Raw genomic sequence first — 126,201 nt, 5'->3', positions numbered from 1 at the left:
TGTTAATACTAAAAAGACGGGTAAAGTATCGTTAGTGGTAAAATTAACGCGGTGAATATTAGGATTTAAAAAAATAAACCTAATATTAAATAAAAGGTGAACGAATGCTTTTGAGAAAATAAAGTTTATAAGAGGCCTGAGTTAACGGGACTTAAATTAGAACGGGTTATAACATCCCCGAACCCACTAAGTTAACTAGGAATGTTTAACCTAGTTAACAAGAGAAAATATTGTTGGAAAATAAGTAGGTTGTAGTCTAATTAATAACTAACAAAACTTGAGGGGCCAAAAAAGGATAATTTGAAAGTTGATTTCAAAAACCGAAAACAAAACAAAACACACACACAGTGTGTGTTCATCAAACAGAAGAAGCTCCTAGGAGCTTAAAACCTAATTCTATGACAACTCGAGTTTCCGACTTTCACTTTCGTATTTATTGCACGTTGACTGTTTAGTAGTTGTCTTGTTTGATTTGTAACCATACGTGTCATGTTTTAATAAACGTGTTATGGTTGTGCATATATGTGATTTATTGTCGTGGTAAAACATAACATGGATATTTATGAAACACTTAGACTGATTCACCATCAAACCATCTCGACGAATCAGAGTTATGATTCGCCAAGGACCACTCAACGAAACAAGCCTGTTTCGCCAATTCAATCTCGGCGAAACTCAAGTGATTCGCCGGCCCAGATTCGTTGAGGCCCAGTTACGGCCCGAAACATTAAAACGCGTATAAGTTGCACAGAATGAGTTACTTCGTTACACTTTCTGCAAACACGAAACCCTAGAAATCCCTTGTGCACTGGTGGCCACGTATTGTCCCGACTCTCTTCGGATCCTTGCTAATTCACCCCGTAATCGGTTAGCATTTAACTTTTGCATGATTATTAGATTATTGTCCTTGCTAGCTGTTTATTAAAAACCTGATTCACTGATGATGTATGATGCTTGATCTTATGTGCAAATCTCCGTTGTTGTTAATATGAGTTGTGGTGAACGGTAAAGAAACCGGTAAACACGGTTCGGTTAGTTTGTGCACAAAGATCTAAACTAGTTGCCATATAGGGTTTCTGGTAATTTGTTCGGAGTACTATCTAACGTTAAAGCTTGATTAATAGAGCGGAACCGTGCTCGAGTGATACTCGTGATATAAACTGTTAAGATTGATGATTGATTCTGTGTGATTGATTGAATACCCATGATCTAATGATAGTGATTAGATGATGATTTTATGGTTGCTGCATGATTGTTGTTTGATCGATAATGCTGTTGACGGCTGTTAGCATGATTAGGGTTTCTGAAATTGCAACTGTTGTTGACGTAACCGATGCCTTGACGAAATAGGAAACTTGACGAAATAGGCAACTTGACGGAATAGAATTCTTGACGAATCAGGTAGAGTGTTTAGCCAAGGGTGTTGACGAAATAGAGGTGGGTGTTTCGCCAAGGGTGGTTGGCGAAACAGAACGTGTCTCGTCAATAAAGTGTTTCGTCAAACAAGTGTTTCGCCAACCTGTGTTTCGCCGACTTGGGTAATTTGCACAGTAACCTGATTTAACTCTGTTAAATGTTAACTGGATTGATGAACTGTTGTTAAGTGATGTGCTTGACTTGTTTGATATTGAATACATGTTTAGTACTTATGTGATTATACTTATACGTGAACAACTTCGTGAATATGAACTGATTATACCTACGTGCGTACTTTAGGACGTGATTGATAAACTGTGAGCACATACTTAGCATACCGAGCAAACCAAGGTGAGTTCACACAGCCAAGGCATGGGGTTCCCAGGGTGGGAATGGGTTTTGGATTATTTATTCGTACTTACTCAGATGATAGAATTTAATGATATGGTCCTCAGGGTAAGGAAGGGTATCGATGAGATACGACCTAGACTGGTATACTAATTGAACTGATCTTCGCACACACGCCAGGGGTTGGCCGCGATATTATGACTATCATTCGCACACATGCCTTGGAAAGGCCGCGAACTATATACTAAAACTTCGCACACATGCCAGGGTGGCCGCGATACAAATATACATAGTCTAGAATACTTGAGAACTTTCCCTAATCTTCGCATACATGCCTTGAGGGCTGCGATACGAACTAATACGATACATGACTTAATGAACGAATGCAATGCTTACTATACCACTACTATTACAGAACTATTAACTATGAACTCGCTCAACTAGTTGTTGACTCTCTGCTGCATGCCTTGCAGGACCTTAGGTACATATGGAGCTTGCACAAGGAGGAGCAGGTCGTTGTGGAGCATGGATCGTGGATGCCATGTTAAAACGTTTAAACATTTGAACTATGATATATTTTGGGTTTTCATACTTATGCTTCCGCTACACTTGATACTATAATTATGTTTTGAACACCTATCGTATTGAATGATTGGTTTGCATTTATTTTACTTGACATTAATTACATGTTCAATATGATTGGTGGCTTGATCCTGGTCATGTCACGCCTCCAAGCGGTGGTACTCCGCGTGTGGATTTTGGGGGTGTGACAGATTGGTATCAAAGCTATTGGTTATAGAGAACTTGGTTTTAATATGGGAAAAACATTTTTATTAAAACTAGACTATAACCAGAACAGTGCTCTCAACGATCCACAACGACGCTTCGCTCCACGTGCAAGACTCAACATCCTAGGTAATAAGGTTTATGTTTATTACCTGCTTGCTAGAACTATATAGAACTTTGCTCGTAGTATGCTTAGATTACATTGCCTATTATACGTCATTACATGAGAATACCTATGTGCTTACACTCTTCTGTCAACGCACTACTCGCGAACCTTTCTCACTTACTCTACTTTTACTATGAAGATCATGTCTGGACGAGTGAACATGACTCAAGCCCAGTTGACGGCACTTATCAATGAACGAGTAGCTGCGGCACTTGCAGCTGCACCAGCAGGTAGTATACCCTGCGGATGGGATACACACTAGGATCTTTGAATCCTACATTCCTAAATCAATCTTTGTATTTAATATTGTCCTATTCTATGCACAATAGGTCAAAACGCTCCACAACCTGTCTGCACATTCAAGAACTTCATGGACTGTCGTCCAAGCACATTCAGTGGCACGGAAGGAGCAGTGGGACTACTCCATTGGTTTGAGAAGCTCGAGTCGGTATTCGAGATGTGTGAATGCCCTGAGGCTCGCAGGGTCAAGTACGCCACTGGTACTTTGGAAGGAATCGCGTTAACTTGGTGGAACGCGCAAGTACAGATCCTAGGGTTGGCAGCTGCTAACGCCACCCCTTGGAATGATTTCAAGGAACTGATTAAACGTGAATACTGCACACGGGAAGACATCCACAAGTTGGAAGATGAGTTTTACCATTTGAAAATGACTGGGTCAGAAATCGAAGCTTATACCAAAAGGTCAAACGAGCTGGCCGTGCTGTGTCCAACGATGGTGGACCCTCCAATCAAGCGCATTGAGTTGTATCTCAAGGGGTTAGCGCCAGAAATCCAGAGCCATGTGACATCGGCTAATCTTGACAACATTCAAGCGATTCAGCGCGTTGCTCATCGTATTACGGATCAGGCAGTAGAGCAGAACAAGCTGCCAAAACGCACCAGTGCTACCTCTACTGCTGTTACTACTTCTGCTACTCCCAGTGACAACAAAAGAAAATGGGATGGGGATTCCAGCAAGGGATCAGCTTCAGTTCAGTCACAGGTTCAGCAGTGAAAGACTGACAGTTATCAGAGTCCCAGTCAGCACTCTTCAGGCAATCAGGGGCAGGGTGGATATCGGGGAATTCACCCACTATGTAATAAGTGCAACAGACACCATAGTGGACGGTGTCGCAAGGAACGTTGTCAGAGATGCCTCAAGTTAGGGCACGAAGCTAAAGACTGCAGGAGTGCGCGACCTGCGAATCCGAACCAGCAACTACAACTACCAGCTCCACATAACCAACAGTAGCAGCCACAGCGTGGGAACCGGGGGTGTTTCCAGTGTGGGGCAGAAGGTCATTTCAAACGTGATTGCCCTCAATTGAACCAGAACCAAAATCGCAACAACAACAATAACCAGGGCAACGGGAACAACAACAACGGGGGAAACAACAACAACAATGGCAACGAAGCTCGGGGTCGTGCTTTTGTGCTGGGTCGGGGTGACGCAATGAATGATCCCAATGTGGTTATGGGTAAGTTTCTTCTCGACGATATTTATGTTACTGTCTTAATTGATTCGGGTGCCGATAGAAGTTATATATCGTTAAAAATGAGTAAATTGTTAAAACGTACACCAACACCCCTAAACACCAAACATGTCGTAGAACTAGCAAATGGTAAGAGTGTAGAAGCCGCACATGTAGTCAAGGGTTGTAGCATCGTTTTAGCAGGTCAGACCTTCCCGATTGATCTTATACCCATAGTTTTGGGTAGTTTCGACGTCGTCATCGGTATGGATTGGTTATCCCAACATCACGCAGAGATTTTATGCAAGGAAAAGATAGTTCGCATTCCCCGTTCTGGAAAGGAACCTCTCGAAGTTCAAGGCGACAAGAGTGGTGTTGTGGTTGGCATCATCTCTTTCTTAAAGGCTCAGAAATGTTTACGAAAGGGGCACACTGCCATCTTGGCACTTATTACTAATGCATCAGCGAAGGAAAAGAAGTTGGAGGATATTCCAGTAGTACGCGACTTTCCTCAGGTGTTTCCTGAAGATTTACCTGGGTTACCACCTCATCGCCACGTCGAATTCCAGATTGAGTTAGCTCCTGGAGCAGCACCAATAGCCCGCGCACCGTATCGTTTGGCTCCAACTGAACTGGAAGAATTGTCAAAGCAACTACAAGAGCTCTTGGAAAGGGGCTTCATTCGTCCAAGCTCTTCGCCTTGGGGAGCTCCAGTGTTATTCGTGAAAAAGAAGGACGGTACCTTCAGGATGTGCATTGATTACCGGGAACTCAACAAGGTGACGGTGAAGAACCGTTATCCTCTTCCACGTATAGACGATTTGTTCGACCAGTTGCAAGGGTCGAGTTACTACTCCAAGATAGACTTGAGGTCAGGGTATCATCAGCTGAGAGTCCGGGATGAGGACGTCTCCAAAACCGCATTCAGAACTCGCTACGGTCACTACGAGTTTCTGGTCATGCCATTTGGGTTAACGAACGCGCCTGCCGTATTTATGGATCTGACGAATAGGGTGTGCAAGCCGTACTTAGACAAGTTTGTGATTGTCTTCATCGACGACATTCTGATTTACTCCAAGAGTTAGGAGGAGCACGAGCAGCACTTACGATTGATCTTGGAACTTCTTAGAAAGGAACAACTGTATGCCAAGTTTTCAAAATGCGACTTCTGGCTTCGTGAAGTCCACTTTCTAGGCCATGTGGTGAACAAGGATGGGATTCATGTTGATCCATCCAAGGTAGATTCGATCAGGAACTGGCCTGCACCGCGTACACCAACGGAAATACGCCAATTCTTGGGTTTGGCGGGTTATTACAGACGATTCATCAAAGACTTCTCGAAGATCGCACAGCCACTTACACTATTGACACAGAAGGGTGTCACCTACCGTTGGGGAGATTCCCAGGAAACCGCTTTCCAGTACTTAAAGGATAGGCTTTGCAGCGCACCTATTCTCTCTTTGCCAGAGGGCGCGGATGATTTTGTGGTTTATTGTGACGCGTCAATACAGGGTCTTGGGTGTGTATTGATGCAACGGGATAAAGTTATTGCCTACGCTTCTCGTCAACTCAAGATTCACGAACGAAATTACACGACGCACGATTTAGAGCTGGGAGCTGTTGTTTTCGCACTTAAGATATGGCGACACTACCTGTACGGTACCAAGTGCACAATTTACACCGATCACAGGAGTCTCGAGCATATACTTAAGCAAAAGGATTTGAACATGCGTCAACGAAGATGGGTCGAACTTCTGAACGATTACGAATGCGCCATCAAGTACCATCCAGGCAAGGCCAATGTTGTGGCTGATGCCCTCAGTCGGAAAGATACTACACCTAGGCGTGTACGAGCTTTGCAACTCACTACTCAGTCCAGTCTTCCTGCACAGATACGAACTGCTCAGATAGAAGCATTAAAACCCGAAAACGTCAAGGCTGAAACCTTACGCGACTCAAGGCAACGAATGGAACAAAAGGAAGACGGCGCCTACTATGTAACAGGGCGTATTTGGGTTCCACTATATGGCGGATTATGGGAACTTGTGATGGATGAAGCACACAAGTCTCGCTACTCGGTACATCCAAGGTCGGATAAAATGTACCGCGATCTCAAAACAACATACTGGTGGCCTAGCATGAAAGCCCACATCGCTACTTACGTCGGCAAGTGTTTGACATGTGCAAAGGTCAAGGTGGAGTATCAGAAACCAGCGGGCCTACTTCAGCAACCCAAGATACCGCAATGGAAATGGGAAGAAATTTCCATGGATTTTGTTACAGGCTTACCCAGATCCCAGCGTGGGAATGACACTATATGGGTGATCGTGGATCGACTAAACAAGTCTGCACACTTCCTGGCTATTAAGGAAACGGATAAGTTCTCCACTCTCGCAGACGTTTATCTTAAAGAAGTTGTTTCGAGGCACGGGGTGCCCACCTCTATCATTTCGGATCGGGATGCACGCTTCACGTCAGAACTATGGCAAGCGATGCACAAATCTTTTGGCTCACGATTAGACATGAGCACAGCATATCATCCTCAGACGGATGGGCAGTCTGAGCGCACGATCCAGACTCTCGAAGACATGCTTCGGGCATGCGTTATCGACTTCGGCAACAGCTGGGAAAAGCATCTCCCTTTGGTGGAGTTCTCATACAATAACAGTTATCACACCAGCATACAAGCCGCTCCATTCGAGGCATTGTACGGGCATAAATGCCGGTCACCTCTCTGTTGGGCAGAGGTGGGGGATAGTCAGATCACGGGTCCAGAGATTGTAGTGGACGCCACGGAAAAGATTGCGCAGATACGGCAACGCATGGCGGCAGCACGCGACCGTCAGAAAAGCTACGCGGATAAGCGTAGGAAACCGTTGGAATTTCAGGTCGGGGACCGGGTTTTACTTAAAGTTTCACCCTGGAAGGGTGTGGTTCGCTTTGGCAAGCGAGGCAAACTAAATCCGCGGTACGTCGGACCGTTTGAGATCATTGAGAAGATTGGCAAAGTGGCATACAAGCTAAACTTACCAGCTGAACTCGGTGCAGTTCACAATGTCTTTCACGTGTCGAATCTGAAGAAGTGCCTGTCATATGAGACCCTCATAGTTCCCTTGAAGGAGCTCACTATCGATGAGCGGTTGCAGTTCGTCGAGGAACCTGTTGAAATCACGGACCAGGATGTTAAGGTCCTCAAGAACACGAGAATCCCTCTTGTTCGCGTTCGTTGGAACTCCCGTCGCGGCCCAGAGTTCACCTGGGAGCGTGAAGATCAAATGAAACTCAAGTATCCCTAGTTATTCGGAACCAATGCAACCACTACTGAGGCTGAAGCTACTACAGCAGAATTTCGGGACGAAATTCCAAATCAACGGGGGGATGATGTGACACCCCAGGAAAACCAGTAAACGATACAACTTACCTAGCTTCCTCAGTAACCGCATGCTAAATTTCGGGACGAAATTTCTTTCAAGTTGGGGATAATGTGACAACTCGAGTTTCCGACTTTCACTTTCGTATTTATTGCACGTTGACTTTGACTGTTTAGTAGTTGTCTTGTTTGATTTGTAACCATACGTGTCATGTTTTAATGAAACGCGTTATGGTTGTGCATATATGTGATTTATTGTCGTGGTAAAACATAACATGGATATTTATGAAACACTTAGACTGATTCACCATCAAACCATCTCGACGAATCAGAGTTGTGATTCGCCAAGGACCACTCAACGAAACAAGCCTGTTTCGCCAATTCAATCTCGGCGAAACTCAAGTGATTCGCCGGCCCAGATTCGTTGAGGCCCAGTTACGGCCCGAAACATTAAAACGCGTATAAGTTGCACGGAATGAGTTACTTCGTTACACTTTCTGCAAACACGAAACCCTAGAAATCCCTTGTGCACTGGTGGCCACGTATTGTCCCGACTCTCTTCGGATCCTTGCTAATTCACCCCGTAATCGGTTAGCATTTAACTTTTGCATGATTATCAGATTATTGTCCTTGCTAGCTGTTTATTAAAAACCTGATTCACTGATGATGTATGATGCTTGATCTTATGTGCAAATCTCTGTTGTTGTTAATATGAGTTGTGGTGAACGGTAAAGAAACCGGTAAACACGGTTCGGTTAGTTTGTGCACAAAGATCTAAATTAGTTGCCATATAGGGTTACTGGTAATTTGTTCGGAGTACTATCTAACGTTAAAGCTTGATTAATAGAGCGGAACCGTGCTCGAGTGATACTCGTGATATAAACTGTTAAGATTGATGATTGATTCTGTGTGATTGATTGAATACCCATGATCTAATGATAGTGATTAGATGATGATTTTATGGTTGCTGCATGATTGTTGTTTGATCGATAATGCTGTTGACGGCTGTTAGCATGATTAGGGTTTCTGAAATTGCAACTGTTGTTGACGTAACCGATGCCTTGACGAAATAGGAAACTTGACGAAATAGGCAACTTGACGGAATAGAATTCTTGATGAATCAGGTAGAGTGTTTAGCCAAGGGTGTTGACGAAATAGAGGGGGGTGTTTCGCCAAGGGTGGTTGGCGAAACAGAACGTGTCTCGTCAATAAAGTGTTTCGTCAAACAAGTGTTTCGCCAACCTGTGTTTCGCCGACTTGGGTAATTTGCACAGTAACCTGATTTAACTCTGTTAAATGTTAACTGGATTGATGAACTGTTGTTAAGTGATGTGCTTGACTTGTTTGATATTGAATACATGTTTAGTACTTCTGTGATTATACTTATACGTGAACAACTTCGTGAATATGAACTGATTATACCTACGTGCGTACTTTAGGACGTGATTGATAAACTGTGAGCACATACTTAGCATACCGAGCAAACCAAGGTGAGTTCACATAGCCAAGGCATGGGGTTCCCAGGGTGGGAATGGGTTTTGGATTATTTATTCGTACTTACTCAGATGATAGAATTTAATGATATGGTCCTCAGGGTGAGGAAGGGTAACGATGAGATACGACCTAGACTAGTATACTAATTGAACTGATCTTCGCACACACGCCAGGGGTTGGCCGCGATATTATGACTATCATTCGCACACATGCCAGGGTGGCCGCGATACAAATATACATAGTCTAGAATACTTGAGAACTTTCCTTAATCTTCGCATACATGCCTTGAGGGCTGCGATACGAACTAATACGATACATGACTTAATGAACGAACGCAATGCTTACTATACCACTACTATTACAGAACTATTAACTGTGAACTCGCTCAACTAGTTGTTGACTCTCTGCTGCATGCCTTGCAGGACCTTAGGTACATATGGAGCTTGCACAAGGAGGAGCAGGTCGTTGTGGAGCATGGATCGTGGATGCCATGTTAAAACGTTTAAACATTTGAACTATGATATATTTTGGGTTTTCATACTTATGCTTCCGCTACACTTGATACTATAATTATGTTTTGAACACCTATCGTATTGAATGATTGGTTTGCATTTATTTTACTTGACATTAATTACATGTTCAATATGATTGGTTGTTTGATCCTGGTCATGTCACGCCTCCAAGCGGTGGTACTCCGCGTGTGGATTTTGGGGGTGTGACAACCAAATCATCAAATTGAAGGGCTAATTGGAGCTCAAATTCATGATTGAACATGAATTAACGATCACCCAAGCTAGGGGATGATGAGGTATGTAGAATTTTGTTGATTTTTGAAGTTGTGAAATTTAATGAACATCACAAATATCGAATTATGTATGAATCATAGAAGTTATGGCTGAATTGTGATGTATACTTGCTTAGGACAAAACCCTAAGTGAAAATTATACATATATTGCCCTGATTTGAATGTTTAGATGAATTACCACACAAGGATAAGTGGGTTTTAATAATATGATGAAGAGGATGATATATGTGTTTAGAATCATCATACATGATAGTAATAAGAAGATACTTGAACAAATTATGTGTTTGAGTACATGATCATACTTGCCATGAAATGGGTTTTTGTGTGATATGATGAAAATAATGATATACTCATGTTAAATGATGTTTGAAATCATCATATGTTTATGAGTGTATAAAGTATTGGGCTAAATTTGATGATTTGATAAATTCCACAAATATAATGCAATGGATTGTTTAACAGTGATAAAACAATCCCGAATCCTTGTATGATATTGATATTTTAGCATACAATGATTGATGTTGTGTTAATTCAATGATTTATGGTTATGTGAACTTGATTGAATAAGTAGTTAAAATGGCGGCATAAGAATAATGCCTACCGGATATTTGACAAAGTGCTCAAATGAATTTTTGAGCTTCATAGTGTAATTACTTACGCTAAAAGGCAATTGACTTTTAAAAAGTCAAACTGACCAAAAAGAGAACAAATGGTAATTTTGATATAAAGTCCGTAAGATGAGATAGTCTTAATAATGGTGACTAATCTAACCATCTTACGAATGATAAAAAAGGTAGTTTGACGCTTAACAAGCTAGGTGGAAGCTTGGGAAGGAAGCGGGTCAAATGAATCAAGTATGAAGGAAAAACATAATTTGGATGCAAGGTAAGTAAAGCTTACACTCCTTTTAATTTGTACAATATTCCCTTATCGTACTGATTACGAATAAGATAAATAAGTATTTGAAATATGATGTTCCAATGTGTGGTCGTACGGAACAAAATAAGTGAAAATGATAAGAAACCATGTTGATGGTTAAAAAAAAGTAAATTGGTAATTCGGTCATACAATGACGAATAAATAACGAGTTTGATTTAAGTTACTTTATGGTGTAATCCATAATTAGTAACAAGAATTAAGAGATAAATTCTAAGTAATATGATCGTACGGTTTAAATCGGAACGAGTTATATGGATGAGATGGTAAATAAATATCATCTCGCAAAGATAAAAGGTCACTTAGACCAAACGGGTCAAAAGGTGAAGATATCACGATTTGGCAATATCGACTAATGATTATTTGTCGAGTCATATGCTTACAGGAGTAAAAAGCGAATGGATATTTGTGTCGCTATTAATTAGCAGTTATTAAAGCAAGGTATTAAAACGGGTCTATACTTTAACCCGAGCCAGGTATGTGTAAGTAAGATTATAGCGAAGATGTGCAAATTTGGTCAAATATGTGTTGAAAGTTCTTCGTCATAAAAGAAGGGCTAAAATTGACCAAAACGCTCTTGATCGATAAACCGGGCAAACGACCCTTAAGGGTTGTTTAGAAATAAGCATTTTGATCAAGTAAGTATTTGGTAAGTGTAAAAAGTTATAGGTATAAGCTTTTTCGGGTCAAACGTCTCAAAATGGGTCTTTGCCATAAATTGACTATCTGAATGGTAGAATTCGGAATAAGTATGCTATATTATTAAATCCACCACAATTATAGTTGTGGAGGAAGATATGTAGATATCTTAGTATGGAAACGAGATGTATAAAAAGGGAAGAGCGAGAATTAAGCTTAAATGCTTAAATTCTCCAAACGGGTCAAAATGAATTATGCACATAATTTGGGTAATGGTTGCGTAATTCATAAAAGTATTGGACCCGAGTTAAAGATTTTAAGTTAAATACGTTGGTATATACTTTATGACCTTTTAGAAACAAGATTCTTTGATAAATCACGAATGGGTCAAAAGTTTAATAATTAAATATAAAGTCGAGGACTTAAAATCAAGAATTTTATTAATCCAGATGTCAGATTTTAACTCCATATGATGGAGAATCAAATTACGATCACATAGGAAGAAACGGATCGTAAAACGAATAAAAATTGAGTGAGTTATGAACGTTTCCGGGAAAATTGGTCAAGCTGGAAATGTGCAGTTCCCAGCTCGAAACTTTCTGGAAATTTTAGGGTGTCGCGCCCCGCGACGGGGGACACCTATTCTTGTCGCGGCCCGCCACGGCCTTCGCGGCACGCGACGGATAGACCAAACACCCGTCGCGGCACGCGACGGGTTAAAAATCTGGAAAATGTCGGTTATTTATTCTTTTTGACTTATGGACTGGTTTAAACACTTATAAATGTCGTATAACTAAAAAATTTCATGTTTTTTTATAAAATGTAGGTATAATGTAAAGTACCGGAGGATGATTAAGCTTAACGAAGAACCAAACACGATCAAGATACAAGCTTCCGCATTACGTTTCGTCGTCACGTTATGAAGATCGTATAAATCAAGTGAGGGTCTTACAGCAGAAGAGGTCAGATATTCTTCCACGACGCAAGGGAGAATCCAGTTTTGGGTATATAAAGGCCAGTCTGGGAGATGTTCAGATGCACCAGTTCGACATAATTTTGACGAATACACTCCCTCGTTCTCCGTTTTCTTTGCAGTATACCACTAAATCTGCGATACTCTGCCCCGTTGTAAGTGTTTTAACCCTGATCACTGATTCGATACCCTGCCCGATCAATCTAAAACCCAGCAACGGATGCCAAAGTGATGCCTGAATAAGGCTATACTTTGTTAACTACGTTGGGGTTTTGATCTCGTGATGTATCGTTAAAGTATGATTTAGGTTGATGCACTGATACATGTTGCATTTTGTTTTTATTAGGAACCCAAGATTAATACCAGGAGGCTATAATAATCAAAACCCTAAATCTACAAAGTGAGTCATTATTTCTTTTTATCAAATGCTTTCAAAACCCTAAATGTTTCCCAATTGTTACTTACATTACAATGATCAAGTATTTGTATTCTTACTGGGAAACTACTATCAGTATGTGGGGTTTTGTATACATTACTTGATAATCTTCACTATTGGACAATGAGTTAGCCAATGGGTGATATGACCACAGTTACAGGAACTGCCACCGAGTGACAATTACTATTTAAAATAGTTTCTTTATTATTGGACAATGAGTTAGCCAACAGTAGTTTGGTAAGATAAACAAATGTAAAAACTATGTTGTAATTATAAGAATGTGTTTTATACCAATGAATGAACTCACAAGTATTTCCTGCTGATCAAATGTTTTTAAACGCGTTTCAGGTAACTTACTGTGGAAATAAAGGAACATGTTATGAAGCACCGAAGGCTTAAATAAAGTGGCTTTGTCACTAAATTAAAGGAAGAAAATTATGTTTTGTCAAAATAGGGTTTATCCCTATAAAAACCTTTGTTTGTAATATGGGCTTTATTCCGGCTATTTAACATTAAAAATGTGATGTTTTCCAAACTCTGAAATTTCCTAACTATGGTCCTGATGAAAATTTTTCCGCTGCAAATTTAATAAATACCAGTACCACCTGACTGTTCACGGCTCCCGCCCAGGGTGGGGTCGGGGGTTGTGACACAAATAAAAACTCAAATAAACAAGAAACAAATAAAAAGGTCATAAACGTACTAAGTTATCAAACAAGAAAAACTTTACTAGATAAATGCATCCTTGAGTCCTTAATTACCTAAACCTATCATACATCTCAGCAAACTCAACCGTATATTAGGAGAACAACTAAATAATGATCTCTCTTTAGCTTGATTCTCCACAAATAACTAAAAGTCTGTGGTATTTCTTGAGGTTCCAAACCCATCGGTTCCAATTCTTTAATAATTTCATCACATGTGTACTCGCGATGATGAACTCTTTCAAGTATTTTATTGCTTTCCTGAATAATTTTATTACCTTCAGCAATAGCATTAGCTATGCTGCCAACACCATTCATAATCATTGAGGTTAAACCATCATCTTCTTGTTTGAATTTTCTTTTTCTACTCTTATATTTCTTTGTCCTAGAAGACTGCTCGGGTAGAGAAGACGTAAGATCAACCACATGAACATCATCATCAAGATTGTATTAGCTCTCTAGAGTTACATCATTGGTAACTAAGAATTCATCCAGTTCTGGAGGTGTTTCTGTGTTAATGCCATCATCCTTCTACAATCGTGCATTTCTTTCTTTAGCAGTTTCATCTTGTGCACCTGATGCCCTATCATTTGCAAATAATTCTAGCATTTCATGATAGTTTGTGATTTTCTTCGTCTTCAACGCTGTAGCTGTTGGCTTTGACTATTTAACAAAATCTAAATAATTAGTATTACAGATGATAATCTGAATATTCTAGTAAATAATTAAAGCACTTACGTCTATTAATTGTTGCCAGACTTCATCCTCCACTTCAATTAGTTGAGTTTCAGGATTCCATGAGAACCCACTTAATGACTTTCCCTGAAACATATCATACCGGGCAGAAAAACAAAAACGGTGTTTCAACGTCTTTAAACGATTCTTCAAATGAGCTTTGGTAAAATTCATTTGAAGATTTGTGCTAAGCTCCGCAACTATATTTTTGTATGCTTGTGGAGTAAAATTTCCACCAATCCTATAACCATTGATCTCTTGCGTTATCATGGATTGTATGAATGCATTATCCATAGTTTACGTCCACATCATGTTTTCTTTTTCACTGGTATTTTCACTGACGTCATGTTTGCTCATGATGAATTGCGATCGGCAAATGTAATAATAGTTAATAATACAATTTCAACAAGAATACATCGTTAGAACAATTAAAAACTTGAAATTGATAAATGTAATAATATTTAATAATACAAAAACCAAATAACATAAATAATTTCAAACACCAATCATCAATACAATGTGAAAACGAACTACTATAATGTACTATTCTAAAACTAATTTGACATATCTATTTCATCTTCTGGTAGCATCAAATAGTTAGTCCACATTTGATTTGCAATTGAGTTCCTTAATTGGTCTGCTTCAGTACTACCCTCACGCATGCCTCTTGTACTTTGACGTTCTTTCTCTACTAGTTCATTTAGCACCTCATGTAAGACTTCATCTTCAAGATATTTGTCACGGTCCTCCTCTAGTAAAAAGTTGTGTAAAATACAACATGCCAAAAAGATGTCTGACTGTGTCTCTCTCCTTCTTATGTGTTCTTACCAGGTGGGTAATCACAAATTATAATCTTTCAATTGGGTGTTTTTGTTTTCTCATTTAAATTTCAATCCTTTAATTTGTATGTATTAAAGTTACAATATTTATGTCTTTTTTGGGGTTTCTAGATGATCAGTGTAGATCTTTGGTTTTAATGAAGTGGAATTGTTGATCAGATGGATCTTTATTTAGATTTTGTTTTTGGGTAAATATTTTGAAATTGGGTTTAGCTAAGAGAATCAAGATTCAAGAAAATGTTTTGATTGACATTTGCAATTACCCATTTGGGTGGATTATAAAAATTGTTTCTTTTAAATTTTTTTATGGATTACCAATTACTAATTTTTCATGGAAACTATTGTATTCATATAAGTTCTACAGTTCATGTTTTAGTGTGGGATGATAGTACCTTAACAGTGGTTCTACGAGGGAGATCCGGTGCCGGTGGCGAGTGGTGGTTGGAGTTTGGGTGGTGGTGTCAAAAGTCAGAGAGTGAGACTTGGGCGAAGAGAAATGGGAATGAAAAAGTTGCACCAAAATTTATCTGTAAAATAACTTAAGGTGAGATTTATTAGATATGAGGGTAGTTTAGTAATTGATAAAATTTTCTCTCCTAATCTGTCGAATTTGGGAGGATCAATCTAGGTACGAATTTTCTTCCTTTTTCCCTTCTTTCCCCCACCCTTCTATCCTTAAAAAATCTCGGGAACATGGTTTTTTCATATTTTCATCTCTTTACTTTCCCCCCTGTTAAATGAGACTCGGGAACCGAGTGTTATGGTTTCAGAAGTGAAGGATTGTTGTAGAGCTTAATTCATATTTACCAATTTTTATTAACTAGTGGGATACCCCGTGCTACGCAGCGGAATTTGGTCGGTATTAAATCGGTTCAGTTCGTTATGATACTCACACTCACACTCACTATAACAACTAAAAGTGTAAACAAAAAAATTGGGATATATCTAAAAGGATATGAAGTAAAAAAAAATAAAGTGTGTTTATTGGTATAAAAAAAATTGTATCAAAATATTAAGCATATCAGAGGGACAACCGAAGTATTCATGTTAATAATAATAATAATAATAATAATAATAATAATAATAATAATAATAATAATAATAATAATAACAACAACAACAAAAACCAACCAACCAACCTTTATGTTATACCCAAACTGTCACACCCCCAAAATCCACCTGCGGAGTATCACCGCTTGGGAGCGTGACTGACCAGGATCAAGCCACCAATCATATCGAACATGTAGGTAATATCAAATATAATAATGTAAACCAATCATTCAATATGATGGGTGTTCAAAACATAATCATAGTTTATAAGTATAGCGGAAGCATAAGTACGAAAGCCCAAATGTGTAACATAAGTTCAATAAGTTAAAAACATAATCCATGCTCCACAACGACCTGCTCCTCCCTGTGCAAGCTCCATAAATATCTAACGACCTGCAAGGCATGTAACAGAGGATCAACAAACTAGTTGAGCGAGTTCACAGTTAACAGTTCAGTAATAGTACGGTGTGAGTAGTAGTATGTTCGTTCGTTATGTCGTGTATCGTATTGGTTTCCATCGCGGCCTCCCAGGCAGGTATGCGAAGATATTAGGGGATGTTCATCCCGAGTATTCTAGACTAGGTTTATCCGTATCGCGGCCTACCAGGCAGGTATGCGAAGATTAGTAAATTTCAGTTCGCGGCCTTCCAAAGGCAGGTGTGCGAAGTCAGTCATAATATCGCGGCCAACCCTTGGCAGGTGTGCGAAGATCAGTTCAATAAGTGTTACTAGTCTAGTAGTAGTTCAACAGTGGAGTATGTACCATAGTTCATCAAATCACATCACTACGTTCCATTATTGACAAGTACCAGTAAATAATCAAATCTCATTCCCACCCTGGGAACCCCATGCCTTGGCTGTGTGAACTCACCTTGGTTTGCTCGGTATGTTATTGCCTCTAGAGTTAGTTAAATGTATAGGTCCGCTACACACGACCTAGGATGCATTGCACGTGATTCAATGTAAGTGTTACATTCAAGTAGGGTTTACATGTTACTTATGTCTAAACGGTTGTGATCTGTGTGAGGGTTGTGTACAGGATGAGATGATAAGAATTGTTTGCACATATAAGATCATGTAGTACCATTCAATAGCATATAGTCACATATTGTACATGCAGTAAGCTTTAACTGTTTGTTCTAAACTCAGGTTACACGTCACTTATAAAGTTCAGACAACATTATTCTAATCGTGTGTTCATCATCATCAAATTTGTTATTGATTATTAGCAGTTTATTACAATCGTTTATTGCATGCATATCATGAAATCGTATATCTATATATATATATATCATTCAGTATTCGATCATCGGAACAATCACACAACATCAGACAATTACACATCAGACAAGTGTGGGGGGGGGGGGGGTTTCCCCGGTTTGAAACTCGGATAACACATGACATAGCATACAACCTCGGGCATATAATTAACATACAAATTCGGACATGGATGATCATGTTTTAAACTCGGTCCACTAAATAGTCATTTAAACTCGGTCCAAACACCATTAAATAAACTCGGTCCAAGCTATATTCATTAAGCTCGGACAACTATATTCATTAAACTCGGGCAACCTATAGTCATTAAACTCGGGCCCAAAGACAATCCCTTAAACTCGGTCCAATTGTCATTTCATTAAACTCGGACCAAAGTGAGCTTAATAAACTCGGTCCAATCAACTTCCCTAAACTCGGACCAAAGTGAAGACATTATACTCGGGCCATATGGAAACACATTAAACTCGGACAGGGTGTTTCCCCACCCCAAACTCGGACCATGTAATAAAGAAGCTCGGGCCATGTATGGTTAAATAAACTCGGCCCATCATCCTCATTAAACTCGGACATGTTTACTTGCTTAAACTCGGACATGATTTAAGGATTAAAGTCGGACTATGTGAGCTTCTCATACTCGGACTTGCATTCAATACAAACTCGGTCCACAATCAAGTATAAACTCAGGCAACATTCAAGCATTAACTCGGGTAACATTCAAGTAATAAACTCAGACTCTTATACACATAAAGGTTACAAACTCAGACATTAACAATACGTTTCACAGGATCAAGAATATCAAATCAGTTACGTTCTATGTTATCAAAACCATAATTCATACACTTCGCAGAACGGCAATTTATCATCAGGCAATCATTCTAACATTCCTTGAATCTTAACATCATGTAAATGATCATTCACTAATCAACATCATCATCACAATATTCAATATCAATTTAAGACGCAGAACCTTCATATGATAATCTAGGGTTTTTCAAGAATTACAAGAATCATGAATTTGTATCAATCAAACAATCAATTACTAACAACCAACAATGATTAAGCAATTACCTTGATGGATTCTAGAGAAAGAGGAATCAAGTGTGATGATTATCTTGTGCCAATGATGATGGTGGTGATGCTTACTAGAGGATTAGGGAGTTACAAGTACGTGCTTTGATTTTGAGAGAATGATTAGGGAGGAGGGGATTAGGGTTAAGTATAATTAAGTTTTCACTAATAACTCTTCACACCCTCAATTATTCTATTTTACAAAGGTACACCATCTCAATCAATTGCACAGTTTCACCACCAAGTTCACATATTTGACAAGTCTATCCCAATTAACAAACAACCATGCAAAGTCACACAACACACTTCATTGTATCAAAACATATACAATTTCATAACAACTAACTGTGAGATCAGTCAACTAAATAATACATGAACGTGCAATAAATGCGAAATAGAATCTTGGAAGTTCGAGTTGTCACATTATCCCCAACTTAAAAGAAATTTCGTCCCGAAATTTGGTACGCACTCACTGAGGAAGCTAGGTAAGTTATATCGTTCACTGGTTTTCCTGGGGTGTCACATCATCCCCCCGTTGATTTGGAATTTCGTCCCGAAATTCTGTAGTAGTAGCTTCAGCCTCAGTAGTGGTTGCACGGTTTTAGAATAACTGGGGATACTTTTCTGTCATCTGGTCTTCGCGTTCCCAGGTGTACTCTGGGCCACGTTTGGAGTTCCAACGAACTCGGACAAGAGGGATTCTCTTGTGTTTGAGGACCTTAACATCCCGGTCCGTGATTTCTACAGGTTCCTCGACGAACTGCAACCGCTCGTCGATAGTGAGTTCCTTGAAAGGAACTATGAGGGTCTCATCTGATAGACATTTCTTCAGATTCGACACGTGAAATACATTGTGAACTGCACCGAGTTCAGCTGGTAGGTTCAGTCTGTAGGCTACTGGGCCTATTATTTCCGTGATTTCGAACGGTCCAACATACCGTGGATTGCGTTTGCCTCGATTACCAAATCGAACCACACCCTTCCAGGGTGAGACTTTTAGTAACACCCGGTCCCCGACCTGAAATTCCAAAGGCTTGCTACGCTTGACCGCGTAGCTTTTCTGACGGTCGCGAGCTGCCGCCTTGCGTTGTCGTATCTGTGCAATCTTTTCCGCGGCGTCCACTACAATCTCTGGACCCGTAATCTGACAATCCCCCACCTCTGCCCAACAGAGAGGTGACCGGCATTTACGTCCGTACAATGCCTCGAATGGAGCGGCTTGAATGCTGATGTGGTAACTGTTATTGTATGAAAACTCCACTAAAGGAAGGTGCTTTTCCCAGCCGTTGCCGAGTTCGATAACACATGCTCGAAGCATGTCTTCAAGAGTCTAGATCGTTCGCTCAGACTGCCCATCCGTCTGAGGATGATATGCTGTGCTCATGTCTAATCGTGAGCCGAAATATTTGTACTTCGCTTGCCATAGCTCTGACGTGAATCGTGCATCCCGATCCGAAATGATAGAGGTTGGCACTCCGTGCCTCGAAACAACGTCTTTCAAGTAGATGTCTGCTAAGATAGAAAACTTATCCGTTTCTTTGATTGCCAAGAAGTGAGCAGACTTTGTGAGTCGATCAACGATCACCCAGATAGTGTCATTCCCGCGCTGGGATCTAGGAAGGCCAGTAACAAAATCCATGGAAATTTGCTCCCATTTCCATTGTGGTATTTCCGGTTGCTGAAGCAGGCCTGATGGTTTCTGATACTCGATTTTAACCCTAGCACAAGTTAAACACTTGCCGACGTAAGTTGCGATAAGAGCTTTCATGTTTGGCCACCAATAAGTTGTTCTGATATCGTGGTACATCTTATCCGACCCTGGATGTACCGAGTAGCGAGACTTGTGCGCTTCGTCCATCACAAGTTCTCGTAAACCGCCATAAAGTGGGACCCAAATACGCCCCGTTACATAGTAGGCGCCGTCTTCCTTTTGTTCCATTTGTTGCCTTGAACCGCGTAAGGCTTCAGCTGTGACGTTTTCGGGTTTCAGAGCTTCCATCTGAGCAGCTCGTATCTGAGAAGAAAGACTAGACTGAATAGTAAGCTGTAGCGCTCGCACACGCTTAGGTAGGGTGTCTTTTCGACTGAGGGCGTCGGCCACAACATTGGCCTTGCCTGGATGATACTTGATGGCGCATTTGTAATCGTTAAGCAGTTCGATCCATCGTCGTTGACGCATGTTCAACTCCTTCTGCTTGAAGATATGCTCGAGACTCCTGTGATCGGTGTAAATTGCGCACTTGGTACCGTACAGGTAGCGTCGCCATATCTTAAGCGCGAAAACAACCGCTCCCAGCTCTATATCGTGCGTCGTGTAGTTCCGTTCATGAATCTTGAGTTGTCGCGAGCGTAAGCAATGACCTTATCCCGTTGTATCAATACACAACCGAGACCCTGTATCGATGTATCACCGTAAACCACAAAGTCATCTGTGCCCTCCGGCAATGAGAGAATAGTTGCGCTGCAGAGCCTGTCCTTCAGGTACTGAAAAGCGGTCTCTTGGGAATCTCCCCAACGGTGGGTGACACCTTCCTGTGTCAGCATAGTAAGCAGTTGCGCGATCTTCGATAAGTCTTTAATGAATCGTCTGCAATACCCCGCCAAACCCAAGAATTGGCGTATTTCCGTCGGTGTACGCGGTGCAGGCCAGTTTCTGATCGAATCAACTTTGGATGGATCAACATGAATCCCATCCCAGTTCACCACATGGCCTAAGGAGTGGACTTCACGAAGCCAGATGTCGCATTTAGAAAACTTTGCGTACAGTTGCTCCTTTCGAAGAAGTTCCAAGATAAGACGTAAGCGCTGCTCGTGCTCCTCCTGACTCCTGGAGTAGATCAGAATGTCGTCGATGAAGACAATGACGAACTTGTCAAAATAGGGTTTGCACACCCTGTTCATAAGGTCCATAAATACGGCAGGTGCGCTCAATAATATCAAACCATCCATCATACCAAACATAAAATATAATAGGTAAAATAATTCATAAAACCCAACACGATTAATGTTCAAACCAAACTTTGTTTGAGTAGCGAAAACATAACAACGAAAACCCAAAATAAGTTATAAGTTCAAATATCATTCATTGCATCTCCTCGTCCTAACACGAAAACTCGACCTCTTGCCTCGTTGCCATTGTTGTTGTTGTTTCCCCCGTTGTTGTTGTTCCCGTTGCCCTGGTTATTGTTGTGGTTCTGATTCTGGTTCAACTGGGGACAATCGCGTTTGTAATGACCTTCTGCCCCACACTGGAAACATCCCCGGTTTCCACGCTGTGGTTGCTGCTGCTGCGGGTTTTGAGGAACTGGTGGCGGAAGTTGCTGGTTCTGATTTGCTGGCCGAGAGCTTCTACAATCCTTAGCCTCATGACCCATCTTGAGGCATCTTTGACATTGTTCCCTGCGACATCTTCCGCTGTGGTGTCGGTTGCACTTATTACACAATGGGTGAATTCCCCGATATCCACCCTGCCCCTGACTGCCAGATGATTGCTGAGTCGAATTCTGGTAGTCATTTGTCTTGCGCTGCTGAGACTGAACAGTAACCGATCCCTTGCTGGAATCCCCCTCCCATTTCCTCTTGTTGTCACTGGGAGTAGCAGAAGTGGTGACAGCAGTAGCAGTAGCCTTGACACGCTTTGGCAGTCTGTTCTGATCCACTGCCTGATCTGTAATACGGTGAGCGAGGCGCTGAATAGCCTGAATGTTGTCAAGATTGGCCGATGTCACATGGCTCTGGATCTCTGGCGCCAATCCCTTGAGATACATCTCAATGCGTTTGTACGGAGGGTCTACCATAGTTGGACACAACACGGCCAGCTCGTTTGACCGTTTAGTATACGCTTCGATCTCAGATCCAACCATTTTCAAATTGTACAGCTCGTCTTCCAACTTGTGAATATCTTCACGTGTGCAATACTCTCTCTTGATAAGTTCCTTAAAGTCGTTCCAGGGTGTGGCGTTAGCAACTGCCAACCCCAGAATTTGCACCTGCGCGTTCCACCAGGTTAGCGCGATTCCTTCCAAGGTGCCAGTTGCATACTTGACCTTGCGAGCCTCAGGGCACTCGCACATTTCGAATACTGACTCTAGCTTTTCAAACCAATGGAGGAGTCCCACTGCCCCCTCGGTGCCACTGAAGGAATTTGGACGACAGTCCATGAAGTTCTTGAATGTGCAGACAGGCTGCTGCGCGTGTTGACCTGCTTGAGCTGCTGCAACTGCCGCAGCAACTTGAGCTTGAACGAAAGCCTCTAGCTGGGCTTGTGTCATGCTAATTCTTCCAGACATGATCTTCATAGTAAAAGTAATGTAGGTGAGAGTGGTTCGCGAGTAGAGCGATGATAGAAAAGTGTAAGCACGTAGATGTTCTCAAGCAATAACAAGTAGTGAGCAAAGTAATGTAAGCATACTACGAGCAAAGTTCTATGCAGTTCTAGCAAGCAGGTAATAAACATAAACCTTATTACCTAGGATGTCGAGTCTTGCACGTGGAGCGAAGCGTCGTTGTGGATCGTTGAGAGCACTGTTCTGGTTATAGTCTGGTTTTAATAAAAACGTTTTCCCATATTAAAACCAAGTTCTCTATAACCAATGGCTCTGATACCAATCTGTCACACCCCCAAAATCCACCTGCGGAGTATCACCGCTTGGGAGCGTGACTGACCAGGATCAAGCCACCAATCATATCGAACATGTAGGTAATATCAAATATAATAATGTAAACCAATCATTCAATATGATGGGTGTTCAAAACATAATCATAGTTTATAAGTATAGCGGAAGCATAAGTACGAAAGCCCAAATGTGTAACATAAGTTCAATAAGTTCAAAACATAATCCATGCTCCACAACGACCTGCTCCTCCCTGTGCAAGCTCCATAAATATCTAACGACCTGCAAGGCATGTAACAGAGGATCAACAAACTAGTTGAGCGAGTTCACAGTTAACAGTTCAGTAATAGTACGGTGTGAGTAGTAGTATGTTCGTTCGTTATGTCGTGTATCGTATTGGTTTCCATCGCGGCCTCCCAGGCAGGTATGCGAAGATATTAGGGGATGTTCATCCCGAGTATTCTAGACTAGGTTTATCCGTATCGCGGCCTACCAGGCAGGTATGCGAAGATTAGTAAATTTCAGTTCGCGGCCTTCCAAAGGCAGGTGTGCGAAGTCAGTCATAATATCGCGGCCAACCCTTGGCAGGTGTGCGAAGATCAGTTCAATAAGTGTTACTAGTCTAGTAGTAGTTCAACAGTGGAGTATGTACCATAGTTCATCAAATCACATCACTACGTTCCATTATTGACAAGTACCAGTAAATAATCAAATCCCATTCCCACCCTGGGAACCCCATGCCTTGGCTGTGTGAACTCACCTTGGTTTGCTCGGTATGTTATTGCCTCTAGAGTTAGTTAAATGTATAGGTCCGCTACACACGACCTAGGATGCATTGCACGTGATTCAATGTAAGTGTTACATTCAAGTAGGGTTTACATGTTACTTATGTCTAAACGGTTGTGATCTGTGTGAGGGTTGTGTACAGGATGAGATGATAAGAATTGTTTGCACATATAAGATCATGTAGTACCATTCAATAGCATATAGTCACATATTGTACATGCAGTAAGCTTTAACTGTTTGTTCTAAACTCAGGTTACACGTCACTTATAAAGTTCAGACAACATTATTCTAATCGTGTGTTCATCATCATCAAATTCGTTATTGATTATTAGCAGTTTATTACAATCGTTTATTGCATGCATATCATGAAATCGTATATCTATATATATATATATATATATATATATATATATATATATATCATTCAGTATTCGATCATCGGAACAATCACACAACATCAGACAATTACACATCAGACAAGTGTGGGGGGGGGGGTTTCCCCCTGTTTGAAACTCGGATAACACATGACATAGCATACAACCTCGGGCATATAATTAACATACAAATTCGGACATGGATGATCATGTTTTAAACTCGGTCCAGTAAATAGTCATTTAAACTCGGTCCAAACACCATTAAATAAACTCAGTCCAAGCTATATTCATTAAGCTCGGACAACTATATTCATTAAACTCGGGCAACCTATAGTCATTAAACTCGGGCCCAAAGACAATCCCTTAAACTCGGTCCAATTGTCATTTCATTAAACTCGGACCAAAGTGAGCTTAATAAACTCGGTCCAATCAACTTCCCTAAACTCGGACCAAAGTGAAGACATTATACTCGGGCCATATGGAAACACATTAAACTCGGACAGGGTGTTTCCCCACCCCAAACTCGGACCATGTAATAAAGAAGCTCGGGCCATGTATGGTTAAATAAACTCGGCCCATCATCCTCATTAAACTCGGACATGTTTACTTGCTTAAACTCGGACATGATTTAAGGATTAAAGTCGGACTATGTGAGCTTCTCATACTCGGACTTGCATTCAATACAAACTCGGTCCACAATCAAGTATAAACTCAGGCAACATTCAAGCATTAACTCGGGTAACATTCAAGTAATAAACTCAGACTCTTATACACATAAAGGTTACAAACTCAGACATTAACAATACGTTTCACAGGATCAAGAATATCAAATCAGTTACGTTCTATGTTATCAAAACCCTAATTCATACACTTCGCAGAACGGCAATTTATCATCAGGCAATCATTCTAACATTCCTTGAATCTTAACATCATGTAAATGATCATTCACTAATCAACATCATCATCACAATATTCAATATCAATTTAAAACGCAGAACCTTCATATGATAATCTAGGGTTTTTCAAGAATTACAAGAATCATGAATTTGTATCAATCAAACAATCAATTACTAACAACCAACAATGATTAAGCAATTACCTTGATGGATTCTAGAGAAAGAGGAATCAAGTGTGATGATTATCTTGTGCCAATGATGATGGTGGTGATGCTTACTAGAGGATTAGGGAGTTACAAGTACGTGCTTTGATTTTGAGAGAATGATTAGGGAGGAGGGGATTAGGGTTAAGTATAATTAAGTTTTCACTAATAACTCTTCACACCCTCAATTATTCTATTTTACAAAGGTACACCATCTCAATCAATTGCACAGTTTCACCACCAAGTTCACATATTTGACAAGTCTATCCCAATTAACAAACAACCATGCAAAGTCACACAACACACTTCATTGTATCAAAACATATACAATTTCATAACAACTAACTGTGAGATCAGTCAACTAAATAATACATGAACGTGCAATAAATGCGAAATAGAATCTTGGAAGTTCGAGTTGTCACACAAACTGCACTTCGTACCTTTCAATATGAAATCTGCAAAAACCAACCTTTACGTTCATGTTTTGTGACACCTTATAATCTTTACACCTAACCACGTCAAAAAAGCCAGTTAAATGGCCTCACATGCGATGCATGTGAGGGCATTTTAGTCATTTCCCCTTCTACTTTTAATATTCATTTAAATTAATGAAACCCTAACTGCATAAATGTTCATCTTCTTCCCAGATCATCAACTTGTTCACCACCACTGTCACCCATCCCCACCCCTCTCTGAAACACAACCACAACCGTTCACCACCACTGCAACCCATTTCCACCCCTATCTGAAACACAACCACCACACCACTACCACCACTATTTGCCACCAATGCCACCCATCCCCGCCCCTCCCTGAAATACAACCACCACACTGCTACCACCACTGTTCACCACCAATGCCACCCATCTCAGCCCCACTTTGAAATACAAACCACCACACTGCTGCCATCACCGTTCACCACCACAACCACCATCTCCACCCCCTGAAATACAACCACCACACTGCTACCACACTGTTCACCACCAATGCCACCTTACCCGCCCCTCTGTGATATTTTTTCAGATTTCTAGGACATTAATTCGGAGATTCAAAGATATCACTAAAACAATACGTTTCCTCCATAAGAACTTTAATTGGGATAAAAAAAATGTTCATTGATGTAGTGAAAATTGAAAAAGGTAAGCAAGATTTAACAAGGAATGCAATAGAACCCACAAAACAAAACTAATAAATACACATTCTCCCTGAAATCCCAATTGGAAAAGCATGTTATGCACTCACGTCAACCGAAATTGTTGAATTTCTTACCCGTACGGTAGGTGGGGCACTGGGTGGTGGTTGGGAATGGTGCGGTGGTGGTTGCTAGCGGCGGTAAAGGGGTGGTGGTCGAGTGGTTAAAGTGGTGCAGTGGTGGTGGAGTGGTATTTAAGTTATTTACAGAGTTAGTCCTTTAAAAAAGAAATGACAACATTATCCTCATGTGCCTTACACATGATTAGATTTAACACAAAATTTTAACTGAATTAGGGCTAAAGGACATAACGTGTAACATTTAGAAACATTAAGTACAAAAGTTATCAATTTTAAAGACAAAATATAGCGCTTGAAATTGGGTATAAAGATAAAGGACAAAATTTGCAATTCATTATGGATTTAATTATGTAGTAATAACTTTGGATTTTCATGATCTTATGTGTTTGCATGCTTAGACTTGTTCATTGATTGTTAATTACTCCACATGATCCTTGTTGAATGTCTTTCATAGAATAGGTTCATGTTAGATCAACTAATGTGTGTTTTTATTAGTTTGTGGTTAATTGTGCACAATTACCATAGGAGTGATTATCAGGATTTGTTTAGGTTTAAGTGTTCTACCATTTTTCAATATCCGTGAGGTGAGAGGTTGTCGATTAATTCCGAGTAATTAGGTCCCATAGTGTTGTATTATGGCTTATGTTTGATTGCATGTGATCTTTCTGATTAATATGAATTCGGTACAAATGATAAAATGTTTAATAGTAGACAAGGGTTTGTTTTTTTCTATGCCAGTAGATTCAGAATACTATTTATTAGGTGCAGGTTATTAAGCCTTTCTTTTAACAAGTCTAGCCAGATTCAGAATACTCTTAGGAGTAGGAAACTTGATATCCTAGATCTAAAAACTAGAAAAAATTAAGGTAAAACATTGAACAGACCCGGAACCCGAACCGTTCAACCGACCTAGAAATTTTATATCTTGCTTTATTTATGAATGTGGAGAATCTAAAAACAATGAATCAACTAGAATAAATTACTTCGCTACTTGTCTTTAATTTTAAGTAAAACCAAATCATAATAACCACTTAAAAAGTAAAAACTAACTTATGTTTTAACTTTGTTTATGAAAGTAGTATAGTCCACTTGTACCACATGTTGGTGTCTTTAAAAGTTGTATGCCTTTCATTATTGAGTGCAACTCCAATATGTTTACAATTTCTGGAAGCAAAAGAAACACACAAAAGAAGCAAACACCGAACGATTAGCCTGTGTTTGTCGGACGAACTTTCTTTAGAACTTCGTTCGCTATTCGCAAAATTTCTTCTTGATTTGTGCCATCCTCAAATGTCACAATAGCACTTTTACAACAGAAAATTAATGTTACCAAGTAGGCAAGAAAAAACTATAAATAAAAAAATTAATATTAATATTCAAACTGTTTTCGTCATGATGAAGAATATGAATTCTGCGGTAGTTAACACGATGAAATGCGTCTTCCAACATCTTGTAAGCCTATGTAACCAACATTCGTTATGATAATTTGAAAGAATACATATAAAGGTTTAAACAACGCAATTTGGCTTTTTACAAACTTACTAACTTTGCTTTCGTATCATTACTCTTTCTATGTCCTTAGGCGAAGAGATCCAGTTTGAATAATCCGACAATACCCACATCAAATTCTATTTTGACAAAGTAATCTTTGTGCTTGTGTAATCTGTTGAAAACGTAACTATCAATGTAAATTTGTTTCAATAAAATAATAATTGTTGATATCATTACAATTTATAATATTAGCTTACCCACGGTAAGTTTTCATCCGAATTTGATTTTCCATCCAAAACTAGTGGTTGAGTAGTTTTTTTAAGCTAAAGGAATTATAAATAGTTTCCACATTACATGACTTAAGCCAATAAGATAATTCAAAAAAGAAGCAAACCTTTTTGACGTCCTTTCTCGATTCGAATTGAACATTAGCTGACCTGGTATAAAAGCTTTATTGATACACACAAATGATGGTTTTTATACCAGGTCAGCCAAGGTTCAATTCGAATCGAGAACGAAGTTCAAAGAGGTTTGCTTCCCTTTTTGAATTATCTTATTGGCTTAAGTTGCGTAGTATCTAATGTGGAACAATTTATAATTCACTTAGCTTAAAAAGGCTACACAACCACTAGTTTTGGATGGAAAACAAATTCGAGTGAAAACCTACCATGGGTAAGATATGTATTAAATTGTAATTATATCCATAATTATTTTTTTATCGAAACAAATTTACATTGATAGCTACGTTTTCAACAGGAAAATAGTGCGTCGAAAACTTACACGTCATCAATTGTTTGAAAAAGAGAAGATTCTCCACTATAACGCAATGCTTCCACTGTTGTTGCAGGCATAGCTTGAAAAACTTAAACCATAAAGCCACAATACTTGTTTTCTTTTTTTCCTTTCTTGTGAACGTGACATAATTTGTAGATTTTGAAATTTGCTTTTACTGTGGTGTTGCTGCACATAGAGAAATAAGGTTGATGTTGGTATTGTTCATTGTTGTAAAGCTGTGGTTATTTTTTGATACGAACAACATCAAACTATTTTATTTCTTGGTACCTAAGATTGCCCATAGAGTTGATGTTGGTATTGTTCATTGTTGTAAAAATAAAAGTTACACACATACCGGTGATTATTTTCTTATACAAATAACATCAAACTATTTTATTTCATGGTAAAGGATGTTTGGTAAGATATAAGTGCGATTAGGAAGGGAAAGATAGCCGGTCCCAGACCCGTGTATTTGTAAACAAGCACCATTACCAACTAAAAGTTTACTACGTACAGTTAATGAGTCGGGTTTGTGAATCATACCTTGGTCATCAGTGGCATGTGTGGTGAAGCTGCATGGAAGACATTGCTACATTGAGATCTGAAGGGTTAAAGAATCGTATGTGGGTTGGTTATTGATAGGTGTTTGGGCCATGGTTTGATTTTAAGTGGGTTGGTAAGGGGCGGATGGGTAGTGATGTTGGGGTGGAGTGTAACTCGGCTTTGTGGGCTAGGGTAGGCTGGATAGGGCGAGCCGACAAGTGGGCTGCTTGGTATGGGCCGTTAGGCGGAGAAAAAAGGGGTAGTGGGCCGATAATTACTTTGGGTTGGGAAAGGGCATGGTGGAGTGTTCCACCAGGCCCATTGTGGGTAGTTCTGATTTTGCATGGCCCAGTTCGAGTTGTAGTATTGCTAGTTCGAGTTGTAGTATTGTTGGCCACGCCCACTGCCGCATCCTTGTCCGTCCCTGGAATTACGGCTTCGACCTCTACCGTGATTTTTCTTATAATATTGAGATTGATTAGAGTTAGATGGGGGAGCCTGTTGGTTATACTGAGGTTGTTGTTGGGTCGAATTAGATGAAATAGACTCAGCAACCAAGACTGATTGTGACGATTTTATTACGAACTTCAAGACGAATAAGTTCATCTTGAAGCATGCTTCTTGCAAGGTCCCAGTCCGCATGGTTTTGATTAATAAGGGACGCGGTTGTGTCGTATTCAGCAGGTAGCCCTTGAACTAGTTGAAGAACCAGCCGAGATTCGGTAACAGGGTGGTCAACGTCCTCAAGTTGAGTGGAGAGATCCTTGAGACGCTGACAATAATCGTCCAAATATGAACACGCAGCAAGGGTTAGGTTACAGAAACGTGTTTCCAGTGCAGCAGCCCACACATTCTTATTACTTAAAAATATTTTTTTGAGTTTGACCCATGCATCACGCGCTTTAGAGTCCGTTTCTAATACACGAACGAGCAAGTCATCAGATATAGTGTTGTAGATCCACTGTAGCACCAAATCATCGAGTTCTTTCCAGGTTGCAAATTCAACGGTTGTTTCAGCAGGAGCAACAATACCATCAATATGGTTGAGAACCTGGTAGGCAGTGGCATGAAGCTTAAATAATTTAACCCAGGAAGAGTACATAACCTTCGTTCCGGCTAAGGCTTGTATCTTTGTTTGAACATTAGTAACCGAATAAGCAAGATGTAGGCTGCTGGATTTATTCGATGATTCTAGAGGATCGTCTACAGAAAGATTAGAGAGTCAGAACCAAAGCTCTGATAGCATAAAAAGTATTATTCTTATGGTATATAATTTCTGAATGAATTACAATACAATCAGGAACCCTTTATATAAGGATACAATCATAACAACCCTAGCACTATTTTAGGAAAAGACAACTATACTAATATACAAAATAAATCTATCACCTAAACTAGATAACTATATCCAAAATATATATGTGCTAATATCTAAGATTGCTAATATCCAAATGATAGTTTATTCATTGTTTATATCTATTTTTGATACTGAATAGAAGTGAAGGGGAGAGAAGGGCATCTGTAAGACTTTTGCTGCAACATCAGATACTACATTGCTTATATCCATCCAAAACAAGTGGTCGTGTAGCTTTTATAAGGTAAGTGAATTATAAATAGTTTCACATTAGATACTACACGACTTAAGCTAATAAAATCACTCAAAAAGGGAAGCAAACCTCTTTGAGCTCCGTTCTCGATTTGAAACGAACCCTGGCTCACCCGGTATAAAAGCCACCATCTATGTGTATGTGCATTACCGATAAAGCTTTGACACCACGAATCTTGAGATGGTTTCTTCTGTAAGATTCAAAGACTTGCTCATAAGGTAATATTTTCACTACAACAAAATGGAAGATTCTCCAGTAAAATGGGAATGGTGCTTCGAAAACTTACATGTCATAAATGGTTTCAAAAAATGGAAGATATTACAAACATACAGAGCCGGCTTTGGGCCTGTGCGGAAGGTGCCACCGCACAGGGCCCATTAGCCCGGAGGCCTAGAAGAAATTTTTTAATATATACTATACAAATAAAGGTTAGCACATAATGACTATATGATTTAGTGAAAAACGCAGTTGTAAACGGAAGCATTGATTAATAGTTCGATCCTTGCCGAATCGTTCATTTATTTTCTTCAGACTTATTTTTTTAACTGGGCTTTGTACACCCATCATATCCAAGCTGACTTATTTCCTAGCTCACCTTTTGTTTTGTTTTGCTTTGCTCCATGTTTCTATTAGGCTTTAAACATTTTTCATTAAAAATATAACCTTTGGTTCATTGAATTGTAATATATTCTATAATATGATTTGAAAGTTTTTTTTTTTTTTTTTTTTTTTTTTTTTTTTTTAATATGATGTTTTAAATGTTTAAAGAACATATGTATAAGCCATTAAAATTGCGTCAGGGATTTAATTTAATGAAAAAAAAATACTAAAACGATAACCTATTTAGTTTTGGCTCATTTATCATTTTATAACTGGTGTGTGTGTGTAGAGAGAGAGCGCGTCTTAGGGGGCATTTTTTTAAACTCGCACAGGGCCTTGAGAACTCCTAAACTTCTCGGAGACGGCCTTGCAAACATATTAACAAATATATAACTAAAAAAGTAACAAAAATATAAAGCTGGTGTAAATGTGTAATCTCTAATTTTACAAACATATTAACAAATATATAACTAAAAAAGTAACAAAAATATAAAGCTGGTGTAATCAACTACTTATAGAAGTATATGGGTGCAGATAAACAATTAAACGGCTAGTGACCTTGTATGGCTGTAATTGGAAAAAAAACAAGATTGTAAGTTTGTAACAAACTAACAACGTAACAAATCGTTTAAAGAAAACTAGGAACGGATCGTCTTCTAACATGTAAAGTGAAGATGTAAAGCAACTTTAATACAAAAATCCGACATCCAATAGTCTTCAAGCAAATCTTTATAACTAGATTCTATGGACCATATCGTGTTTTAACACCTCTAGATTCGGATTCAGAATATATAACTGTAAACAAGAGTAAAAAGGGCAGCCGTCATGCCTGATTCTATGGACCAAAATTCTCCAACTTTACGATTGAAGACTAGATCGATGAACTCTTTGTGTCTTGGAACTAGATCGATAAGATTTGGACGAGTGAATTGAAGATTCAAAGGGTGTTTGGGATTTCTTATTATAAGTCTTGTTTGACTTCTCTAAAAAATTAATAAGTCAAAAATTGTGACTTATTAACTTCTTCCCTCACAACACAAGCAATCCTAAACATATTATAAGTATTTTTTAACTTTTCAAAAAGTTAATAAGTTATAAGCTGATGAAAATAAGGAATCCCAAACACCCTCTCAGATTTTTGAAGTTGGAGAAGAGGAGGTGGCGTCCGTGTGAGGAATGAGATCTAGGGTTTACAAGGGAGGAAACATGGGTATTTATATTTTAAATATAAAATAGCTAAAACAAACATTGTTTAGTATCCAAAAATTTTCAAAATCGGTATCTGGACCCGAATTTTCGGATATACGAAATTTCGGATAATTTGGATTCGGATCTTTTTGAACACCCATATTTTAGGGTTATGGCAGATTGTACAAATGAATAGGGGTGTAAATGAGCATAGCTCGGCTTGAGCTCGGCTCGTCGTATTTTATGAAGCTCGAGCTTAGCTCGGCTCGGTTTGAGCCTATTGTTTACGCTCAAGCTCGGCTCGCAAATAAAACTTAAAGCTCGGGCTCGACTCAACTCGAGCTATTTTGAAAACAACCTCAAACAAGCTAAAAGTTCGGCTTTAGTACGCTTCAATCGCTTAAACGAGCCAAAGCTTGGCTCGAGATCGGCTTACCAATGTTATTATCATTATTATTATTATATTATATTGTATACAAAAACTAAAATTTTGTTTGGGCTCGTTTAGGCTCGCGGGCCTAAACGAGCTTTGTATTTTAGGCTCGAGCTCGGGCTCGCTAACTAAACGAGCTCTATTTCAGGCTCCACTTGTTCGAAGTTTTAACCGAAGCCAATCAGAAGTAGTTTTCGAACATCTGGGCTTGTTTACACCCTAATTGAGCATGGTTACTAATTATGAGGGTTTAAAAGGAAGAAACCGAATTGAATAATATAAAATTATTTGATGATTATATTTTTTTTCAACATACAAATTTTAAAGAACATACTAAATTTAAACAATAGGCAAAATAACTTTTTGGATTTCTAAAGATATGTTATATTCAGATTGTCTCTATAGTTTACCTAAATATGTATACGGTTACAGGCCCGTTATAACGTATGAATACTCAATACTAGTTAAAGTAATTGGGTTGGGCTATTTCATTATTCAAGCAACCTTGACACAACCAAACATTTGTTTTTGACTTATCGGGGCTCCATTATCCAAACGCAAAATCAAAATTGTACCACAAAACAAAACGATACTAGAATCAAGAAAACGTAAAGAAAACCAAATTTACATGCTCTATAAATTAGCAACATTTCTATGCATGATATGATACCTTATGTTTTGGGGTTTCTCAAAAAAGTTTTGGTTACTTTTTAACCTAAAGCTTTTCAATATTTTTAATTTTACTTTACAACTGTTTCAGTTTCAACTTGAATTGGCCCCATGTTTTGCTATAATTTTTGCTAGTTAACACGACGCAATATGCGTGTGTAGTTCAACGTGTGTACATTTCACTTTACGTTTTCGTTATTTTTTTGCGAGTAAACACAGCGCAACGTGCATGTGTGGTTCAATGTTTTTATGTCTATTTTTCCCCATTTGACAAGTTCATCATAACGCACGGGTCCTACAACGACTTAGTTATTATTTTCTATATTTTGCGCTTCGGTCTAATTTTTTCGTATTAACACGCCACAACTTTAGTGTTGGTGGCCGCTAGCGGTGGTGTGACATTGGTGCTATTTGTCATGGTTCTGCGTCCCCGTCGCAACGCGGGGAAGCTTAATTCTAGTCATTGTTGTAAAAGTCGGATTCCAAGGCCGAGTACTCGGCTTCTACTCGGTACTCGGAACCTTACCTTGGAGAGTTACTACAAGTTTACCTTTATAAGTCAGAGACGGTCAAACTCGGCCTACTCGAAATACTCGGCCAACTACTCGGAATACTCGGTCAAATACTTGGGGGAACCTTGGAATACTCAACGACTACTCGGATTACTCGGTTGACTACTCGGCCTACTCGGCGACTACTTGGGATTATGCTAATTTTGACATGAGTTATCCTAATTTTGACATGAATAATGATAGTTTTGACATGATTTACGCTTATTTTGACAAATATAAAATATCTAATAATTTTTTAATATATATTTAACATGTCTGAGTACTCCCCAAGTACTCTCAACTCCTCACTCGACCGACTAGAGAGCGCCTAGCGACTTCTGCAACAATGATTCTAGTTTATTAAAATTAACAACCTAAAATTTATATTTGGTTAATTTTGTACAATCAAACCAAATAGTTATAAAAAACATCAAACCAAATAGTTATAACATAATAGAAATATGAATAAGAAAAAAAAGGAGGATTAATCCATTTTTAAGGTTATAGCAATAGAACTTGATGGTTAAATAATTCGTTGTATAACATGATCCATCTTTTTTATCATGGTCAAAATTGATGTTGATGCTAAATTGAATTTACTGATGTATACTCACATCCATTTTAAGCATACTTCTTTGGTTATGATTATAAGTTATAAACCGTGAAACCAAACCGGAATTATTAGGTTAGTAATTGTTTGTTTGGTTGAGTTTTAAAGTTGAGAGCAGTTCGGTTTCGGTTTTCTATGATAAACAACCGTTGATAGCAGTTTGGCAGAAATCGGGCCTAGCCCGACAGCACAATGTAAAAAAAACAGTAAGAAATGATCGGCCACTTGTGAATTTTCGACAAAATCTAATTAAATCATCTAAGCCATTTCATGTGCAATGGGTCTGTCAGTTATAAAAACTTAAATCTGCATGCATATGCAATAAATAAGTTGATGGGTTTGGTTTTAGTTACCTCATCTGTAGGAGATGGTTCTGGTGGTTGGAAGAAAGGTTGAACGTGGTGGTGTTGTTTTTGCTTTTAGTGTAAGAAAACGGGAAAAACATATAGCGAATGAGAGTTTTAGGTTGGATTGATGTGGGAAGTTGGGAATGAAATGAAGTGTTATAAATAGCAGAAAAATCTGGGATATCCATGGATTGTCACTATCGTTCTAGCATGTATCAGTATCAGGGCTGAAGAAGACAGAGATAACGGGTAAACTAAGGTGTACTTGGTCAATGAAGAAAGATTGGTAAAAGCTAAAACTCGACCAACCAATCAGAAATCATTTCTTTTTGTTTTCTTTTCTCTTTTTTCATTTATTTATTCTTTTATTTCTTTCCTTATTTTGATTATTATTATATCACAATTACATTAGATTAGAATTAGAATTAGAATATATACATTTATGAAGTTTGTGAAGAGTAGGCAATCAAATTAAATTTTAGTAGGCTTTTTTTTCAAGTGAACCTTCTAAGGAAATAGTATTGTAGCATGTTTTTCGATGTCGTAGAATGGTGCTGATGAAAATGTATTTGTTACATGATATATCATGATCATGCAGACTTTAATTTAAACTACGGTAAAAAAAATAATCAATACGTTTAAGTAAACATGTATAAAATTAAAAGGTAGCTTTAACTATAATAAGGTAAGTTAAAAAATAATTAAAATTGTTAGCTAGTATATGAAGGGTTAAGATAGACCATGTAGGTTTTAATCTAAAGGACGGTAACAATTATCAAGAACACAATTAAGTAAATATGTCTAGAATAAAAAAGTTAACTTTAATTAAATTAAGTAAAATAAATAATAATTAAAATAAAAAATAATATTTGTTAGAAAAAAGAGAAAAATTAACTTCCGTATGTTTGGGAGTCGAAACGTAAAGCGCTTATAGGAAAAAAGAGTTTATTATTAAACCTTGGTATACAAATCCATTAAAGTTAAGGGATATAAACATAAATCTTTTATAAAAACATTATTAGTGTTTAGGGGTCGTAAAATAACTAGGTTAGAAACGAAAAATTAACTAAAAAACAATAATACTTTAAGGGCTATTTACCAAAATAGCCAAGAATAACTTTGACTTACCAAAATGGCCACTTTATGAGTCGGTGGAGCAGGGCATCACGGATTCAAACGTGTGGGATGCCTCTTTCAAGACCCCTCATGCATCTTTAAATATGGAAGTGACACGTGTCTCAATGATTAGGTAGACTCCTCCAATGCCCCTCACCAGACTCATCCAATGCCTCAGCAGACTCTTCCAATGCCCCTCAGCAGACTCTTCCAATGCCCCTCAGCAGACTCATCCAATGCCTCAGCAGACTCTTCCATTTAAAAATATTTTTTTAAATTAAAAAAAGTCTGGGAAGTGCCGGGATGCGTCTGGAAGTGTCGGGATGCGTCTGGGAGGTGCCGGGATGCGTCTGGAAGTGCACGGGATGCGTCTGAAAGTTGCAGTCATCTCCGGCGAGTTGCAGACGCCTCTGGCTCCGTCTCCGGCATGTTGCAGACGCCTCCGGCTTCGTCTCCGGCGAGTTGCAGACGCCTCCAGCTTCGTCTCCGACACCTGCAACTAGGGGGCTCGATTTCAGATCGTTTTTCCGGCAACCATGGCGGCGGTTGGGATTTTGGGGTGGAGATCCGTCGTGCCACCGTCGTAGTCGGTCGACCGGCCACCCTCCATCTCCGCCTTATTATTTTCAGCCATTTTTATAATAACTTGCAACAAACTGGATATTTAACCAGTTGCAGGTGTCAGAGACGAAGCTGGAGGCGTATGCAACTCGCCGGAGACGGAGCCGGAGGCGTCTGCAACACGCCGGAAACGAAGCCGGAGGCGTCTGCAACTCGCTGGAGATGACTGCAACTTTCAGACGCATCCCGTGCACTTCCAGACGCATCCCGGCACTTCCTAGACGCATCCCGACACTTCCAGACGCATCCCGACACTTCCCAGACGCATCCCGCACTTTCAGACGCATCCCGGCACTTCCCAGACTTTTTTAAATTTAAAAAAAAAATATTTTTAAATGGAAGCGTCTGCTGAGGCATTGGATGGGTCTGCTGAGGGGCATTGGAAGAGTCTGCTGAGGCATTGGATGAGTCTGGTGAGGGGCATTGAAGGAGTCTACCTAATCATTGAAACACGTGTCACTTCCATATTTAAAGATGCATGAGGGGTCTTGAAAGAGGTATCCCACACATTTGAATCCGTGATGCCCTGCTCCACCGACTCATGAAGTGGCCATTTTGGTAAGTCAAAATTATTCTTGGCTATTTTGGTAATTTTCCCATACTTTAACCCTATAAGTCAAAGTTTGGGGGTGTTTAGAAATGCTTATGAAAAAAGTCCTTATTTCATTTTCCTACTCTTTATCTCCTTTTTTAAAAAGTCACTTCCTCCTGACTTTTTCATTTCTCATTTTCAAAACCTTAAAAATTTCTTTTCATCCTATTACCAAACATAATTTTCTAAAAAAACTCTTTTTCCAAAAAATTATAAATCAATAAATTGCTTTATAAGCAATCCCAAACACTCCCAAGTGATCAATTAACAACATTTCTTTATTTCAAAAATAAGCTTTTGATTAATTAACTTTTGTGATCCAAATTTTATTAGTATTTTATTTTTCAAACGTAACTTTCAAGTAATTGATAGTTTTTTGAGTAAACTTCCAATTTGGTTCTTATGATTTGGTCGTTTTTGCAATTTAGTCTAAAACTCAAACTTTTTGCATCTGGGTCCTTGTGGTTTCAGTTTTATTGTTATTTTGGTCCAAAAGTGAAATCAGGTCATATTTGTCTTATAAAATCCTGCTATTTTGTCATTTTCCGCAGATGCAAAATGATCATTTCTTTTTTATAAATAAATACCATATTTTATAAGACAAATATGACCTGATTTGCCCCTGAGTAAAATGACAAAATTGCAAGAATTTATAAGACAAATATGACCTGGTTTCATTTTTGGACCAAAATGGCAATAAAACTAAAACCACATGGACCCAGATGCAAAAAGTTTGAGTTTTGGACTAAAGTGGCAAAAGTGACCAAACCACAGGGACCAAAATGGCAGTTTACTCTAGTTTTTTTCCGCAATAACTTCTTTTAGATACGATGTTATATAAAACTTTGAGTATATCGTTGCGACGTGTGTATTTCTATCTACATCTTGATATAACCTTTTTTTAACTTATAAATTTTAAGATACGATTTTACGTAAAATATAAAGTATGTCATTGGGACATGCGCATTTTAGTCAGCGACTACATATAATTTCTTTATAATCAATATTATTTGCACATATAATGACTTTATTTATGGGGTTTTACCTTTTGGTTAATATAACGACTGATAATACTATACAGTTATAATGAGTGTCGCTATTGTACCAATACCATATTAATTTGAATCAATAATAATTGTATACCCGTCACAATGTGCGGGAAAATTTCACTAGTCTCTTTCACAAATTTATGAGCAATTTAAATAGGGTGGTATTATTGAGGCACCATCCCCTTATTTTGTCCCTTTAATACGACTCGTATAGAGCTATACAAGTCGTTTAACTTTTTCAGTTTCCAATAAAAACTGATTTGTATCAGATCTTGTCTAGTGGGTTGGATCTATACGCCTCGTATAGGTCTATATTCTTCGTCTAGGTCCCCTTCATATAAGCCTCGTATGTGCCTTTATACTGCTCGTAGAGGCCTATACTAGCGTACTAGTCGTATTGTAGACGTTTTTTTTTTACATTTTGTTATACAATAATCTATAGTTTTAACAAAGTTTTATAAAAAGAAAATATTTGGTTTTTAGACTGAAAACATTCTTAAAAGTTTATGGTGTAGTATAGGTCCCATATACGCCTCTTAAATATCTATAAGTGTAGTATAGGATGAGTTTGCTAAAATCAAAATCGAATAATGTACCATATATGTTCACTTGATACCAACATGGTACTCTAGCAGTAAAAGTCATGAATGAGTACCGTACCTCATGGTGTTGGTATCAAAACTGAATATCATACCGTATATGTTTAGTTGGTATCAAAGTGATACGATACTAGTATCGGTACGGTACTAGTATTCCGTATAAATTTCTCATCCCTACTAAACCAACCCTTTTTAGGTACCATCAGGCTAAGTGCAATGACATGTACCTTTTAAAAATACTTTTAGAAATTAATTCAGTACCAATGTACCATATAACTTTCATTTTAACAAGCTAGTGAATTTATATAAAAATTGATAAATATTTAAAGAATTACAAACTAATAACAGGTAGACGAGCAATAAGGTGGTAAGCAGTAACACTGTGCATGTTAAGAGGCAGAATTTTGTGTTTAGCAGGATAAGATTAACTCTCATTGTCTTTGAAACAATGGATGTCTACATGGTTATTCATTGATTCACGTTAATTTCAATCATTTTATTAAACCCATTCTATACTTGCTTTTTAGACCTTTGTATATTATCAGCTTACATATAGCGTATCAAACCAATTTTGATGGCAAATCAGCGTTTTCAAGACCGGAATGGAGAGCGAACCGGACGACTCAAAGGTCAACTAACCAGTCTGACTAGATTTAAGAGCCATATGACTTAATAAATAATATAAATACTAAAAGAAATATATTCAAACATAAATTTACTTCTAACAAATTATTATCTATATATTAATTAATTATTATTATTATTATTATTATTATTATTATTATTATTATTATTATTATTATTTACCTATATTTCAAAACAAAAGTGAATGAATAGTAACAAAAATATAAATGAATGAATAGTATCGGGTATCGGTACCGGTATCAAATTTACTAAACTGAGTGTATTTTTGGTATCCGTTCGGCACCAGTATTCATCAGGTTTTACCCTCAAATACCGGTGTCGTACCAGTACCGACCGTATCAAGCCGTACCGTACCAGGTATATTCGGTACCAGTACCCACTTTTGGGGATTTCGATAACGGTATTTTCGGTACCGGTTGGTACCGAGCTCATCAAATCCTGTAGCAACGTAGCAATGCAAGTAATTGCACAGTTTAGATTACTTTTCATACACACAGTAAGTAAACTGTATTTCGTTTGAATGAGGTTTTATATACACAACAAATTATTTTGCTTTATTTTTTTGTCTTTTTACGTAATTAATGAATTGTAGCATGTAAAATTAACTTGGATATTTAGACTATTGATGAGCAAATCGTATCAAATCCTGTAATCAAACCGGTATCGTAGCGGTACCAAATTTACTATACCAAATCATTTTCGGTACCAATTTGGTACCCACCTTTTGGCGTTTTCAGAATCGTTACTTTCGGTTCGACACCGGTCTAGCACCATACCTATATTTATTGATTTTTACCTTCAAATACCATACCGTATTGTACTGAGCATTTTCGGTGCCGGTACCTAATTTCGATGATTTTCTGGATCGGTATTTTCGGTGCCGTTACCGGTACCGAACTCATCCATATCTTAACGTGTTAGCACCGTAATAACTGAACTGAAAACAACTGAATTTCAACGTGTAGGACGTGCGGGTCCTATTATTATATATTAGGTTATTTAAAATCGCTTTTTTTAGAACGGATTGACTATCCTTTTCATGACATTTTTATTTATGTTTTGATATTCGGTATCTGCTTGCCGTTACCGACACGCGTTTTGCAGTTATTGAGTCTCCGCCGCAACGCACGGACAGAAATTTAACTAGTAATTCTCCTATATATTAAAAAAGCTATGGTTTAAACAGTAGCAAAATAGAAAAGAATATTATAATAATAAATATAGAGTAGCAAAATAGAAATGGTTATAATAATAAATATAGTATTTTTAATTATTTTTATTATCTTCTTTACTTTAAGTTAACCGGTACTCGTATCGAAAATACCAGTACGGTTATCGGTACATGAAGGTAAAAAAGCGACACCAGTCTGGTATAGAAAACACCAAAAGTCGGTATCGAATTGATTTTGAAAATCTTTTAGTTCGGGAAATTCGGTACTGCTACCCGGTACCATTTGCTCATCCCTGATCACGGGTGTCGTACGAACAACAATGGTATCGTGCAACTTTTTTTGTTGATTTTCTTCAACTTTTAATAATTTCTTTTTTTAGTTTCAGGGGTAGGGATGAGCTCGGTGCCAACTAATACTGAATCGGTACTGGTACCAAAAATACCAGTTACGGTACCGGTATATGAAGGTAAAAAACGGTAGCGAACCGGTACCAGGAACTGCAAAAGTCGTACCAAATTGGTACTTAAGATCTTTCGGTTCAGGAAATTCGGTACCGGTACCAAGTATCATTTGCTCATCTCTGACCACAGATTTCATACGAACAACATTATTACCATACAACTTCTTTTGTTGATTTTCTTTTGGTTATCTTTTAGTGTTTTTTCCTATATTTTTTTTATTCTTGTCAACGGTTTCCGTGCGTAACGCGCTCGTAGTGATTTCAAAACATATGTAAACACAGACTAAACAACAAAAAACGTTTGCCGCAACGCGGCAATAGGGATTAGTAAATAATATCGGTTATCGGTACTGGTATCAAATTTACCAAACCAAGTAAAAAATTGAAATGAATGAACAGTAACACCATTGAGGGATGGGTAAATAATATCGGGTATCGGTACTGGTATCAAATTTACCAAACTGGGTGTATTTTCGGTACCGGTTTGGCATCGGTATTCATCGGTTTTTACCATCAAATACCAGTGTCGTACCTGTATCGACTGGTACCGAACCGTACCGTAACGTACCAGGTATATTCGGTACCGGTACTCACTTTTGGGGATTTCGGTAACGGTTTTTTCGGTACCGATTGGTACCGAGCTCATCAAATCATGTAGGAACGTAGCAATACAAGTAATTGCACCGTTTAGATTACTTTTCATACGCAGAGTAAGAAAACTGTATTTCGTTTAAATGAGGTGTTATATACACAACAACTTATTTTGTCTTTTTTTTTTGGTCTTTTTCTGTAATGAATGAATTGTAGCATGTAAAATAAGATTGGATATCTAGATTATTGACGATCAAATCGTATCAAATCCTGTAAACAAACCAGTATCGTATCAGTACCAAATTTACTCTACCAAATCATTTTCGGTACCAATTTGGTACCCAGCTTTTGGCGTTTTCAGAAGTTACTTGCGGTTCGACACCAGTCTAGCACCAAACCTGTATTTTTTTATTTTTACCTTCAAATACCATACCGTATTGCAACAAGCATTTTCGGTGCCGGTACCTAATTTCGATGATTTTTCGGATCGGTACTTTCGGTGTCGTTACCAGTACCGAGCTCATTCATATTTTAACGTGATAGCACCTTAATAACTGAACTGAAAACAACCGAATTTCCAATGTGTAGGACGTGTGAGTCCTGTTATTATATATTAGGTTATTTAAAATCGTTTTTTTAGAACGGAGTGACTATCCGTACCACGTCATTTTTATTTATGTTTTGATATTCGGTATCTGCTTGTCGTTGCTGACACGCGTTTTGTAGTCATTGGGTCCCCGCCGCAACGCGCGGACGGAAAATCAACTAGTTAACTTAAGTTTTAAACTCATGACATGTGACAACTCGAGTTTCCGAGATTCCACTTTCGCATTTATTGCACGTTCACTGTTTGTTTAGTGCTTACTTACACAATTTGTTGCTTTGTAACTGTAAACGTTGTGATTTGATAATGTGTATTGTGATTGTTGCATGATTATGTGTTATGTTACGAATGATTTGACAAATACATGAACTTGGTGATGAAACTGTAAATTATATGTGGTGTGTGTGTTTTGGGTAAAGGATGATACTTAGGGGGTGTTTAGTGATAGTAATGAAAATAAAACAAAACCCCTTAACCCTAATCATTCTCACTAATTTTCATCATACGGCACTTCAAATCATTCTCTCTACAATCATCTTCTTCATCATTCTTGGTGGCACAAGCTCTTCATCACTTTTGATCTCTCTTCATCTAGAATCAATCTAAGGTAAACGTTTAATGATTAATTGTTGTTAATCCTTGATTATGTGATTCATGCAAAACCCTAGTTCTACATATAATGGCTTTGTGTTTATTGATCTTCCTGATTATTGTGAAATGGTTTGTGAATAGTTGCTTAATCAAATGCTTGACAATGAGATGCATGATATGGTAGAATTGTTTGATTGTTGAATTGATTTCAACATTGGCAATGTTCTGGGATTAGGGTTTTGATCGTAGTCTGCAAACGTAACTGTTCCATTGATAAACTGTGATTTGGTTTTGAATACTGCATGATTTCTAGTCCGAAGAATTGTGTCAGGGTTTTGTGAAGTCACAAAGTCCGAGTTCTGATTGAGTGCTTGATCTGAGTTTTGTGAATGAATCATGGTCTGAGTTTTATTTACAATGCATAAGGTCCGAGTTCTTTTGTAAAGGGGTTGCATAGTTCGAATTTTTGTAAGGCTTGTAAAGGTCCGAATTTTGTAAAGCACACAAACACAAGGTCCGAGTTTTGATGATTTCTCATGAGGTCCGACTTTTGATTCTTACATGGTCCGAATTTTGCTAAGTATGGGGGGGTCCGAACTTTTATAAGGGATGCTTGGTTGGTCCGAATTTTAGGGAGAATGTTTGGTCCGAGCTTTATGCCTTAGAGGTGGTCCGAGTTTTATGCCATAATGGTTGGTCCGAATTTGTTAATGTTGATATGGTCCGAGTTTGGTATGATGTATGGTCCGAATTCTTGTTATGTGTGTGTAGTCCGAATTTCATATAAATACAAGTGCCTGAGTTTACTGTAAACACAAGTATTAGAGATTGATGTTAACACTAAGGATCCGAGTTTATTTATAATACTAAGTTCAAAACCCTGTATGAGGAACAACATGCTACTGTATGCTACTGTATATGACTGTATGATACTGTATGTTACTGGATGATACTGTATGTATGAACAATCTATGTCATGTCATTCTGTACACGATTATCACACGGAACACAGTTGTTTGGACATCAAGGAATTGTAAACCCTAATTGAACGTAAACACTTACATCGAGTTTATGTGCAATGTACCCTAGGTCGTGTGTAACGGACCTAACCCTTAATTAACATTAGAAGCAATCACAAACCGAGCAAACCAAGGTGAGTTCACACTCTTACCAAGGCATGGGATTCCCGGGGTTTGGGAATGGGATTGAAGGAATGAGATTGAATAGATACTTGTACTTACACTGTTACTAGACTATCTACCATCATCCTCGGATGCGAAGGATACATACGTAAAACCTACGTATACTTGTACTCATCACTGTCCTCAGGTTGCGAAGGACACTTACGTAAAACCTACGTAAACTTATACTCACTACTACCTCGGATTGTGACAGGCACTTACGTAAAACCTACGTAAACCCCCGCGTACCACTGTCCTCGGTTTGTGAAGGACACTTACGTAAAACCTACGTAAACCTTGTACGTACTACTGTTCTCGGGTTAAGAAGAACACTTGTGGTTACAAATACTCTAGTATATATGCAACTATGGGAAGCCCCCACTAATAGAACATACTATCGGCCTAGTAGAGCCACACGTTACGAAACAAACTTACTATTACGAACTTACTTACTGTGAACTCGCTCAACTAGTTGTTGACTTTCTGTTACATGCCTTGCAGGTCGTTAGGTATACATGGAGCTTGCACTGGGAGGCGCGGTCGTTGTGGACAAGGATCGTGAATGCTTTGATTAAACATTATGACATTACATACTTTATTTATGTTGGGCTTTTACTCATATGCTTCCGCTAAACGTCGAATTTATACTCATGTTTTGAACACCTTTCATATGGATTGGTTTGGTTAAATTACATTTACTTTTACTATTTACATTGTTCTATATGATTGGTGGCTTGATCCTGGTCAGTCACGCCGGTAATACTCTGCGGGTGGATTTTGGGGGTGTGACATGACATGTAAGACCATGCGTAGTGAGCAATATTCACCCTTGGGCGTTTTGCGTCATGTGACAGCCCAGTCAGCAATGGGGCATTATGTTTGTAATAAAATAAAATAAAAAAAACATTTAAAAAATCTTATTGGCCAAATAATGGAAGCTCAAATGTGATTGGAGAAGATTTCCCCCCACCCGGCGTGATTTATAAAACGCCCAAACAAAAAAAATGCCAAACACACCCATGAGTAGTGGGGATGTGGGCGATATGGGTGTGATTGAGCCCCAAAAACGCCCAAAAGAGCAACCACTACGGGTGGTCTAAAATAAGAGGCAACAGAATAACTACTCGCGCTACCCTAGAAGATTAAATTGACAACAAGTAGTGGTTTGTTAATATCTATCCTAAAGTATCGATTTTTTTTTTAACGGCGGACTATTTATAAAAATAGAAGCGGGCCAGCAAGCAGCTGTAAAACCCAAGGCAAAAGAAATAATTACAAAATTACATCTCTAACGTTAAAATCACACCACCTATCCCAAAGGACTCAAACTATATTGCTCAAACTCGATCTAGTTGTTAACCATAGATACGAGTTCATCTTTATTTCTTCCACCGTTCTACTAGTTAGTATAAATTTATTGTTGAAAGTCTTCTCATTCCGTGCCTTCCAAATGTGCCAAAACATAGTCAGAATTATTGCAACTTCAACATATAACTATTACTTCTGTATTAGCTAAGTTTCAAGCAAAACAAAGGTAAAATGGAAATACTATGACTCGTTTTTAATGAGATAAATTAAAATGAGTAATAGTGATATTTTAATATTAGAAGTTGAAGTTTTGTTGAATTTATATAAATATAATCGTATAAGAAGTAGTTAAACACTTTCAATAGGTAAATTTTCAAATTGACCAATCAAAGAGTGTCATGTCACTTTACCTATTATGTTTACCTATTGTTAAAAAATGTTGACGGTGGTTAGACACTTTGGAATAGGTAAACTATTTTTTTATTTTTTATTTTTAAACTAGTATATTTAATATTTAAACATGTATTTTAACATAATAAATGTAGAATAAATTAAGAATAACATTACATCAAATTAAAAACATTAAACAACGGGTGGAAAAAACAATGGGAGTTCATCCGCCATTTTGTTTTGGCATGATTGGGTAAATGTTTGGTATTTTTTGGTTTGGTTGTGGTATAAATTTGAATGTATTTGGGTATGAATTATGTTGGGTATTTATAGTTTAATTTTAAAAAGAAAATATTTTTTTATTTAAACGGCTATATAGCCGTTGGTCATCACCCCCAACGGTCAAATTTGGCCCTTTGTCGATCGGTATGAAGTCACCGATGAAGAAACCTCACCGCGCGACAAAGGGGGTTGGCGGCGGTGTTTCTGAGCGGCAAACTCAGTTTACCGCACCCTTTTGCCGCCCACACCGTATACCCTAAGAAGACTTATACGGGAATATATGAAATTCATCATATCAAAAGCCGAGCAATCTACATTTCCACGTAAAATTTATTTAAAAGAAAATTAGATCAAATATGATATACATTAACCTTTTTTAAATCTGCTTTTTACATTTCAATATTCTAAACAAGGGAGACACAACTTCTTACGGTTTTCTTTACATAGCTAACCGTCACAACGTTCGGCGGCGTACACGTGTTATGTGTATTTTAGGCCATCCGTAGTCATAAAGCCCTTTGTGGGGCGTTATGCGACACGTGTCGTGTCACGTCACACGGGGGCTTTATGGGGCGTTATATCACTAGAGCCCGTAGTCATAAAGCCCATACCCATCATTACCTAATTATTAATTTTTAATTTTATTAATTAATTAAAAAAACCTTGCTTGTTTGTGATTGGTCCATTTTTCAAAATCCTTCACCATCACGCCGCTAAAAATCTCACGCCACTCCCCCATTTCTCCTTGATAGCGCCCCACGTTTTCGTGTTGCCGGCGTTTTGGCGGCGCGATGAATGGGGAAAGCGCCCCACTACGGAAGCACTTAGAATGTGGATATGATGCGGGTAGTAACCTTATTGATGAATAAATAAACCATCTATTTTTTTAATCATACATTTATGGTGAAATACAAACAAAGGAACAAGACAAAAGACAAAAAAACAAAGTACTCAACAAATTTTGTGTATTAATGTGTATATAGGGATAATATAGTCATTTTGTAGGACTGTTGTAAAGAAGGAGCCAGTTTTGTCTTCATATACACAATATTGTATATATAACTACCAAGTATCCCTCACATTCAGTGTCGTTCTCCTACGTTTGCTAGCGGTCAATTTCTCTCTCTATCTCTCTCTTTCATTTTCTCATCACGTTTTCAAGGCAGGATTTCCTCATTTTTACTTAGGGAATTGGTTGAGACTACTAACATTGTTGTCCTCCATAACAACTTCTAAGCGGGCATCCATTGATCTTTGGTCTGAAATACCGTCGATATGAGCCATAACTTTGTATCCTCGCGCATGAAGTATGAACAAGTTGACCCACGAAGAATAAGTGACCTTCGTACAGTCTAGAACTCAAACCTTGCGTGGTGTAAACGGGATGAAGGCCTTTTGGGAGGGTCTTGTTGTTCTTGTCACCCATCATAACAGGAGGCGAGTAGTAGAGGTTGGAAAATTGAAAAAAAATATATGAAGGCTCGATTGAGTGGGAGCGGCTGGTTAGGGATGAAAGCTTGATACCATGAAAGAGTTTATGGTTCTACGATGATTTTGGTATTCACCAAACAAAGGAATATATACAACTGTGGGTCCAACTAGCACTCCTACAAATTAGTGACCAAATCAATTACAACAAATACTATAAATGTTATCTAAATATAGCCTAACAAACTATAGTCAACATGATGCATTGTTCCTTCATAAACCCAGGTGACATTCTATGTATTCTTTTTAAATATTAGAGTAGATTTAACGAGATGACCAAGTTACTAGAAGGTTTAAAGTAGTTACCCTACATAAAACTACGATCCTCTCTGCGACTGGATTTCTATTTTTGTTGGATTTCTATTTTACGCTTTGTTATAATGGGAATTTGTAATCAAAATTCACTAGAATCATCTTAGTGTTACGCTGATGTAGACCGCTACAAGGCTTTTCAGAATTAACCTCATGAATCACTCTGAAGAATAAGAGATGGATGATTCAGGATACAAGTTCAACTCCGAGTATATCCTTTCAAGATGAAGATGATGAAACTCCGTATGAGAATCTACTAGCCGATCAGGATAATACCCCGAATAAGAGTTGGATGATGAAGACCAGCACTTTCTTTCAGAGTAATGAAACTACATCATATAGTTGCCTGAAAAAACGGTTAAGACAAATTTTATAAGAATAAACAATGCCTAAAACATAATTACAGAAGCAGTAATAAGATCTAATCACGTGGACGAGTCAATTAAAAACCTTTCGAGACTCCACATTATCTTCAAGAATATTAAAGCTCCTTTCTGCAAGTATTACCATCAGCTTAGCTTCCAACTCCTCCAAAGATTTAGATGACTGTTGCTCCTTTTCACACCGACAGTTGAAGTTAAAACACATTGTTTTTTTTGTTACTCGCTCATTAGAACTATCATCGGAAGCTTTCTTCCTAGTTTTATCCGTTCGGCCTAAAAAGTGTGATCAAAATTGTATGTCTTTCAATTTTTATATGAAAAATCAATGAGTTAATAACGCTTACAGAAGTAACACCATTGCAATAATAGTCTATTAAGTAAATGAGTCATTTAAAATGTTTTATTGACAAAAAATGCAATACCTTTGTTGCTTAATTATCGTAGGGGACGGCTGCCCCAGGTCAAAGTCGATTGCCCATACTTCCTTGGGCAAAAATTAATTCCAAGTTTGTTATTTTATCAGAATACACTATTTTTAGATGTATATTTTATCATCATATTAATTCCAAATTTTCTATATACGATACACATCAGTTAAGAATTTTTTTTTGCTTTAATGCATGGCATAATCTCAAATGAGGTTAAATTAGTTTTTTATAATTTTACTTTAATCCCTTAATTTTAGTTACACTTTAATTCCGTCATTTTTAACAAAATTATAATTGTTGTGTAACAACTAGCCTATTAACATTATAGAGATAGGAAAGAAAGATTGGGGAAAATGGATATCTTGTTGATGTCTAAAATGGATTACATATGCCTCTATTTATAGGCTTACAAGATGGGAGTTAAGTATATGGAGAGTCATAACACAAGTGGATAATCACACAATAAATATATAATAATTCATAACACTCCCCCTTGACTATCCACGTGACAAAATAATATATTATACTTATAATACGCTTGGTGATGCTGCCTCGTTAAAAACCTCGCTAGGAAAACCCAGTGGGATAAAACCATAGCTAAGGAAAAAAGAGTGCAGCGCGTATTTTCTCCCCCTGATACTTTTGGATCAGGTGTGTTGCCTCATTAAAAACCTTACTAAGAAAACCCAATGGGACAAAACTTAGTCAAGGGAAAAAGAGTGCAACTTGAATAAGTCTCCCCCTCATTTTAACATGTATCCTTTAAGTGACGTGTATCTATCTTCCTTGAAAGTCGAATAAAGCTTTTGTAGCGAATGATTTGTCGCTTGATCCCTTAATGTGCAATCCTGTATGTTGAGCAATATTGTAGAATCTTCTAACGAGACTTTAGGTGCCTCCTTCCAAAAATTATCATATGTCCGCGACTATGTTTCGTTACATTCCTGCATCTACAAGACTAACCAAACTTGTTTTGATGGGTTAGTAAAATATAATCAAATATTGTTTATACCTGAAATATTTCTTTGAACTCATTCCAATGTCTCTTCGCTTGACAAAGATTATATCATGACAATAAGCTCAAGTGAAAGATATTATAAACATATATAGCTAGAAAAACATATTAATGCACTTATGCATTTACCGATGGTACTTCTAAAATGAGAATCTCTACTTTGATAGGAGATAATAATAGGCATTTCTTATAAAAAAATGATTTAACAACCTTTAACATACATTAAGGTTCAAATATGCCCATACTAAAATATCCAAACATCATATTCTAGATGTACTTCAGAGATTAGTAAAATATAATTACATATATACTCGAACTGCAGTTCGAGTAATAATTAGACCGTGCCAAGGTCATTCAAAAATTCTCCCTCTAAAAGCTCGACAATTTCTCTCAATGATGCCTAGACATCATTACTGTAAATTGCGATTATAGTGAACTTTTATAAGTAGAATGTTCATAGAACATGGCTAATTTAATCAAACTTATATACCTCTTTATGCGAATATCTCGAGTTGTACAACACTCGACCCAACTATTTAGCCCATGCGTATTTTGTCAACTTCATATAGTACGTTCTTGAGGTTTTTATATCAACGTTTCTGGCATTATCAATCCATGAGCGAATTCTGCCCATCTTATCCAAATATACATGTGCATTCACTCTTCATGAGTTTTGCTACATAAACTTACCCATATAACACATAGATATCTATATCATATACAAAATGTCATAAAAACTTGCTTTTATCTTCAAAATCCATATTGTACCATGTGTGTACACTATTTATTGAGATATAACAATCACTAGGTACAAGTTTCTATGTATGTTTATTGGTGCACAAGAATTACATCATTAAGATGTTTTGATTTACCTTTAGGGAACTCAATTTCTTTAGAAAACTCATCAGGAGTTCAATCGTAAACAAAACGAATCTATATACAATGATCATATTGTTCTCGAGAACTTAACTTACATGATTTTGATCATTCAAATCCTTTAGGCACCTTCATGTACATTTTTAGTATCAAGTGATACATAACATTTATAGACGCACATCAATTCTCTCTCTATATTATCAGACTAATAAAATATTGAAAAGTCAATGCATCCACCACTAGAGAATACGTTTCCTCATAATCAATCATAGGTCTTTATGAAAATTCTTGTGCCACCAATTTTGACTTATATCACTTAACTAGGTTATAACCCGTGGTACCCACGGGTCGCTCTATTTTTAAGGATATTAATATTTTATTAATTTTATTACAATGGTCCGTTTTATAAAATTTGTGGGGATATATATAATATGATTCAATGTTAATCGTATATAATAATATATGCAAACAATGTGATTTATCAATGGTAACAACTATCATATAATTTTCAACATATAACCAGATAATGTTCTACGTATGTAGAATGATTCAGACCAAGATGAAAGGATGATAGCCCGTCTCGCCATCTTAGGTTATCACCCGGGTAGGAAAATTTAAATTACGTAATCATAAGTGTATCAATAAAAGTAATACAAATCAAGTGACATGACATAAATTAGTCACAAAGTGGATTGCATCATTAGGTATTAGGTATGAAGTTTTCTTTATAAACCGTGTACAAAATATCAAGAAAAAGACAAATAATGTTACATTTATAATTTACTATAATTAACATGAGCTCAGTCCGACTGGTGTAGCACGCCTTGCCACATCCAATGTTATAGATGCAAGGCAAACACCTAAAATTTGATATCCTTCACTTCATAAATCATAAACAAAGTGACATCCATATATCATTGAGGGTGGGGCAACATGAAAAAGCCATTATGAGCTCAATTTCATCCTTCAACATTTCTTCTAACTCCATACTCTCCCTTTGCGGCCAACCCATAGAGAGTTGGTCTGCCAATCTACAATGGCATATGATATCATGAGTAGGATAATTATAAGAGATAGCAAGAGATGATCACACTAATAAGTAGTTCCTAAGGAACACAAATGACTCCCAATCACTAATCTTTGTCATGTTGTAAGTAGATGCCTTCGCGTTTAACTTGTAAATACCCATGTTGCCCTTGACACGTATGAGAATAAAATAACATTAACGTCTCCATAGACCGACAAAAACTGGAAAAAAATGAGTCATGTTGGGTTATCTATTAAAATCGAATGATGTTTTGGTTTTATATCAAACATATCAAAGTGGTCAAAAAAAAAAAAAACTGCTAAAGGATGTACAGGTCAATCAGGTTGAAAAGCCCATAATCAGCTTCGAAACTTTTTTACCACTCTTTGCTCAAAGATATAGATAATTAATGTCATAATACTTTTGTAATTGTTGTTAACCCACTAAATATAGATTTAAAATATGCCACAGAATAGTAACAAAGTTTCAAAAGTGTTCTAATTAGGTCACTCGTATCGTTTTTGTCCCAATTAGATAACTTAACATTCAAATCGAGTCATGTCTTTTTTTCTATGTGTCAAGAAAAAAATGAAGAATAAGATGTTGCGGTCGGATTATTTTAATATTTGAAATTATATTTATTAAAAATAAAAACACTTTAATTACATTAAAAATTAAAAAAAACAAGTTACAATTTACGTCATCACTCAAAGTTAGCATCAAATAAAAGGGAAAAAAGAAACAAAAATCCACATCACCATGGTTACTTATGAAATAGATGAAAAAACCCTTAATTTTAATGAAAAATGAATGTTGAGTGACCTGATTGGAACACTTTTGAAACTTGAGTGACCTAATTGAAACACTTTTAGAACTTGGTTACTATTCTACAAAGTTACCCCAATATATATTAAAAAACGTATGAAAAGGATTAGTGGGTCAACGTATCCCTCCCATGTTTTGACCCAATCACTTCCATAAATAAAACCAATCAAACTCTAATTAAAAACAATGTCATCAAATCCAAGTCGAGTACAATCTTTGACTTCCAAAATAGACTCCAATAAAAATTTCAGTTTCAAATTTCAAATTCTAAGTACTCCGCTAATTTCTCCACAGTAATTGCAAAGAAATTATGATTAAACAATTTTTTGATGGCCTTATCAATCGACTAAATTAGTAATCTCTCTTTTCAACCCGAACGAATCGTTCTAGTTGACCATTACCATTTTCCATAGTTTTAAAAACAGCCAATATATTAAATAGAATTCCTATTAGTTAATAAAATCGTTTTTCTTTAAATTAAATACATAAACAAATATTTGTATATAAAAATAGTTTTAGTGGAAACGGGTCAGATGTGGGTCAAAAGTTATCCAAAGTAGTATTTTGATAAAAAAAAAAATTGGATTGTTACCGAATATCAAAAAGTTCTAACTCAAATTTTCAAGTAAATATTTATTCATAAAAATTATTAACTTCGGACAAAAACATTTACATGTCAACCCGACATGTACCAACCATACGCATTTGACACGTTACCCAACCGATTTCATTTACACACATATTTATAGCCAACACACACTTAAAACGGGTCAAAGACGTGAATGCATATTAAGAACATGAGAATTCTAACATAACTCAATACGGGTAATAAGATGGAGAAACATACCTTTGTAGAATGAGGAACCTACTTGTTAACATTCAACTATAACACTTATATCGAAACCAACCGTCCTCTCAGTTAGAAGATGACATTTAAATAGTGTATTCCCTTACAAACTTGTCAAGAACCATGTTTCAGATTATCTTGTAAAAGCAACCATGTCGAATTTTATTATGCACCTAAATTTATATCCCATCTTCGAAATACAAACAAATCCTCCTTAGTTGATCTCACAAGGATTTCATTAAGTCACCCATTAGTACGCTACTTACTATAACTTAAAATCATTCGCTGACTTATAAACCTTTATGTTTCAGATAGCACAAATTCTTACTGCATCACTAAAATAATAATCACTTCATTTCTTAACCAACACTAAGCCAAAATAATAACCAGTTAAGCAGCTCATAAAGATTCCAGTTAATATTAGTTATTTGTAGTTGCTCCAAATTGGGTACAACTTCTTAATTCTAGTGTAGGAGGGAACCGTCCCCTTCTTTTTCGCTAGCTGATATATTAAATGGAACCAATGACTTCTTCCCTTATACAGTTAAAAAGGTATGAAGCTCCTGTCACTAAAGATAACAACATCAGTCCTTGGTTTTAAAAAGGGTGATGCGCTTTGATGCGTTTTGATCCCAAACTCTGAAGCATGATTTGTGCAAATCACGTATCTGAGGCGTTTGTTATTAAAAGAAACTTTTAGCACACTTTATGCTTGTGAAAAGACCAATTCATGTTTTGAAGTCACTCGTTTACCAATCAAAAACAATAAAAAACAATTGTAGCATATAAATAATTAAAATAAAAAGTAGTATAGATAAACTTACTTTTGTTTGTCCAAGATTCTACTTGATTCCTTCAAACTTTGATCTCTTTATTCCCTTAACAATTAAACAAAGATATTTCAATAGCAATTTCGTATTCCAAATCAAATACCAAAACAACTCATTCTTTTGTTACAAAGTCAGAAACATAGTACTTGAGTTATCCCCAAACCAAACAAATATAGTCTTCTATTTAGGTTCGTTCTCTTGTGAGATGTTAATGCTTTGAATAAGGTTGACCACAGGTCAACGCTTGCAACTTCAGACAGTTTACATGAAAATAAATATTGAATTTGGGTTATGTTTTATCTCTAACGAATTCAAAAACTTATAATATCGTTATAACTTTTTAAACAATATAGTAATTATTTATATAATGTGTTCTAAAACTTTTGACAATAGTAAGTGTTTTGGGTCAATCCAACCTATACCAAAGCACATGGTTTTGACATGAAATCCAACCCGCTCACAAGGGAGTAACCTTTCGATTAAAATCAAATTATTTTCACTACAAGTTTTATACAAAATATATAAAAATCACACCCAAAAAGCTTTTCCTACCAGCATTTTTGGAGATGAATAAAGTGCTATTTGTTTAAACTGTAGTCTGCAAACCGGCCAAAATTCAAAAGCATGTTTACCTTAATAATGTTAATTTGGCTTTGCATAGATTCTTGGTACTCAGTTTCTCCCGATTTGTCGGACATTACGCCCGGACCTCCTCTTCCAGTGACTCATTAGGCATGTCCCTTAGTTTCGGCTGCAACAACCAAATCATGTTATTTCAACAAAATATAACCTGAATCGACCCGTTAACCCATACACGGGTCGAAATAACTAATGCTTACCGAGCTTTCAGGTGAGCTTCTCGTTCCTATAGATTTGCAAGTTATGACCGAATTGATTATACTTCCATAGCATAGAACGCAACCTATGCAACACCATAACGTTAGTTTTAGAAGAAAAAAAAAGTAAATGAATAGTAAAATTTTGGTGGAAAATTATTTTATTATGTTTTGACCTCTTATTTCCCATTTTTGTTTACTTCTACTGTTCCACGCAAGTTTTTAAATGTGATAAAGTTAGCAATCACTAATCAATAATGTTTGTATATTATACATCAATGCATTTTCCAATAATATAATAGAGGATACAAGATGCGTACTAAGTACTAACCATTTAATACTCTTTAGAGTCAACCTCTACATGTGTCAATTCACAAGAAAGTCTTTCTTAACATGAAAACAATGGGTCTTCCTGTTGAAATGAAAGATAACAACCTAAACTGAATTAGCTTACATGTGAAAATAAGAAATAAAAACTTTCTAGAAACAATTAAAAGAAAGGAACTGGGCATTTTTATATGTTACATTCTTAGTAATTGATCGAGTTTTCACATGATATTATAGAAACATATAGGACAAGCATTACCGGCGCTGCAACATTGTCCTCGAGCAGCTTTGTCGCAACCTCAATATACAACAGCCAACTTCATTACTTGCGCCCCAACATTGTCCTCGAGCAGCTTTGTCGCAACTTCAATATACAACAGCCAACTTATCTTGCCATTCTATATTCTTCTTAGTACCAAGACTATGGGAACTCTGATCAACAAATATGTGGTGTGCATTATTTAAAACCAAAAAAACACAAACAAAATCACAACTTTCCACCATTTAATCAAACAAAATTTACCTAAAAAACTTCTAAATAATGGACTCTCTAAGTGGCTTGTGTTTATCACCATGCCAAGTTTTTTTCACACATTCAAACAGTCTTGGTCCAGCCCTTGGCATCTTCAACGACGAAAGACAAAAAAAATATGGGAAAATTGAAACTTTACAATGGAAAATTAACAAAATCTCTACATGAATATCGAAAATTCAAGCCGGTTCACAAAAGAGACAAAAAAAACCAGGAAAATTGTAACTTTATGAGTAATTGAAAGTAGGAAACTTGCAAGATGTTAATCCGTTAGACAACTTCTTACATGGATCGGATGATCGAACCTCCTCATCAAACCTCCTGTTCTTTGTTCTTACGACTCACATCCACCAGATTCCTTCACCACTGCCATTTCGGTGGAAGACGAAGACGCCGCCTCAGCCTGCCTGAACCAATTGATCACCAAATTTCAAACATCAACACGGATTAAGAAATACTGATAGAACATTAAATACCTGCAGTTTGTAAATTCTCTATTCCCTTATTTTGATGTCTCTGAAAGCTTCTTCACAACAATTTTCCTATCATCCTGCACATCCATAAGCCAATTCATATATTAATAACAATAATCAACAATTCATCATCTAATTAGAAAACCTCAATGAGTTTAAGATGTGATGATCACTTATTAGTTCCATTATGAAAGTAATGCATAGAGAAACCGATTGGCATGTACATAGATGTTGTTAAGTCCAAGAATGCAACCAGTTCATGAATTCATTGGTTGACACGCATAGCACTAAAAAGCGTCACCATATCGACTACCCTGTCAACATACAGAATACCTCATCTTCAAACAAAGAGGACAAATCCGCCATGGCTGCATACTTAATGACTCAGATGTAAATGGAAAGTCAAATAACATGCTAAGGGTATACGGGGCGTAAATCGGGGAGTGCCGCGGGGAGTGATTTTGCCGATAGGCAATGTGCCGCCGTTCAATCGGTGAGTGAGAGAGGGGGATGAAACCGGTGGCGGCTCACCGAGAGAGAGGGAGGAGAGAGAAGGCGCAGGTCCAATCACATCTTTTCTTTTTTTTTTTTTTTTTTTTTAAAAAAAAAACCAATTAACCTAAGAGGGGAGTGGCGCCATCAAATTGGGGTGTTAGGGGAGTTTAAGAGGGGAGTTGACGTGGCACACGGGGATTGGTTTGGCGTAAGAGAGGGGACTCACCTATTAGGTGAGCACCCCCTTCACCCTAATACTCAACAATATACAAAAAAAACAATTGATCATCATAGTCCCCTAAAGGAATGTCAATCCCATCATGATTAAATTACATGTCCACTAAAATCCCGAAAAGGAATGCAAGAATAAGTTGTACAACATGCTTTAATAATTATAATATTAGTCACAGTAATGTGAAACCTAATCAACGACTTCACAAACAACAGTGACAACCAAAACGACTAAAATTATGTAAGTAATGGACTATTAGAACACACAAAACGGTAAAAACTATCAATTTTCACAAGTCAATGGGTAAAAACCATTATTAAGCAAGCATCCCTGAAGACATGCAAGTTTTTTTCTTGTTTCCCAAGATAGACATGCTAATATTAAAAATTAATAAAATACATGTCTAATCTAACAATACTGCCAAACACATAACACCCAAAGAACTTATATACATATTCAAAGAACATCAGCAACATGTTAAAAATAGAATAGTAGAAACAAAATGTCAAATGAAGCAAAATTAAGAGCACAAGATTCAAGCATCACCACTTCAGTTTTAGACTCATGTAGTTTTTGTTGTAAAAAACATATACATGCCTCCTAATGCTTTTATTAGCAATATTCTTGCTTTAAAGATGCTTGTTGTTTAGTGCCTTCAAATCAGTTCTTATTTCCTCTACATACTACTTCTATATGTACACATGCGAATATATCGTTCAATTTTTTGTTACCCAACATTTTGAATCTTTTGGCATTCTAATCAGTTATTTTGCTCCCACATTCTTACTGTTTGCTACTGAAATTGAGGAATCATATTATCCCTTAATTCACTACCATATTCTTCACTTAAGCTTCATTCCTAAGAGAAAATCATTACTGAATAACATGAAGGCATGAGAACAAAACCTAAAAGTTCACATTTTCAGATATGAAGGTTTGATGTCCTGTAAGGCCGTGATGGATTTGATTTTAAATTAAAAAATACTAACCCAACCACATAATTACTTTTAAAATGAACAAATGATAACTCTATTGGTGAACTAAATTCAATATTAAACTGATACAAATGAAAGAGCACTTGACCCCTTGTTTTTAAGTAGGGGAATTAGATTAATTTACTATTAAACTGATACAAAATGCATTATAATTTGACCTTTATTCTTAAACATGGAAATAACTTTTTTAAGTAAAGTACATCGATGGGCCCTGTGGTTTACCAAAATTTTGAATCTGGTCCCTAGCTTTCCAAAAGTACATGGATGGTCCTTATGGTTTGCACTTTGGAAAAAGTTAGGGGCGATAGTTTGCACTTTGTAACATATTTAGTCCCTAACTTTTTCCAAAGGTACATGGACCATCCATGTACTTTTGGAAAGCCAGGGACCGAATCCAAAATTTTGGTAAACCACAGGGACCATCAGTGTGCTTTACTCTTAACTTTTTACATACAAAAACCACTTGAAATAGGTCAAAAGACCCGAATACAATTTAAATTGTTCCTTATGACCAAACACATTTTCAAAGGGTCAAATAAGCTAAAGATGCTTTGTTCTTTATGACCAAAATATATTTCAAACAGGTCATACTCGCAAATGCATATTAAGAGAATGAGAATTCCAACATAAGTCGCCACAGATAACATGATGAAGAAACATACCTTTGGCGAATGCAGAACCAACTTGTTGTGCGTAACCAACTAATTCTAATAACAAAACGGATTAAAATATAGACAAATTATCAAAATCAATGGCACATATATGTATATGCATATACATATTAAACTAAACTGGCACATATTTCAATTAAAATGAGTTTGTGGCTTTTGTTACGATGTTAAACTAAAGGCAACTTTCTTAGAATCCATCAAGAGAGAGACAAATAAAATTTGTATCTGAAGAGTTAATTTGCCTTTAAAAGTGTCATTTTGTTTTTAATACCCATTCTCACAGCTTAATACATGTGAAGTAACATTTTATAATCACAAAAATCACACCTTGTTGTAACAACTTTAATAGGCAAATTACTTTTTCCCTACAAAACCACTTCAAATGGGCGAGAAGACCTGTACACCATCTAAATTGGTCATTATGACTTTATAACTAAACTACACTTCAAACGAATAACTCAATTTGGGTAAAGGGTAATTGTGAAGGAAATACATACTTTTGGCAAATGACTTTCTTGAATAGAAATGATACTCATTTAACCCACTAAAAGTAACTAAAAAATCCAAAGTCACCCCATATAAGAGTAAATGGATAACGTCTAACCTTTCGACCAATTACACCAATCTGGCAAACCCCGCACTGTAATGTGAGATTGGCGGTATCCATGTTGCTCCTTTATCTAAAAATATTTCAAAAATTAACTTATATCTTCTTCACATAGTATTAATAACTAAATACATTGACCTTTTATTATGAACTGCATATTTTTTGTACCTTTGCTGATCATTTACACAGGATGTAGAGCAAGTGGTCCATAAATTTGATCAAATTCTTCAGGAGCGCCCAGCAGTGAATATCTATGATAACATATGCATCATATGAAACATAATTACACATAAACTGACCCAAAATTAATAAAAGATATAACTGGAATTTAAAAAAAGGGTACCTAAAGAACCATTAAGATCATGTCTTCTGTCTTCTTAAGCTTATGAATATGAGCTAGCTTATTATTATTGTATGAATAATCCCAATTCCATAACCCTAATCAAAACCAACATCAAAAGGTTAATTAAAGCATTCGAAACAAACATCAAATAGAAAATAATAAACCAAAAAAGCGAAGTAAAAAAGCCAAAAAAAAAACTACAAAATTTCAATTATTAGCCCTAATTTAACAGCTACCAGTTCCTGAAACAGTGGATTTGAATGGAAAGGGTTTAGATGAAACCTGGTGAGAAAGACATTACAAGTGACGATTTCTTATGTATAAAGACGATGGAAGACTATAAGAGAATCCCTAATAATAAAGAAAAATAATCGAATGTTTAAGATGAAATCGAACAAAAATGAAGAAAATAATTATAACATAAACTCACCTTGCAGAGGAGGAACTGTAACCCTAAGGATGAAACGAAGATGGATCACCTGAGCCAGAAGAGGATGGTGCAACAGTGAAGATAAAATCAATCGAAAACAGAATGATTGATCGATGAGCAGAAGTTAGTTTGCATTTAGGGTTGTGATGGGATTCTTAGGAATCGAAAAGGAAAGGATTAACAATAAAAATCATAGGTGAAGATCAGAAAACCTACCATCTGAATTGCTTGATTGATGGAAGAACGGCGATTGAGGATGGAAGATTAGGGTTTCTGAATGTTTGAAACGTATGGTGTACTCATTTGTTAATCGGGTGAATGGATATCCATTGGGTCGGATTCATGAACAAAAAGGATCCGCGAGCTTTTTCCAAGATCCGTCCATTTTCCCGCCAAAATGCACAATTTAGAGGCCTCCTAGCTTGACACATCAGCAAAATTTAACACATTTATTATATATAATAGATTTGATTTTCACATGATTTGCATAAAAGACACATTTGTATCCAACATATTTTACAACTTCAGTTGTATGGACTGTTGGTCCTGAAACTTTCCATTTCATTAGAGAACTAAACTCTGCCTTATTTGCATCTTTCTATTTTGGCCAATCATTTCTTAATATTTAAATCTTGATCCTCATCATTTAATTATTTTAAGCGCTACATTATATACAAAAGTATAACGACGTCGATTTTTATTTCGATTCCATACATATCTTAGACATGATACAACTTATCGAGATCTCTTTATTAGGTACCTGAGGTTCTTCTTGAACCATCATGTCTATTGTCTCTTCAGGATATCTTATTACTTTAACCTCGACTTGACCATCTTAATTACTTGCTCCAATTTTCGAGGAATTTTATTATTGGAATCAACTAGTCTACCACGCTTTAGGCGTGCAATAAACTCATTACAAAAATATGTGGCTGTCCTCTTGGGACACAAATATAACTGGAGCATAAGTAGTTGATTATGTGACTTACTTAGTCACTCTATTTAGGTCAGTGAACTTGTCTGGTAATTTGATCTTTAATATTGGTAAATGAATTAAGCTTTAAACTTCTAGTTCATAGTTTATAGTCTGAGGATCAAGATGACATGATAATTCATTTCACTTTTCACTTTTCAACTGCTTGTTATCTCCCCCTAATGTTGGGAACATTCATTCATTAAAGTGAAAACCAATGAGCCATACACGAATTTCTCACTAATGGCTTTAAATATTTAATCATAGACGATTATTTATACCCAACATATTCTCAAGCTTTGTAGAAGTCTCATCTTTGTGCGGTGTGGTGGATGAGTTTCAATATTTGTCGCACAACCAAAATGTTTGATGAGACATCTTTGATTCTTGACCAAACACCAACTATATGGGGAGAACTATAACTTATTGGCTTGATGTGAATTGATGGTACTATACATAAAATTACATGTACCTAAATGAACTTTTGCTCATCTTACTAGCTTTGTAACCAACAGTAGATGTTTAGTGATCACAATAACACTTATTCCAATGATAGTTAATAACTTGGGAATCAAATTCACGATTATCAAATAAATATACTAATCTGGATTAATATGCTTGCTATCACATTAGCTAAGCCACAATCACGCAAGCTTTAGGTTGTGGATTTGATAACCATTTAGACGATGCATCGATTTAAAAAACTAAATGGTATCATGTTGGGATATGCATATCCTTTAATCGCTTCTAGAATATTTAGGTATACACACCCTCTTTTGTTTTGCGAATATATAATTTCCCTTGAGAGCAAACATTTCATGCTAATTATTATCTTGAAGAATCTTCTAGTTCTTCATTATGTTTCACATCATCATTGACTCGGTGTGGTCTAACCGGTCATGCCAACTAATTAAATAATTATGATCCATAAACTTCTGGTTTATGATCGTATGTGTATTACTTGCTCGTATGTAATACAAAATGTAACATTCCTATTTTTATCATATAAGAATTATAGGTTTAACCACTAGTAACTAGTAACTAGTTTATTTTTAATATAAATATTCAACCCAAATAGTTTTAAACACTATTTTACATATATAGTTGGTTGAAATATTATTCTAATTAATTGACCTATATATATGGGTGACCTTTCTAATAAAATAAAAGTCTATAAAAACTTATATTATTAGACAGGTAGATTACGGGTCAGTTGACTACTAGAAATATGAAGTACCTAGAGGGACCCAGGAACTGTTTAATAAGTTAAACTAAAAAAAAATACATTATATTTGAACCTACTCTGTTTTTCATAAAACTTGGTTCAAAATGTAGATAAAATTATTCTCGTTCTAAAGACATTTATTATTTTCTAGAACGTTATATTTTAGAAGTTATACACGCCAAAAAGAACAAAATAGTTAAATTAATAATAAACCAAACATATGAAATTGAAGGAACAATTTCGTGTCCCATTTCTAAGTTCTATGTCCCATTTTCTTAAATATAATAATAATAATTTTCATTTGGGGGCTGTTTGGCTAAGCTTTTCAAAATGACTTATTTGCTTATTTGCTTTTCTGAAAAGCAAATAAGTCAATAAGCTGTTTTGAAAAGCTTTAAAATGGAGCTTTTCAAAATGACTTATTTGCTTATTTGCTTTTCAGAAGGCAAATAAGCAAATAAGTCATTTTGAAAAGCTTAGCCAAACAGCCCCTTGAACAACAAAATGTTAAGTGTACAGCACCAACTTACGTGTCCAATTCTAAATAAAATAATAATGATAATAACTAAAGGATAAACATATGAATATAAGATATATATATTAATAAAATAAATCAATTCAAAACTGACATATGTCAGTTATGTAAAGTAAGATGGATGACAAGACAATAGAAAAATGCATAGTCTTTACGCCATTTCTAACTATAAATAGAAGACAGTATTCAGATTTTCTATCCCATCTTTCTTTCCTTTATCTCTCTTTAGATATCGCCTACTCTCTCTCTCTATATTTAATTTATTTTCTTATTTCCACTAATAATAATAATAAGGCTCTACCCCGTTTTAAGTATTGTAACTCTCGATCACCGCTACCCTTTCCGATTGATCTGGAACCCATAACTCATGTCAGGGCTCTGCCCGACTAAGTTCGTTGGGATTCTGTCTCGGGACATCGGGACAAGGTTGAATTAGGGGTACTATACTTACCACGAGTGCATTATATATTTTAATAGCTCAGAAGTTATACCCAAGATTATACTAGGAGATTTTGTAGTTAAACCCTAAAGTTACAAATGGGTCCATTCTCTTTTCTCACCATTTTATCTCTTTTTGTGATTCACCCAAAACTATTATTTATTATTTTATTTTATAAACCCTATTTGAGACCCCAAGTAATCCTGCATAAACCCTAAAATTTTCAGAACATTCAGAATCAGAATCAGGGCCCCTAAAACTCAAGGGGGTAAACCCTAATTGACGATTATCTTCAAAACTCGTTGTCAAAATTTAAATTTCGTTCGACGTCGACTCAGCAGGGCTACCCAGGTGACAAGCCTACTCTAGGCTAGGGGGACTTGACCCGCGACACGCGGCAAGGGCCGCGAATTCTTCCGCGACTCGCGCGAGGCTCCAAAAGTGGGTATAAATAGGGGGGCCTGGGACTTGAAATCTGGTGCTAGTTCGACGTAAAATTTCGAAATATACGTTGAGTTATACTTTTATTACTACAAACACACACTAGCTCGAATTCTGCTACGATACAGGGTATTAACTTAATCGCCGCTATGATTCAATATCCGATCGACTGAAACTATCCGACAGGATGTTTAAGTGCTATCCTTTGTCATTAGTCGTGATTCCGACAGGATGTTTGAGTACCGCCCAAACTCGGGGTAGACTCTGTCATTCGTTGTGAATCCGATGGATGTTTAAGTGATTACACTTTGTCATTCGTCGTGAGGGTTTTAATCTCGTGAGTTTATCGTAAATGCTGTATTAGTTATTTACCTAGTTTCGGGTGCATTATCGCTTAAATTAGGTTATCAGGCTTGTCCGTAGGTTAAACTCTACCCCATACACTTACAATCAAAGTAGATGCTAATTCTTAGAAGAATCTGAAACATGAAGCCTGTTAATTCAATACTGCATGCTTATAATGTGAGTCATTCTCTTTTTATCAACTGTTTTACAATACTCCAAATTATTTTCCAAAGTTATAATTACAGGGATTAAGTCTTTGTAATCACCAAATTACAGTCGGTATGTGGGGTATTGTGCACATTACTACTGTTTTTATCATTTTAGGTGAGCGTGCCTGTAACGACTCTCACTAAAATCAATACTTAAGGTGTTAATTATCTATTAAGGAAACCCTAATTAAGATCCCCAGGTGATTCTGCACAAACCCTGAAAGTTTCAGAACAATCGGAATCAGGATCAGGGCCCCTAAAACTCAGGGGGGGTATTTCCTACTTGACGATTATCCTCATATTTCGTTGTAAGAATTGAATTTAACGAATTGTCGACTCAGCTAGGCTATGTTGGACACGAACCTACCTTACCCTAAAAAGTAACCCGTCACGCCACGCGACAGATACCATGTTTCCCTGTCGCGACACGCGAGAGAGACAAATTTTCAGTATAAATAGGTGGGGTTGGCACTTGAAGTTTTTTGTTACTTCGACGTCCAAATTCCCATCATACGCTGAGTTATAGTCAAAATACTACAATTAACACACACTATCACTAAGTGCTGCTACGATTCAGGGTATTAATTCGATCGTTATTACGATACAACGTCCGATCGATTGAAACTATCCAACGATTGTTTAAGTGCTGCTCAAATTGAGTTTATACTTTGTTATTCGTCGTGATTTCGACTTGAATATTTGAGTATTATCCAATTTCGGACTATGCTCTGTTATTCGTTGTGAATCCGCTGAATTGTTAAGTATTGCACTTTGTTAATCGTTGTGAGGGTTTAATCTCGTGAATTTTCGTAACTGCTGTATTAGTTACTAACCCAGTTCGTGTGCATCATTGTTTAAATTAGGTTATTAGGCTTATCAGTAGGCTAAACTCTACCCTTACAATCAAAGAAGATAAGCAAACCGAGCAAAGCAAAAGCAAAGGTGAGTTCACGAACTTTCTATAAGGCACGGCCATCCTCCAGAGGTAGGATGCCACTCCACTGATCTTCGCACACATGCCTGTAGGGCCGCGACACGATGCGATACGATACGATACGACGCGATACGGATACTAACCTTCGCACACATGTCTGGGAGACCGCGATACGGGCTAGTGAGCTAGTGAACCAACCGTGAATTCACTCAACTTTGTTGTTGACTCGTTGTTACATGCCTTGCAGGTCGTTAGGTCCCTAGCTTAAGGAGCTTGCACTGGGAGGCGTGGTCGTTGTGGGGAAAACTTATATTAAACTTATGTTTTGCTTCCGCTGTAAACTCAAACTATGTTTTGACACCAATTGTATTGTGGTTGGTTTTATTTACTTAAATACGTTGTTCAATATGATTGGTGGCTATGATCCTGGGCATGTCACGCCTCCAAGGCGGGGTGGGGTTTTGGAGGGGTGTGACAGTGCCTAAATCATGATATACACTATTAGGTAGTCGGACCTAAATAGTGATATACGTCACTTTTGGGTGAACGGACCCAACAGTGATATGACCACAGTCACAGATCCGGTCGAGTGACAAATACTGTGGGTAGTTGGTTGATATCAGGAAACTTGTAATCGTTCTTAATACTGTAAATTATAACAAATCTGTTTTTGTATAAAACCTGAATGAACTCACTCAGTATTTCCCGCTGACAAAACCTTTTTAAAACGCGTTTCAGGTGATTACAGTAGATTGGAGTAAGAGTTGGATACGGCACCAACAAGACTTACAGAAATGGCTCATTTTTATCACTTAAATTAAATTAAGAAAAATTGTTTTATGTAATTTGGTTTATCCCTTATTAAAAGCCACCATTGTAAAACATAGGTTTTTATCCCATCAATTTAATAAATAAAATCCGGTGTTTCTAAACTCTGATATTTTTCCAAACTCACGGTCCTGATGAAATTTCCGCTGCAATGTTTTTCAAAAATAACCACCGGTACCACTTGGCTGCTCGCGGCTCCCGATTCCATCCAGGTGGGGTCGGGGGACGTGACAGAAGGTGGTATCAGAGCCACTGATTTAAGCCTATAAGTATTGTGATAATAATACCTAAGCTTATATAAAAGAGTTAGGAGATTGCTATTAACTGGTAGCACATCTGATAACATTTAGACTTGAACATAAGAAAAGATGCCTTAATATAAGTTAAGCCACTTGTTTAAACAATTAGGTGTTGTAATAATACCTAAGTTTAAACGGAGAATTAGGAACTTAATATTATCTAGTAACACTCAGGATGATATTTAGACTTGAACTTAAGAAATTTTGCCTTAATATAAGTTTCAAGATAAATTACTTATATAAGTATAATGTATTGAATATTGATATACCATAAGAATGGTAATTAGAATATTGCAAGATATGATAAATAAGCAATAACACTTAATTACTATTAATTCTTGTTTATTGATATTACTTGGTCTAGAATAAAGATATGTTATGAAAATACAAATTTCCTTGATTCTAGATAAAAACCCTAATAAAAGAGGCACTTTTAAAATCTTGAAAAGATACTATTTATAGGAAATAGAAAATTTTCTCCGGCAAAACTGGATATAGAGTAGCAGACTCTCCAGCTTGTCTGGATATACTGAAGTTACCTCTCCGGCGCGAACCGGATAAGACGGGGTAAATAATATGTCAAATCAGTGACAAGATTTCCCTAAATAATATCATGACCAGATATCTGACTTGTTTTTGGAAATATGAATCTCCTAAATACATTGACCTTATAGAGGGTATGTATATTACAACATGTGAAATATATGATTATATAGATATGTATATCTATAAGGAATTCCAAAAGCCAAATAGGAATAAAGCACAAGCATATGTGTCTAGATTTCTTTATAAGGAATCTCTTACATATATCTTTAATTCCGATATCAAACATTATTTCGTTTGATCATCTACCTCGTAACTCGTGCAACAAAATAATACTGGAAACCCATTAAGTTGGGACACCATCAAAAACTATTATACGTCCACAGACGTTAAAGTATGTCACACACGACTTTCAAGACAAGACCTCTGGAAAATATAATTGGGCATGACGACTCCAATACGAATCCTGTCAGTGGAAGAACTACTAATCAAAAAGCAGCACTTGGCCATATGATCCTACAAATGACATGAATCTTGCTGAGGTACGTTCGAACAAGATTTCACAACCATCGGTGCACAGTCTAATTAGAGTCACAATTCTTGACACTGCAAAAGAAGTCACATATCGGTACAATTCCCCTATTTCATTGACAACAAAATATGCAATATTCGACATTTCATGATAACGTCACTTAACAACGATTTTTGCACGAAATTCCAGATAAGAAGTTCTTATATTTCTTTTGTTGAAATTCTGACTTCTGCATATAATGAGTTGATTTTCGCGTTTCTACTTCCCCTAATGGTCATCATACCATGAGGATTTCTTTCATAAGTAGCAAATATTGATCTATTTCATTTCTTGGTAAATCCACACGTTACACATGTACTGTTTGTGGTGCATGTGGTTCATTTGAGTTATGAAGACCGCTGGAGGGCTTCATTCCAATTTGTTGTTTTATCAAAAGTTCAAATCTCCTTTTGCTATACTTGATCTTTGCATTGTAAAACCGCATTTTTGCAAAACAATAATTCTTTGATATTAAATCGATGAATTTTCTGAAAAAAAAAACTCGATTTTCTTTTGAAAGGTATACATGGTTTCTGCTGTGACCATGTCCGAACTTCCTTATTAAAACTCGTTTTATTCAAACCAAGTTAACTTGCTCGCAATACGTATTCAATTCAAAGTCCCATCTGATATTTTTAGGCCATCATATTCAAGTTCAAAATAATCCCAACAAGCACTTCGATTCTCTTGAACTATAACATGCTTTCTTGGCCTTCGACTTCACTAAATTATTTCTTTGATCACGATCACCTTGTGGTGACGTTTTCACAAATTTGAAGATTGCGCTAATCCCGGATTTAATTATTTATTTTTTTATATCTGAATCCGCTTTGTTGATTTATTCTATACAAAGCAATCTTAACACAATCGTGTGCTAAGATAATAATACACAATTTCATGTCCTATTTCCGTGTATCTCTTAATAGTTCTTACAGCATCAATCGAGCCTTTCGTGATATTTATTGCTTTATCATCATTGATCGAAAAACATTATATAAATTTAAAATATAAATTTTATTGATTATATATGGAAACTTACATAAGTAATTACCTTATCTACAATATAGTATTCCTATATTTAAAAATTCTTGTTAAACCATTAAGGTAAAGAATTTATGTTTGAGGAATACTCTCGTCTAAGTTATGACTAGTTATTATTATTTTTGGTAGTTAATATTAGTAATAATATATTCATAATAGTAGTGTTAATATTATTTTTAGGTATTAGGGTTATTATCAGGGACACGTATTGGATAGTCTAGCCTTAGTTAGGCATGGACTGATCACCCATGCTTAAACAAGGCAGCACTAACCAATATCCAACCATGATAATGACTAGTTAATGTATATACTTTGTACTGAAAGGAGAAGACATATTTTCATAAAACAATACAAGAATTAGAGGAACGAATAAAATTAATTATTCATCTTGATTAATATTCCACAACTATTAAATACTTATAAATATTATTTTATATATATTTTAATATATTAAAGTATCAAATGTTATTTACTCAAGCCAATATTTAAATATGTTTGATATTAAAATAAATTACTTTACTTTTATGATTTAAAATATCTTTATTGTAAAATCTTATAGTTAAACATACTCGATTTTAAAAATAATAATCGTGAGTTCTAGGATATTTTGATAAACATATTAATAAAACATATATCATTATTTTGTCAAAATTACCACGGGTTTTGATATTTTAAAACTATCTATATTAATTTATTATTTTACTTTATGATAACATAAAAGGAAAAGGTATTTAATAAGTTAAAATATCACCTATCTTTGATCGAACATTTTGATTAAAATCGTCTTAATGCAATTATGTATTAATACAATAATACACTAACTCTATTATCTTTTCATGTATCCTTGCAATTCATTCATATCAGCACATTGATTTTCTCATATCATAATTCAATATTTGACAAATCATTTTCATGCTTTTATTTTATTTTGAACCTGTCGATTCTAAACCTTCCTCAGTTGCCAATCAAAGTAAGCTTTCTTTTGACAAAGAATTTTATTTACTCTAAAAGTCCTTCACATTCATTTTAAAATATCTTTTGATCATATATCCTCTGGCTTGAACCTAGTCACTTTGGAAATTATATCATTTCATCTCATTTGTTTGTCATCGATTTCTTAAACTAATTCAGTTGAACCATTGAATCCTACTTATTCTACAACTTGTATTCACAAAATTTGATATTTTGATTCTATGTCATCTACATTAATATTATTTTTGACTAAAATTTGACATAAGTCTAAAAGAAATATCGTAACCCAAATCTCGAGGACGAGATTTAAAACAAGGTGGGGAGGATGTAACATTCCTATTTTTATCATAGGATAAATTACAATTTTCGTCCTTTATATTTGTATCATATTGCAACAGATAGCCTTTAAGTTTGATAATTACAGTCACAATCCTTTATTCGGAAAACTCATTACATCTTTCGTCCTTTAACACTAACCAAGTTAAAATTTTAAGTTAAATCTAATCAATTAAGGGTAGTTTTGTAATTTTACCATGTTTCTTCCTCCCTTCCTCATTAGTGTTCTTCTTTAACCCCTACACACACGCACAGGAACATCAAGAACAAGATCTGTAACTCATTTGTACTCCTTAAAAATCCAACACACGCATGAAGAACAAGCACAAAATAAAAAAAAATCACTTCCTCTTGTTCTCCATAACAACCAGACCCTACCACCACAACTTGTGACCGCTACTGGCCACTAAACCCAATCATCACAACCGTTAGAAGATGATCGCCCCTCCTCCCTCTTCACATTCGTGTAGTGTTCTAACAAAAATGTTATCAATGTCACCAACAACAATATCCATTGAGGGTTTCTAGGGTGCAACCATGATGTAACAGGCCTACCAATGTCAGAAACACATGTTCTAATCCTATGAAGGTATTTAACATCACAGGTACAATCTGATGTCTCAAATATTTTCCCCCAATTTTAAAATCAAACCATAATTCACAAAATTTGTTGATTCTACAAAATTAAATGAAAATTCATGAGTATCTTGAACAACTGACCGTAATCAAAGTGAAATCAACCTCAAAGAATGACGAAAAGTGCGAAATTGGGGAAGAACAAACCCTAATTGCAACTGGAAATTCAAAATTGTGTTAAAGGGTGTGAAAGAATTGATTGATTGCATCGAAAGATGGGTCCTTTAAAAATTGAATTGATAACAAAGGTATGAGATGTGAAAGTAGATTACAAGTCAAGTTGATAAAATGATCAAGATAACATCAACATGTATCTTCATTTCTGGAAGATGAGGATGATGTCTTGAAATGGTGATGGTTTTCAGGTGCGTTTTCAGCGGGGTTATGGGTTTAGGTGTGTTCAGGTGGCCGGAAATGATGGCCGGTAGTTATGGAGAAGTGAAAGAGAGAGTCATGGAGAAAAGGAGGTGGTGGCTGGTTGTTATGGAGATCAGGAGGAAGTGATTTTTTTTATTTTGTGCTTGTTCTTCATGTGTGTGTTGGATTTTTAAGGAGTGCAAATGAGTTACAGATCTTGTTCTTGATGTTCCTGTGTGTGTAGGGGTTAAAGAAGAACACTGATGAGGAAGGGAGGAAGAAACATGGTAAAATTACAAAACTACCCTTAATTGATTAGATTTAACTTAAAATTTTAACTTGGTTAGTGTTAAAGGACGAAAGATGTAATAAGTTTTCTGAATAAAGGATTGTGACTGTAATTATCGAACTTAAAGGTTATCCGTTGCAATATGATACAAACATAAAGAACGAAAATTGTAATTTACCCTTTATCATATAAGAATTATAGGTTTAACCACTAGTAACTAGTAACTAGTTTATTTTTAATATAAATATTCAACCCAAATAGTTTTAAACACTATTTTACATATATAGTTGGTTGAAATATTATTCTAATTAATTGACCTATATATATGGGTGACCTTTCTAATAAAATAAAAGTCTATAAAAACTTATATTATTAGACAGGTAGATTGCGGGTAAGTTGACTACTAGAAATATGAAGTACCTAGAGGGACCCATGAACTGTTTAATAAATTAAACTAAAAAAATACATTATATTTGAACCTACTCTGTTTTTCATAAAACTTAGTTCAAAATGTAGATAAAATTATTCTCGTTCTAAAGACATATTTATTATTTTCTAGAACGTTATATTTTAGAAGTTATACACGTCAAAAAGAATAAAATAGTTAAATTAATAATAAACCAAACATATGAAATTGAAGGAACAATTTCGTGTCCCATTTCTAAGTTCTATGTCCCATTTTCTTAAATATAATAATAATAATTTTCATTTGAACAACAAAATGTTAAGTGTACAGCACCAACTTACGTGTCCAATTCTAAATAAAATAATAATGATAATAACTAAAGGATAAACATATGAATATAAGATATATATATATTAATAAAATAAATCAATTCAAAACTTACATATGTGAGTTATGTAAAGTAAGATGGATGACAAGACAATAGAAAAATGCATAATCTTTACGCCATTTCTAACTATAAATAGAAGACAGTATTCAGATTTTCTATCCCATCTTTCTTTCCTTTATCTCTCTTTAGATATCGCCTACTCTCTCTCTCTCAATATTTAATTTATTTTCTTATTTCCACTAATAATAATAATAAGGCTCTACCTCGTTTTAAGTATTGTAACTCTCGATCACCGCTACCCTTTCCGATTGATCTGGAACCCATAACTCATGTCAGGGCTCTGCCCGACTAAGTTCGTTGGGATTCTGTCTCGGGACATCGGGACAAGGTTGAATTAGGGGTACTATACTTACCACGAGTGCATTATATATTTTAATAGCTCAGAAGTTATACCCAAGATTATACTAGGAGATTTTGTAGTTAAACCCTAAAGTTACAAATGGGTCCATTCTCTTTTCTCACCATTTTATTCTCTTTTTGTGATTCACCCAAAACTATTATTTATTATTTTATTTTATAAACCCTATTTGAGACCCCAAGTAATCCTGCATAAACCCTAAAATTTTCAAAACATTCAGAATCAGAATCAGGGCCCCTAAAACTCAAGGGGGTAAAATTTCGAAATATACGTTGAGTTATACTTTTATTACTACAAACACACACTAGCTCGAATTCTGCTACGATACAGGGTATTAACTCAATCGCCGCTACGATTCAATATCCGATCGACTGAAACTATCCGACAGGATGTTTAAGTGCTATCCTTTGTCATTAGTCGTGATTCCGACAGGATGTTTGAGTACCGCCCAAACTCGGGGTAGACTCTGTCATTCGTTGTGAATCCGATGGATAAGTGATTACACTTTGTCATTCGTCGTGAGGGTTTTAATCTCGTGAGTTTATCGTAAATGCTGTATTAGTTATTTACCTAGTTTCGGGTGCATTATCGCTTAAATTAGGTTATCAGGCTTGTCCGTAGGTTAAACTCTACCCCATACACTTACAATCAAAGTAGATGCTAATTCTTAGAAGAATCTGAAACATGAAGCCTGTTAATTCAATACTGCATGCTTATAATGTGAGTCATTCTCTTTTTATCAACTGTTTTACAATACTCCAAATTATTTTCCAAAGTTATAATTACAGGGATTAAGTCTTTGTAATCACCAAATTACAGTCGGTATGTGGGGTATTGTGCACATTACTACTGTTTTTATCATTTTAGGTGAGCGTGCCTAAATCATGATATACACTATTAGGTAGTCGGACCTAAATAGTGATATACGTCACTTTTGGGTGAACGGACCCAACAGTGATATGACCACAGTCACAGATCCGGTAGAGTGACAAATACTGTGGGTAGTTGGTTGATATCAGGAAACTTGTAATCGTTCTTAATACTGTAAATTATAACAAATCTATTTTTGTATAAAACCTGAATGAACTCACTCAGTATTTCCCGCTGACAAAACCTTTTTAAAACGCGTTTCAGGTGATTACAGTAGATTGGAGTAAGAGTTGGATACGGCACCAACAAGACTTACAGAAGTGGCTCATTTTTATCAATTAAATTAAATTAAGAAAAATTGTTTTATGTAATTTGGTTTATCCCTTATTAAAAGCCACCATTGTAAAACATGGGTTTTTATCCCATCTATTTAATAAATAAAATCCGGTGTTTCTAAACTCTGATATTTTTCCTAACTCACGGTCCTGATGAAATTTCCGCTGCAATGTTTTTCAAAAATAACCACCGGTACCACTTGGCTGCTCGCGGCTCCCGATTCCATCCAGGTGGGGTCGGGGGATGTGACACCAAACGTATGATACAAGAGAATATATTATAACTTCAATGTTAAAACCATCACGTTATGCAATCACTCCTTAGTTTGCCACTTTTGGTGGTCTATCTCATTATTAAAATGGTCATTATTACAATTCTTATAGTCAATCTCATCATTATAAGTGTCTCAATTAGGTCCATCATTACATTTACAATGATTAATATATAATCACATTCACTTTTGGGAATGGAGTCGAACCAAAACAAGCTTCATAGCTTTTCATTATTTACTCGGTCACATGAGTATAAATTCATTTCATTTTTTCATAACTCTTATATCGATATTGCTACTTTAGGAGCATATGTCTCAAGTGTGACAAACGAAAGAATTTAACCGATTTTTCATTGTAAATAATGTTCTATTTGCTTACCAACAATTGAGAAGTAGTTGAGTCGTATAAGATTTATCGATCTTATATCTTACGACCTTTATAACGATCATTGTATAATAATCTCATTATTAACATGGTTGATCTCATTACATGAGCATCATAACAATTTTCTCAATTACCATGATTACGAACTTTACACCAATTATTATATCATCACATTTAGTTCAAGGAATGGATTATAACCAAACAACTATCATGGTGACATCATTACAATTTTCTTAGTTATTATATACATGATCAAGACCTTTACATTGGTCATTATATCATCACATTCACTTCATGAATGGATTAGAATCACAGAACTTTCATGGTAGTCGTTTCAAACCTTACATATTTTTTAACAATCTTGTTTCTTCAAGAGCATATTTGAGGTTTGACAATGGAACTTGTTTTGTTCAATGGATTATGATATATATTTTTCTCATCACATGATATAAATAGAGATGTAGTTATATAACCGAGACATTCATACTTATCGGTTTAAAATCTTACAAGCTTCAATAAACCCATAATAAGCTTTGAGAAGTTAGATACTCCATGTGTCTTTTTATATAAACCATGACCACAATTCAATCGTTTTTATAGCTTGTGATCATATACCACAACCCTGGTCACTTTGATGTCCCCTTCCAAATTTATAACATATGGAACATAATATATACATTAGATTATACAATGTATGACTATATAACATGTCACCAAATAAATAGGTTATGATACAACCTTATGAAATAAGATTTTTTCATCACTTAGCAAGAAAATGTATGTAAGTTATCCATAAATGTAACATGATATAGCCAATCACAAGTATATCATATATACACATATTTGTCACTATAGTTTAAAATATAAACAAATGTCACTATCAACTTTCTCGATCATATAATAACATATGAATCTTTATTACTTGTAAATGAGCTTTCTGATACTAATAAATTTTGTTGCTCAAGGAAATATAACAGGCATCTTGAGAATTTTAGTGTCATGTTAATTTGCAAATAATATATTTTACCACACAAATATTTCATAGAATCAAATTACATATTTAAATATCAAATAGCAACTAAAAGGCTTATACAATTGCAATAACAATGGTATACAACAAAGTTAACTAAGTAGTTGTCATATTATAACATATTATAATATAAACATATGCATTATTGTAAATTCATTAACAGAATTGCACTAATGATTATATTCAAATAGAACTATTAGACATCACCTTTTAATACAAATTGTATTTTGGTAGTCATCATAAATTGTATAAATGCTATAAATAAAAACTAATTAATGGACCAATCAAAAGTCATAACCATAATAATAAAAACACATAATGATATCAAAACTCATAACCATAATAATAAAAGCACATAATGATTTAGAATTTGTAATGTCTCTTTGAAACCCCAACAACGTAATTCGTTGTATCAAATTTAGAACAACAATAAAAGACTATTTAATTACTAACTATAAAATATAATAAAAACAATTTATCCCACAAGTAATAAGTCGATTACAATTCAAAAACCAAAACTGATATACACCTTAATTTATTAGCTTTTACAAAGATGTATAACATGGATGATCGTTATAAAATCACATTTATGTAAGTGTCGCTTTATGTTCAAGTAGCATGCATGAATAATAATACCTCAACACTTCATATAGTTCACTTACATCATGCAAATTACATAAATTTACACTAAATAATACAACATATCAACATAACTACAATTAACAATATGAATAACACAGTGGGCGTAAATATAACACAAACAATATCATCTCTATCACTTTGTGAAGATTTTTAGATGCATTATATTAAAAGACTTTCTAGCTTTCTACAATATGATCAACGCAAACATTATGATCCTGGTTAAATAAGGATGATGTCAATATTGATCATGATGATTTTAATCTTAAATCATAACTGATAAAAAATTATCAAGAAAAGCGTAAGTTAATTTTCAAGTTTTATCATATCAACAATCAACAATCGATGAGAAAAGAGAAAATAAAATTAAAACAATTAAGGGTTTTCATACCAGATCAACAATTTTGTCTTTTATCTCTTTCGCCAACGTTGATACGATATGGGTCTTGTGTTGATACAATCCAACTTCAAAAGCAATTCGTGTTGATAACGTGTTGTGTAACAACTAGCATATTAACATTATAGAGATAAGAAAGAAACATTGGGGAAAATGGATATCTTATTGATGTCTAAAATGGATTACATATGCCTCTATTTATAGGCTTACAAGATGGGAGTTAAGTATATGGAGAGATATGAGTTAAGTATATGAAGAGTCATAACACAAGTGAATAGTCACACAATAAATATATAATAATTCATAACAATAATTAATTAGTTAATAATTACACTTTAAGCCCTTAACTTTAATTACACTTTAGTTATGTCATCTTTAGCAAAATTCTAATTAATTAGTTAATAGTTACATTTTATCCTCTTATAAAAAAATAATACCTCCACAATTTTTAAATGTTCATATATTAGTTTTATGTTACTATTTGAAAAAAACAATTACACCATAAAAACGAGTATTTATTCTTTTTCATTTGAGTATAGGATTACTATAGTTTTTTTTATTAAAAAAGTTGTTATGTTACGTGATTAAGAATATCTGAGAGTGAGCTATTGTGACAACCCGTGCTACGAGGTTCGTTTCCATGTTTATAAACGATATCATACGTATCTTACTTATGCAATCGAATAAAATTATGTGATGAGTTATATATACTTATCTAATTTATATTACAAACGAACGAGTTTACATCGACATATATTATTGCAAGATATTAATTCAAAAAAAAAAAAAAATTAACTAACCCGAATCCGCTCCCCATTGCAGCCCAACCTGAAGCCATGTAGCTCTCTACCTCTTACGGCCCAAAACCCCAAGCCCATTGTGTTATTACAACTTGCGGCACTAGTAGACCCGGCCCACTTTCCCTCTCTATTACTCGCGAACAAAACATAAGCACAATCACCACCACTTAACACCCCTAAGCTTGCGGCCCACATTTCCTTATCGGCCCAAACCCACCTAAAACCCTAAACTGCCCCCAACTCAAAAAACGTAAGTCTTTTGTTCCAAAGGATTAGTATCCTTTCTGTCTCTTTTGTTTGTGTGTGAAAAAGAATGTTGCAGTATATGAATAAAAATCCTTTAAATATATATAATGTAAAAAAACATGGAAAACACGTTGTGAAGATTATGATGACGTGTACCCGGATGTATGAGCCGAAGATGTTTGGAATCACAAAACAGAAACAGAGTCCGATGAATATGTGTTGTGGTAGCGGCTTGAAACAACTGCAAGATACTTTCCGGTGGAAGGGCGATACCTGCCTGATAATGTGTTAAGAACAAGTGATTTTGGAAGCTATCAATCTACTATCATTAATCATACACGTACAATAGAATACAACTAAAACTCTTACATATCAGGAGTAATAATCTGGATTTATAACAAATTCATCTTTTGAAGTTCAAGATTACATTTTAAGGGTAAAGTTCTTGTACAAATAATCTTAACATACTAAACATACAAATTGAAGGAAAACTCAAAAAGACAAGGTGACATTTTTGAGTTTTCCTTCAATTTGTACAAATAATCTTAACATATTAGGTATAGTAACTTTGATAGTTGGGGGTAATTACAAAAATGCTACCTTGTCTTTTTGAGTTTTCCTTCAATTTGTATGTTTAGTATGTTAAGATTATTTGTATTTGATCTTTTGCCTATCCACATGATACGTGCAGCAACTTGAACCCATATGGCACATTTTCAAAATCAAACTCCAAGTTTAGAAATTCACAATATTATACCTTATTATATTTTATATCTGGATAACAAAAAAGTTATAATTTTTTTTTTTAGAATTAAACTCGTCTTACATACAAGTGTTAATTTCAGTTACACAAAACGTTCCTTTATATATAATAACAATAATGCAACTAGTTCTATACCCGTCCGGTGGACGGGAGTTTAATTTCATAATGACATACCTACTTTTTTATACATTTTAAACAAAAATAATATATGTTAAAAAAAAATGGCAATGTGTGGAATGGTGCATCAAAAGGGTTCATATGTTAACAACAAAAAAAAAAAAAAAACCGTATATCTAGCAACAATTAAAAAGGGTGTATTTCAAGATGTTTATTCTTGTGACAATGCCCTCCACCTTCCATGGCCCAGATTCACAGTTAGTCATAGGAACCTTTGTTACGTCCACCAAATCAATTTTGACCCTTATACAACTGCCAACAAAAACTTTCGTGTTACATATACCTAATATTGCCACACAGTAGGCCTCCAAGAACAGGCCCATAACATTGACTCGGTCAACCCTAATCGGCGCCTTACAGATGGTCGGAGACCAGACCTGGAATAAGGGTACCATGTGCAATAGCATGTATATATTTGTAAGAATGTGATAAAATTGATTTAACATTGATTCGGTGCGCTTATGTGTATAAGGGTTCCAAGAATTAGAATTTTTTTTTTATTTTTTAGAATTTTTTATGATTTTTAGCTTTTTTTATGATTTTTTTTTATTTTTTAGAATTTTTTTGATTTTTTAGATTTTTTTGGATTTTTTAGAATTGGATTAAAATGGCAATTGAAAAGATTTAAAATGAAAATCCCCCTGGTTAAAAATGAGGTTTTTGGATGGAGTTAGGGTCTTTGATCAAAATGGCAACAAAAGGGAAAAGTCAGGACCCAGAGGCGAAAAAAAAACTATTTGGACTAAAATGGCAAATTTGGACAAACCTCATGGACTAAAATGGCAATTTACTCTAATTACAAATATCAATCATTTAACAAATAAAATTGGGTGGAAAAGGAGACGGACAAGAGATGTATTAGAGAAGGAATCCAGCTCGAGTCACGTTATCCGCGTTCTACCCTTACAGTTTTAAGGTTTTCAAGATGACAACCCAACATTCAAACTCGATTGTTATTGCCATTATTTTGTTGTTACTTGTTAATATTGTTATTATTAACTAATACGATTTAAAAATCTAAAATTAATTGTCAATGAGATTCTAATTCTAGTTTCGGATATGGCTCAAGAGAACACTTAGGTGACCTCTGTCTTAGCGGATTAGTCAGGTTGATTCGAATTGCCAACACTTGCACATAATCAAGTATAACTACACAGCTGTCATAACCCCAAATAATTTAGAAAAGGTGCATTTAGCTCAAAATTGGAAACGAACAACTTGAAATTTGCAATGAAGCTTCCAAAACTAAAGGTGAACAAAGGACACAATAAGATACTTTATCTGTGTGCACGTACGTACCTTCATGGATGATTCGAATGGAGTCGTGTAGTTTGAGTTTAGTCAAAGAGATGAACGGTTCCACGCGATCAAAGAAATTGCAAATTACATCTCACTTGAATATTTAGAATCAAATAAATTGCAAATCATGGTCACGTACCTTCACGGAGTGATTTAAATGGAGTCGTATAGTTTCAGTTCAGCTGAAGAGAGGAACAATTCTATGTGATCAAAGAAATTGCAAATCAAATCTCACTTGATATTTAGAATAAAAGAAATTGCAAATAATGGTCATTTACATAAAACACTACAATCTAAACATCATATCATCCTCCCCAGTTATCAATTAAAAAACAATGAAAACACATCAAAAATACAAAACCGTCTCTGCCCAGTGGTGGTATTACCTACAAATTATATTATCTGTCTACCTAAGAATTTATAACCATACCATAGTTGAATTTTTACTAATACGTGCAACGATAGGGCTGGATGCGAGTGTATCTAATATGCCATACATCTCAATGTTCCCTCCAAATTTGTGTAACATACACCTCTTTTAAATACAATCGCAAAATAGGATGTAATTATATAAACAATCGACAAATATGTTAATAGTAATTGATACTTGAATAATGATGTTACCACACATAAGGGGTGCCATAGAATTGAGATGATATGATGATTCCCATACAGGTATTACAACAGCAAATAGATCAAGTGCTTTCATTTTCTCAAATGGGACAGAATGCAAGAGAGCCTGAAGATTAGAAAAATGAATTTGGCAAATCATCAATCAAGATTTAATATTTTATTCCAACAAAAAAATCAATAAAAATTTGAAAAACATACTTTCATTTGTGGCGGTGTCCAGAATGATGAGTCTGAATAGAACAGTCAGCCCTGCACAAAATATATAACATTTTACAAGGGCAAAAGGCCCCCCAATAAAATAAAGTAAAAGCCTTCATAAGCTATACTGCATCCTTACTTGGTTTGGACATTGCTTTATAACAGCGGACCAAGAGTTAAAAAATCTATTATATATAATAAATGTGAAAAATTCTGCTGAGGTGTCAAGCTATGAGCCCCTCTAGGTTGAGCATTTTGGCGGGATAACTTCCGGGTATTTTTATTCACTATATGGGTGCACACGGGATCCACATTATGACCCGCTATTTAAATGTCTGAAACCCTAATTCTCTATCTCTTCCACCGCTCCGCATCTTTTTGACCTAAACCTTAAGCCGCTTTCATTCTTCTCCTTCACGATTTCTCTTCTCTCCAAACCTTAAACGATCCTTTCCTTCATCCAGTTCTTCGTTCATCGATGCATCAATATCGCTTAATCGCCGTTACCACCAGAAACTTGGATTATATTCTTATTTTTGGTTGTGGAGACAACCGACATAAACCCTAAGTTAAGGGTTCTGATGATTGGAACAAAATGTTAAGAGCTTTGTTTGAAAGGTATGTTATTTGATTAGATTTGCATTTTCGTTACATAATTAGGTTAAATTTATTCGTTAACATGTTGATTTTGATTCTGATTGAATCTCATCTGTTTTTAGGGTTTTTTTTTATTTGAGGGTTGCGATTTTGGTTTTGAGTCTGCTTGGATTTGGTGCATACTCAAAAAAGGTCCGATTTGAATCTGTTTTTTTTTTTTTTTTTTGCATATGATACTTATATATTTTTCATGATGACAGGTATTTAAAGAAATTCGTACACAAACTCCATGACTTTCAATGCCAATGCTGTCACTACCTGCACCCGTGTCTGTTTTAGATGTATTTCTCCTTAATAATCACAAGAAGATGAATGCTTATAAAAGTCCGATGGCACTCATTGCCGTTCTGATGTTCCTTCTATTGCTAATGGATGTTCTGTAAGCATGATATATTCTTTGTTTAATTATACCAATGAATATATAATCACCTTACACTTTTGGTTCTGTAATGTTTAGGTTGTAAGCTCGAGGAGATGGTCATTTTTGTAATGTTTATACTATACAACTAATGCTCGGGTTATATCAATCTGTAACACAATTTTGACAAATTAGGTTAATGGTTTTTGGAAAACTAAAACTCAAAACATGGCCGATTTGTGCAAAGAATTGGGTTGTATTTTACTTGCTACGACTCAAATGGATGATTTAATTTTGTATTATCTTAGGATGAAGCTCACTAAGTAATATTTTACTTTGCACGTTATGTGTTATAATTCAAGCTTGGAGTGTGAAAGGAGTGCCAAATCGATGGCATGAGTGCTGCGGAGGGGGTTGGCCAGGTACAAGATTTTTTTTTTAATTATTAAATGCCTCTTTACTCAATAATGTAAACGCCTTTCTTCACACAATATGTTTTCGAATTTACTACTTCTGTTATAATAAATATTTACGGATTTTAGAACTATTGATTTTATTATTAAACCCGTGTAGCACATGAGTCACTTTGTCATCTACTTTCATATAGGACTTTGTTAATTATGTTGATTCTGATCCCAACAATTATCAATAGTCTGTGCTAAATTATATATCCAGTTAAAATCACATTTATTCTATCCCTAGAAGATTTGGGCAAACATTCACAAATCTACGACTTTATTGATATTTTTACATCATTTTTTATGCAGCATTGTTTTCTATTCTGACCAGGAAACACTCCTGAATCAGGTATCAAGCAAAGAACTTTACTGATTCAGATCATTGGGTGTTTGATTTTTCTATAGTAAATCATCATCTTAACCTAAAATCTCAGTTGAAGTTCTGTGAGGTAAGTGAATTTAACCTACAAATGCTTCTGTTGCTTGGTATCTAAGAAAATTGAGTGCGATGTTGGTGTTGTGTTCATGTTAGTTGAGTTTGGAGGCTGAAATGAAGAACTTTGGGCTCAACAGTAGGAAGTTTTCACCAACACTGGTGTTTCACATCTTCCTTCTTGGTAAGAAGTTATGTCTAAGCTTCATTTTTCACACAACATGCTTTGATTTTTAATAAATAGGCCTTGAAGGTATAGTCTTTGTTTGTTTTTTTTTTCTTCAGCATCATTATCATCACTATTTGTAAGCTACTTTATTCTATTAAAACTAGGGGTTGATTACTTTAAAAGAGCAAGTAAAGTTCATGGTCTTAAAACAGGATATTATTTTCAAAATTTAAGCTATTTAAACTCACAGATTTAGTTGAGAAAGTTTATATGGTCAAATTGTTTAACTTGAAATGGTTTTAAAAGATATGCAGAGCTGAAAAAGGGTGTTTTAAATGTCCTGTTCATCAACCCATACGACCAAATGGGCTGGATATAAATTTAAGATTTATTCATTAGAATTTTTTTTTATTACAACGGATGCTTAACGTGATTAGCATATTTCCAAAAAAAAAAAAATATTTTACATTTGACCCTAGGATTTCGTTTACCTCTGCACGTTACTTTATAACAAGAAGATGGTATTTTTGGCCATGTTTTGCTACTTAGTTGTTGTGTGTGTTTCGTTTTTTTGTTAGCTTTATATTTTTTTCTTGGTAATTTATTTTATTCCTGAAATCCTAAAATATTATATATGATGTCAATTTTGTGAAAGTCGAATGCGACTATCGCATATTGATTTATTGATATCGAATTGGTTTCGTCTAAAAGAAATACATCCACGGAGTGTAAACTAATTATGTTCAGCACAGGTTCACTTTTTCGACTTACTCCAGTCGTGCTTCCTGGTGGTATGACAGCTCGCTAAGTAACTTAAGGTTTATGTATTTTTTTTAATTCTTCAAAAGGTTTTTTTATATATTTAAAAGGGATTATTTGTTAACACATGGTTTCGAACTTTGCATAAATTTTGTCAAAGGTGAATTACAAGAACTATGTAAATCTTATTGGGTAATTTAAAGAACAAAAACCTTTCATTAAAGTTATGGTTTTTGAATATACTCCAAGTGGAACTCTCTTCGAGCACCTACACAGTAAGTTACTTGGGTCAACTTTGACTTTTTCATCACTTTTGTTAGATTAGATAATTAGATTGTATGCATACCTTTTGTTTCAAAATTTTAAACTGATATATGTTTTTTTGCCAGTCTTAAGATCGGTGTTGCAAGTGTTCAACACCGACGACTAACCTATTCGTTAAACATCGCGAAACATAGCATCTGTGAATTGTGATTATAATAGTCATAAACACCATGACAGGCAAGTACTATGTGTAGGAAACAAATCCCCCACTAGGGGTGACAAGAGAAAGAACAAAGAAAATGAGAGGATACTTGGATGTCTTCACGACTTCACTAATGACAACAAAACTACTTATCGTTATGTAAAGAACAAAGTAAGTCTTGCATTTAGTCATTTATAGTAATGATTTTACATCTAAATTATTTGTCATTTATGTTTAACCGGATCGTATTGCTTTATATATAGTTGGTATATACCTATATTTTTTTTATTGTAGGACAACTGATTGTGTGTTCAATGCAGTTGGCCTTTTGGTCTTTTCGCTTATGGCTATCATGCTTGATATTCTTATAACACACAAAATAGGCCATCACCGGGTAACACACTACAAATTGTATGATTCATAGAATGTAGCATCTTATAATAGTTGTTACCGACTTAAAACTGTTGCTAGGATTTTTTTTATCAGTTTGTAGGTCAGATTACATATGGTTGTTTGTAAAATGGGTCAACTTTCCTCACTGCATCGCGTGGGCCAGAGGTGAAATGGATGCAAGCAGGTTAGTAACCAAACTACTCATTTCGGTTGAGGTGCAAAAAATGGCCATTGGGGTTAACGGGTCAGGTTGGGTTTGAAACTGAAGATCCTTAAATATAGGTTTCTTAAAGCATAATCCTTTTAAATACAATTTTCAGTGGCCAATGGGGTTAACGGGTCAGGTTGGGTTTGAAACTGAAGATCCTTAAATATAGGTTTCTTAAAGCATAATCCTTTTAAATTCAATTTCTAAGAGGTGAAATGGTGCAAGTAGGTCAGTAACTTATAACTCAAAAAAGGTCAGTAAGTTATAATCAATAACTCATAACTGATTATTTTACTTGATTTTGGTTGTAGAGATCTTCAACCACATACTATTTGGCATTAAAACCAAAGGTGAAAGAAACTAGAGGTGAGTATTTGGAGGCGGTGTGGTGTAATGTTTAATATTGTGTTTATATTTTGTGTGAATATTGTGAATGAGTATTTGAGTGCTATTTTTGCATGATTTTGATCGAAGTGGATGATGTGGTGTAATATGTTTGCATCCAGTTACATGCAATGATGTATTTGAGCATATATTAAAAATAAAAAGATTTTAAAGTTTAGACTGTATATAATTTGCTGCATACGGTTGTCGCCTATCATGATGCATTTCAGTAAAGTATTAAATATATGCATAGCCAAGACATTTAATATGTTATACGTGAGATTGATTACGTGGTTAGAGAAATTATGGAGGCCTATGAAATTGTTTTCTATAGTTCACTGTGTCTTTTTCCTGAGTGTATAGAGGGGTTTGTGTGATGTGAGGTTTGGGGATGTGGATGGTCAGCTAGCAAAGTTATAAACACAAGTCATAAGTAACGGAACGTTTATTTTATTTCAAGGTTCATGTTTAAACGTATTTTTTTTCAAAAAATAAAAAACATATCATTTCTCAACATACGTATTCATAAAAAGATTTAAGGGTGTGTTAATGACTATTAAACCTGTATATTATTGTTGCTTTTGATTGTAATTTAAATTTTCCAACCCGGGTATCTACCCGGGGAATAACCTAGTGATATATATCTATAAATAAGAAATTGAGGCCAACATATTTCCCCATTGTTGCAAAATTGACCTTTTACGATGTTTTTTCATCCCCACACCTGCTGATCAAATAACGTTAAATGTATTCATGGACTGAAAAAAACGGAACTGATAAGCAAATTAATTTAGGATTTTACGTTGTGTCCAGCTATGGTAGTTCCGGTCTGAGAAAGGGGCGACCACCGGCGTCATTACACCTTCTCCAACAACAATTTTCTATATCTAGCGTCGTGCTACAGATGCACCGTCGTCCATATGAAAGCACACAATTACCACCACTTACATCCATTACCAACTGCAATTTGAAAAACAGAATTAATTAATCGATGGAAAGAGAAACAACAGGCGATATTAGGGGAAAACTGTGTCAGCGCAACTGAACAACCCTTGAGATCCTTCATATGAATCGAAACCATGATCAACGCCTAAATTGGGAAAACATCTAAAAGCCTAAAACATGATATGAAGAATTAGGAAGAATCTCATGTAATAGCATTTACAAAATGATACTACAACAACAACTAAATCGACCTGTGGTGAACCAAAGCAACTCGTTGGAGACCAGAATTTACCAGCCGACGGCTCCCCCGACTTCGAACTCGGCGGTGGTGATGGAGTTGATGACGATGGCGGAAAGTGGATGCCAATTACGAAGAGAGGTAGCGATGGTGGGGAGTTTATAATGGGGCGGTGCAGAGGTTTTTAAGAGAAACTAGTAATAATGCCCGCGCGCGTTGCGGCGCGGGTACATCACAAACATCGAATGGATTAGTCCAAGCATTATGTGTCGCGTTAACCACACGGAAACGCGTGTTTCGACGTATCCGATTGAACTTAATGTAACCTACATAAGCATTGCGATTTGATCCAAGCGTTATGTGTTGTGTTACTAAACGAAATCAAATTTGAAAAATCAGAAATGTTACACTTCTAACCGAAACATTGGGGGAGATGAGCGGGTGCATCTCCCGTCCCTTAAAAGCTAAATCCCACTCTAATGTAATGATGATGGTTTGAATAGGTGACATGTGATTTTGGATGGTGGTGGCTCATAATATTGTTCATGGCAGTGGAGGCGGTTACTTTTAGTGCTTTATGCCATAGGTTAAAAAAGTTTGGGGGTGGTCGGTGGCTTTTGCCACCGACTTTCTCCTTTAATATATAGGATAATAGCTTAATCGAATCATAAAGCCATATTTAAGAAAAAATAGCTTAATCGAATCATAAAGCCATATTTAAGAAAAAATAGCTTAATCGAATCATAAAGCCATAAAATTGGCAATGAGCAATGATTGTGTCAGAAAAAAACAATACTCCATGGGCTTATTTTGATATCTATTTAAGCATTTATTGGGTGGGCTGCTTTGTGATGGGCCATTTAGTTACTTCATCCGAAAAAATATTATAAAATAACAACAGGTGAGGAAAAAGTGCATGTAGTGTGCAAAAGTCGGTGGCATATGCACCGACTTTGTATTTTAAGACTAGAGATAATTAGGGGGAGAGACGTGGGGTGAAAGCAGTTGTCTTCGTCAAACCTGAAACTGATAGTAACTGCTGCTTCTAGAACATTTTTTCTATTTTAAACGGTTGAGATTTTTTTTGAGACTGATCCAACGGTAGAGATTAAAGATAAAACCCTTTGACTTTAAGGGTAACATAAGAATATATAATTAATTAATTAATAACAATATAAATAATAATGATTTGTTATAAATAGATTTTTATAAACAAAATAGCGCACGCACCAACAAATTGCAGCACCTCCGGTCCTCACGTCGTAAAGACGTGCTAGTGCCGGCCAGGCTATAAATAAATTTATTTATAGAAGCCTCGTAATATAATAAGATATCATTTAAGAAAAAATGGAATATTATCGGAATATTATCAAGTTTTAAATACAATCCATTTGAACATGCAATCAACGACATTATATTGAAATGCAGCCAAACTACAATTCTAATTTTCATGAAAATCTACTTTGAAAAGTTAAGTAGTGCCGATGGCCCCAACGTATATATTATAGATTTTGATAAATACTTTTTGTTTATTAAAAATATAGACTAGAAAGTAAACTTTTTTCCGTTGTGTCCGGTTCGTCATGTCTCCCGCCTCAACTTTGAACATCAAAACATAACGACGAAAGGTATGTTGTAATTTAAACAAATTATGATTGTACACCGATATCAGGCGTACGAAAAAATTCACGTCGAAATTCGAATAAAAACAAGCATGTCATTTCATTTCGAAATCTAAAACAAACTAGCAGTAAGACCCGCGCGCGTTGCGGCGCGGGTCCATCGCAAACATCGAATGGATTAGTCCAAACGTTATGTGATGCGTCAACCATATGAAAACGCGTGTTTCGATGTATCTGATTGAAGTCAATGTAACCAGTATAAGCAATGTGACTGGATCAAAACATAAAGTAAATCATAAAGTAAATCGAATTTATATTGTACAATCAAAACATATCATATGTGACCCGACTCATACATAGAAAACGTGATGGGTATAACGGAAATTGGAGCTTTTGAAAAAATGGAAAAAAAAAACATAATTTGACTCCAGTTGATTCGAAACAAAATTTACGAAACATTCATAAAATAAACATGAAAACATATTATATTTGACCTGACTCGTTTCGCAAAAAAGTTTTTGTCGAAACGTACACCAACTCAAATTTATTACGAAATGTACATAAAAATATGTACGTAAAAATGTTTTTTTAAACAAAGACGTATTATATTTGACATGACTCATTTCCTAGTAAAAGATACGTCGAAACGTAGAGCAAATCAGATTCATGCCGACACGTACACACGTACATATAAATATGTACGTAAAATTCATTTTTAAGCAAAGGAGGTACAAGGGTAAACTCAAAACAAATTATTAGTAAAAAACTTAATAGGTTAAAAACGTTCATAAAACAGTGTCATGTAGCACTAACGCCACAACACTGCCAACGACCATCAATATCGTAAAAGCTCGAAAAAATAAAATAAATAAAAAAGGAAAAAATAACACCGAACGGAAGGCAAAGGTAAAATCGTTGAGCCACGCACGCCCGTTGTAGTGCGTTAATGTGAAAAAACTAAACCGAAATGTAAAACATAGAAAATAATAACTAAGTCGATCTAGGACCCGCGCTTTGCGACGAACTGGTTAAATGGAGAAAAATAGACGTGTTTTGACGGACCTGTCAAATGAGAAAAATAAGACGAATAAACGTCGAATCTCACACGCACAGAGGAACCAAAGTTGAAAAAAAAATGTTGTGATTAAATTGTAAAAGTTGAAAAAACTTTGTATTAAAAGTAAAAAAAATCAAAAGACTTAAAATTGAAAAATCAACTTTTTTTTTTTTTTTTTTTTCTGAAACACTTCCTATACATATAGTACAACAACATATATCAACAAAATGTTGCTAATTTATATAGTGGAAATAATAAAACCATATGATATGTGATTGAAAACGAAGGACGGGAAACAAGTATAGAAATAATTCACGAACATGAGATATTGTATTATGAAATTATTTTATCTATGTATTTAACTACTAAAATATAAAAGAAAAAAAATTCTTTTTTTTCTTTGAACGACAAATTTACTGACGGACTACCGGAGTATCACCATGTCACTAGCGGAATCACCCGATCATATCCATCTCCACTAGTCTATAATGCCTATACCAGTGGCGGACTTATAGTGTTAATACCCCTTAATTCTATTTCCATAGTGTAAAAATACACCTCAACTCCGTTTCTGTTATAAAAGAATAACGCTGATCCTAAAAAAAATTAGTATGCCCCTAACTTTTTGGGCTAGTTCCGCCACTGGCCTATACACTAATTCAGGAGGAAACCCAATAAATTTGGGAAAATTTCCTTTTAGTAATCAAACTTAGAATATAATGGTCTTTAAACCTTATCTCATCCCTAAGATGTCACTAAACTATAATAGAACGTTCGTAAAATAAAATAAAGAGTTAATTACACAAATGGGTCCTGTGGTTTATACATAATTTCGCCTTTGAATACTAACTTCTTTTTTTAACAGGTTTAGGTTCTATGGTTTCAATTTTGTAACACCTTTGGGTACTAACACCAAAATTAGTTAATTAATGACTAAAATACCCTTGCATTTTTTTAAGTTTATCAATGTAACACATTTGGGTACTAACACCTAATTTTATTTAAGTTTAAATCAATTTTACAAAATCTATTTATTTTTTAATTTTCATTATTTTATTATATCTCTTAATTAACATAAACTCTATTTATTATTTTTATTTTCATATTTTTATTAAGTTTCTATTTAACATAAAATCTACTTGTTACACCAGTATTTTTTTAAATAGATTTTTTAAATAAAATCTACTACCTATATAGTTTTATGTAAATTAAATTTTCGTTTTCAATTTTGGATTGAAATGATTGATAATAATAAATATCTTTCATGTAAAAAAATTTAAGCCTTTTTTTAACTCGTTTTTTTGTTCATTTACATTTACTATTTTAGAAAGATATTTAATTTACATAAAACTATATAGCTAGGTATTTTAGATAAAACTAAAAAAATTTAAGCCTTTTTTTAACTCGATTTTTTTTTTGTAAAATACATATTTAATTTACATAAAACTATATAGCTAGTAGATTTTACTGGTGCAACTAGTAGATTTTATGTAAATTAAATATCTTTCTAAAATAGTAAAATGTAAATGAACAAAAAAAAGAGTTAAAAATGGCTAAATTTTTTTTACATGAAAGATATTTATTATTATTATTATTACTACTATTATTATTATTATTATTATTATCAATCATATACATCAAAAATTCAAAACGAGTAAGGTTTACATTATTTAAAACTAATAAGAAATTTAATTTACATAAAACTATATAGCTAGTAGATTTTATTTAAAAAATCTATTTAAAAAAAATACTGGTGTAACAAGTAGATTTTATGTTAAATAATAAATTTAATAAAAATATGAAAATAAAAAAAATAAATAGACTTTATGTTAATTAAGAGATATAATAAAAAGATGAAAATAAAAAAAAATAAATAGATTTTGTAAAATTGATTTAAACTTAAATAAAATTAGGTGTTAGTACCCAAATGTGTTACATTGATAAACTTAAAAAAATTCAAGGGTATTTTAGTCATTAATTAACTAATTTTGGTGTTAGTACCCAATGGTGTTACAAAATTGAAACCATAGAACCTAAACCTGTTAAAAAAAGAAGTTAGTACCCAAAAACGAAATTATATATAAACCACATGACCCATTTGTGTAATTAACTCTAAAATAAAATAAAATCTAAACTCAAACATGTATACATAAAGTCGATGAACTAAATATAAAGAAATCTACAAATAAAATAAAAAACTATATATTTAAAGTGAGTTATATTTAATGATGACACATTTATTGTTACGTTGACGGGTCTCTTCTTCCACGCAAGCCAAAGCCGGTGAAAAAAGAAAAACAAAAAGGTGAAGCAATTGAAAACACTACCAAACGGTCCGAACCTATATATACAGAAAGAGGGGGGCACATAGAATCGTTCTAGACGACTTCAAAATCCAAGAGAGAGAAACAAAACACGAAAATGGCGGATTAACAGGTTTATTACATCCACTGATTTCCATTTTCATACGTATCTGGTTTTACAATCTTTCTTTCATTTTCCAACAAAATTTCTTAATCTATCGATGTAATTTTGCGTCTTCCAACAGGAACTTCTCGTTCTTCCGTTCGATTTTATTTCGTCAATGTAAGTTGTTGAAGTTTTTGATGAATTTTATATCCATGTTTAGTTTTAGTTTGATTTTACGATGTGTTGTTGAAATTTTATTTGATCTTGTAACCTAGAATACTCATTATTTAGTAGTTTGAATCCATTTTGTTATGGTAATTAAAAGTTTGTATTAACAGATTTAATAATTGCGTATGTGAATCGACTGATGTTGCTTAATGTTGTTTAACGAGTTAACTCTAACCCGCGCGTTGCGGCGGGTTGTTGATAATGAATGTTTTAGTATCACTATATTAGATGCGAAAATTCATAAGGTTATTTAAGACGTTCTTTTATTTTGTTGCTTTATCACCCCTGATTGGAAACAAATCATGAGACAACTTTGATCACATGCATGTTTGTGTTTCGATCAATTGTACGTTACTATTCGCAACTCTCTTTTAAGTAAATCTATATCAAAACGTATAAAAAATAAGCACAACGCAACAACATACTCAAATTTTTATAAACATCGTATTTTAAAAGTTATAAGAGAAAAACAACCCAAAAAAATTTGTACAGTGATAAAATGATAAAAAATAAAATAAATAAACATATATTTGTTTATCACTCCACGGTTATTAATATATATAGACAATATTAAGTTTAAAATATTTAAATTTACCATTTCTTTGAAATTAAGTGTAACAAATAAAAAAGAAAGTTAAGAACATAAAAAAAGTAACACGAAAACAAATATATTATATATCGTAAGAATATTGTAAGATGCAAAATGGGATTTGAGGATTTCGCTGGAGAAAAATAAAAGCATGAAGCGGTACGATATTACGACTCGCGTGTCGGTTTAGTTGATTTTTTTCCAAACGTTGGGACGGTTACTTTCCGGCCGGAGATAATATAAGTTTTTTTTTATATAACCGTCACATGAATGTTTGCGTTTAAACAATATTTATGTAATCCTCTTTTCATTAAACAATATTTAGATGCAATACTCTTTTTCTTTAACTCATGCATTTCTTGCATTTGATACTTAAGAATTTAACGATTATTGTCTATACATGATCCGTATCTTTAAGATGCTGCGTGTTTTTGTTATCAGTGTGAACCATTCATGACATACCACTTCAGGCGGTTTTACGCATTAGAGTCATGTCTTTTAATAGACCACTTTAATAATAAAAGGAAACAACGCATCCTTTCGGTAAAAAATACATATTTTATTGTTAAAGGGTGTGTCGATTGGTAAATTTTTAAAGGGTGTGTCGATTAGTAAATTTTATATTAAAAGTTGTGATATTTGAAGAGGTGTGATGCATTTAAATGTGGTTTGAGGGGTTGTCTTTTTGAAGAGGTATGATCCAAATTATTGTGTCTTTAATTACTTCTTATATTTTGAAAAGGTATGATCCAAATTATTGTGTCTTAATTACTTCTTATATGTATATAGTTTGAAAGGTTGTGACTTTTTGAAAATGTGTGATCTAAATCATGGTGTCTTAAGTTACCATATATATGGGTTGTGACTTTTTGTAAGGGTATGATACATATAAAAGTAGTTTGAAGGGTTGTGACTTTTTGAAGATGTATGATCCAAACCATCATACCTTAATATGTAGTTTGAAGGGTTGTGACTTTTTGAAAAGGTGTTATCCAAACCATCATACCTTAAGTTACTTTTTGTAGGGTTATATAATATGTGTTTTTGTAATTGTGATTGCAGAAATCTGTTAACCGAATTCGGCTGCGTATTTTTGGGTTTCTAGGGCAGAGATATGATGAATTCTATGGGCTGAGGGAGATTGATGGATTCAGCGCGGAGTTGGCTGCATAAGTTTCAACCAAGAGATCGGTTGAGGTCGAATACTAAAAAGAGGGAGTCAATGGCTGACGGTGAGGTTTCAAATAGCCCGGAGATGGATGAAGAGGTCTCGAATATAACAAAGCAGAAGGTTGCTGCAGCTAAGAAGTATATCGAAAACCATTACAAGGAACAAATGAAGAATTTGCAAGAGAGGAGAGAACGGTAACCTTTGTGCTTAATAATGTTATATGGATTTAGATATCTGCGTTAAGAGGGAGGGATAATCACACGTTCACACGCGCATATTAGTAAACCGCACTAAACAAAGACATTTATTTAAGACACGGTATTTACATGGTTCAACGATTTGTTTGGAACTTTGGATGTATTGTGCTTGCTAATATTTTTATATAATTATGGTTGTTTCATCATCATACTCAGTAAATCCCACCAATAGCAAAGCAAAGGTAGGGTAAGATGTAGACAACCTTACCTCCACCCCGTAGGAATAGAGAGGCTGCTTCCAGTGAGACCCCCGGCTCGATAGTAGTTTTGCATCAAGCTTTGGACATAATGCACATAACACTTAGCAATCGGGACAAAGACCGATTAGTGCATGTACCCTTTTGTCTTTCAGCTATCAACGCCACCACATGATGCATGATTAACCGTCCTCAGCTTTTAACGTTATTTTCACGAAATTAGTAAAATAACGTTAAAATTAGTGCACTTTCACACATATATACATTATATGCGCATACCGCAAGCGGTGCGTAATAATTATGGTTGTTTATTAACATAAAAACATCTGGTTCGTAATATTACATGAATACGAATTGAAAAAAGCTAACATGAAAATTAGTCTTTCTAATCATTAAAGGTAACCGCTAATTAGCCCAAGAGAAGCATGTTTTTAGCTAAGAAGTGAATGCAAACAAAGAAAGTTCAGAAAATAAGTTTTGTTCTTTCCTTGAGAAACCTTAAAGTATTATTTAAAATTGTAATTTATGGGATCTTGTAGAAAAATGGTAACATGTGGATTTTTACTAAATAGGCGAATCCTACTTGAAAAGAAATTGGCTGATGGTGACGTTTCAGAGGAAGATCAGAACAACTTGCTTAGATTTCTAGAGAAGAAGGAAACCGAATACATGCGCCTTCAAAGGCACAAAATGGGAGTTGATGATTTTGAGCTACTCACAATGATCGGAAAGGGAGCATTTGGTGAGGTAACGGTTTCTCTTTCGTATCATTCCAGTTGTTAACTTGTTGTCATGTTTTGTTACTCTTTAAGATATTTGTAAATACGAGATCATCATAAATGTCCCCTGTGTATAAATTTGAAACGATTAACGGATGTCATATGTTATAGGTCAGAATTTGCAGGGAGAAGACAACAGGCACTGTATACGCCATGAAAAAGCTTAAGAAATCAGAAATGTTACGTAGAGGTCAAGTACGTGATTTCGTAGCATGAAATGACAATTTGTTTCATTTAGTCTCGATACAAACTTTTGATTTTCTAAATACATTATAGGTTGAGCATGTGAGAGCTGAAAGGAATCTTCTTGCTGAGGTGGACAGCAATTGCATTGTTAAGCTTTACTGCTCATTCCAAGATAACGAATATCTATATCTCATAATGGAATATCTACCTGGTGGAGACATGATGACGTTACTTATGAGGAAAGATACGTTAACTGATGATGAAGCCAGATTTTATGTTGCTGAAACAGTTTTAGCAATTGAATCCATACACAAACATAATTATGTGCATCGGTATGCTATAATTAATATATCTCATTAAGTTTAATCATTCAATGATATATATGACTTAATTTGCTATATTGGATTGCAACAGAGATATCAAGCCTGATAATTTGCTACTGGATAGATATGGGCATTTGAGATTATCAGATTTCGGATTGTGTAAACCGTTGGATTGTAGTACATTAGAAGAAAAAGATTTTACAACGGTGGATAACGGCTCCAATTCAACAGGCGAGGGGAATTCGGCTGCCCCAAAACGCACACAACAAGAACAGTTGCAGCATTGGCAGAAAAATAGGAGGACACTTGTAAGTAACATCTTTTATTATTAATGTTCTTTATGTATCATAATTAGTAGTTAGTTTGTTAATTATTCTTTTTTTGAACTTATAAATTGGGGACATTGTAGGCTTATTCGACAGTTGGTACTCCTGATTATATCGCTCCAGAGGTTCTATTGAAGAAGGGTTATTCACTGGAATGTGACTGGTTAGTAGTTAATAAATGATGATATGTGATTGTTATTATAAATGATGATATGTGATTGTTATGCTTCTTCAGGTGGTCTCTTGGTGCTATCATGTATGAAATGCTTGTTGGATATCCACCTTTCTACTCCGATGACCCGATGTCAACTTGTAGGAAGGTAGTCACTCGTTTTATCTTTGCAGTTAAATAATGTTATCTTATAAACATAACGATAATCTTATGGGTTACGTTTGTAGATAGTACATTGGAAATCACATTTGAAGTTTCCACAAGAAGCACAGCTTTCTCTAGAAGCAAAAGATCTTATCAGCAGACTGCTCTGTAATGTCAACCACAGGCTGGGTTCAAAAGGCGCAGATGAAATAAAGGTGTTGTATGGCCGGTCGTATATTAACTTTATAAAAAATATTAAAGTAAGAAAGGCTTTAAATAGCACGACTGATTTGTATATTATGTTTCAGGCTCATCCCTGGTTTAACGGTATTGATTGGGAAAGAATATATCAAATGGAAGCTGCATTTATTCCAGAAGTTAATGATGAATTGGATACTCAGAATTTTGAAAAATTTGAAGAGGTGTTTTTGTTTTCCTTTTTTTTTCTTTTCCGTCTAATTGATTTGCAGGCATGATATTTAGCTTACTGTATTTTGTTTTTTTGGCCTTCTTTAAATATTTCAGTCAGAACACCAAACCAAGAGTTCATCAAGATCCGGACCATGGAGAAGGGTAAAATTTCTGTTCTATTCATTACAGTTATTATCTCGGCCGTTTTTACATCTAAATTTATGTGGGGGTGTATAGTGAAAACTTTTGCATTAACTGCTTGCAATGTTTTCTTAATGTAACATTGTTAATCCATATAAACTGTGTTATCTAGGCATTTACTTGTGTTTTATAACTTATTGTGTTAAGGGCTGTTTGGCAACTTCTGAATGGTTAAGTGCTGAACGAGTAAGATGTCTGAACCATTAAGTGCTGAACCAGTAAGAGGTCTGAACCATTAAGAACCAGTATAATGCTTAATCGTCCAGAGGCAAATGTCTGACCAATTCAGATTAGATGACTTAACCATTCAGACTTAGTATAATACTTAACCATTCAGAGGCAAATGTCTGAACCATTCAGACATCTGCTCGCGAAACAAATAGTCTGAACTCTGAACCATTAAGTACTGAACCAGTAAGAGGTCTGAACCATTAAGAGCCTCATTAAGAACTAAACAAACAGCCCCTTAGTCGATATGTGTGAGATTTTATGCTTTTTTGATTATCTGGGCCATAATTTAAATTAAAATATAAAAATTTCCCTTCATCTGAATTTTTTTTCCCGTGTTTTCTTTATGCGAATTTCTGGTGTTAATATGCAGATGCTCTCGTCTAAGGATATTAACTTTGTTGGCTACACATACAAGAACTTTGAGATTGTGAATGATTATCAAGTCCCTGGAATGAGTATCCCTCTCTCTCTCTCTCTCTGTTCTCTTTCATGCACACACTTGTATAATCATTATTGGGTAGGTTAAAGTCTAGTTTTTACATGCCATTACTATTATCCAAGTATTTGGGTTTGTTTTATGTATAACTGGTCAAACTGCTAAAAAACCATAGCTTAAAGGGAATGGGTTGAAAGTCGCCCAAAGTTTTTTGATGCATAAAAGTATAAAACCTTCTAAATCATTTTTATTAAAAAGTTAGATTATTATTATTATTATTAGAATAATATGATTTTTGTAATCATATTTACACAAAGTGTTTGTAAAAGAATATAGTTTATTTAGAAAAAAGTAGGCAAACTGAAAATTTTAGCGTGAAGTATTGACAAAAGAGAAATCTAAGATGTTTAAAAAGTAAAATTGTTGAAAATTCCATGAGACAGATGGAAGTGTAAGATAATCATATGCTCTAATATTTTGATATTCAATCATGTTTCTAGGTATGATGTTAATATATATGAGATTATAACCTGATGATCAATAAAACAGTTTCTTTAATAGTTATAGCATATTAGTTAAGTGTCTAAAATACCCTTTAATGACCAATACAAGCAATAATTTTGAAATGATGAAAATGGCACTTAGGTCATTTCAGCTTTGAATTACAACTTACATGGAGTGAATAAAGGATGATACATTTCTAAGTAATATTGCTAATAGATCATCTTCCTAAGTTTGTGGCCAATCCTTTTTTTCACTTGCTTCTTTTCCAAATTAAATCCTGGTGACTAATCCTGTATTTGTTCATGGTTGCAGTTGAACTGAAAAAGAAGAAAACCAAACCAAAGAGACCAACTATCAAGTCACTGTTTGGTAACTTACCATTCTTTTCTTGTTAGGAGTATAATTCCAACCTATGAACCCTAAAAATCATTTCAACTCGTTTAACTTTACAGATCTCGAGCTTAGTCATTTCAAGCTCGAGCTCGGTCGTTTCGAGCTCTATCTCGGCTTGTGAGAAGTTTTCAAGTCTGAGAACGGCTTGGGCATGGCTCGTCTATCATTTATTTAATCTTTATTTTTTTTACTTATGTGTGTGTTATATGATTATTTTTTATAGAGTTAAATGCCATTTTAGTCCTTGTGGTTTGGGTCATTTTGCCAGTTTAGTCCAAAGTTTTCATTTTCGCTTGTGGCTCCAAAAAAGTTTCACCGTTGCCATTTTAGTCCACTGGGTTAACTTCATCCATTTTTTCTGTTAACGAGAAGGGCAATTCGGCCATATATAAAATGGCAATGGTGAAACCTTTTTGGACCCACAAGCGAAAAATTAAACCTTTGGACTAAACTGACAAAATGACCCAAACCACAGGGACTAAAATGGCATTTAACTCTTTTTTATATGTTTACTATTCTAATTTTACATATATATAACTTAATATATACTATTTATTTATATTGATCAACATTATCTATACAATTTTATTTATTATGTAATATATACTTAGAGGATGGTTCAAATGAAAACCACTTTTATTGTGAAAACTCGAAAACTAACTAAAAAAAGCCTAAAAAACACACCAATTTTTTTCCAATTTTTTTTATAAAAATCGCAGGTTTTTTTTATATAAAAAACTTTTTTTCAAAAAAAAATAATAATAATTTTGTAGTACACATGTGTAATAATACACATGTGCGCTACAATTTTTTTTTTTTGAAATTTTTTTTATATATAAAAAATGGCGAAAATTGGTATAAAAAAAAATTGTTATGTTTTTTTGGCTTTTTTAATTAGTTTTCGAGTTTTCACAATAACTAGTGGTTTTCATTTGAACCTTCCCCTATATACTTATTATATAAAATAATAATTATTATAAAATACAACTAATAGGCTTGCGAGCTTAGTCAAGCGCAGGCTCGTTTATTAAACAAGCTTCAATTTAAGCTCGAGCTTGTTCAAGCTTTGCTCGATTTGAGTTTTACGGAGCTGATCTTGGGTACCTTTCGAGCGGCTTGGCTCATTTACGCCCCTACCCAAAACTGGCTGAACCAGATCAGACCGGTCAATGTGGCACAATAAGGTTTGGGCATGACCTGAATAAATGAAGCAGTTTGGTAGCTAAATAGAACTAAAATGGACCATTCTTGTAAAATGAACTATTTGTTTGGTGAAGTCATTATCATTGCTAATACTGTTAGTTATACTTCATTTTACAGAGGAAGAACCGGGCAACGATTCGACATAAGGGCACTTTTGGAAATCCTTCTTGCGCAGTCAAAGCTATTCTCGTTGCTCGATTACATACGAAGGGGCGAAAAATCGTTATGGATACCAAGTTTGGTTAAAAAATTACATATTTGTTGTGAAGTTCATTTTCGTTTTGATTATTAGTTATCAAAATTAAATCTAGAGGCCGTTGACGAGTTATTTGCAAATGTTGGAAGATCGTTTTTCTTGCTCATCTTGAGCCGACAGAAAACTTGTGTACAAAGAGCCAAATATTGTACCTTGATTGACCATAGTTAAATTACTAGTCAGCTGTGCATTTCCGTTGGTTTAAATTGCGCCTCTTATTTTATTCTAAAATAAATGTAAATTTGTAAATATTTTAAATATAGTATTTAATTATTAAATTCAGATCGATGGGTTTATGCACACCATTTGTTTTGTGCTCAATGGGTAGTATCAATGTGTAATGGATAGTTGTCTCTCCCATAAGGTTTGAGAGTCCTAATCAATACTGGAAAAAGTGTGTAGATTTAAGAAAATGTGTTTGTTAAAATACTTGGATCGTTTATAGAGCAGCAAAATCTAACAAGTTGAGTAATTGTGATTTTCAAAGAGTGCACCTAGTTTATATTCTGCATTCTAAAAAAAATATACTAGTGGGAGCATAAATGGTTAAAATAGATGAAGGCGTGTGGTTTCAACTGTCGTACACAGGCCGCGACCCGGCCTCTGTGCGCGCAGGACCATACCCACACTTAACATAAAAACACTTAGCTGGTCACAAGGTTCCAGTGTGGGCAACTTCCGCGGGCGTGGAACTATGGCAGCTTAGAGGAGGCAATTAGCGTCTGCTAGCTACTCAGCTACTGTACCTAAAGATCCCCACGATGTTCAATCGTGCAGGAGACAAATAGTACAAGCGATAGCGACGTGTGGCCAATCAGCGTGCACCATTTCACCTCTACTCAATCTCCACTAACGGTTGATGACAGACGAGACATTACTAGCCTATCCCCTGCGGATTAGACTTGGTGTTTCTTCATTGGCGCATGTGGGAATAAGTTTTCCAACAGAGACCGGGGTTGCATTTATCTACGCAAACAGAGAGTGCCTCATGACTGAAGAGGCACGCCCCACCAAAATACCCAAGACAACTGCCAGGACCGAGCCAGAAAAATGCGTTCTCAACCCCAAATTTCTGGAGCAAACAATCAGGGCCGGCCCTGAGAATTCGTGTACCCTGTTCGAGCTCGAAAAAACGTGCCCTTAGGCCTTAACGAATTTGGGTATTGGGCTCACTAAAGGTCTAAACCTAATGCCAATTAGCTAATAATTAATCTAAACCATAAAAATAGTTTTGTAAGTCGGCCTATGTTGGTGTTTGTACAGCTATACCCTATTAATTTATTTTTTTACATATACATATCGGATTTTTTTTAAATAATGTGCCCTTCGAAATATCGGGCCCTGGCCGGTGGTCCTCCCCGCCCACCCTCAGGGCCGGCCATGCAAACAATCATCCTCAGGCCCGCCATCTTAGAGAACATCCGCTCCCATCTTAAACAACTCCTGTTCCGTGACATAGTAGAACACAAGCTCAACACATTCAACTAAGGGTCCAATCGATTAATAACTCTTAGTACAACTATTGGGCTGGGCAGCCCGAGCGACAATTGAGGCCCAAAAATTTTAGGGGCCCGGTAACAACTTAACAAGCCAAGGCCCAATACTCCAATAGCCCATGTTTATTTTTGATGAGTTGCAACGTTTGGGCCATCCATATGTCATGCTTTGTTTCTATCGTTGGGTTGGGACTGGGAAAACTTATGTGGGGAAAGCTGCATGCACGAAGAAGCTGTCAGAGAAGAATGCTGCCAAGGATGCTTATCATGTTGTTACCAAAGATAAGGAAGTGACGCAGGAGCAAATTCGGGAAAAAGCACCCAGCTAGTTCAGTTCCTTGTTGATTCTGGAGTGGCTGGTGACAAGTCTATAGTTTGCACTTAGCCATGTAAGCTTGCTGCCATATCATTAGCAAACAGAGTTAAGGAAGAAAGTCGTGGGTGTTGTGACGATAATTCTATCATTTGTTCATCAACCCACTCATCACTTGACCGATTGGATTCGAAGGCAATATACTTGATAGATCACTGCCTACTTCAGTACTACATGAATGATAAGAATTTTTCTTGGGCAACTTGCATCATTATTGACGGGGCTCATGAAGGAAGCTTGTCAACTGATCTTTTAGCTTTAATAAAAGATCTACTTTGGGGGCGATCTGATCTACAGTTTATCATAATGTCTGCAACCGCCAATGCAGAACAACTCTCTAAATATATACACATTTAATTGTGATACGCGTCATGTGGTGGGCAGTGTAATCTTGAATAATTCGATGATTATTATTGATAACATAAAGCCCTATATATACAAGTTACAAAAAGGATAAAAACAAGATCTCCTAAACTAATAGAGATATACATAAACAATTACAGAAAATACAATATATATAAAATATATATCCGCTAATAGACCCCCGCAGTCGAAGCAATAGCCGGCCGAATGCAAAGACTGGATTTAAATATATATCCGCTAATAGCTCCGTAGCGGTATTTGCAACACCATGATATCCAGTTTCAGCACTTGATCAAGAAATAGTAGCCTGACGTTTGGATGACCAAGAAACCAATTATCCCCAATAAAAACGCAATACCCCGATGTTGGCCGACGTGAATCTGGACAACCCCCCGGTCAGCATCCGAATAAGCCGTTAGTTTAACTGACTTAGAGGGAGACAAATGTAAACCGTGATCAATCGCGCCCTTTGGGTAGCGTAATATTCTCTTCAAAAAATTGAAATGTGGCTCACGAGGGGCATGCATAAATAGACAAACCTGTTGAACAGATTGAGCATGGCATCGTACCAATGTGGATCAGATTGAGCATCACGATATGACTTGGGTAATAGTGAGTCGGATTGAGTGTGAAGGTTAAATGGAACCTTTGGTTTGGAGGTACCGTCACGGGAACGAGTAACAATAGGGTGCGTAGGTGGGGCCAGCTGCAGCACAGGAGCAGCCGTGTGAACGGTTGATTGGGTTACGGGTGGTGGTTGTTGTCGAGTGCGATGAGAGTAGGTATGAGTGTATGGTGTCGGGGTTTAGCCACTGTGGGCAGCAGATTGCGTAGAGGCAGGAGGGTTGTGAGGAATGTGTTGTGGTTATAAGATGGTGGGCTAGTCGTGTAAGAGGGGGGGCTAGCGGAGTGGCGTGGGCTGGTCGTAGAAGAGGATGGGCCAACGGAGTGGCCGGTCATGGTGGATAGGTTGGTGAAAGATTATAGGGGACGAGTCGGAGTCAAGGAAGGTGTATGAGTCACCCTTGGAGTAAAGGGAAGGCGATCTCATTAAAGGTAACGTGTCGAGACAAAATGACTTTGCCGGTTGACATATCAAGACAACGATACCTGCGGTGATCCGCCAGATATCCGAGGAACACACAAGGAGTGGAGCAGGGTGCAAGTTTATGCTGACGAGTATCGGACTGGTTGGGGTAACAGGCGCACCCAAACACACAAAGGTGTTCATAATCCGGGTTCTTGAGATAAAGAGCGGTGGTGGAGGTTCGAAAATCAATAGTTTTGGACGGTAAAATATTATGAGATAGACAGAAGTGTGTAGAGTCTCAACCCAATATTGTGGTGGTAGAGAGGCATAGGTGAGAAGAGAGAGCATGAGTTCATTAAGGCGACGAATCATGTGTTCCGCCATCCCATTTTGTTGAAAGGTGTGTGGACAAGATAATCTAAATTGAAACCCATGTTTTAAGGCAAAATTCTTGAACTGTGTATTATCAAATTCACCCCTCATGTCACAATGAAAGGTTTTGATTTTACGATGAAACTGAGTGGAGATAAAATTGTGAAAATTGGACAATTTAGTATAGGTTTCAGATTTTAATTTAAGAGGAAACACCCACGTAAAGTGAGTGTAGTCATCAATCACAACCAAATAATATTTATAACCATGATTACTTAGCACTGGTGACGTCCACAAATCGCCATGGATAAAATATCAAATGGACATAAAGTGCAAGAAGTATAGATAAATTAAAAGGTAACCATTTGTGCTTAGCAATTTGGCACGAATTACAAAAAGAAGAACGTCTGAGTTTATGACATGGAATAAACTTATTATTACTTAAAAAATCTAGAACATGTAAGCCTGGATGTCCTAAGCGATTGTGCCAAAAATTAGGATCAGTGGTGGAAACGAAGGCAGAGGCATCAGGTGGTGTCGAAGCAGTGAGCATATATAGGTTTCTTGAGCTATGTGGCGACTCAAAATCATCCCACTCGGAAAGTCCTTCACAAAAAAACTAAACGGGTGGGTCGAGTCACAAACCCGTTAATGTATAACGGGTGGGTCGCCAACCTGGGTCAACTTGCTCCAAAAATCATGCAATCACCCACGATCAGTTTATCATGCAAGCTCCCATGTTCCATTTATTTTATGTATTTTCTTTTTATTTAATTTTAGAATTAAGTGCATGTGCACGTAGTGGGTTGGCAGTTAATTTCTTTAGGTAACCGTATTTTTGTTTTATATTAATTAGGATCAATGAATGCAAGTTAGTGAGTTTATGTTTGAGAAAAGGAGTTTGTTGATTTATCTCTCGAGTGTGAGAGTTAAATTAATTGTCTATGCTAGCTCAATTTTGGCACATTGGGTGGTGTTCTTAGACACGATTTCTGAACCGAAGTGGTGAATCTGTACCTTCGGTTACGACATCGCAGCCCTACCGTTTGTTTGGTGGTGTTTTCTGTATCCAAACGAATCGTAGAACTATCTTTTATTTTACCGTTTGATTTGAACCGGTGATTCGGGGTTTTACTCCTACCAGATAGCATCGATCTCCATCCATTGTTCATACATAGGGTCATCTTTAGGTGGTTTTTCTGTGATGTGATCCAAGGCCTCATACCAATGCGCATGAAGTTGAAAAAGCTTCACCCACGCAGATTACGTGACCTTAGATCCATCAAGGACACGTACCTTCTTTTGGATATCGGTGACGTGTATACAGGGTGAAGAGAGGCAGGTTGCGGCTGCTTGGAGGATGCCTCAGGTTTATCGCCCATGGTGACAGAGTGAACAGGAGAGGATCGAACAAGAGAGTATGGGTCGAAACCCTAAGCTTCGGGTCGAAAGCCGAAAGAAAAAGAAAAGATGGCCAGCGGCTTTAGGGTATAGAGTGGATGCCCTCTGATACCATGTAATCTTGAATAATTCGATGATTATTATTGAAAACATAAAGCCTTATATATACAAGTTACAAAAAGGATAAAAAAAAAGATCTCCTAAACTAATAGAGATATACATAAACAATTACAGAAAATACAAAATATATAAGAAATATGTATCCGCTAATAGGCATGTTGATATTAGATACTAATATCAATGTTCTTGCAGTATGATCATATAATGTCCACCATGACTTTGTGGCCCCTTTTGTTTCTGAAGTGTTGAGGAGGGTGGGTGAGATCCATAGAACGGAGGAGCAAGGGACGATTCTTGCTTTTCTCACTTCTCATATGGAAGTAGAATAGCAGCATGTGATCTGTTTAAAGGGCCATCGATAGTTTCATTACCTTTGCATGGAAAATTATCTCATGAAGAACAATACCGTGTGTATTTGAATTATCCCAACAAGCGAAAAGTCATATTCTCAACTAATCTTGCTGAGACATCATTGACTATTCCAGGAGTCAAATATGTTGTTGACTCTGGCATGGTCAAAGAGAGTCGGTTTGAACCTGGGACTGGGATGAATGTTCTAAAGTTTGCAGTATCAGTCAAAGTTCGGCTAACCAACGTGCGGGTCGTGCTGGGAGAACCGAAACCAGAAAGTGTTATAGGATTTTTGAAGTGAGAATTTTAGTCCATGCCTTGTCATCAAGAACCCGAAATCCATAGAGTTAACCTTGGAATTGCAGTTCTCAGAATTCTAGCTCTTGGGATTCATGAAGTTGAGGAGTTTGATTTTTTCGATGCGCCATGTAATCAAGAATTTGGTCCAATTGGGAGCCATTGTACTTGAACATGGTATCCATAAGTTAGCCAAAGATGGTCGGATGTTGGTGAAATTAGGAATCGAGCCAAGGCTTGGTAAAAAGATTCTGAAGTGCTTTGAAAACCATATGGGCAGGGAAGGACTTGTTCTTGCTGCGGCTATGGCTAATTCTAGCAGCATATTTTGCAGAGTCGGCAAAGATGAAGAAAAACAAAAATCAGATTGTTTAAAAGTACAATTCTGCCATACAGGTAGCGATTTATTTACTTTATTATCTGTTTACAGAAAATGGCAATGTATTCCTCCTGATAAGAGCAATGCCCAATCAGTAATTGGTTTGTGTAACTTCTGTTGACTTCGAATCTTTGCTGACTCTTTCGCCTGCTCCAATTGATATTTTGCAGATTGATCGTCGGAAACTGCAACTAAAGGTGTTAATGGGTTTCGGGATGACATCACTGAAAAGATTTTGTGGGAAGTTAAATTCTAGTCTGAAACATCTTGTTTCAAACATGAAGGATACCATTAATGATGACCGAGTTCGGCTTGAAGTTTCTGTTGACCACAATGAAGTCAACGTATTTGCTACTTCTGAACACATAACACGGACGAGTGAGATTGTAAATTCTGTATTGAAGCATGAAGGAAAGTGGCTGCAGAATGAATGCCTCGAAGTTGTTTATAAATTAGGATCAAGTTTGTTGGATATACTACTGACATAAAATGAAAGTTTAAAAGATAAATGAGACACTTATTTCAAAGTGACCAAAACATATTATATTAGTGGAATCATACACCAACCACTCACTGGAATCATAAACCAACCTATAGCATTTTTCATGTAAATGAACCTAATTACTTGCAAATTTCATATATACATTTGATGCAATTCCATCCATCTTGGCCTTCATCCAATCGTTGATTCTGTCTAATCCAGCTATTTGTTCGGGATTTGAGTTACTCCCAGGCAATTCAAATCGGCTTAGGATCCTCGCCAAGCAATACACAAAGTTTGTACAACTTTTTGTTTGAATTTCAGGAAAGTATTGAGGTCCTAACAACCTTGCATATCGAAACACAGGGTTGGCGTTAGGTCCCCCTAAATCCCAGTTTTGGCTAATGTCATATATGGTCTTCAACTCATAGCGAAACTCCGAACACCATAACTGCCTAACCAGCCACGCGGTCTCCTGACCGGTCTTTTCTTTCACATCACAAAACAGTTTGTATGCATGCATTCCAGTGAAGGATAAAGGCGTAACGAAGAGATATCTGATCAAAGCATATTCTACTGTCCCAACATCAGTATAAACCATTTCCAAATTGTTGACGACTCGCAATGCAGTCTGGTTAGCTCTTTTAACCAAGCAAAACTGATTTTTTAAACAGTCAAGCCAACTAAGCTGCGGTTTGGGCCAATGTTTGGGAGTCTCTCTACTTGAATAAAAGTGTGAATAACTTTCTTTTGCATGACTCCAAGACTGGACAACATTCTGAGATGGTTTCGAAAGAATCTTGAAAAGAAAACCACATATAAACAACCCAAAGGCGCGATCAGTCGCACTTAAAGGTCTATAATAATCAACAACTCTAGATGAGTTTGGGTTCCAGTCGAGAGGTACGGAACCAAAATTGGTTGCATAAATGAGACGATCATCGGGTGATGATCTGCCAGGCTTCCTCAAATAACATGCACCGGCAATTATCATTTCACATTCAGACCAACACTCACTCATATTCCCAGTTGAAATGGAATAATGAAGTTGTGTGAGTAACATATCAAGCTCTTGATTGGACCAGTTAGATGGAATCTGATAACCATCAGCGTCAGTTATTAATCTGTTATCCCATTCCTCTTTATGTGGAAATCTTACAAGCTTACGCATATTTTTAAAATCCTCATGTATTGGCTCAGCTTTTAGTCTGTTCATCTTCTTGATCAAAAGTTCCTACAAAAAATCCAAATGTTAATAAGTGACGAATCAAGAAAATTTTCCATAATTCGGCTCTCAAACGCCCATCGCTAAATCTTAATTTTTTTAGTTCGGTTCGGGTAAGTCCAGGACACAACATCAAACAGTGACGAATTCAGATTAATTTTAACTGCAATTATGGTAGATATTTTTTACATCTGGACCAGAATTCAACTTCTAGTCCAACCCACTCCTCATGATAAAATATATGGCACAATTGTGTATATTAGAAAAAAAAACATAACAAATAAAATAAATAACAAATCCTAAATAAATAAAACGATACAAAAAAATATAACGTAAATAAATAAAACTAATATAAACCTTGAATATTTTTTGATATCTTTAAAACTAAATCAATCAAACAAAGAAAACTCACAATAAGATTGAAAATTAAGACTTGCCAAGTTGTTTAACTAGTAGATTAGAAACCTCCGTCAACAATACAAATCGTTTTAATGTAAACAAGAAAATGTATGGATTGGATTCAAACCCAGGTCTGATTTGCATAAAAAAATAAAAGATTTCCCATTTATCTACAAGTAAAATATAAGTAGTTATGGAGATCGTAATGAACCAAACACTTTGTTGGATGTTAAGTTAGAATTTTATCTACAACAGAAGTTATATGAAAACAAAAATCTTACATTTTCATAAACTCTATTTTATATCCAACACTAATTATGAAAAGATCATCCAAGCATACACATGATCTCCCTCACACGCATACAAACACACACATTCGTACAAGTGGTTATGGAGACTGGAAAGAGAATGACTTACTTGCAGTGTGACGGAGGTTGCAGACAGAAAAGACGATTTGGGTATGTAAACGAAGATTGAAATAAGGAGAGATGATATTGATGCCGATGGAGATGAAAGGTTTGGTGGGGAGGAGTCGAAGAGATAAACTGTGACGGTTTGAATTTTGATCCAAGGGTGTTTGGGTTTTCTTGTTTTAGACTATGGGGGGTATGGGGCTTGAGTTGGGGGAAAACGCCTAAGCCACCATTCTGGGTGAGCTTGGGTTGGGGCGTGGCCTTTGGGGCTTGGTTTTCAAGCCGGGTGTGGGGCGGGGGAAGCAAGCTCACATGACGGGCTGTGAATAACCAATTCAAACTAGCCGTTGGGGCATGTTTAAAAAAAAAAATCTTTTATAAATACCTTACCATATTTAACATTTTTTCCCACACAATATCAAACACATAAAACACAATCTTGCCATGAGTTCTTCAAGTTATAGTGAATCGTTATCATCATCGGACGATGGTGCGGAAATATTTCTACAAACGATCCCGTCGGTGGTGAAAGCTATCGTGGAAGACGAAGACGATGAGGAAGAGACTCAACAACCTAAACGGAGGAGAAGGTACATCGCTCGTGAACGGTACACCGCAAACAATTTGTTGGTAAGCGATTACTTCTCAGTGGAACCTAAGTATGATGAAAACATGTTTAGGCGTCGTTTCCGTATGTGTAGAAACTTATTTTTAAGGATATCTAGAGATCTTGAGGAGAAGTATTTTTATTTCCAACAAAAACCTGATGTAACCGAGCAATTAGGATTTAGTACGTGGTAAAAGGTCACGGCCGCACTTAGGCAGTTAGCGTACGGCAATAGTTCGGACATTATGGATGACTATTTAAAAATGTCTGCACGTGTAGCTAGATAAAGTCTTCACAACTTTTGTTCGTGTATTCTAGAACTTTATAGGAAAAGATATTTGAGAAAGCCCTCCTTCAGTGACATGCAACAAATATTGGAACATCACGCAGATTATCATGGGCTACCCGGGATGCTAGGTAGTTTAGATTGTATGAAATGGGCTTGGGAACTTTGTCCTACCCAATGGCAATGCGCTCACACTAGTGGATTTCACGGGATGCCAGCCATCATGCTTGAAGCGGTTGCGTCCCAAGATCTTTGGATATGGCATGCGTTCTTCGGTATGCCAGGTTCACATAATGATATTATCATCATAAACCACTCGCCCCTTTTCAATGATCAGGTAAATGGTATAGGACCCAAAGGAACTTTCTTTGTAAACGGGGTTGAGTACGTGTATGAGTACTACCTAGTTGATGGGATTTACCCAGAGTGGGGGGTTTTCGTAAAATCGTTCACAAGACAGGGTACTACAGATCCAAAAAGATTAAAGTTTAACAGGGTCCATATGGCTGCACGTAAAGACATCGAGCGAGCATTTAGTGTTTGAAGAAAAGGTGGCGAATATTGGCAATGCCTTGTTGACTATGGGACAAGGATCAGATTGGAAACGTAATGTACGCATGTATCATTCTTCACAACATGATTTTGGAGGATGAAGGTAGAGCGGTCTTTACCTACTATGATGACGATAACCCCCAACCAGGTAACGTAACAGACGAAGATAAAGCGGCAAATGAATTTTTAATAAAGTCAAGGGATATACATCACAACTTTCGATCTGATTTGGTGGATCATGTTTCAACGATTCCTGGGTTCGAAACCGACGAAGACGACGAAGAATGATAGTTTTTATTTTGATAATTATTTTGTATGTTTATTTTAATAATTATTTTGTATGTTTATGTAGTTTTTGGTTATATATATATATATATAGGGGAAGGTTCTATGCAGAACACTAAGAATTGCGAGAACACGCAGAACAAAATAAATTACTCATTTTTTCAATCGTAAAAACCTCAAAAGTAAATGAAAATGTTACAAATGTAAGATTTATTGTTTTCTCACACTAGAATTCAAAACAAAATATGGAAAAATTTCAGTTTTTATATAACCTACACATAGGTAGGTTATGTGTAGGTTAAATTACCTACATGTATGTAGGCTATGTGTAGGTAAAAATATATGGTTTTTTATGTATATGTAATACACATATGAATGTAAGAAACATAAAATTTTAAAAAATATCCACCTTAAATCCCAAAATTTAGTGATTTAGAGTTGTTCTTTTTGTTTTCGCAATATTTAGTGTTCTGTAATGATCCTCATCATATATATATATATATATATATATATATATATATATAGGTAAAGGGTATTGTACAAATTCCCTTATCGTACATTACGTACGCTACAATCTCAGCCGTCAGATCATCTTCCCGCAATTAAAATCGCATGTTGTTTTTTTTTTTTTGTAATAATTCGCATGTGATAAATTTGATGAAATAGCAGGTGTTTTTTTGTAACAATTTCGCATGTGTTAATTCAATTTCGCATGTGATAATTTTGATGAAATAGAAGGTTGTTTTTTCGTAACAATTTCGCATGTGGTAATTCAATTTCGCATGTGATAATTTTGATGAAATAGAATGTTGGTTTTTGTAACAATTTCGCATGTGGTAATTTTGAAGAAATCGCATGTTAAAAAACCAACATGCGAAATTGTTACAAAAAAACAACATGCGATTTTCAATGCGGGAAGATGATCTGACGGCTGAGATTGTAGCGTACGTAATGTACGATAAGCGCATTTGTACGTTAATTAGCCCCTATATATATATATATAGAGTGGGGTTAGGCTAGAAAGTCCAAATTTCCTAAAAAGTGTAAAAAGTCATAAAACACTCTAATTTCAGCCATAAAACACACCTAAAACCCACAAATAACAGAGTGAAAATTACTAAAACACCATATTCAAACCATAATAGTTCATAAAAACTTAAAACACACAATCGTAGAACTATGAATATAAAACACAACATGCTAATCAACATAAAACATAATAATATTTGTTATTCGATAATCAGAGCCTTATCATCCAAAACACAACCCACATATATGATGTTTTATTAATCTTCATTTTGTTATTTGTGGGTTTTTGGTGTGTTTTATGGTTGACAATTTGGTGTTTTATGTCTTTCTACACTTTTTAGGAAATTTGGACTTTCTACCAACTCCTAGCCTATATATATATATATATATATTAGAAAAAAACTGATGTGGCTTGGCCACGCCAGCCAAGCCACGCCCACCATACCCCATCCAAAGTGGGTTTGCGAATTGAGTTTTGAAATTACACGTGTCAACCCATGCCCCAAACCCCCGCCCCACCATACCCCACGGTATTAGCAGCAGCAACAACAACAGGTTAATAATAAAGGGTGCTTTCAATGTGGTGCTGAGGGCCACTTCAAGAGAAACTGCCCACAGTTGAATCAGAACAACAACAACCAGGGAAATGGGGACAACAATGGGGGTAACAACGATGGAAATGGTGCCAGGCGACGTGCTTTCGTGATTGGTCAGGGTGATGCTAGGAACGATCCCAACATTGTGACGGGTAAGTTCCTACTGGATGATTTCTTTGTTTCTGTTTTATTCGATTCGGGTGCCGATACTAGTTATGTGTCCCTAAGAGTTAGTCAGATGCTTAAACGTGCCCCAATTCCCTTAAACACCAAGCATGTTGTAGAACTAGCTAATGGTAAAAGTCTTGAGGTCACTCTTATAGTTAAGGGTTGTAATCTAGTTCTAGCTGGTCAGGCTTTCTCTATCGATCTCATCCCCATCGTTCTTGGTAGTTTCGACATCGTCATTGGGATGGATTGGTTATCTCAACATCGAGCGGAGATTCTTTGCAAGGAGAAAATCGTCCGTATTCCTCGTTCTGGTGAGGAACCTCTCGTTATTCGTGGTGACAAGAGTGGTGTTGTCGTGGGCATCATCTCTTTTCTAAAGGCCCAGAAGTGTTTGTGAAAGGGCCATACTGCTATTCTGGCTCTCATTACTGATACCTCGACGAAGGAAAAGAACATAGAAGACATTCCGATCGTATGCGACTTTCCTGAAGTATTCCCTAAGGAATTACCTGGTCTTCCGCCTCATCGTCAGGTCGAGTTTCAAATCGAGCTAGCTCCTGGAGCAGTGCCTATAGCTCGTGCACCTTATCGTTTAGCCCCATCAGAACTAGAGGAATTGTCCTCTCAACTACAAGAACTCTTGGATAAGGGTTTCCTTCGTCCTAGCTCTTCGCCTTGGGGAGCTCCAGTCTTGTTTGTGAAGAAGAAAGACGGTACCTTCCAAATGTGTATAGACTATCGCGAACTCAACAAGGTGACCGTGAAGAATCGTTATCCTCTTCCGCGTATTGATGACCTGTTCGACCAGTTGCAAGGGTCGAGCTTCAACTCAAAGATTGATCTGAGATCGGGCTATCATCATCTGAGAGTCCGAGATGAAGCCATCTCAAAAACAGCATTCAGGACTCGTTACGGACACTACGAATTTCTGGTTATGCCTTTCGGGCTGACAAACGCACTTGCGATCTTCATGGATCTTATGAACCGAGTGTGCAAACCCTACCTGGATAAGTTTGTTATTGTTTTCATCGACGACATCCTGATCTATTCCAAGAGTCAGGAGGAGCACGAGCAACATCTACGCCTCATTCTGGAACTTCTCCGAGTAGAACAACTTTATGCTAAGTTTTCAAAATGTGACTTCTGGCTTCGTGAAGTCCATTTCCTAGGCCACGTGGTGAATCAGGACGGGATTCACTTTGATCCATCCAAGGTTGACTCAGTCAAGAATTGGCATACACCTCGAACCCCAACTGAAATCCGTCAATTCTTGGGTTTGGCGGGTTACTACAAAAGGTTTATAAAGGATTTATCGAAGATTGCGCAGCCTCTTACTGTTCTTACTCAGAAGGGTATCACCTACCGTTGGGGTGATTCTCAGGAATCCGCATTTCCGCAGCTGAAGTTAAGACTTTGTAGCTTACCTATTCTCTCATTGAATGAAGGCATAGACGATTTTGTGGTTTACTGTGACGCGTTAATCCAAGAACTTGGTTGTGTGTTGATGCAACGAGAGAAAGCCATTGCTTACGCATCACGCCAACTTAAAGTTCACGAAAAGAACTACACTACTCACGACTTGGAGTTGGGAGCAGTGGTGTTTGCCCTTAAGATATGGAGGCATTAATTGTACAGTACCAAGTGCACCATTTACACCGATCACAAGAGCCTCCAGCATATCTTCGATCAGAATGAGTTGAACATGCGACAGCGTCGATGGGTCGAACTCCTTAACGACTATGAATGCGCAATCAAGTATCATCCAGGCAAAGCCAATGTGGTGGCTGACGCCCTCAGTCGTAAGGAAACAAAACCTAAGCGTGTACGTGTCACACCCCGATTTCCACGTGTCACCGGTGGGCCCGGTGTGGGGTACAGTGACGTAGTTGGCATCGTCATAGACAATCGACACAATATAATAATGCACAGCGGAAGCAGAATAGAAACATTTCAACTTTAAATAAAGCGTAATAATAAATATCACAGTAGTTGAAATGGATCCACAGGCGGATAAAGTAAAATAAGATAAAAATAGTTCAACAGATATTTGTCGTCCGAGCTTGCGAGACTATAGTGGACGCTCTTAGGAAACAGCCAGCCTATTTCGTATAGTACCTGCACTTAACCTTTTGGGAAAAATACGTCAGTTTACACTGGTAAATACAAATCGACTGACTCATTTTGAAAATGATTGAAAATTGATTTAAATGCACAAGGCATAAATATTTTTATTAACTTGGGATAATCATATAATATAATCTTGTGAACGAATTACATGCACTTATATCTCTGGTGGCCCGGGATCTACTGTCCGGGCTAGAGATTTAATTGACACACCACATCAAAGAGTTATACACGACGGGTGTACGCCTACACCCCGTGCTCTGGTCGTGGCCATCTCGTAAGATAATGCCAAGGATATCCGGGACATGGTCAATAACCCCCCAAAGCCTTTAAGTAAGACAAGACTGTTTAAACGAAATCACACAAGCTATTCAAGACTGTACACCCATAGGGCGCAGGACTTGTGCGCCCGATCAAGCGGTATTTTAAATACCGTACCCCAAGCCCGTATAGGGAAAATAAGTCAAAATGTATTTACCTGAGCAAGTATAAGTCACAAACGATAAGTGGTGGTAGCTTTTACCGGGCCTCCTAATCTGGAACAAAGGTTTATAATTAACCTATTAGATTCCTGACGGGTCTTTTATTCAAGCCTAAGCTTTGACCGGTTAGTTTTAAGAATGATACGGTTTACGCACGATTAAGCGAAGGACCGGATAGAATGTGATTTAGACCCGACAAGTTTGAATACTTGTATAATATGGGTATACTAAATACATTCTGGATTTTGAAATAAAAATGATATCGTTTGACCCGTTTCGGTCAATTTACGCAAACTAGTTACGTAAACCGAACCGAACGCGAAAAGGGCGATACGGGTAGCCAAAAGATTCAAATGCAAGTTCCCTGAATTAATATGCTTAGAATATGATATCATATCAGTAAGTTATGTTCTATATTGCCCGGAATAGTTTTAAACCCAATTTATGCCTTAGAAGGGCATTTTGGTCATTTAAAAGATGATAAAAGGGTAAAATTAGAAATCTGAGTTTCGGGTCTGGTTCATACAGTAAATATACTTAATATAACATATTACATCAGTAGGTTATGACCCATATATCAAATTTATCATTTAAAACCAAACTATGCACCGTAGGGGCAATTTAGTAATTTCTCAAGGGCTAAAAATGCCAAAACTGGAAACCTGAGTTCAAAATATTATACTTACTGTTTTTATATGAAAATATGCTAAACACATCAGTAGGTATAGGTCTTATATGTTCAAAACAAGTATAACGCTTACTATGCGCTTAAAACGCTAAATATGCGATTTAAGGGCGTTTTCGGGTTTTCAAATTAAATCTGAGATTTTTATATTTCCAGAATACTTAAAATAATTTATTCATCATATAAAATCAGTAGAAAAAGGTTTCGGGTCAAACGGATGTGTAAAACTCATTTTATGGCTAAAACGGTCAAAACCGACATAAGCCGAAATGACTAGGTGATCTAGGATCCGTTCAGCCAAAAATTAATTAAAAATCATCAAAATTCCCAGAATATTATAATATATCAGTTGGTAAAAAGTTTTGTACCAAAACGTGGCCAGAAACGGGTTCTACGCAAAAAGGACCGTTTATGTAAATTTATAATATAGTTTTACGCTAATGGCCATAACTCACAATCTGGACCACCAACTGATCCGAAATTTTCGGTGCAAGTTCATATATTAAAAATAAAGATTTCTATCCTTTCACTTTTCCAAAAATCCCGTTTTAAATCAAAAAGGGCAAAATAGTCAACTTTATGCATAAACCGGAAACATGCATTCGAATAAGCTAAGCATAGACTCAATCAAAGAAAATTCCAGAAAGTTTAACTAAAATAAAAATAGTCAAAAATACTTTCCAATACAGATCTCGAACATGCATGTACGAATCCGAATCGATAGCCTACGAAATAATCGTTTTATGAGACTTTCGGTTCCGATTCGTGGCTATACTATAGATTGTCGAGTTGATGATGATTAAAACACATTCTTATATGTATTACAAGTTATTTTTAATGATCAATCAGGTTGCATGTCATCTATATCATTAATCATGTCATTTTTCACAAGAATCGCTTCTGTTGACTTTTTAGAAATAGGTTTGACTCGACATTAAGCATGCATGTAGTGGAAATCAGATAGTACCCTTTAGAGGGTTTGTTTCCCACATAAATACCAATCTATAACAAGTTTCAATTCGAGAAATGACTGAAAGAAATCCGTTTAATCAGAAAGTCAAAGGTTATGAACACCCAGTTTGACTTTTAGCAATTATCACAACAAGAATGGATTAGAGAACGAATTGAAAGCTTACAAAGGTCCTAAAGATGTTTAGTGGACACTAGAAGTCGGCCTTGTTGATCAGATTTCCTCCAGAAAGCTTGCTTGAAGTTCTTGATAGAGAGAGCACTTGGTTACTATGAAAAATGATCAAGAAATGTGATCAAGACCTGATTTAAAGCCATAATTTCGAGGTTCCTGTAGTAGTAGGCATGCATGGCATGTTATTGGCTCAATTGGAGGCAAGATACAACTGTAATGCACTTGAATTCGGACTCAAAATGACCCAAATACGATTTTCTGTCGCTGGGCAACCCACGCGGCCCGCTTGGGCTTTCCCAGGCGGGTCGCCTGACCCCTGGTTCAGCCAAACAACTTTCAATTGTTGACAGCTTTGACCCCTGAACTTGTACGCGATGTTTCGGCTACTTTTCTCGACCCGTAAACCCCCAAACTTGGTTTTTAAGAACCTTAGGACTTTTACCAACATGGTAATGCCCTCGGATAACTTTGCGCTCAACCGAAAAGCCATGAAATTCGACGTTGACGCTTTTAGTCCCTTAAGTACGGTTTTGGCCATAACTTTCTCATACGTTGACGAAACTTCATGAAATTTTTACCACATATTCTAGTGAGTATATTTTAGCTATACAAAGCTTCGGTTTACATGTTGACACTTTTGGCCCCTATAGTTTACAATACTTCACTTTTGTGCAATTTCCGCGTCGTATGATCCATGAACCATCCGTTTAAGGTTATAAACATTATGTAGGGTTATCATAGAGCCTATTTATCCATTGTTGACACTTTGGACCCTTACGTTCCATAGTTTTCACTGTTTGTCACTTTTAGTCCCTCTAAAGTATGTTTTCACATAACGGAACTTTATGACACGTGTCAAGACATTATTGGACGAAATTTTTTTCGAGGTGTTACATCCTCACCCCCTTAAAAGAAATCTCGACCCCGAGATTTATTCAAACAAATGGGGATATTTTTCTTTCATCGTGGATTCCACTTCCCACGTATATTCGGGACCTCTACGGGCATCCCATTTGACCTTTACAATAGGCACGTGCTTCCTTCGAAGCTTCTTTACCTGTCGATCCTCAATCGACAAAGGTTTTTCAACAAACTTTAGACTTTCGTCTATGTGTATATCTGTATGCGGTATAACCAGTGAATCGTCAGCGAAACACTTCTTCAAATTACAGATATGGAACACGTTATGAATAGCGCTAAGTTCCTCAGGCAAGTTTAACTTGTAAGCGACTGCCCCGACACGTTCGATTATCTCGAAAGGTCCTATATATCTCGGGCTTAGCTTGCCTTTCTTTCCAAATCGCATTACACCTTTCCAAGGTGATACTTTAAGCAACACTTTTTCACCCACTTCGAAGTGAAAATCTTTGCGCTTAGGATCCGCATAACTTTTCTGCCTATCCCTGGCAGCTTTCAAACGATCACGGATCTGAACGATCTTGTCTGTCGTCTCAAAGACGATATCTGGTCCAGACAACTGGACATCTCCAACTTCTGCCCAACAAATGGGCGATCTACACTTTCTACCGTATAGGGCCTCAAAAGGCGCAGCCTTTATGCTGGAATGGTAGCTATTGTTGTAGGAGAATTCAATCAGTGGTAAGTTCTTATCCCAACTACCACCTAAGTCAATCGCACATGCTCGAAGCATGTCTTCCAAAGTTTGAATAGTACGCTCACTCTGACCATCAGTCTGAGGATGGTAAGCCGTACTAAAATTCAAACGAGTGCCCAACGACTGTTGGAAACTCTTCCAAAAATGTGACGTATATCTAGTATCCCTATCAGAGATAATAGATATAGGTATACCATGTAGCGCTACTATCTTATCGACGTATAATTGAGCTAACATATCTGAGCTATACGTCTCTTTGATGGGTAGAAAATGAGCTGACTTAGTTAGTCTGTCTACTATGACCCATATGGTATCATTTCCCTTTTTCGTCTTTGGTAACTTGGTGATGAAATCCATCGTCACCATTTCCCATTTCCATTTGGGAATTTCAGGTTGCTGAAGCAAACCTGACGGCTTCTGATGCTCAGCCTTGACTTGCGCACAAGTCAAACATTTGGCCACATACTCGGCCACGGACTTTTTCAAACCAATCCACCAGTAGTTTGATTTCAAATCCTGGTACATCTTATCAGCTCCAGGATGAACGGAATATTTAGAGCTGTGGGCTTCCTGGAGGATAATATCCCGAAGTCCTCCATATACTGGAACCCATATTCGTCCGTTTAGGCGTAGCATTCCATCTTTGTCGTGGGATAACTGCTCCTCAGTTACTCCCAACTTTTCTGCAGGATAGTTAGATTCCAGCACAGCTTCCTTCTGTGCAGCTAACACCCTTTCATTCAAGTTATTTCTTATTTCAATGCGCTTGGCATTGATTCTGATCGGTTTAACCCTTTCCTTTCTACTTAAGGCGTCGGCAACCACATTTGCCTTGCCTGGATGGTATCGTATCTCACAGTCATAATCATTGAGAGTTTCCATCCATCGCCTTTGACGCATGTTCAATTCCTTCTGATTGAACAGATGCTGAAGACTCTTGTGATCCGAATAAATTATACACTTGGTTCCATACAAGTAGTGTCTCCATAGCTTCAATGCAAATACAACCGCACCCAATTCCAAATCGTGGGTGGTGTAGTTCTTCTCGTGCACTTTGAGCTGTCGAGAAGCGTAGGCAATGACTTTGCCTTTCTGCATGAGTACGCAGCCCATGCCAGTATGTGATGCATCACAATACACCACAAATTCATCTATACCATCGGGCAATGTTAATACTGGCGCATTGCTCAGCTTCTGCTTCAGAATGTCAAAGGATTCCTGCTGCTTAGGGCCCCAATCAAACTTAATCTTCTTACGGGTCAATGAAGTTAGGGGCGCAGCAATCCTTGAGAAGTTCTCGATGAATCTTCTATAATATCCTGCCAATCCGAGGAAACTGCGAATTTCCGTAGGAGTCTTCGGCTCCTGCCAATTCATGACTGCTTCTACTTTAGCGGGATCTACTTGGATACCACGCTCGCTTACTACATGTCCAAGGAACTGGACTTCTCGAAGCCAAAATTCACACTTCGAGAATTTGGCATAAAGCTTCTCTTGATGCAGAAGTTTGAGAATACAACGAAGGTGTTTCTCATGATCAGTTTGGCTCTTCGAATAGATAAGGATGTCGTCAATAAAGACGATAACGAACTTATCTAAATAAGGTTTGCAGACGCGATTCATGAGATCCATGAATGCGGCTGGTGCGTTGGTGAGCCCAAACGGCATCACTAGGAACTCGTAATGTCCATAACGAGTCCTAAACGCGGTCTTGTGTACGTCTTCCTCCTTGACCTTCAACTGATGATAACCTGACCTCAGGTCAATCTTGGAGAAATAACTTGCTCCTTGCAACTGATCGAATAGATCGTCGATCCTGGGTAACGGATACCGATTCTTGATAGTGACCTTATTAAGCTCACGGTAATCGATGCACAGACGCATCGAGCCATCCTTCTTTTTAACGAACAAGATTGGCGCTCCCCAAGGAGATGAGCTAGGTCTAATAAAACCTTTAGCTAATAGATCATCCAACTGCGTCCTCAACTCCTTCATCTCCGTTGGTGCCAATCTGTATGGTGCTCTTGCTACAGGTGCAGTGCCTGGAATGATATCTATCCGAAACTCTACTTGCCTATCCGGTGGCAAACCGGGTAGTTCTTCAGGAAACACTTCAGGATATTCCGAGATAACAGGAATATCTTCAATCTTCGGCTTCGGCTCATCTATGGTAACTTGTGCCATATAAATGACACATCCCTTTTGCATGCATCTGGATGCCTTGAGCATGGACACTTGCTCGGGTAATCCATGCTGGGTATCTCCTTGAATAGTAAGTGACTCACCAGACGGAGTCTTAACTATTACTTGCTTTCTGTTGCATAGAATCTGGGCTTGGTTACTCGACAACCAATCCATGTCTATCACTACGTCGAATCCAGCTAACTTAAAGGGAAGCAAGGATAACGGGAAAGAGTGATTCCTAATGGATATAACACATCCATCTAGAACAGTCGAGGCGGTTTCTATGGTTCCATCGGCTAATTCCACCTCATATTTCACACTTAAGGTTTTAACAGGAAGGTTCAACAATTTACAAAACTTATCATCTACAAACGACTTATCAGCTCCAGAATCAAACAAGACTCTAGCAAAAACATCGTTTACAAGAAACGTACCGGTAATGACGTTATCATCAAGGACTGCTTCCTTTGCGTCCATCATGAAGACTCTCGCATTAGTCTTCTTTCCTTCCTCGGCCTTCTTTGCAAACTTTGGGCAGTTGGGCCGAATGTGCCCTTTCTCGTTGCAACCAAAACACGTTGCATCCTTCATCTTCTTGCAATCCACAGCTTTATGATCTGTGGACTTGCAGATCCCACAACGTTTCTCGAAAGACTGGGATTTCGTTTCCAACCGACACCTCCCAAAGTGGTGCCTCCTGCAGATCTTGCATCTGGGTTTCTCACCCGACTGATGATCATTTTTCCTAGACCCCGACCCTTTCCTACGGTCGTTGTTCCCTCTCTGTCGCTTTTCAGATCTTCGTGAGGTGTCATCCTCACGTTTCCGTTTGTTCTCCTCAGAGCTCTTCATAGCTCTCAATCTAACCACGTCTTGAGTGAGGGAGAGGGATAGATCCGCTACGGATCGAAATGTTGTAGGTCTTGAAGCTTTAACACTCGCCTTTATTTCCGGTGCCAGACCCCCGATAAATCGAGCAATCCTACGCGGCTCCGGGGTCACCAAGTAAGGCACTAAACGGGACAACGTGTTGAACGTAGTAAGATACGCTTGACAATCGAGGTTCTTTATAACTAAGGATACAAAATCCGATTCAATTCGTTCGACCTCGTGCTGCGGACAGAAGTTCTCTTTAATCAGGGCCACAAACTGTTCCCATGACAAACCGTACAGTGTGGCCTTACCGGCAGCTTGTAGGAGTGACTTCCACCATGCTAACGCATCTCCTTTGAATGACTGGGACACGTACTTCACGACGTCCCTATCAGCACACCCGCTGATATCTACCACAGTATCCATCTCGTCAATCCATGTCATACAATCGACGGCCCCCTTTTCCCCAGTGAAATCTCTGGGCTTGCAAGATACGAAGTACTTATACGTACAGGACTTGCTGTGCGTATCACGAATTAGCTTGACTTCTCGCTTGGGAGTACTGCTGTGGTTAGAGGAGTGATTATCCTCATCATTCCTTGGCCCACTCTTTTTAGAAGGCGGCTTACTATGAGCCCCAGAATGAGTCTTAGCCTTGACATGCGTCACTGAGCGGGTTCTACTCTGAGTACCACTAGATTCTTTGAACTGCCTATCCATAGCCTTGGCGACAGCATTATCTATCAGTGCTTGCAATTCTGCACCGGTAACGTGAATCTTTGCATTATCTGAGCGTTCCCCAGAATGACTGTTGGTTTCTTCCGATTTGGCCATCGTAGCTTTAAGCTACAATAAAGGACAAGGTCTTATTTAGAACCTAACAGTATTATCGTTCTAGACGATTTATTAACCATGGTATCAAGAACCTTAGCAGTTAATTTTAATAAATTTCATTCAAGCTCTTATTAGCAATCAAGGAATGAAATTATATATATTGGCACCATAGGCCTAGTCACATGGACAATTACTAAATTACAAATTTAGATTTTTATAGGACTATAAATTGTATAATTAAACAAATAATCCTTTGCTAGACAGAGAGTCATAAACCACAACTGTCATTATATAACATAGTTATAACCCGTAGGTATCAAGCCGTTAATAGACTTGTGTACAGATAAAATATGTAGATAATTTCTTTACTAGGCAGGGAGTCATAGACCACAACTGCCACTATATGACATAGTCATAACCCGTAGGTATCAAGTCATTAATAGACTTGTATACAGATAAAATCTGTAGATAATTTATTAAAAAGGGTGACATGTGTGATTTTACGAATCACGCTTAGTCAAGAATGTTAACATGTTCTCAGATGTTAACAGGGAGTTGAATCTTTTCAACCAGGTTTTACCATCAGGGCCAGGCCTGTTAATAAGGCATTTAGGCTAGGTTATACCTTACTAAGATTCTTATAAAATGGCAAATCAAATAAAAATTGATATTTTCCATTATTTTAATATTATTCATGCATATAAATAAAATGATAAATTCAAATTAACCATTTAAATTTCCAATAAAATACCAGTACATATTTGCCCTAAACGGGACTTTGAAATAACATGGATAACATGAATAACAGGCCCGCGCAGGGGCTAAACAAGTAACAACAATAACAAAACAAAATAAAGCAAACCCACGCAGGGGTCAACAGAATAGCATACCCACGCAGGGGTAGAATAAGATAGATATACCCACGTAGGGGTAGAGTACTGGAATAAATGTCCACGCAGGGACATGAGTACATGAAATGATAATCGAAGGATTCAACGATCCTTCTTGCTCTTACCCTTGAGCAAATCGAATACCTTCTGGAACATGCCACGGTTGTGACGGCGATCATTTTGCATCTCCCGTCGCATGCTATCAATACCATGCAGGATCTCCTGAACCTGCGGCGGCGACATCATAGGCGCCGGTGGTGGTGGCTGGTAGTGCTGCGGCTGCGGCGGCTGGTAAGGCTGCGGCTGCGGTGGCTGCTGGTAACCCGGAGGGTAACCAAAAGTAGACTGCCCAGCAGTCCAAGTGTCTCCCAATGGACCGCTAGGAGGGAGTGAGCTGTAGTTCACAGCTTGCCAATAAGGGTCTCCCGTGTAATCATAACCCTGAGGGAATACATGCTCGAACGGGTTGAACTGAGCGGCACTAGCATAAGCCGGAATCGGCTCTCCAAAATTCTGCGGCGGCAGAGGCGGGATCGGAACAGAAGTAACCTCCGATACGGGATGCTGAGACTCCCCTGTCTCGGACTCCCCGGGTAGAGACGTGTAGCGGCTGCTACTAACACGTGGAGGGGTGCCTATGCGAATCCCTCCGCGCGTAGACATGCGCGCATTCCTCCTCGGCCTCTGAGGTGGAGGAGGTAAAACTGGCGGCGGCGGTGGTGACGGAGTGATCACGTCACGCCACAGGGCCTCAGATAGGTCCTGCGGTAGAGGCTGCTGCTGCTGCTGCGAGTGGTGCTGCGAGTGCACCGGCGAACCATGGAGCGATTGGAGCATCGGAGTACCATGGAGTGATTGAAGCATCGGAGAGTTGTGGCTAGGGGTGAAGTACCAATCATGCTGCTTAAACCTCTCCTGAAAGCTGTCCCCACCATTATAGGGTGATCCCCTAAATGGCAACCCATCCGATATCTCAATCGGATGGTTAGGCGTACCTGATGGAGGTAGCGAGGGGTCCGTATCCTCGTCGACGTCCATCTCGTGACCACCAGAAAAGTGGTCCTCCGGTCCAAGTGGGTTGTGGCCCACTGGCTCGTCCACGAAAGCATCAGGGTTATACAAACCCTGGTAGGCTGGCGCTGGATACTGGTGCGGTGACTGCTGCAATGGTATGTAGGATCCATGCGAACCATGGGGCCCATTCTCTGAGTGGGGCCCAAACGAGTGGGGTAAAGACGGTGAAGTGCTGGCGGACACCGAGTGTCTAGCAGGCTCGGCGAAAGACCTCCAAAGGTCGTTGGCGGCTGTGTTGTGCGTGGCGGATGGTGCTCGCCTATGTGAGGGCCCTGCCTCATGGTCGTGGGTAGTAGCAAATCCTCCTCGACCTCTCATTCTTGGCGGCATAGTGATCCTGTCAAAAATCAAACAAGTTGCACAACAATATATATAAGGCAATGCAATAATAAATAAAATGAAATTAAACGAAATGTTGAACATTTCCTAAGTTCTTTGTCTAGACTCGAAAATCGAGGAATGTGCAATTGTGTAACTGAGATTAAACACATTAGGATAGTGTTTAATTCACTCAGCATTGGCTCTGATACCAACCTGTCACACCCCGATTTCCACGTGTCACCGGTGGGCCCGGTGTGGGGTACAGTGACGTAGTTGGCATCGTCATAGACAATCGACACAATATAATAATGCACAGCGGAAGCAGAATAGAAACATTTCAACTTTAAATAAAGCGTAATAATAAATATCACAGTAGTTGAAATGGATCCACAGGCGGATCAAGTAAAATAAGATAAAAATAGTTCAACAGATATTTGTCGTCCGAGCTTGCGAGACTATAGTGGACGCTCTTAGGAAACAGCCAGCCTATTTCGTATAGTACCTGCACTTAACCTTTTGGGAAAAATACGTCAGTTTACACTGGTAAATACAAATCGACTGACTCATTTTGAAAATGATTGAAAATTGATTTAAATGCACAAGGCATAAATATTTTTATTAACTTGGGATAATCATATAATATAATCTTGTGAACGAATTACATGCACTTATATCTCTGGTGGCCCGGGATCTACTGTCCGGGCTAGAGATTTAATTGACACACCACATCAAAGAGTTATACACGACGGGTGTACGCCTACACCCCGTGCTCTGGTCGTGGCCATCTCGTAAGATAATGCCAAGGATATCCGGGACATGGTCAATAACCCCCCAAAGCCTTTAAGTAAGACAAGACTGTTTAAACGAAATCACACAAGCTATTCAAGACTGTACACCCATAGGGCGCAGGACTTGTGCGCCCGATCAAGCGGTATTTTAAATACCGTACCCCAAGCCCGTATAGGGAAAATAAGTCAAAATGTATTTACCTGAGCAAGTATAAGTCACAAACGATAAGTGGTGGTAGCTTTTACCGGGCCTCCTAATCTGGAACAAAGGTTTATAATTAACCTATTAGATTCCTGACGGGTCTTTTATTCAAGCCTAAGCTTTGACCGGTTAGTTTTAAGAATGATACGGTTTACGCACGATTAAGCGAAGGACCGGATAGAATGTGATTTAGACCCGACAAGTTTGAATACTTGTATAATATGGGTATACTAAATACATTCTGGATTTTGAAATAAAAATGATATCGTTTGACCCGTTTCGGTCAATTTACGCAAACTAGTTACGTAAACCGAACCGAACGCGAAAAGGGCGATACGGGTAGCCAAAAGATTCAAATGCAAGTTCCCTGAATTAATATGCTTAGAATATGATATCATATCAGTAAGTTATGTTCTATATTGCCCGGAATAGTTTTAAACCCAATTTATGCCTTAGAAGGGCATTTTGGTCATTTAAAAGATGATAAAAGGGTAAAATTAGAAATCTGAGTTTCGGGTCTGGTTCATACAGTAAATATACTTAATATAACATATTACATCAGTAGGTTATGACCCATATATCAAATTTATCATTTAAAACCAAACTATGCACCGTAGGGGCAATTTAGTAATTTCTCAAGGGCTAAAAATGCCAAAACTGGAAACCTGAGTTCAAAATATTATACTTACTGTTTTTATATGAAAATATGCTAAACACATCAGTAGGTATAGGTCTTATATGTTCAAAACAAGTATAACGCTTACTATGCGCTTAAAACGCTAAATATGCGATTTAAGGGCGTTTTCGGGTTTTCAAATTAAATCTGAGATTTTTATATTTCCAGAATACTTAAAATAATTTATTCATCATATAAAATCAGTAGAAAAAGGTTTCGGGTCAAACGGATGTGTAAAACTCATTTTATGGCTAAAACGGTCAAAACCGACATAAGCCGAAATGACTAGGTGATCTAGAATCCGTTCAGCCAAAAATTAATTAAAAATCATCAAAATTCCCAGAATATTATAATATATCAGTTGGTAAAAAGTTTTGTACCAAAACGTGGCCAGAAACGGGTTCTACGCAAAAAGGACCGTTTATGTAAATTTATAATATAGTTTTACGCTAATGGCCATAACTCACAATCTGGACCACCAACTGATCCGAAATTTTCGGTGCAAGTTCATATATTAAAAATAAAGATTTCTATCCTTTCACTTTTCCAAAAATCCCGTTTTAAATCAAAAAGGGCAAAATAGTCAACTTTATGCATAAACCGGAAACATGCATTCGAATAAGCTAAGCATAGACTCAATCAAAGA

General features: G+C 36.5%; 4 protein-coding genes and 3 long non-coding RNA genes across 25 annotated transcripts; 2 read left to right on the top strand and 5 right to left on the bottom strand.

Annotated features, from left to right (window-relative positions):
* Positions 1-14,076: 14,076 nt before the first annotated feature.
* On the bottom strand, positions 14,077-14,574 carry LOC110933483. Its single transcript, XM_022176703.1, has 2 exons — positions 14,284-14,574; positions 14,077-14,208 (listed from the first exon to the last, which is right to left on the bottom strand). The coding sequence occupies exons 1-2, from the start codon at positions 14,572-14,574 to the stop codon at positions 14,077-14,079; spliced, it is 423 nt and encodes a 140-aa protein (XP_022032395.1).
* A 14,369-nt stretch (positions 14,575-28,943) lies between these two features.
* Positions 28,944-31,272, bottom strand: LOC110934718. Its single transcript, XM_022177560.1, has 3 exons — positions 31,144-31,272; positions 29,468-30,670; positions 28,944-29,110 (listed from the first exon to the last, which is right to left on the bottom strand). Exon 2 carries the CDS (start codon positions 30,567-30,569, stop codon positions 30,015-30,017), a length of 555 nt encoding a protein of 184 aa, XP_022033252.1. The 5' UTR covers positions 30,570-30,670; positions 31,144-31,272; the 3' UTR covers positions 28,944-29,110; positions 29,468-30,014.
* A 20,610-nt stretch (positions 31,273-51,882) lies between these two features.
* Positions 51,883-61,062, bottom strand: LOC110936580. Of its 16 annotated transcripts, none has more exons than XR_004891861.1 (16): positions 60,862-61,062; positions 60,646-60,694; positions 60,498-60,566; positions 60,216-60,310; positions 60,041-60,123; positions 59,257-59,945; positions 57,046-57,186; positions 56,876-56,949; positions 56,686-56,806; positions 56,391-56,491; positions 56,127-56,299; positions 55,872-55,952; positions 55,544-55,626; positions 55,337-55,455; positions 54,699-54,752; positions 51,883-52,206 (listed from the first exon to the last, which is right to left on the bottom strand). It is a non-coding gene; the product is annotated as an uncharacterized LOC110936580 (long non-coding RNA). The 16 variants fall into 16 exon arrangements; XR_004891864.1 differs by having other exon boundaries at positions 57,097-57,186; XR_004891859.1 differs by having other exon boundaries at positions 56,876-57,186; positions 59,257-59,661; positions 59,870-59,945.
* Positions 61,063-80,559: 19,497 nt separating this feature from the next.
* On the bottom strand, positions 80,560-86,528 carry LOC110936577. Of its 3 annotated transcripts, none has more exons than XR_004891156.1 (5): positions 86,356-86,528; positions 85,962-86,119; positions 85,856-85,886; positions 80,875-80,925; positions 80,560-80,782 (listed from the first exon to the last, which is right to left on the bottom strand). It is a non-coding gene; the product is annotated as an uncharacterized LOC110936577 (long non-coding RNA). The 3 variants fall into 3 exon arrangements; XR_002590130.2 differs by having other exon boundaries at positions 85,856-85,883; XR_004891155.1 differs by having other exon boundaries at positions 85,856-85,883; positions 86,397-86,528.
* On the top strand, positions 83,107-85,248 carry LOC110936578. Of its 2 annotated transcripts, XR_004891158.1 has the most exons (4): positions 83,107-84,345; positions 84,495-84,568; positions 84,661-84,751; positions 85,087-85,248. It is a non-coding gene; the product is annotated as an uncharacterized LOC110936578 (long non-coding RNA). The 2 variants fall into 2 exon arrangements; XR_004891157.1 differs by having other exon boundaries at positions 84,495-84,751.
* Positions 86,529-91,310: 4,782 nt separating the features above from the next.
* Positions 91,311-99,643, top strand: LOC110936576 (serine/threonine-protein kinase tricorner). Its single transcript, XM_022178984.2, has 15 exons — positions 91,311-91,457; positions 91,570-91,607; positions 93,310-93,612; positions 94,445-94,619; positions 94,763-94,846; positions 94,928-95,169; positions 95,252-95,468; positions 95,570-95,649; positions 95,722-95,806; positions 95,886-96,017; positions 96,111-96,224; positions 96,328-96,375; positions 97,016-97,100; positions 97,898-97,954; positions 99,299-99,643. Exons 3-15 carry the CDS (start codon positions 93,392-93,394, stop codon positions 99,325-99,327), a joined length of 1,569 nt encoding a protein of 522 aa, XP_022034676.1. The 5' UTR covers positions 91,311-91,457; positions 91,570-91,607; positions 93,310-93,391; the 3' UTR covers positions 99,328-99,643.
* A 6,472-nt stretch (positions 99,644-106,115) lies between these two features.
* Positions 106,116-108,340, bottom strand: LOC110936575. Its single transcript, XM_022178981.2, has 2 exons — positions 108,142-108,340; positions 106,116-107,334 (listed from the first exon to the last, which is right to left on the bottom strand). The coding sequence occupies exon 2, from the start codon at positions 107,314-107,316 to the stop codon at positions 106,237-106,239; it is 1,080 nt and encodes a 359-aa protein (XP_022034673.1). The 5' UTR covers positions 107,317-107,334; positions 108,142-108,340; the 3' UTR covers positions 106,116-106,236.
* Positions 108,341-126,201: the final 17,861 nt, after the last annotated feature.

The sequence above is a fragment of the Helianthus annuus genome, chromosome 4 (genome assembly GCF_002127325.2).
Source record: "Helianthus annuus cultivar XRQ/B chromosome 4, HanXRQr2.0-SUNRISE, whole genome shotgun sequence".
Taxonomy (NCBI): Eukaryota; Viridiplantae; Streptophyta; class Magnoliopsida; order Asterales; family Asteraceae; genus Helianthus; species Helianthus annuus.
Note: the sequence above shows the minus strand (reverse complement) of the source record. Positions and strands in the feature narration are given on the sequence as shown.

What these genes read in the sequence shown, in the direction of transcription:
- LOC110936575 (XM_022178981.2), bottom strand. Translation starts at nt 107,316, where the DNA reads ATGAACAGACTAAAAGCTGAGCCAATACATGAGGATTTTAAAAATATG.
- LOC110933483 (XM_022176703.1), bottom strand. Translation starts at nt 14,574, where the DNA reads ATGGATAATGCATTCATACAATCCATGATAACGCAAGAGATCAATGGT. An exon ending in TCTGGCAACAATTAATAGAC is followed by an intron (nt 14,209 to 14,283) that starts GTAAGTGCTTTA and finishes TTTGTTAAATAG; the next exon opens with TCAAAGCCAACAGCTACAGC.
- LOC110934718 (XM_022177560.1), bottom strand. Translation starts at nt 30,569, where the DNA reads ATGTACTCTTCCTGGGTTAAATTATTTAAGCTTCATGCCACTGCCTAC.
- LOC110936576 (XM_022178984.2), top strand. Translation starts at nt 93,392, where the DNA reads ATGGATTCAGCGCGGAGTTGGCTGCATAAGTTTCAACCAAGAGATCGG. An exon ending in TTGCAAGAGAGGAGAGAACG is followed by an intron (nt 93,613 to 94,444) that starts GTAACCTTTGTG and finishes TTTACTAAATAG; the next exon opens with GCGAATCCTACTTGAAAAGA. An exon ending in AAGGCGCAGATGAAATAAAG is followed by an intron (nt 96,018 to 96,110) that starts GTGTTGTATGGC and finishes ATTATGTTTCAG; the next exon opens with GCTCATCCCTGGTTTAACGG.